This window comes from Diplotaxodon limnothrissa, linkage group LG14 (genome assembly GCF_057381915.1).
Source record: "Diplotaxodon limnothrissa isolate DT_005_m linkage group LG14, D_limnothrissa_male_GT1.1, whole genome shotgun sequence".
Lineage (NCBI taxonomy): Eukaryota > Metazoa > Chordata > Actinopteri > Cichliformes > Cichlidae > Diplotaxodon > Diplotaxodon limnothrissa.
The window spans coordinates 821,212-965,390 of record NC_140609.1 but is presented as its reverse complement, the minus strand read 5'-3'; the positions used below and the strand labels follow the sequence as shown (position 1 = coordinate 965,390).

General features: G+C 43.1%; 3 protein-coding genes across 3 annotated transcripts; 1 reads left to right on the top strand and 2 right to left on the bottom strand.

The window, feature by feature from the left end:
- Positions 1–13,474: 13,474 nt before the first annotated feature.
- Positions 13,475–28,549, bottom strand: pou2af1 (POU class 2 homeobox associating factor 1). The gene is made up of 5 exons (XM_085371536.1): positions 28,517–28,549; positions 19,797–19,924; positions 15,630–15,669; positions 15,278–15,546; positions 13,475–13,897 (listed from the first exon to the last, which is right to left on the bottom strand). The coding sequence occupies exons 1-5, from the start codon at positions 28,530–28,532 to the stop codon at positions 13,475–13,477; spliced, it is 876 nt and encodes a 291-aa protein (XP_085227662.1). The 5' UTR covers positions 28,533–28,549.
- A 54,970-nt stretch (positions 28,550–83,519) lies between these two features.
- Positions 83,520–98,460, top strand: LOC146618178 (uncharacterized). The gene is made up of 11 exons (XM_085371565.1): positions 83,520–83,655; positions 85,709–85,827; positions 86,437–86,461; positions 86,748–86,794; positions 86,924–87,071; positions 87,165–87,468; positions 89,414–89,519; positions 94,461–94,607; positions 95,040–95,100; positions 95,669–95,832; positions 98,437–98,460. The coding sequence occupies exons 1-11, from the start codon at positions 83,520–83,522 to the stop codon at positions 98,458–98,460; spliced, it is 1,281 nt and encodes a 426-aa protein (XP_085227691.1).
- A 32,637-nt stretch (positions 98,461–131,097) lies between these two features.
- atf5b (activating transcription factor 5b) lies at positions 131,098–135,346 on the bottom strand. The gene is made up of 4 exons (XM_085370715.1): positions 135,152–135,346; positions 134,351–134,572; positions 132,814–134,005; positions 131,098–132,329 (listed from the first exon to the last, which is right to left on the bottom strand). The coding sequence occupies exons 2-4, from the start codon at positions 134,487–134,489 to the stop codon at positions 132,143–132,145; spliced, it is 1,518 nt and encodes a 505-aa protein (XP_085226841.1). The 5' UTR covers positions 134,490–134,572; positions 135,152–135,346; the 3' UTR covers positions 131,098–132,142.
- Between the last annotated feature and the right edge of the window lie 8,833 nt (positions 135,347–144,179).

The following is a 144,179-nucleotide window of genomic DNA, read 5'->3' as shown; positions in this document are numbered from 1 at the left end:
TCCACTGTGGACTAAACAGACAATTGTAGGCACCTGTGAGGTGGGGGCGTTCCCCAAGGTGGCCTATCAGCCGCCAGGTTGACCTGTTAAAGGGGATAGTGAGCGCAGAGACAAGAGAGCGACGCACGAAAGGTGAGCAGGAGAAAAAGGAACGCGTGTGAGCACGTGTGTTGAAGGAACTGCTGCCTGACTGTGGGGCGCCGCGAGTCGTTCGACTGTGCGGCGACGCGCTGTCAGGAGGAGACAGGTCTGCGACAGGAGCCCCCTCCTTGTTCCTCTGGTCGCCGTGGTTTCCATCCCGGAAGAGGAATTCCTGTTTCAGATAAGGACCATTCGCCCATGTGTGGCTGGACTGTGGGATTATGGGACTGTGGGGGGGTAATTTTAGCATAATGGGAAACATGTTTTTAGCTTTGTTTTAATAGTGTATGGTTATTTCTGCCGGCAGGGTTTTTTAGAGCGTTGAGAACACTCTTTTTATTGTTTACGGGGGATTTTAACTTGTATTTGTGATTCTGACTGTGTTTTTTATGGAAATAAATGGTTTGTGTTCAAAGTTTAGTTTCTGTGCCCTGAGCGCCGACCCGCTCGCTCCCTTTCCTCTTGTATGTGAACGGACTTGGAGGTGAAGATTTAGGTCCACCAGACTTAGCGGCTACATGTGGTAGTATACTCTGTGCAAAGAGTATAAAAGCACTCTTGTGCTTACTATGTAACATTCAAACTGAATGTGGAGGAACGTACCCGAGGGATAAATGAAGTTCTGTCTATCATATATACTCTCATGGATGCAACTCAGGGTTGGTATCTTGCCCAAAGATATGATGAGTGCTGGATGATCTGCTCTACCTCCTGCACCTTTTTGGGCCTCAGATTTGTTGGCAATCGTTTACGCAAAGCACTCTTGAGGTCCTGCCACAGTGCTTCAGTCTGGTTGAGTTCTGGATTTTGACGGGGCCATTGCAACACCCTGATTCTTTTGTGTTTTTCAGCCCTTCTGTTGTAGATTTGCTAGTGTGCTCGGGATCATTGTTCATTGACTCTAAGGTAATTTGGTATACAGAGAAGTTCATGGTTGACCTACCTGTTGCTGCAAAACAAGCTCAAGTAATCACCGTAATCATCCGGTTATTGTGCTCGATGTTGGCATCAGCTGCTGTGTGTGGGCCAAGATGTTGTGCTTGGCATTCGCCTAACTTGTGGTTTGTTCAGATGCAATTTTGCAAAACTATGCTTGTTGTGTTCTTTTTAGGAGAAGAGGCTTTCTCTCGCCAGCCCTTCCAAAACGAGCCAGATGACATCAGTCGTTTGTGCTGTCATGAATTTTAGCATTTAGCATGCTGACTGAGGCCTGTGGATTCTGAGACATCGGGTTTGCTGCTGGTTCATTGCCTTGGATGGATTTGCTGACAAGTGTGTGGAGTGTTTGCCCCCTGTGAATAATCGTTCCTACTGTACGATGATGCCTTGTTTCTTGGCACAGCGTGAACACACTCCTGAAACTACCAAAGCTTCTGATTTTATAGAGGTGTTCTCACTAATGAGTAATTTATCAAGCACACTTGATCAGCAGAGGCTGGCTCCCATTTACCCTCTTAATTCCCAGTAAGGATGTACTTAGTTTTTCAAATGCAGCTGAAATGAGTCAGTAGCAGTTTTAGATAAGGGCGACACGGGCGGTTGCCTGGGGCGGCTGCCCGGGGCGGCATCGGCAAAAAAAAAATGCTCGTACTCATGCTTCCCCGACGTCAACCAGCGCATACTGGGAATAGCACAGGCACCGATCGTTTTCCTATCGCCCATTTGCTGGGAGTAAGGGCGCCCTCCGTTTGCGAGGTGCGCCTGCTGCTTGCGGCTCAGAGAGGAGAGGGCGGGGCTGCGGGGGATTCTCTGACTGGCTGGAGCAGCATCTAATAACCAACTCGCAAAATAAAACAAAATAAAAACAAACCAACAAACATGAAAACACCAGACATTGTCCCCAGACGCCTTAACGCCCACTCACATCCTGAGTCATCTGATCTCAGGAATTCGCATGATAAGGTGGGGCCAGGTTTCACAATGAGCTCACCCGAAACTCTGGCTGATTGGGACCCACACCCAGTTTCACACCTTTCACATCAGGGGGTCCTTTTGTCCCTCTGTGGGGGGAAACTCCCACTAGGTTTAAATCTGGGACTCTCCACCATTTGACCTTAGAATTGAAGAAGCTTCTCGGATGAGAGGTGAAACGTCTTCAAGCAACTTAAAGAAGTCCAGACGCTTTTCTTTGCAAGCTCTTTTGACCAGACATCATGATACAGACTTATAATTTGCACCGATGTTTTTTCGAAATTCTACACGAAAAGTGACCGAGAGCCCTCGGTGCGCCTGCGCGCTGCTGAGGTCAAAGTAAACTTTATTGTCATCTCCGCTACAGACAGTCCAGCATATAGAGAGACGAGACGACGAGGCTGCAGTTGCAGCTGTGCAAGTAAACAAACAACAAATATAAGAAGAGTAAGAAAATAAATATACACTTTAGGACCAGGAGTAAAGGATCAATAACAATTTAAAATTTACAGTTTGATGATTTAAAGTCTCACACACAACCCGTCGAAAGGGGAGGGGCCAGCTGCTTCCAGATAGAGCACATTTCATTCATAATGATGTAAATCCAAGCCCACTATGTGTTCATGATTTGAACCCTGGGTTGTGTGAAATCCCAGAAATCAACCTTAGACAAAGTGAATCTGTGAACTAAGGTGTAGGTCTGTTAGGTTATGTTGTGGTGATCCTCGAGTCCTCGAGGAGTTGTGTTCATACTGGAGTGCAAAATTAAAACCAATGTAAGATGGACAAGAAAAGTTCAAAGCCATCAGGTGCTCAGTTTAGAAAAAAGAGAAAAGAAGAGGAGGAGAAATGAGCAACAGATGCAGGTAAGCAGATGTGTGATTGGATAATGGCAGCTCATCCTGAACCAATCAGAATCAGAATACTTTATTAATCCCTAAGGAAATTATGTGGGTTACAGTTGCTCCAAGAAGAAATGGTAAAAATAGCAACAGTAACAGACTAAACTGCAAACAATACATCATGTTACAGATTTTAATATTAATTAGTCATTGTCAGTTGTTGATTTGTCCTGTTCTCATTGTGTGATGAATTATGATGGCTGTTTGGTAGCTGTTTGCATACAATGCATACTGTCTCTCTCTCTTCATGTGTGTGTGTGTGTGTGTGTGTGTGTGTGTGTGTGTGTGTGTGTGTACAACAGTTTTATGTTAATGTGCAATCCTTAATATGTTTTGTGTGTGTGTGTGTGTGTGTACAACAGTTTTATGTTAATGTGCAATCCTTAATATGTTTTGTGTGTGTGTGTGTGTGGGGGGGGGTGCCAGAGGGAGTGTTTGCCCAGGGCACCAAACAGGCTAGGACCGCCACTGGACACAGTGTAACATGTCATGTTGTGTGGTGCCTCCTAATTTTAAGACCTGCTGAAGGACACGTTTTTTATATATAAAAGGTCTCTAAATAGGAAAAGATGTGTAATGAGTGCACTCGGCCTCCATGGGGTGCCATATCTGTAGAAGCTTAGACTGCAGGTTTTCTGTGGCAGGCCCAAGCAGGAGTCGGGGTGCCGGCTTTGCGTGCTGTCAAAGGCGCGCTCCAGCATGTTCTTCTAGCTCAGAGTATGGAGCAATTTTAAAGGGACTCTCTGGGCTGTTTGATACATGCTCTCTTCTGCCTGAGTCCTCCCCTGAGATAAAGCAAACTGGTACGCTCACACACTGGGAAGAAGAGGAGAGAGAATATACTGGAAGTGTCTCACATTAAAGCAGTTTTACAACACTGGTGTTGAAAGAAATCGATGTTTCCTAAACTGGCTGAAGGTCTGTGAAGACACGTTGAGGTTGTATCAGCAAGACAACAGAGGAGCAACCGCCCTTCTTTGATCCTCGGTCAGTTGTTTTGCACTGAACTGCTATTAACACTCCAGTACATGCTAGCAGGATGAGTCACCAGATAAATCATTTGCCTAAAATCAAAGGCTAAACGGCAATGGCGTGAGAAGCTCTTAAACAGTTTTCGCAAGAACACGGAGTGGAGTGAAAGTCTGCAAAAATCACACTGAGTTGTTTTACTTTCAGCAGCTAGACTCACTGATCCAAAGTAAACTGATCGAGGATCTTTATCAGTGAGCAGTGTTTCCACATGGAGTATATTTTTTAAAAGGATGCAGTTTAAACTCCTTCATATGCAAATCATTTCAAACTAGTGTGCCAACAAATGTTTCCAGCTCCCCGTCATTTCTTTATATTTCAGTAAGAAACTGGGAAACAGCGATTTATCCAGATATACTCCATGAGTAATGTTCGCTTGTGATTTTGTGTCCAGGTAGTTTTTACAGCATTTGCAGGCTGAGTGAAGCAGCTGCCAATCAGAAGCTGGTTCAGTTCTGTGTTCCCAACACGACTGACTGAATATATCTGAGCCAAGCCTCGGCAACAAAGGGAAGAAGCCAAAATACAAACAAGAATAAAAATCGTTTTTTCTTTAAACGTATTCGCTGTACCTTCTCCTCAGGTAAGGGCAGCATGTATTTGTGGATACACAAAACTAAACGAGTGCTTTCCTTACATTTCAAAGTGATAATGGGATCTCAGCTCGACTTTTAGCATTTCTGTTTTTCCCAATTTCCAAGTCAGCGTGAAAAAACTGAGGCAAAAACCAGCGTCTCTTCAGCAGAAAAAGGAAGCAAGTTTTCTCCCTGTGATACGATCTCAGACTAAATACAGGTGTTGGATTTGACAGATAAGTTGCTGCCCCTCATGTCAGTTTCCCTCGTGGGGAAACCCCCGACACACAAACGTGTTCAGTGCCAAGAGTGAGCGAGACGGCTTTATCTGTTTATATTCTCATGCAGTGTTAATTTTAAATATGTTGTTCATCAGGCGTAGGGACAGACTTCCAAGGAACCGCTACATATGAAGATCTTACCTCATTCAGTTTATGGTCCTTTGTAATTTACCGTTGGGCTTAGCTGATACATTTTCCCATTGGTATGATAAGTAGTAAATCCACAGTATGTTTTTAACATTTTTCACTAGTCAGTCTGTCAGTTGCTCTCCCTTCCATGTAAGAATAACTCACTGATGCAATCAGCTGTGGCATTTATTTAGTGGGGCTACATTTTCATAAAAGTCCAGCTTCTCATCTGGTTTGAATTGTCAGCTTCCAAGGTAAATTAAAAAAAGAAAAAGCTGGCGTGCAGGATGCATAGTATTCATCCAGCCTCTTGTGCAATTCTCTTAATGATAATGGGTGACAAGAAATTTATCACAGTTTTACCAGCCAGTCTCTCAACTGTTCCTTCTTCCATGTAAAAACACAGTTTGCTATATTGGCCGATATCATACGGGATAGTTTTTGTTTCTGGGTCGTCATATTTCCACAAGCATGAGTTCAGTTTCTTCTCTGGTTTGAATCCAATTAGCATCCTCCGAGGAAGGAGAAACGCTGGCGTGCAGGATGCGTGGTAATCTTGTTGTGCAATGACTCATTTAATGAGAGGTGTCTCACAACAATCACTAGAGCCTAAGACCAGAAACATGCTGGAATTGTTCGAGCTTTATTCAAAATGACCTTTAAAAACAACAATGTTACAGTGGAAACTCTGATCGAATAGCGGAGGGTGTGTGCCGAGGATGACTGGGTGTGGTGGCGGCTGTTTTCAGGAAAAAGCTCACCTGCAAAAAACTGTCAACTGAGGTTTGAACTTCTCATGTTTGAATTGAGGCACTCGTTGCTGCTATATGCAGACCTCTAAAATATCACAAAGATTTTAATCAGGACTTCTCAAACCTTTTAGCAGATACTGTGCCAAGCTACAATCAAATATTAATTGTTGGAGATTTTAATATTCATGTGTGTTGGCCCTCCGATCCACTAACCAGAGACTTCTTAAGTTTGATAGACTCCTTCAGTCTTGCTCGCTTTGTGTCGGGGCCAACCCCCGAAACAGGATCGCACGTTGGATCGCGTGTTGCTGTTTTCTCTGATCGCTGTCCTGGTGTGTTTGGTATTGTTTCATCTTACCACATCGTTGTCCTGTGTTTAAACCCTCTGCACCTGAACCATTTTCTTTTTTAAAAAAAGCTCCTAAGCTCTCCCCTCAGCCTTGGTACCGAGGAGATGACGTCTCGTTTTTATCACAAATACAAAACTGTCCGTGATGACATTCCTACTTTTAAAACTACGAGCTTGAAACCACAATCTGACCCATGGATAAATGATGCCCCTCCCTCAGCCAGATGAGTGCAGGAAGGCTAAACGTAAGTGGAAAGAAGACGTCTTTTCTCATCCTGAGAGACAGTCTGAGCAGGTATCAGGACAAGTAAAAGCAGAAAAAGTTGATATCTTGCTCCAATGCTTGATTTTTAAAGTTCCAACATCTTAAGGATTAGGGATGGGTACCGGTGTCGGTAGTAACCAGACCGAAAAGCAGCGCACATTTCGGTGCTTTATTTCGGTGCTTTTTTTTCCTGAGCTGTGACACACTTCTAGCCAATCATTTTACGTTTCCGAGGATAGTAGGCGGGCCCAAGTACGTACGTTCTGTTAGAGCAGAGCTACAGATTAAAAATGTCCAAGGCGAAGCGGTCAAAAGTCTGGCTGTACTTCACAGCAAAAGATGCAAACTCAGCAGCAACAAGTGCTTTAAGCTGATACTGTGATACTGTCAAAGGAGGTAACAGCTGGCGACGCATAGCGTTTTTTTTAAAAGCCCAGAAATGCGCCGTATTTGATAGCTTGCTGCGAGACCTCACACCGAGCACATCTACTGCGGGTGGGTTGCCAGTTATGCAACATCCCCCAAAAACACGAAGAGGAGAGTCCTGGCCCCTAGCCCTGCCAGTGTAGCAGAAATGATGAGGATGATGATGCAGCAGCAGCCGTTCTTCTCTGCGTGAGTAGCTTCATGTTGTTCGTGTGTAATTTACATTGAGTAGGCTAACCACGTTATTACATTAATGCATGTAAGGTGAACTAGCAAACACCATCATAGCTACATGCGGCTGTCTTCTTGTTTGATGGCAGATACTCCCTTCACCCTGGCCAAAAAGGCTAAAATGACCAAAGAAAAAGAGGGAAACAGTTAAACATGAGAGGTTTTGGACAAAGTTTGTGTTTTTCCCATTGTTTAAGCACTGCGTTACGATCCAAGATGGCGCCGTGTATGGATGCCCCGGTGCTTCAGTGCGTTACTTCTGTCTTGTTTTTGTGCATAACTTCTGTGTCTGGGCACTCCTCTGGATATTCTTACACCAGAGAAGAGCTTCTTAACCACAGGACTACAACACCTGTGGATTTACTTCCAATATTTGTCGCATCTGCGGCAGATTTACTGCAGACTCTGATCAGGAAAGTGAGACGCCGAAAGAGAGGTAAGCGAGCCGGCGCACTCGTGCGTCTGAGGAGACGTGGACTGCGAACTGCTCTTCCTGGGATCTTCCTTTCCAATGTACGATCACTCAGGAATAAGACAGACGAACTGGCCCTGATGAGAAGCATGAACAGAGACTTTGCCTCATCCTGTGTGTTATGTTTTACGGAGACGTGGCTCTGTGAGGACATCCCGGACAGCGCGCTCAAGCTGGAGGGCTTTCATCTGCTGCGCGCGGACCGGCAGGCCTCTCTCTCTGGTAAGACCAAAGGTGGAGGTGTCTGCTTCTACATCAATAGTGGCTGGTGCACAGATGTAACAGTGATTGCTCAGCACTGCTCTTCCTCTCTGGAATACCTTTTCATTCACTGCAAACCGTTTTATTCTCCGCGGGAGTTTGCTTCATTCATCCTGGCCGCTGTTTACATCCCGCCAGACGCGGATGCGCAAGCAGCTCAGTGCGCACTCGCAGAGCAGATACTGCACACGGAGCGGACATACCCGGACTCTCTCATCATTGCTCTTGGGGACTTTAACAAAGCCAATCTGAGCCATGAGCTTCCCAAATACAAGCAGTATATTAAATGCCCGACCAGAGAGGAGAGGACATTAGACCACTGTTACAGCACGATCAGCGGGGCCTATCGTGCGGTGCCCCGCGCTTCACTCGGACTTTCTGACCACGTCATGATCCACCTAATCCCCACGTACAGACAGAGGCTGAAGCTCTCCAAACCTGTCGTGAGGACCAAAAAACTGTGGAGCAACGAGGCTGTGGAGGAGCTTCGCACGTGTTTGGAGACCACAGACTGGGACACATTGAAGGCTGCTTCTAACAGCTTGGACGAGTTTACGGACACTGTCACCTCCTATATCCACTTCTGTGAGGACAGCATTGTGCCATCACGCACCAGGGTGAGTTATAACAATGACAAACCCTGGTTTACCCCTAAACTCAAAAAGCTGTGGCTGGAAAAGAGAAAGGCGTTCAGAAGCGGAGACAGGGACTGCTACAGAGAGGCCAAGTACAGGTTCACTAAGGAAGTGGACATTGCTAAACATCAGCACTCTGAGAAGATGCAGCAGCAGATCTCAGAGAATGACTCGGCCTCTGTGTGGAAAGGTTTTAGGAATATCACCAACTACAAGCCTAAAACCCCCCACTCCACTAATGACTTGCTCTTGGCCAACACCCTCAACGACTTCTACTGCCGTTTTGACGAGCCATCAGGCAGCCTTCACACCTCCAACGACCCCAACAATAGAGACACTTTGGACACCCATTCCCCCACCTCTCCCCCCTCCATAGAGCCATCACCACCTTCAAACTGTTCACCTACAACACCCCCCTCCTCACCCCACACAAAAGAGGATTTCACACCACCTCCTCCGACCACAACTCTTCATATTCATGAAGCAGATGTGAGGAAGCAGTTTAAGAATCTGAATGCTCGGAAAGCTCCCGGCCCAGACGGTGTGTCTCCTGCCACCCTCAGACACTGTGCAAACGAGCTGGCCCCAGTGTTTTCTGGCATTTTCAACTCCTCACTGCAGGCATGTCATGTGCCCGCCTGCTTCAAGTCCTCCACCATAATCCCTGTCCCCAAGAAACCTAGGATCACTGGACTAAATGACTACAGACCCGTGGCTCTGACATCTGTGGTCATGAAGTCATTTGAGCGCCTAGTTCTCTCCCATCTCAAGACCCTCACGGCCCCCCTCCTGGACCCCCTGCAGTTTGCATATAGAGCCAACAGGTCTGTAGACGACGCCATCAACATGGCCCTACACTTCATCCTGCAGCATCTGGACTCCCCAGGAACCTACGCCAGGATCCTGTTTGTGGACTTCAGCTCTGCCTTCAACACCATCCTTCCAGACCATCTCCGAGGCAAGCTTTCCCAGATGAATGTGCCTGATCCCATCTGCCGGTGGATCACTGACTTCCTGACGGACAGGAAGCAGCACGTGAGGCTGGGAAAGAATGTCTCGGACTCCCGGACCATCAGCACCGGCTCCCCTCAGGGCTGTGTTCTTTCTCCTCTGCTCTTCTCCCTGTACACCAACTGCTGCACCTCCACCCACCAGTCTGTCAAGCTAATCAAGTTTGCAGATGACACCACCGTTATTGGACTCATCTCGGACGGGGACGAGTCTGCCTACAGGAGGGAGGTTGAACGTCTGGTGTCCTGGTGCAGCCACAACAACCTGGTGCTGAATGCCCAGAAGACAGTGGAGATTATTGTGGACTTCAGGAAGCACACAGCTCCACTCCCCCCCCATCATCCTGACTGACACCCCCATCACCTCTGTGGACTCGTTCCGCTTCCTGGGTACCACCATCACCCAGGACCTGAAGTGGGAGCCCACCATCACCTCCGTCATCAAGAAAGCCCAGCAGAGGATGTACTTCCTGAGGCAGCTGAAGAAATTCAACCTGCCAACACGGACGATGATGCAATTCTACACTGCAATCATCGAGTCCATCCTCACCTCCTCCATCACCGTGTGGTACGCTGGAGCCACTATCAGGGACAAACAGAGACTGCAGCGTGTTGTGCGCTCTGCTGAGAAGGTGATTGGCTGCAGACTCCCATCTCTGCAGGACCTGTACACCTCCAGGACACTGCGGCGTGCAGCCCGGATCTCAGCTGACCCTTCTCACCCTGGACACAGTCTGTTTGACCTGCTCCCCTCAGGCAGGAGGCTCCGGTCCATTCGCACCAGAACCTCTCGCCATAAGAACAGTTTCTTCCCCTCTGCTGTTGGACACATGAACAATAACCATATGACTGTTCCCACCACTAACACATGACCCTACGCTGTGTTCACTGCATCATTCCATGTTTGGCACTGATCACCACCTGCACTCATGTATATATCATGTATATATCTATCTACTTAGTACTTTTAATTCTTATTCTTATTTTTATATTTTTATGACAGTATGTTTGCACTGAAGCACCGCAGCAATTTCCTAATGTTGTAAACCTGCTCAACATTTGGCAATAAAACCCTTTCTGATTCTGATTCTGATTCTGACTGCTTCCAGCCAAGAGTGATACCATATATGCCCCATAGCTGCAGAAAAGGCTAACATTGTTATCTTTTTACAAAAAACCAGCTGAACATGAGAGGTTTTTGGACCAATTTTGTGTTCTCCATTCTTTAAGCACCGGTTTGAGCACCGTTTGAGCACCGGCACCGTTTCAAAAGTACCGATTTGGCACCGGTATCGGATAAAACCTAAACGATACCCATCCCTATTAAGGATCTTTAACAGCAGCCTTAGTTCAGCTGTTGTACAGCCTGTTTTAAACATGCTGTTGTACAGCCTGTACTTAAAAAACCTCGTCTCAATTCCTCTGTCCTCTCAAATTTCAGGCCTATTTCAAAGCTTCCCTTCCAATCGAAAATTTTGGAAAAGATTGTATTTGTTCAGCTGCAATCTTTTGTAAATGGGCTGGATGTTCTTCAGGTTTCAGTCTGGTTTTAAAGCTCTTCACAGCACCAAAACTGCACTTTTAAAAGTTGAGCCACTGACTCACTGACCACAGCATCTGGATCTCATGACTGGAGCATTACGGGATCAAGGGTTTATCATTCGAGTGGTTAATAGTTAATTAATCACTAATTTAATATCAACACAGGTTAATAGCTGTCTGACAGGACCTTTTCCGTGAGCTTTGGAGATCCGCTTCCTCAGCTCCCCTTACTTGTGGCGTTCCTCAGGGATCTTTACTGGGGCCAATTTTATTCTCTGTGTCTGCTGCCTCTAGGTCTAATTTTCAGTAAATATAACACTTGTTTCCATTCATATGTCAATGACACTCAGATCTACCTAATCTAATTAAATGTGCTATACAAATAAAAACTATAACGCTGTTGTTAATAATACTACTGGTCATGAGTTCAAACTATCATTTGTCAAGGTGCACGTGGCTTAATCCTGCATGTTGGCCAACAGGGGAAGAAATCTGATTGTTTCGATTAATAAAATGTAACTTTGTAATTTACAGTCTAGTTTGGAGTAACTCTAGGAGAGACTAGCAAAGTCAAAGACTATTACACTATTGCAATTTCTACTGGACATCAAATAGTGTTTGCATTAAAATGCTGAGGTACTGAACAACATCAAAGTATTTGTACTTTGACTTTTTGATTGTTTTTAAGCTTTTTTTACTAATAAAAATTCAAAGTCACATGGAAATAAAACAGAATTGAGTACTGGAAGGTGTGTACCCCACAGCAAGACATATTGTTTGTCTGGAGCACAGACACAGTCCAGTTCACCTGTAACTCAAAGCAGCAGCAGCAGTAACTTTAAGACTTAACAGAGTCCAGACAAGTAGGTTTATTGTGAAGTTGATATGATGTGAAAAATCAGAGAGGGGTGATCATTCATCTTGTTTAGGTGGACACTGTAACACCGGGACCAGTCGATACACACTGACTGCTGCAGCCAGCTTCAGGAGGCTGAACTGCAGCTTTTGACACTTCAATGGTTTCATTTTCCAGAGAGAAATGTTTTCTATTGCATTCCATTTATTTGAAACCTTTGCTCATTGTTTACCTACAAGCAGAAGCATTTACACAGGTTAAGACAAAAGCACACCAAAACCTCGATCAGTGGTTCCAGATGTTTCTGCCTTGAACTTCTGTGCTGTCACATTTCAGACATGTGTCCAAAAATCCAAAATTGTTCATGCAAAGCAAATCTAGCAAAGTCCACAAATCGGAAATGAGCTGGATTTGAGAACAACAGGGTCCCTTTATATAAAACAAGAAGGTTGTTTAGCTGTGACATAATGCTGAACTGCATTCTGCAAACACAACACTAGATGGCATCTGTTTAAGACTGACTTTTATACATATGAAATTGAATCACAGTGTGCTTTGGCTGTTTCTCAAACACAGACAAACATGGATTTTATAGCATTTCTGTGCAAACGTCTTGAGCTACTCCTTCGTTATTTAGATTTTGCATCTAAGGAGACAGAATTGTAACTTTTTAAAGTTCATCTTGAACAATGTTGCAATGGTTTTCACTACAAGCTGCAAAACACTGCGTCCAACATCCAAAGAAAAACTTGAAGGAGGCTTTTAAAAGTCACATGAAACTTGCCTGTGATTTCAGGTAAGGCTCTGTGGTCATACCAAATATGGACTTCTAAGCTCATTGTACAAATATACTGTGTTTACATGTATGTAATGCGCCGTGCCCATTTCCCATTGACGATATAAAGATATGAAGCCTTTGCTTAAGACCTTTGCACTGTAGGTAACAGACTACTAGAATTACGCTAGTCTCTATGCAAGAAATGATTTGTCTTTCGGTTCTGTTTATTGCTGCACACTAAACTAATTTCTAATAAATCAAATGAACATAATGAAAATGTAATAACAGGAAGTCAGGAGCAGTTACAAAAATAAAACTCAGGTCATAATAATCCAGAAGAGTCTTTACCTTGCTCAGTTTTTATATCTATTTATTTATTTTATATCTATCTAAATTTGATTTTGCCATGTTTAATATATGCTGCTATTGCTCACGTGTTTTTGTAAGGTGACCTTGAGGGTCTGAAAGGCGCCTATAAATAAAATGTATTATTATTATTATTGTTGTTATTATTATTAAGTATGAGCCAGCATGGATAATTATAGACGTGTGATTCCCAATTATCCAAGAAATTAATAGTTCTGTGAAGTCTGGGTCATAATGTGTGGTAACACGTACCTGAACCCTGACTCTACTGTATACTTTCAGAATAATCGCTTTCTGGATTTTCATTGTTTTTCTTACAAGTCTTTGCAACAGGGACACCAAAAAAAACACGATAACTAAGAGAAACTATTTCAAGTTTTGCTTACAAATCACAGAAAACACTTGGTTTGGGTAAGTTAGATAGGTTAGACCTCAAAGGCTTAATAATAGACAGAATCTGTGGTAATCAAGTTACACAAAAAGGCCAATAGGCACTTGCCCCAGAGGGAAAAAAATGAAATGTAAAGGTAAAAATACTGATTTCATATTTTAAAAAATGTTCTTCAGACATTGGGTATGAAGAGGGAGCTTCTGTACGAGTCTTTGTCCTCCTCCTCACCATGTTCTTTGTGATCCTCGAGAAGTTTGTCCAGTAGGTTTGGTGATTCCGCCTCAACCTCCGGGTCTTCGTTCAGAGACTGACCTTGAGCTTGCTGCTCTGAATGCTCGGGGATCTCCAGGATCTCGGGCTGAGGGTCCATACCCTGGGGCTCCAGCTGTGGGATCATGGCGGTCAACGACATGGACAGCGGCATGTGTACCAGAGGCGACCCAGGCAGCGCTCCAGAACCCGGGGCAAACTGCACCCCGTGATTAGGCATGGTCGATATAGTGGTGAGTGGCTGGGCCCAAGGAAGATAGGTCAACCCTGAGTCTTGGAGCTCCACTTGAGGCAGGGAGGCTGGGGCTGGTGCCACTGGTATGGTCTGAAACAACAGCAATCATTAAATATTTATGATGATGGCAAAGACATTTAACCTTGCAAAAAGTCAAACGCATGCATAAAACGGACGTCTGCTGATGCCACGAGCCTCACTTTAGGCGCTCAATCATTGATTTTTTTATGTTTTAATCAAGATTTTGTGGAGGGTTTGGAAGGTAGATGCAGTGTCACTGCAGTCAGCATTTATTGTTCAGCTCACAGGAATATTGTAATCAGATATAATTAGGTACACAAGAAAAGAGGGCCCTAGTGAACCCGGTGGACACAGACCGGGTACAGCTTGTGCTGATTTAGACTGCTGCGGTGAATCTTTCTACGGTGAACCTACATGTTTGGTGTTAATTAGCCTCGTGGTCATGTCCCAGTGTTTTAATGTGGAGACAGCCACCATGTTCTTCCTTCCTGGATTCTCTTTGTTGTGATGTGTTTCCATTTATTTATTTTTTCAGAGACAAACATATTTTTCCACTTTGCACATCAACTCATCGTCATGATGAGTGACGTGTATGTAAATCCCTAAACTGAGTCAGTGACAGTTATTCTCTGGATAAATTCAAAAACTGCAGTGAAAAAAGAGCTGCAAATATAAAGGAGAAATCGTTCATGCTGAACAGGCAGAAATCTAAATCCCATGTTAATCCCACGGTGTACAAAGGTCCTCGGCGGGTTTAAAGAGTTCCAGTTAATCCTCTACCCCAGTCTTATCTCTGTATTTATTACCCACTTGCAGCAGGTTTGAAATGTAAGAATTTAAAGACAAGCACAGCAGCTGTTGGCAGTTAACACAGAGAGCATGCATGCAGTGATAACAGGCTTTTATGGTGGGAAGCATCACACTGCATCACAAACACTTGTCTGCACCTGTAGAGAAAGACGAGCCCTGTACGAGCTACCTTTGATTACAGACGCTGAGACTACCAGCACAATAAGATGACTTAGTTCACTAAAGACAGAACATACGATAACAGGATCCTGTGGCGCTGTTAAACATGTTGCATTATTTTGACATAAATGAGTTTTAAAGAAAACTTTAGATCGTTCCCGTCCCAGCCGTGACTCTGTGGGATACAGTACCATCGGGTCTCAAAGGTGAAGCAGCCCCTTAATGCCTAGAGTTTCAGATTTGGTACATGTACTTTTACATATACATATTTATACTTGCACATACTTATACACAACCTTACTTTAAAGTGAAATAATAGCCTGAATCCATGCTTGTACTGTTGCAATGGCTCTATCTGTTAAATCACATTTGACTGATAGAGCGAGAACTGATTGTTTTTATCCTTTTGTGCCGATTTGTGATCATTTTATTCCCCCGTGCAGTCTGTAGAACATATTTGCATAGTCCTTTTTCACTCACCCCAAAGTTTGTCAGCAGTGGTGTGTGTGTGTAGGTCAGCATGGTGTAGCTGGGACACAGAGTTTGCATAGTAAGTGTCGGAGTGGCTGGGTAGGTCAGAGTCTGAGCTGAGGGGTCCTGCTGGTTGTAGTCAGGCGTCGACCAGGACATGGCGGCGGCCTGCAGCCCAGGACTGGTCGCTTTCCACCCCGCACACTGCAGCCCTCCATCAGCAGCTGTGGTCGGCGCTTCGGCTGGGGATCCGCTGGCAACATCACAGCCAAAGATACCTGGAGAACAAGAAGCAGATTCGGCATTAGACACGCGGAAACAGCTTTACGTGGAACACGTAGTTCACAGGTGAGGCTTCTACCTTGTGTAAATGACAGCTGGTTGTTGTGTGAGACCATGTCCTGAAAAACACAGATATCATCAATGAGCTTAACAGATCAATAACTGCAGCAGAACCTTAATCACAGCAACGCGGCGATGTTGATATGTAAACATGCAGCAGCCACACCTGGACCTGTGACACTCAGGTGTGAGCAGCTATCTGAGAATTCACTCTTGAAAAGTGTTTTTTGAACTTGTTTTTCTGGATCCGTTCATTAAAGCGAAAGCTGTGAATTTGATACTACTGGGCATGGAAGTACATCGGTCCAGTTCAGCTTTATTTATATAGTGCCACATGCCTCGACCTACAGTAATACAGAGAATATCCCGATGATCAGACGACCCCCTGTGAGCCTCCATGATAGTATTAAAACAGACCGTTCATCTAAACCTCAAAGGCCAGGCTCTATAAATGCTGTTGGTGGGTCGGTGAAAACACAGAGCACTGGTACTGTTGTGCAGCACCCAGCGTTTGTTATTGTGCAGTGACACATCTTGACTGGTCTGACTGGGAAATGTTCTTTCATTCATGGTACAGTTGCTTTTAACATTTCCTTGGAAGGTAAGACAAAGCTGAGGTGGGACAGTCATCAGGGTCTCTATTTACCAATGCTGGCATACTGGATATATCATACTGGATTTTTCTCCCCAATAAATAACTTATGAGGGGTTTTTCCAGTCTTGTATAATCTGGGGGATAAATGTGAGTTCATGATTAACCTTATTTATTAAAGTGGCAAAAAAATAAAACCATTACTGGACGATCACAAAGCCTACATGTATGACAAATGTTTTTCATGCTAACTGAGCAAATTCCAGCTTGTTCTGCCAACAGCTGCTTCTGCTGTAAATGACATATCTCAGGCACGTGTGGGAGCAGATCTAGGATCTATGTTCTTCTGAGGCCAGAGCAGGCAGGTCCTCTCCTGAGAAGAAGTGAGCTGTAAAGATAGCAAATAAAAGAAAGAGACAATGATACAGAGGATCGCTGAAGAACCACTGAACCCATTCTGAACCTGTGCTATTCATTGCTTTGTCATTGTATTTCTCCACACACACACACTCATTGGAGGGTTTCCATTGTGTGTGCGCTTTAACGCACTGACATCATGTCTTTAGGATCATAGCTATGCTGATAAATGAAGCTGTGGCCAATCAGACTCCTTTCTGTTTCGTGGTGGATCAAAATCTCACGGTACTTTTATCAGTTTTGAAAGGTCACCAGCAGCGCGGCCCCAAACCACGACAGAGCCTCCACCGTGCTTCACAGAGAGCTGCAGACCCTTAGTCGGGCTCTTTCCTGGCCTCCTCCGTACATACTGAAAATAACTCAAACCAAAACATTACGTTTGGATTTATCACTGTGACTGACTGACACCATTTCTGTCCAGGCTTCAGGAGCTAGATCAGCTGAAGGGCCAGTTACACTCCTCAGGTCCAGGGTCAGGTCATTGTTGGATGTGTTCCTGTTTCTTGTACTGATCATTTGCTGTTTTCTTTGTTTTTAGGGGTGCCACTCCTCGTCTTCCCCAGATTTCACAGTTTTTTGAGGATACAGTATTTCACAGTCTGGCTCTTTTGGAGTCACTTTTGTTTTATTTTACCTCTGTCAGAGTGTGTTATCGTTGGTACTTTTGACCAAGAAACGATAACAAAGGGTGTGTTTTTGCATCCCTTCAGTTAGCCTCCTTTTTAATGCTCGAATGATTCACAGCCGGACTGACAGCGAATGAAAAAGAAACCAATGTCCAAATGAGCAGAAACTCTGGAAGCAAAATGTAAAGGGTGGCTCGGGATTTCTGCACAGTATAAACTGCATGAGTCATTTAAAAAATCATCAAGTTGATTTTAATGGATCTGTGACCGACCGACTGAATCCAGTTTCACCCTTTGGAAAGTTCCTGCAGCTAATGTGAAATACATTCAGACACTGAAAGATTGAACTAAATGAAGTTGGAGGTAGAGGATGGTGCCGCCACACTTTGTGTAAGAGGTTCAGATTATCGTTCAAGCAGAACGTTATGGCTGCTTCTTAAAGCGCATTCATGGTGAAGTGGAACACACCCAGTCGGCATGTCCAGGTGTAACTTTTATGGATGCTGTTAAAGCCGACTCATTCCTCAGCCTCAGTCAAACCCAGTGCAGGTGATCAGGTCCTTTACTTTGTGAACACAAAGCGTCCTCAGAAAGTGACCACAGTGGGGTTTAACTGTGCGATTGTTGTAGCTCCTCCTGTCAGAGCTGTCGAACCATCAGCTCCTCTCCTGCAGCCCGTCAGCCACCTGGCAGCACCTCCCTGCTGCCTTGAACACGCCCTGCCCGCTGACTGCAGGCAGCAGGATGCAGTACAAACACTGACACACGCTGTCAGTGCTGCCGCTGTTGCCTCCCATTCGGTCTTTTGTGTTTGCGTATCGCAGTGTCTCTTCTTGCTACAGGCACATGTACAGCCCGACCGGTCGATACCAAACAGACGGGTTTTAGACTCAATCTGTGAGACGGACATTTGGGTTTGCACAAACACAGAGACGAGGCAGAGAGTGGACAGTGTGGCAAAATCCACTTTTTGTGAAGTCTGTAATCTTTCCTCAAAGAAAAACGGACAAAATATCCACAAAAAGAGGAAAGACCAATGTGCATGTGTCGTATAGTTAACTTCTGGAATTCAAAATGAATTATTCAGGTATTGGCTTTTATGTATTTCCTCATCGTTGGTGCTCAGGTTTCTGTTCGCAGCGTAGCTGTGATTTATCAGGTTGATTGAACAAACTGGGAATTCAGTCCAGAGATGATGACAGCGTGCTTTCACAACACGCTTCTTAGCTCCAAAGGCAACACGTTCGGAGGATTTTTACTGTGGAAAGCTGCAGTGACAACATCTGAAAGCAGACTCAGTGAGTGTGGAATAACTGCCACCTCATAGTAATGTGGTTTGGTTTGAGATTTGCACAAACACAACTGTCGTCCCTTTGAACCAGAATCCTGGAAATACCCACGTAGTCCTGCCAGGCAGGCAAATAGTGGAAGAAGTGGACAGAATTTTATCTTTGCTGCTAGCAGCACTAACTCATTGCATTTAAAATAATCAACTGTAGTGCCGTGCCAATAAAAGATGTTGGAATATCACATGCTAGTCACGGGGAGTGTCCGTACATGTGTATGTTTGTGCACACCGCTGCTTCTGGCCTCTTCTCTTCTTGTAGGGATAATAAATAGAAAGTGGGAGGTCTCTTTGGCAAGGCTGCACGTTACTTTGCATAGGGCTGTGTGCCCAGCCCTGCAGCTCTGCTGTAACCGCCATGGAAAAACACCTGGATTATATAAGGATAAAATCCCCCGCTGCTTTCTGAGCCTGTATCCCGACCGAACACATCCTCACACGACATTTTGCTTTCGATTCCTGCAGATCTCATGTGCAGTCTCCTGAGGTGCAGAACAGTCACTCCCAATCAAACAGTCTCTGCATGTTGCTGTTCTGTGAGGTTGTGATCCCTGCAGAGAGATCAGTGATTCACGAGAAAAGAATACTGGCCTAAAGACTGAAAGTGATAAATCATCAGGAGGCTATCAGGTCATGTGATTAGAGGGTAGCTCTACGTCAAAGAGGGGTGGGGGGATTTTTGGGGGGGGTTCATGGAAACTGTTGTTGAAACCTTGCAAAATGTTCTTCAACATGAAACCAAAGCAGAGCACCGCTCTATTTTACTTTTATTTATTTTCTTACACATTTTTAACTGAGTCTCTCCCAAACGTCTCACAAAGCGCCGGTTTCAAAGTGTCAGCACATAATGCAGAGCAGTCGCTGCTCCCCACTGTGGGAGTCTCCTGTGTATTTGTTTAGTGACTAACGATGCCGTGAGGGCTTCTTTGGAAACACTGTTTAGCAAAGTAAACCTACCCTGAAAACACACAGTCCAAGTACAGCTTTAAGGAACAATCTGCAGGGTTTTGTTGGTTTTGCTTTTTTTAAACCACACATTGATTTACAGGAAATGACTTACCTTGCAGGTAAATGCACACAGACATTTTCATTCGTTTCAGATTTTACTTGAAGACTGCTTTTTTGAACCCTGCTCGTTATAAATGTGGCAGCTTGTGCTTCAAACATCAACAAGTGTTCTTTGCTTATCTGTCATGGCGTCCTCACCCCAGTAGGAGGCAGTGTCTTGGTGCTGTGAAGTTCCAGGCTCCTCTTCCTCCTCAGCAGCTCTTTGACAGGATCCCTGACTCGCACACCTTGGTATGGCCTGGACCTGCCCACGGCTGATGGCTGTGCTAAGGAGGTCAGACACACAGCAATGAACAGATACACACAACCTCATTTCCTTTTCAAGTTGCTTTAAATCAGCCACATGATGCACACGATGGGTTCACACAGTTCATGAACGGAGGAAGCAGACGCGCTCAGGTGCCATGACTGTAAGCCGACACTGAGACACTAAAGACACACGGAAAGTGAACCTCTCAGACGTATTCTCTTTAAGCCTTTTGAGTGTCAGCATCAGCTGATATAAGCCTTTACAACCAATATTCTCAGTGAATGTCCACGAGTGTCTAAGGTCACGGGCTGCATGCACTTCAATTTGACCTGATGTTGAACTGTCCAGTAAAATAATAGCTCAAAATGTTTGCTGCTAAGGTTGTTAAACTGGTGCTTTTGGTTTGGAAGAAATCAACAGGTCTGTTATGACGTGATCTGTTTGGGCTGCAGTGCAGGGCTTCCTCGTGTCAAACACAGACAAATGCAATGATGGTGTCCCCCTTGGGTCGGTCGGCTGAAAGTGTGCTGCTGGAAAGCAGGCTGAGCATCCGTGAATGACACTTTGTGAAGAAGAACTTTTGTGACCACACGTCCCCTCTCACCTGTTCCTCTCCTGCTCTCTCCCTCTCTGTCCACCTCTCTCAGCCTTTACGAACTGATCCATGTCATATTTAAACTGAGTACAGACTGCTGCTGACGCACACAGGTAGCATCACGTTGGCTCGCTGTCACCTGGATCGAGCCCAGTTTAACAAACTAAAATAATAACGCACATGTCAGCTCCTTGGATGGAAACTGGCGATATCCCAGCAGACCAGTGGATCAAGGTTACGCTGGGTTTGTTCCTGATATGAATCACATTGTTGCATCAAGAAGTAAAATAAAACCAAATAAACATGTGGTGCTACCAGCTATGCTGAGCCCCTGTCTGTAAGGGAGCAGTCAAAGCTTTATTACATGGTTATATGCTATGATAACCATCAATGTGCAGCTTACAGTAACTGTGTAACAATACAATAAAACCTGTGTGAAAAACACAAACAAAAATGGGCATTTCATCATAAAACATGTGCATCACCTTATAATTCTTATAATTAATTTGACAAAACAAAAAGAACTCTAACGGGTCTTAAATCATTACTCTGTGTTTCACATGCAGCTCAAATTATTTCATTAACATTTTTTGGCTGAGTGCCGTACTTTACTGATAAGCCTGAAGGCTCCATCCTCAACAGAGACACACTGACAGAGTAAATGCTTTCTGGGAACATTCAATGTCTGGAACTGGCAGATTCTTGCAAGTATAAGCATGAGAAAAAATCCAGCCTAACAGCAAAGTCGCATTCGTATAAACTCTAATCAGCACAAGTGCAGACAATGGCATCAGTCATTGCCGCCCCGAGCTACAAAATCACCGGTATTGCAGAAATGTGCTCCAAAGGTAAGCGTGACCATAAAACAATGACACCACGGTCATTTGTGCATCGTAACACACTGTACAGCAGCTACACTGATCATGATGCTAGGTTAACAGGTTAAAAGGAGGACATGTACAAATTTAAAACCAGAATAAAGAGCAGGCGGCCTCCATACAAACTAACAGTGCTGAGCACACTCCATTCATTTGTTACTGTGTGGCTGCAGATTTAAAACCCCTCATTCCAAATATAAAGGCTGCTAGCATGCACTGCATAGAGCACTTATTAAGATCTTTACTGTGAACGTTAGCCTCTTTAGATGCCACAGGTAAGCACAACATGTGATTGCAACTATGAGAAAAATTATAACCACCTGATGTAGAGCGCCCTGGTCCTGTGGTCATGTCTGATGACTCGCAGAGTTAAAGGCACGTTTTTTATTATTTTAATAGAACTTCCTCATAAATACAGAAATAATAAATAAATTGACTGAACATGATCTATAAAAACAGTTGTGACATTCACACGTGGTTTTAACAAACGCACGTCTGAGTTAGTTAACATATCGATTGAATGCCTCCATGTTTGGTTTTGTATATGAGCCACTGTTGTTGGAATTGCACAGATGTGTCAGCAGCTGCCAGAAAATGTCTTTGACACTGCTGACCTGCACATTTACAGTCGCTCTTAGATTCTACACGCTTGAAATATTTTTCATAAAAGAAATACGAAGTTTAATTAAAATGTGCTGATATGATCGCTGGGGTTACAAACACACACTAAAAACAGGAAATCTCCTGGGGAGAGTCCATCAATTATTTCCTAATGAAACAGTCTGAGACTCACGCTGGAGACAGTGGCTCAGATGGACTGGTGCACAGCTAAGTCACAGCTAAGACAGTTCAAATGAAAAGGCTCATTCCCACAGACTGTGATGTTGATGCTGCGCCAAGACATTGTGCCATACTGAGCTTCAAGTTCTCATGTGTGCAGGTTTCTCGTTATAACATGTTGAGTCTTATCATCCCCTTCCCCACCCTAATACTGTGGCAGAAGATGAACCGGACCCAGCTGGATGTTTCTGTTATGCCTGCATATCCTCTGTTGCACTGCAAACATGGTGAGTCCGTTTACTTAGCTGGGCTTCACAACTAAGTAACTAAAAGTTCGCTTCAACAAGCAGCTCGTAGCTCAGCTGAACATAAACTGCCTCCCTGTCTTCAGACGTCAGCACGCTGAGCCCGTTGTGGTGCATGGACATCATTCAAAAATGGATTTAGTTGGAATTACTTGGTTTCAGTTATGAAATTCTGCAGATTAGCAGAAATCCCCCAAATTAGTAAGGCTGTATCAAGCCTCATTTGTGATTATCCAGTTAAGAAAGCAAATAGAGGTCAACAGATTGTGCTATGTGGAATTTGTCTCCACGCCAAGAACAGGGCATAAGGGGGGGGGGGGTACAAGCACTTCCTCCTTTACCAAAATTTCACAATGAGAAATTTCTGTGACCATTCAAAGTCTGCCATGGCAAAAGGACACTTTCATGTTTGTCCCTGTTTCTTTTTCTTTTCCTCCACACTGATCACTGAGGACCCTGATAAAGGGAAGTCTTTCTCTCTTCTCAGAATTTCCCTCCAGTTACCGGCACATTTTTTTAACCTTGAGCCCAGAGTTTTGGTTCCTATCACTCACATCGACAGAGGATGGAGACCTTGGGTCCAGACATGTCGGTCCTCTGCTTAACCCCTGTCACGAGGCTGAAGGTATCCTGACAGTATGCTGCACAGCTTCCTCTCTGAAGCTGATAGATTTACCTCTATAGGTCAGACAGGCCACACTTTCTTCTCAGAACAAACAGAACACTGTGACAGTCTGCCATGTACAGACACGTCTGTGGTGCTTAACAATAAAAGGCGCACAAATGGCCACTGCACCGAGCCCAGCCCCTCTTCATTGCGTGTGTGCGTGTTTGTGTGTGTGCATGTGTGTCCATGTGCATTTTACAGTAACGGTGGCAGATTTATTTAACAGTCTGTGCACTTGGGTCTAAATACAGGCTCGTCGACTCCACACAAACTCAGCCACATAACAGCACAAGACTTTATATAAACCATTTACAACATGGGAAAAAATAAGTCATGTTATTTAAGTGTGAAGAAGTTGTTTAATTAAAGTAACTGTGATGTACCGTCCCATTTGTGCATTACTGGATTACTGCTGTTGATGCACTGGGTGTTTCTTCTTCACTCACTGTGTGTTTATACACCCGCATTGAATCATTGTCTCTGTCTCTCTTCCACAGCATGTCTTTATCCTGTCTTCCTTCTCTCTCCCCAACCAATCACAGTAGATGGCCCCGCCCCTCCCTGAACCGGAGGTTTCTTCTGTTAAAAGGGAGTTTTTCCTCCCCACTGTCGCCAAAGTGCTGCTCATAGGGGGTCATATGATTGTTGGGTTCTTCTCTGCATGTATTATTGTAGGGTCGACCTTACAATGTAAAGCACCTTGTGTTCTAATTAAATCAGTGATCAAAAGGTGCTCCGTCCCCAAGCAGCAAAGCAGCCCTACACCAGCACATTTCCACCATCATACTTCATACTTGTTTGTCTTCTTCTGTTTACACCAGTTTCCTTTAAGGGGGCATCACAGTGGATCATCAGCTCCATCTCCTGCTGTCCCTAGCTTCCTCTTCTGTCACACCAACCCACAACGTGTCCTCCTTCACTACATCCATGAACCTCCTCTGACCTCTTTTCCTCCTGCCTGGCAGCTCCATCTTTAGTATCTTTTATCCACTATCCCCTCTCTCCACATGTCCACACCGCCTCCGTCTTGCCTGTTTGACTGTGTTTCCAAAGTGTTAAACCTGAGCCGCCCCTCTGACATTCTGAACTGTCTTGTCCATCCTGCTCACTCCCAGTGACACTCTTACAAAATCTTCAGCTCTCCTGTCTTTCTGTCCGTGCCACGGTCTCCAAACCATCACAGCAAAACATCACAGCAGGTCCATGTCGTAAACCTTCCCTTTCATTCTGCTATTCCACAGTCACAAATCCGCCCTGACACTCATCTCCACGCACTCCATCCTCCCCGCTCCCTCTTCTTCACCTCTCTTGTGCGCTCTCCATTACTTTGGATGGTTGACCCAAGGTATTTAGACTCATCCATCTTCACTATCTACTCCTTCCCTCCCATTCACACACATGTATTCTGTCTCACATGTGCTGGCTGTCATTCCTCTTCTTTCCCGAGCATATCTCCACCTCTCCAGGTCCCTTTCCACCTGCTTCCCATCCTCGCATCTCATGTCATCAACACTCTCAAAGGTTGGACCTGAAATAAAGGTCCAACCTTTGTCTGGAACAACTGCCTTTCCACTTTTCATCCTCCTCACAGCTGTGCTCACTTCCTCCTCACCGATTCTTTGAATTTGATAATTACCTAATTGTCCTGTGTTTGCCTCTCTCTCGTTGTCTTTATTCATCACTCTCTTAGTACATTTCCATATCTATGCTGACTCGAAGCTGCTGCACATGCTTTCCAGCTTCATTTCTTAGCCATTCTTCATACTTGGTGCTATCCGGTTGTTTAGTGATGACGCGACGAATCCTACTTCCGGGCCTAAAGTAGTCTGAGTTTAATATGGCTTTTGTGTTATTAACATGTTTAATGTTTTGTATTTTCTTCTATTTGATCTCAAAAAGCTCCTAAAACAGTCAGTGATCCCTGTTGACCTCCCTCGGCTTTTATTACCACTAATCATTTATTTAAGCTCAGTTTTTAAAACCTTAGGATGTAACTACAGCCCAGGGTTAGGGGTTAGGGTACATTTGTTCCTGACCACCGAGAACACTCACGTTAACTTTTATCGAGTGGAAAAAAAGTTAGCTTGTTTATATTATGCTAACATAGCTGTGTCGCTAGCGGTCACGTAGCACATCATTATATACCAGCTAGCCCAACTTCAGTAACCCTACAAGCGTCACTGCTGTTTAGTTTTCTGTCTTCATTTATGCTGGAAGTGATAGCAGAGCTGTACGTTTGAATTTGTTTCCAAAACCCCGCAGTCAGGACATGCTATATTGTATTTAGATAGAAGCTAGCGAGCTAACTCCCTGCTAACTTCTAACTCTGTTAAATGTCATAAATTCCGTTTTCATGGATGCCTGGATGTTAAACTCAATTGTTACACCTGGTAGAGCAGAACTGATCATTTTATTAAAGATGAAAGACTTTAGACAGTTTTTAACTCTCAGTAATGCCATAGTGATCGTTTGATATATGGACCTGCAGCGGAGTTTAGGCCCAGACACGGCTAGTGACGTCAGACTGAACAACCGGATAGAGATTCGCAGACCACGTGACTTTCACGCATTGCATGCCGGGAACTCGTGGCAAAACAATCCAAGTACCTGCATCAAATGCAAGCATTTGCAGCACCGCAAAACGTTCATTCTTCGGTTCCAATAAATTCTTGCTTTTTCTTTGCCCCCCAAAAAGGTTCTGTACAAAACGAAGGAGAACAATGCCGGTCCGTACAAAGACAGACTTGATGAAAAGTCAAAGAAAAGATACGAGGAAAAAATCAAAGGAGTGAAAGGGTCAGACCCTCACGAGCACACAGAGGGACAAAAGACGTTAGCGTGCTGCCCAACTTCACCACGCTCATATTTATAATCATACGGTTCTTGGAGTGAGTGCACACACTCATGAAGTTTAGTAACTTCAGGTCACTGCAACAAGCCCAGGTACAGTTTACCGACGGATGGGTGCAGGACCTTGAAATGCACCGTGTAGAACGAAAAACCATCGTACGTATCATAAGTTTACCAGTCTCACAAATCGTCGTCATAAATACACATTCGTTAACCGTTTATTAATATAACCTTTGAGCTCAACGGTAATTAATTAGTAGTGGAAATAATTTCTGGTTCATTACAGAAATGTAGCAGTGACAATAATATTGTATGCTGTAATCGTACTGGACAATTAGTGATACAAAAAACTGTTTTATCCTGTGAATAAAAGTATATGTTTTTGTCAATGTACCATAATAACAGAAGCGAAACGCAATATTGTGTCAGGACAATTTACTATTTATGCACAATAAACAAAGGAGCATAGCGCGACAATTTCTGTTCAGCGCCAGACTTGCTTGTAACCTATATCACCAATTATGTTAAGAAAAATGACGCATTAACTACAACAGCAGACTGACCTTCGTGTAAATGCTTGGAGCAGACTAACCTGTGAGCTGGAGGGTTCTGGGACGTTATAATTGGTCTTTGAATGGCTGCAATCCAGTCGCCTCTTTGTTACTTCGGAAACACGGCTCGAACAATTTCTCTTCAATGACGTAATCCGATAACAACCGATCTCTTTACCCGTCGGCTTCCCGTGGCTGTCATGCGACCGGCTATTGCAGTTAATAATACAACAGCTTCTTGCCATTTTTTGTGTTTCTTTTTATCGCTGTGTGACTGATTTCAATTGAAAGCCTGCGTGCGCTAGTACCTCTTGCCACGAGTTCCCAGAATCCTTTGCGGTTTTACCCCTGAGTGACGTCACATTTTCAATCTCTATTTAAAAAAAAAGCTGTACCAGACACATGTACCTGTGATTCACCTGCACAGAGCATTAAAACATCCCCCTCTTCATGTGACAGTTTTTCTTGACCTGCTTAAAGAAATCACTCAGTTTTCATCACGACTATCAGCAGAGCAGAGGACACCTCCTGGAAATGTGTTAACCTTTCCTTATTGGAGCGACAAATTCTGCACAGCCTTTTGCAAAACAGTTTACACAGATGTGATTGAAGCAGGATGTGTCAGTCTGACCACGAGTGCCTCTGTTCAGGCCGACGGTCAACTCGATCAAGAAAAACTGTAAATCTGTTCCTTATGTCAACAAGATTAAAATGTATGTTTTTCACACCATTTTGTGACATGAATTGTCTAATAGTTGGATAAACACTGCATGACATTTTTGGGGCTGAACAAGGGTTAATGGCCTGTTCTCAGTTCTTGGCCTGATCTGCAGATCATGGATTGAGTAACTGCAGAATGCTGTACCAAAGCGAGGGAAGAAATGAGAAACAGATCTGTTGTTGCGGGAGGTTGGTGAGTGATGTTGTAACACAGCCAAGAGAAACAGAGGAGCTGTATGAACAAGAGTGAAGTGTGGTCATGGAGTTCTTTTCTACCTCATCATTCAAATGGAAGAGTTTTCTACAAAGATTAACTGGTAACACAGAAAATTCAATTATGGAACATATGTATCTAAATGTGAGAAAATGTGAAGCCAACACACAAAATGCTCAGTGCCAACAGAAGGAAATGAGTGTAACAAGTTCAAATTAATTGCTGTATCTATCAACTGAAGCACGGTTGAGTGGATGATGTTGTCTTTTACTACTATCTGTTTTAGACAATCACACATGAGTGCACACGGACAAACAATCACCATGGCACAGGCACACAGACTCAATCAACACAAAAGAGGAAGCTGCACAGCTGTGCGGTGTTTTACTGTGCTGGCTGCCTGCTGCCATTTTGCATATCAAGATTACACCCCAATGGCAACACTCAGCCAGCATTCAAAAGGCAATCTTCCGCTTTCCGAAAGAGCTGCTTCTGACAAAGTTCACAACAGGAAAAGATCTTTCCTTCTGTTTGCACTATTCAACATAAAAAACAATCCTGAACAGAAAAGGAAGACTTTACTTCAACTAGACAATAACAAATTAGCAGCGAATGGTCGTCGCTGAGTTGACGGGCTTTAATCATTTGTAAGCTAAAAAGGAATTTTATTAAAGATTAACTACAAATGTGACAGAAATGAAAAACATTTAGTAACACTATACTTGATAATTTACAAAAATGACAAAGGAAGTAGCTTTAAAAAAAATGTCTAAAATTAAATTAAAACTATTCAAAAAGACACGTTGTATTTTCAGGGTAAGGAAAAACACATCATTCGGAGCTGCTGGGATTATATCCACCTGTCATTAGTAAAAATAACTGTAATGTACACTTCACAGAGTGCTTTTTAAAACTTTCCTCATCCATAAGTTTGATGAAGCACATTTCATTCTGCAAACCTCTCCAGTTATTACACTTTAACATAATTATTCATTCATATATAAAGTCAGTATATACTGAGGAAACAGCAACAATATAGTGTACTTACATTTCTCCCAGTGCATGCTGCCTATCTGGTTAATATCAGATAGATAAACTGAAGAAAATCAAAGTGGCGCGTCAACTGACGTGCTTTATAACAGCTAGAAGCAAGCTAGCAATCCCCTGGGATGTCATAGCTTCTCTAACCACAACTGCATCTGTTTCACAGTTGGCAATGTCTTAGTTGAATCATACCCGTGACAGCTATTACATCTGAACAGAAACACACAGGCCCGGGTCAAAAAAGAGCTGACGATGAGAGAGCAAGCGCATAAAAAACATTTAAATAACCCATAACTAATTAAAATACTCTAATTGAAAGTAGTGCAACAGACTTCTTTCCCTGTTAGTCTTCTCTCAACAAGCAGACCTAAATTTAGTTAAACCGAAGATGTTATTCTGGCTGTCACTCACAGAAGCTGTCATTACACATTCAAAAGACTTTAATTAGAAAACCGAGCAATGTATGACTTAATTAGTTTGTTTTTCAGAGTACAATGGGAGGTCTGAGTTCAACTCATGGATGGATGGATTACTGTAGGGTCTACCTTACAATATAAAGTGCCTTGAAGTGACTGTTGTTGTGATTTGGCGCTGTATAAATAAAATTGAATTGAATTGAATAAAATTGAATTGACGGACGGACGGATGGATGGATGGATGGATGGATGGATGGATGGATGGATGGATGCATGCATGGATGGATGGATGGATGGATGGATGGATGGATGCATGCATGGATGGATGGATGGATGGATGGACGATAGCTGGATGGATGGATGGATGGATGGATGGATGGATGGATGGATGGATGGATGGCTGGATGGCTGGATGGATGGATGCATGCATGGATGGATGGATGGATGGATGGATGGTCGGATGGATGGATGAATGGTTGGACGATGGATGGATGGATGGATGGATGGATGGATGGATGGATGGATGGATGGATTACTGTAGGGTCTACCTTACAATATAAAGTGCCTTGAAGTGACTGTTGTTGTGATTTGGCGCTGTATAAATAAAATTGAATTGACGGATGGATGGATGGATGGATGGATGGATGGATGGATGGATGGATGGATGAATGGATGGATGGATGGATGGATGGATGGATGGATGGATGGATGGATTGATAGTTGGATGGATGGATGGATGGATGGATGCATGCATGGATGAATGGATGGACGATGGATGGATGGATGGATGGATGGATGGATGGATGGATGGATGGCTGGCTGGCTGGATGGCTGGATGAATGGATGAATGGATGAATGGATGGCTGGCTGGCTGGCTGGCTGGCTGGCTGGATGGATGGATGGATGGATGGATGGATGGCTGGCTGGCTGGCTGGCTGGCTGGCTGGCTGGATGGATGGATGGATGGATGGATGGATGGATGGCTGGCTGGCTGGCTGGCTGGCTGGCTGGATGGATGGATGGATGGATGGATGGCTGGCTGGCTGGCTGGCTGGCTGGCTGGATGGATGGATGGATGGATGGATGGATGGATGGATGGATGGATGAATGGATGGCTGGCTGGCTGGCTGGCTGGCTGGCTGGATGGATGGCTGGCTGGCTGGCTGGATGGATGGATGGATGGATGGCTGGCTGGCTGGCTGGCTGGATGGATGGATGGATGAATGGATGGCTGGATGGCTGGTTTGTATCATTCCCAAAACTGTCCTTTTTTCCCAGGCAGTGCAGTTGGGTTAGTCCTCAACGATGACACAAAGAGTGAAGTCTAACCTTCTTTGCTTGCTAATGAAAGTTGTTCCAAATGTAAACATATGAAGCACAGTGCTACATTCATATGGTTGAGGCGGTTATATGATTGCACATAGAGGCACAGTGAATGCACCAACATGACTGTGTAGAAGAATGTATGAATCTGAACACATAATGTCACTTCTACTTTCAGGTACTATTTATGTGACAGTCTCTACATGTACCACATGAAGGAGTTGCTCTATAATTTGTATTGCGTAATAGAATACTGTATGTCATAGAGAATGGCATCCTATTCTAGTCTGTCTTTCTTCAGCATTTCTAGCAGTGTGAGAAAATCACATTTCCCTTTTCTCACAACTTGGATACAACTTGTGAAACTTTTGACAAACTTTTTGCAGTTATTTCCCATATTCCCAGTTTTTAGCCCGCACTGACATTATCTCACCCCCTGGAGCATGTGAGGTTAAATTAACCACAAGATAGTATTAGAATAACTCCTGACTCCAAAATAAACACAGTCAAACTGATTTACATCCCAAGTAATTGTTTTTCAAAGCTGTCCTTTTTTCCCCCCCAAAACATACTAAGATTAAGGTCAAAGGGATAGAATTTCTTGAAACATGTGAAGATTTGATCAGGAATTGTTCACATGACTGTCATCATGGTGAAAGTAAATCCCGTATTTCTGGGTTCACTGGTGCAGCGGAGCCAATGTAGCCAGATCTGTCTGGCTGCCATGAAACATCAAGTAAATAGATATGCCAGTGCTGACCTGTTTGGGCATGAGGGCATGAGTTAGTCCAGCCTCCAGTGTAACCAGAAGACTTGGAGAAGAGACAACCTGTTTTAAAAACCGAGGCTAGAACAAATGAGGCAAGCAGACATTAACGAGCTGGTTAGGAATCACATCAAGGTGTCTGCAGTGAACAGGAGGACTTGCCTGCTTGAAGGGGCAGAGACGACCTTTTTTCCTCTGTTTCTTCATCATTCTACACTAGCAGCGTACTCTTATCTGTTCGTGTCACATTATATACGATTCAAAAGACGTCCACTCTAAATGGATCCTGGCTGCATACTTTGGGGGTATTATTTTTGTTTCTCAATATGCCTCAGTGTGTTCGACAGGAAGATAAGGAGTAAAAGTGTCCTGCAGCCACATTTAAGGTGGAACACCTTCAGTTAGTCAGACACAGCACAAGTGGATTTGGGTTGCAAAGTAGCTTGCAGATGTGTGGCAGCTGTGGGCAGTCTAAAGCAGATTTAATAAGATGCCCTACAAGGAATTTTGCATGTGGTGGGAAAGAGTATGACTGGCACTGAGATCAGCTGACCTGCTGGGATTACAGCAAAGTTTGATTGATAATGATAATGCTTAATTTATTTACTATGAGTAGAAAGTAATGTTTAATGTCCTGAGCAACATATGCTGGAATCAACTGCAATGTATTTTCCCCTTGACTACACAGTGTAAACCACGTGCACGTGCTGCTCATCGTGTATGCGATCACGTTCTTCTTCTCTTATAACAATTTTACAGTTACAGTAATCAGAGTTAGCCCACGCTGCCTTTTTTTATATGGCAGCCTACAGTAGAGGTTTTAGATATGGGCGACACGGGCGGTTGCCCGGGGCGGCATCCTGGTGGGGGGCGGCATCACGGGCATCGGCAAAAAAATAATAATTGCTCGTACTCATGCTGCCCCGACGTCAGCCAGCGCATACTGGGAATGGTACAGGCACCGATCGGTTTCCTATCGCCCATTTGCTGGGAGTAAGGGCGCCCTCCGTTTGCGAGGTGCGCCTGCTGCTTGCGGCGCAGAGAGGAGAGGGCGGGGCGGCGGGGGATTCACTGGCTGGCTGGAGCAGCATCTAATAACCAACTCGCAAAATAAAACAAAATAAAAACAAAACAACAAACAGGAAAACACCAGACATCATGATACAGACTTATAATTTGCACCGATGTTTTTTCGAAATTCTATACGCAAAAAAAAGCGAGAGCCCTCGGTGCGCCTGCTCGCTGCTGAAGTCAAAGTAAACTTTATTGTCATCTCCGCTACAGACAGTCCAGCATATAGAGAGACGCGACGACGAGGCTCCAGCTACAGCAGTGCAAGTAAACAAACAATAAATATAAGAAGAGTAAGAAAATAAATATACACTTTAGGACTCGGGGTAAAGGATCAATAACAATTTAAAATGTATAATTTAGAGTTTGATGATTTAACGTCACACACAACCCGTGGAAAGAGCTTCATAATGATGTAAATCCACGCCCATTATGTATTCACGGTCTCAATCCTGGGTTGTGTGAAATCCCAGAAGTAAACCTTAGACAAAGTGAATCTGTTGTTACGCCCCAGTCTAGGGGTACAGGAACGCAACATAAGTTTGAAAAGACTGCCCCGCCCTGGTCCCCAAAACCATACACAGAGGGAAACCAATTTCTTAGTGAATTGTGATTTATTCTCTACACTGCAAAAATGAAGTCAGGAGGAGGTGCTATCTAGAACCCTATGTGAAATCAAACATCAAACAAAAGACAAGCGCTACACCTAACTCCCTAACTGAAATAAACAGGAGAAAACAGTGCAAGGAAAAACAATCCGGCAGCTCACCCCTTCTGTTGCAGTGCTATTTACAATGAAAACTAATGTACACACTATATACAAAACTCAGAAAAGCCGCAAAAATCACAGGCACAAAAGTCTCAGGTTTTGGAGGCCAGGGTCAGGTCTGCTGCTGCTGTCAGTGGCTGCCCCGGGACAACTGCTGGTGAGGGATTTGAAGAAGATCACATGGCCAGGGGACCAATCAGCAGCCGTCAGCTCATCCACTCCGGGACCTGCAAAGACTTAAAGGCACAGACAACAACAGCCACCAAAACAGATTATGGACAGGGCCATAACACCCCCCTTCCCAAAACCAAACATCTCCCCTAAAGATGTTTGGCGCTTAGGGGTTCCGAAAACCACGTGACAGCGCATCTGCCAGTACATTCTCTGTCCCTTTTTTGTGATGGATCTCCAGATTGAAATCCTGTACTAAGAGGGACCATCTCATCAGCCTTTGGTTACCCTGGAGCTTCATTTTTGCAGTGTAGAGAATAAATCACAATTCACTAAGAAATTGGTCTTCCCTCTGTGTATGGTTTTGGGGACCAGGGCGGGGGCAGTCTTTTCAAACTTATGTTGCGTTCCTGTACCCCTAGACTGGGGCGTAACATAAAGTGGGGGCTCGTCCTCTTTTTTCTTTTGCCATTCTTTTTGCTCATTGTGTTTTGTGGATTGTCTGCAGTTTTTGGTTGGCAGTTTTCTTGTAGTGTTGGGGGTGGTCTAGTCACAATGACTTTTGACGTGGATGATTTTGCACTACAACCCACCATGGATAAGTTGGATCGATGCACAAAGGCGGATTTGTTGTTGGTGGCAGATTTGTTTAATGTTAGTGTGCCTTTACATGCTAAAAAGGCGGGGGGCGTGGTTATGGCGCTGAACTAGGCACACGTATTTTTGTGAGCTCCTGGCGATATTTTAGTAAGTTCCTGAAAACTGTCCTTTAACTGCGTGAACAGTGAGAACTATTGCTTGTAACGAGTTATTATCGTTATCCGCGACATTATGCCGGCTAAGAAAGCACAAAATAAATCTAAGGCACACTTTTCTCTGAGTGAGGAAGACGTCGTCTCTGATGCTAGCAGTCAAGCTAACTCTGCAGGTGATGCTAGCCCTGGGAGTCTCCTGGACGTGAGTACTGGAATGGCCCATAACATGGATGTTATTCAAATACTCGACGGAATCAGAAATGACTTTTCCACAAAACTTGATGTGGTCCTGTCAGCGATCCAAGATGTTAAAAGAGACGTGCAGGACTTTTCGGTGCGCATGGATGGGGCAGAGATGCGCATTAGCAGCGTGGAGGACGCCATTAACTCAGAGAAAGGCAAGATAGATGCGCTAGTTAAACAAGTGGCTCTCCTCACGAACAAACTCGAGGACCTCGAAAATCGCTCTCGTCGTTCCAACCTACGACTAGTTAATGTGCCGGAGAAAATAGAAGGACATGACGCGGTGGCTTTCCTAGAGAAGTGGCTCCCCGAAGCGCTGGGACCAGCAACATTCCCGAGACAACCTCTCATCGAAAGAGCTCACCGGTTGCCCGGCCGGACGCAACCCAACCGACCACCCTCACCGAGAGTCCTCATCGTGAAGTTTTTAAACTTCCAAGACAAAGTTCGGGTGATGCGGGCAGCTATGGCCAAAGGGAAAGTTATCTGCGGGGGTCAAGAGGTCATGTTCTTCCCGGATCTTTCTACAGATCTCCACCGACGGAGGAGGGGCTTCGACCGGGTGAAACAGCAGCTCAGGGCGATGAACGTACGTTACGGATTAATTTACCCGGCGAAGCTACGAGTGTCATCTGGTGGACATACGCATGTCTTTGAGACCCCAGCAGATGCGGAAAAGTTCATCCGAGGTTTGCAGAATACAGAGGACTAGCAGAATATCTGATGGGGACTGCCGAATCCTTCACTATCTGCCCATAACAACTGTAGTTTGAAATTGTTGGATTTAATGGTCAATATCGCTCAGCCTTACTGTTGAATTTTTTTGGGGAGAGTATTTTTCTTTTCTTTTTTGTATTTACTTTGGTTTACCGTTCCTTCGTTCTCCTCAGTTGTATTGGGCATTTTATTTATCCCTTATAGATAACTAGCCACGCCCACTTGTTGATTGGGCTTTCATTTGTGTCTTGGAGTACTGGTTGTTCGACATACAGTCGGCTCTCCGGGATGAGAGTTATGCTACAAGAAAGTTTGTAATGATCATTGTATACATACTTGTTCATGTAGGATATACATTTTCGTCAGGAGACGCAATTGTCCAGGTGGTTTGGTTTTGTTTGACCATGTCAGCTCGGTTTGGTCTAGCTGCTCCCTTGTTTACATTGGATCAGCGTGTGCACTTAACTGCACCCCAAGGTCAGGGGGAGGGCGGGGTAGGGCGAGGGGCTGTCCGGTTCAGGTTGACAGCTAAGGGGGTTCATTTATGGCAGATTTTGTGTTATTTCTTTGTGTTTTTGTATCTTTCACAACGTGTTGCTTTTTACTGGTTTACTCCCACCACAACAGTTAGAGATACTGAAAGGTTTACCAACAACCAAATGAAGATACTATGTTGCACAATCTGTTGTATTAATAAGAATAGATGACTTCATATAAGACTTTTAAATTTACTTCTTGGAATGTGAGAGGAATGGTAAAAGTGGTTAAACTAAAACAGGTTATTACCAGGCTTAAACAACTTGAGTCATCAATAGCGTTTATCCAAGAGACCCATTTACTCAGAGAGGATCTGGTGAAAGTACGTAGGAGATGGCCAGGCAAAGTGCTAGCATCCTGTTGCCCTTCGCACGCGAGGGGGGTTATGGTGTTAATTCATAATTCAGTGCCTTTCCAAGTAAATAACACTGTTTATGATAAAGCTGGCAGATTTTTGGTGGTTCAAGGAACTCTCTTGAAAGAGAATTTCAATTTAGTTAATGTTTATGGCCCTAATGATGATAACCCTTCATTTTTTGAGAATTTATTTCTATTGATAGCTACCCTTCCTGGTAGGATAATATTGGCAGGTGACTTAAATTGTACTCTGGACCCGAAGCTTGACCGCTCATCAGGGATAGACACTTCACACTCTCAAACAAGAAAAAAAATACAACAATATTTGAAAGATCTGAACCTCTGTGATCCATGGAGAATTCAAAACCCCAATAAAAGGGAATTCTCATGCTATTCAGCAGTATTTAAATCCCACTCCCGAATAGATTATTTTTTAATTTCCTCATCTTTGCTACCCAATATAACTAAGTGTATATATGACAGCATTGTGTTGTCAGATCATGCCCCAACCTCACTATTTTATGAGGTAGAACAAGTGAATAGCCGCTCAAACAAGTGGCGCTTGCACCCTAAATGGATACATGATTCTGACTTTATGAAATTTGTAGGAGAACACATTGATCTCTACTTCTCAATTAATACAATTCAAACAACTGCAGCCGTTAGGTGGGAAGCTTTTAAGGCATATATTAGAGGACAAATGATAAGTTTCACCAGTTCTAAATTTAACAAATTCAAACAGACAATGAACGAATTAGACAATAAAATTAGAGAATTAGAGAGAGAAGTTAACATAGATGATTCAACACAGAAAAAACAGAAGTTATTGACTCTTAAAGCTAAATACGAGGAGCTGTCTATGCTTAAAGCTGAAGATGGTTTAATAAGATTGAAACAGACGTTTTATGATCAGGGTGAAAAGCCGGGTAGACTACTAGCTTGGCAGATAAAGAAACTTGAATCTGACAGAGCCATTAATATAATTAGGAACGATCAAGGGGAATTATCTACAGATCCCACAGAAATTAATAACACCTTTGTCTCGTATTATAAAACCCTATATAAATCTGACAGCCCACTGGACCTGGTAAGCCAAAATGCTTTCTTGGATAGATTGATCTTTCCCTGTATTTCTGAGGATGTGAAAAATGAATTGGAGAGAGAAATAAATTTCAATGACGTTTCTGATGCAATTACGAACATGAGAGGTGGTAAGGCTTCGGGTCCTGATGGGCTTCCGATAGATATTTACAAGCTATTTAAAGCAAAATTAATTCCCCCATTATTAGATGTTTATTTGGAATCCTATGAAACAGGTCGCCTCCCTGCTACATTTCGTAGTGCCCTGATCACTCTCATTCTAAAACCGAGCAAAGCGCCAGCCGAAAGGGGTTCTTACAGACCCATATCGCTGTTAAATTCTGACTCCAAAATCATAGCTAAGGCTTTGGCTATGAGGCTGGAGAGGGCTCTTCCAGCCATTATACACGGAGATCAAAATGGTTTCGTTCAAAATCGCCAGGGGTTCCACAATGTGAGGAGAGTTCTCAATATAATCCACGAATGTGAAGAGTTACCTGATACTGCAATACTATCACTCGACGCGGAGAAGGCGTTCGATCGAGTTGAATGGCCCTATCTAATTGAGGTGCTTAAGCGTTTTGGATTTGGTGATCACTTCCGCCGATGGATTGAAATTTTACTTGCTGATTCGGTTGCAATGGTATCTACCAATAATCTCATCTCTAGTCCTTTTGAGCTATCTCGAGGCACCAGGCAAGGGTCTCCGATTTCACCTCTGCTTTTTGTACTAGCCATGGAACCTTTAGCGATAGCAATTAGATCACATCCCTCGATCCATGGTATTAAAATCGGGGAGATGCTACACAAAATTGCAATGTACGCTGACGATACTGTTGTGTTTCTGTCACAACTTGCAGAATCAATACCATCTCTCCTGAAGCTATTCGATCAATTTAGCAGTTTCTCTGGGTTCAAAGTGAACGAAGAAAAATCATCCATTATGTTTTTAAATATGAACGAGAGGTTGAAACCAGTTGTATCCCACCCATTTGTGAATGCCGCAGAGGGATTTAAATATTTAGGCATCAGAGTAACCCCAACGATAAGCAATCTTAGTTCAGCCAATTATGAGCCCCTGGTGGTAGGGTTGTCGGATGAGATCACTAGATTAATATCGTTGCCTCTTTCTTTACTGGGAAGAATAAACATAGTAAAGATGACTATATTACCTAAATTCCTATATATCTTTCAGTCAATTCCGCTGGCCCCTCCTCCTTCTTTTTTTTCCAAGACCAGAAAGCTTCTTTCTAATTTCATCTGGAACAATAGGAAGCCAAGACTCAGACTCTCCCTCTTGTATTTACCATATGATAGGGGAGGACTACAGTTTCCAAATTTAAAATGGTACTATTGGGCTGCTCAGCTGAGGACCACTATGTTTTGGTTTTCAAACGATATTTCCCTTCCCTGGTTAGCAACTGAAAGAATGTCCTCAAAGGGTCTGTCGTTAAATAGCTATTTATACTCAGCACCCTTTAAAACTTTAAAGAAAATTACTACTAATCCCTTTGTAAAAAACACTGTTGTTGTTTGGCATGAAGTACAAAAAATGTTGAATGACTCTTCTGGGTTGTCCTGTTTCTCCCCAATTTGGGGTAATGAACTCTTTGCCCCGGCTAAGAATGACATGGGCTTTAAAGCTTGGCTGAACAAGGGCATTGCGAAACTACAGGACGTATATGAGGAATATTCTCTAATGTCATTCAGTGAATTAAGGGCAAAGTTTGATTTACCGCAGAAACACTTTTTTAAGTATCTGCAACTTAGAAGTTTTATTCTGGCACACTTAAACAATTCAGTGCACCAACCCCCACTCTCCATCCTAGAAACTCATGTTACAAAAAACTGTTTTGGTAAAAGACTGGTGTCCCAGTTTTATAGCCTGTTAGTTGAACACCATAAGGATAACTCTGATAGTAAAAGACGGGAGTGGATTAGTGACTTACAAGAAGATATTTCATATACTGAATGGGGTAAAATATGTTCAAAAACACACACTCAGACCATTAACACTCGTTTGAGAATGATACAATTTAATTGGATAATGCGAACATACATATCCCCTGTACAATTAAATAAATTTGATCCTAATATAATTGATCTATGCTATAAGTGTAATAGGCATCAGGGTACACTATATCACTGCCTATGGAAATGTGAAGAGATCCAAAAATTTTGGAGCTCTGTGTTAAAATATATCTCTCAGATCACAACTTCTCCTGTACCGCTTTGCCCTAAGTTATGCATTTTAGGCTTGTATCCAGATGACTGTACTCTGTCTTGTGAGGAAAGAATAATGGTCGATCTTTGTTTGCTACAGGCCAAACGCTGTATCGCCTTATGCTGGAAGAATGTTGGTTGCCCCTCTTTTAACCACTGGTTAAATAACTTAACATCGAGTTTAGCTCTTGAGAAACTGACCTATATTGTTAGAAAGAAGGCTTCTGAATTTTACAACATCTGGAAGATATTTTTGGATCTACTGAGGAGTGGGGATGTGGGGGGGGGGCGGTGAGTGAATAAGACAACTAGATAATGAATAATGTCTGACTTGCTGTTGGGAATATACTATGTAACCTATATTATGATTTATTTTTTTATTTTTATTTTTATTTATTTATTTTTTTTAATTGTATTTATTTGTATGGTTTAATTTAATTTTTTTAACTATGCATTTATTTGGAACCCTTTAGGATTAACACTTCAATTATCGTTATTACTATTATTATTATTATTATTATTATTATTATTATTAGTGTTGTTATTATTATTATTATTATTTTAATGACTGCCATACGTTCATTTTATGTTGGTGTTGATACTGTTGAAAAAACAAATAAACATACGTTTAAAAAAAAAAAAAAAAAAAAAAAAAAAGGCAGAAATTAAGCAGTGCCTGACAGCTCAGCTGGTGGATAAGGGGGTATTTGCGAAGTCGAAACCTCGGCCGGGTGAGGCGACTGGAGGTTTGGTGGTGGATGCGGGAGCAGAAGCTGCTGCAACCATCCCACAAGCTGCCAGTGGACGGGTGTCGCCAGGGGCGGAGGCTCCTGCTGCCATTCAGGTCCCAAACGTTAGCCCAGCCGGACAATCAACAGGATTGGTTACGGAGGATCTTAGGCTCTCCCTTCGCCTGAAAGAGGTGGAGCTTGAGGCTAAAGCCAAAGAAGTTGAGCTTATGCATCTCCGCATAAGGGATATGGAGCTGGATCCTTCCCGACAACGCAATGTTACCTCTACCCCAGTGAGTAAAATTGTTCATTCTCCTCTGACCAATTTGATGCAAGCAAGAAAATTGCTTTAGTGCCACCTTTCAGAGAAAGTGAGGTTGACTCTTACTTTAATGCCTTTGAACGCATCGCAACCACTTTGAAATGGCCCAAGGATGTGTGGAGTTTGTTGCTGCAGTGTAAATTGGTGGGGAAAGCACAGGAAGTGTGTGCGAGCTTATCTATTGATGACAGCCTGGATTATGAAATTGTGAAATCCACTATTTTAAGGGCTTATGAGCTAGTTCCAGAGGCATATCGCCAGAGGTTTCGGTCATGTGAAAAATCTGCCAACCAAACACATGTAGAGTTTGCCAGGGAGAAGACTGTCTTGTTTGATAAGTGGTTAGCTGCAAGTAAAGTGAAGGACTTTCCTCAGCTAAGAGAATTGGTCCTGCTGGAAGAATTCAAAACGTGTCTTCCAGAGAATGTTGTTGTATATCTCAATGAGCAAAAGGTGGATTCGTTGTCTAAAGCTGCTGTTCTCGCAGACGAGTTTGTGTTGACCCATCGCGTTACATTTTCAGCTGTGCGCCATGAATGTGCCCCGTTGTCTAAACCTGCGAGGAGTTTGAGGGTTTCTCCTAAGCGTCAAACGCGCCCTGATCAGGTCCCCATGACTGTCCGAGAATGCTTTTATTGCCATGGTACTGGCCATCTCATTGCCAATTGTCCATCGCTCCGTCGCAAAGAGCAAACTCACACATTGAAAAAGCCAAAAAGTGTTGGTTTTGTTCAGTCGGTTTCTCCTCCTTATCCCGTCAGTGATGAACCAGGAAATGACAGTCTTGACAGCAGTTACCGACCTTTCATTTCACAAGGGTTCGTCTCACTGACTGGAATAGAGGAGGATCGCGTGCCGATTGTAATTTTGCGCGACACTGGGGCTGCCCAGTCTCTCATTTTAAAAAGACTGTCCCGCCCTGGTCCCCAAAACCATACACAGAGGGAAACCAATTTCTTAGTGAATTGTGATTTATTCTCTACACTGCAAAAATGAAGCTCCGGGGTGAACAAAGGCCAAAATAACAAACAAAACAAGCTAAGTCAGGAGGAGGTGCTATCTAGAACCTCAGTCAAACAAAAGACAAGCGCTACACCTAACTCCCTAACTGAAATAAACAGGAGAAAACAGTGCAAGGAAAAACAGAGGGCAGACTGTCAGCAGCAGGCTCGGAAACAAAAACAAAATCATCGACGGGGTTTTCAATTACTTCAGGGATCGGGAAAACTTTTCCATTGGCTAGATCATTCCCCAGAATCATAGTAACCCCCTGCACGGGCAAGCGAGCGCGCACCCCAACTGTTACCGGGCCCGAAACGAGAGGCGACTGTAGGAAGACTCTGTGCAGCGGAGCTCGTAACACACTCATTTTCACTCCCCACACGAGAGCATCAGCACCACAAAACGAGTTACTTGAAAAAGGCAACGCGCTTTCCAAAATGAGAGACTGGGCAGCCCCAGTGTCGCGCAAAATTACAATCCGGCAGCTCACCCCTTCTGTTGCAGTGCTATTTACAATGAAAACTAATGTACACACTATATACAAAACTCAGAAAAGCCGCAAAAATCACAGGCACAAAAGTCTCAGGTTTTGGAGGCCAGGGTCAGGTCTGCTGCTGCTGTCAGTGGCTGCCCCGGGACAACTGCTGGTGAGGGATTTGAAGAAGATCACATGGCCAGGGGACCAATCAGCAGCCGTCAGCTCATCCACTCCGGGACCTGCAAAGACTTAAAGGCACAGACAACAACAGCCACCAAAACAGATTATGGACAGGGCCATAACACTGTGAACTAAGGTGTAGGTCTGTTACACAGCAAAATCTCCAGTGTTAAATTAACACTTTTGACAGTGTTATATGTGTAAAAGTAACCTAGTCAGTTTTGAAGATTAACAAAGACTAACACTGAGCAGTGCTGATTTTCTAACACTGGAAAATAACTCAAAATGTTAGAAATATTCCAGTGTTAGAAAATCAGCACTGCTCAGTGTTAGTCTTTGTTAATCTTCAAAACTGACTAGGTTACTTTTACACATATAACACTGTCAAAAGTGTTAATTTAACACTCAACAGTGTTGTATTTAACACTCAGAGGTGTGGACCCATATAGACACTCTCTAGTGTTAATTTAACAGTGGAGATTTTGCTGTGTAGGTTATGTTGTGGTGATCCTCGGGTTGGGGGATTTGTGTTCATACTGGAGTGCAAAATTAAAACCAGTGGAAGATGGACAAGAAAAGACAAAAGTCAATCAAGCCATCAGGTGCTCCGTTTAGAAAAAAGAGAAAAAAGAGGAGGAGAAATGAGCAAAAGATGCAGGTAAGCAGATGTGTGATTGGATAATGGCAGGTCATCCTGAACCAATCAGAATCAGAATACTTTATTAATCCCTAAGGAAATGATGTGCGTTACAGTTGAAATGAAGAAGAAATGGTAAATTGCTGATTTGTCCTGTTCTCATTGTGTGATGAATTATGATGGCTGTTTGGTAGCTGTTTGCATACAATGCATACTCTCTCTCTCTTCATGTGTGTGTGTGTGTTTCTCTGGTGAATTTCGTCCACAATCCTTAATATGTTTTATGTGTGTGTATGTGTGTTGGGAGGGGGGGGGGGGCAGAGGGAGTGTTCGCCCAGGGCGCCAAACAGGCTAGGACGGCCACTGGCAGCCTATTTGATCAGAGAACGTTCAGCCAATGAGATGGCTGCAGAGAAGCTTGCAGAGGTGGGGTTAGGGGCAAGCAAAAAAAAAATACGATTATCATCAGGTTATTGATATCGTGAAGAGTTTTGGTATTGGAAATGCCTCATAAAGTATCAAAAGTTCAGTTCTCTAAAACTGAGGATGTCCCCACAGATTAATAGAAAAGGTCATGACTCTAAAGTCAGTTCTAACCCTAGAGTGAGGTCACAGAAGTTTAAAAAACCCTCATACATTTAAAGGCACACTACACCACTTAACAAGCAAGGTTTGATGAGTAAAGTTCTGGTATCCTATGAGACAAAGCACCACTTATTTGTGCCTGCACCCATGCAGTTCTGAATGTAGCTGCTAACAAACCCTGCTTGCATTACCTGATACCGAAGCTTCTAAATGAGGGAACCAACGGCTGTATTCATGGTGGCCATCTTTTATATCTAGTTTACAGTCTTGACTCAGGCACTTCGAACACTGCTTTAGGTTTAGGCCTGGCTTGACCCTTAGTTTTAGCCCATAAATTACCCACGGTCCCTGAATTTCACTTCAGCAAAATACAAAACACAATCACTTTTAATGGCAGCAATGGTTAGTCTGGACTTCCAGATGCTTTTCTTTCCAAGCTCCTTAGGCTGGGATGACCTGGATGACTGAGAACCCTCACAGACATTACACTGAGAATATTAAAAATTAGCGGAGTCATATTTTGTTAACAACAAGATAATGAGACAAAGACTGAAAGGAAATGACACAAAATTACATTATCACTGTATTACTCCCATTTATGTATTTGATACAGTCATGGTGAAACAGGAAGTAAAATTAGACAAATACAATAAAACAGTTTGAAATGTTAACTTTTTATGCCAGAACTGATTGTGCCACAATATGAGTCTTTACAGTCAAATGACCCGATGCTAAATGCAAAGCTAACACAGTACCTCCTGCTGCCATACCTGCCCCTCCCAGCCAGTCGATATTTGCTTTCCCTGGAAAACAGCATCACTGCTGAAAACAAACACCTTCAGGCTCTCGCTTCCCTGTAAACTGCAGCATTTTGCCAAGATTGTCATTTGGCTGTCTCAAAGTGACCTTGAAATCATACACACAAACAAACATGACAGCGGGAATTTGATTTCTTTATTTATTTAGCGAGATGAAATCGCTCAGCTTCCCGTCTCGTCTGCTCCTGCTGCTCTGTGAACAGCTACAAGTGGCTGAATCAAAAGCATCACTGCTGCTGAGCAGAGTGACAGTGAAGTGTATTTGTTTGACATGAACTGTGCTTGTTAAAGTAAATGGATTGTTTACTTCATTTCCATACATAGTGCATGGACAGCTGTTCCAGGCAGGTGTGAGGTAAATGTTTAAAACAGACCAGAAAACCTCTGCGACCTCAGACTGTGTTCAGAGTTGTGATGCAGCAGGCAGTTATGGTGTTCACAGTCAGTTCATTGTGGTTAACTTCCTCTTTTGGAGTTTAGTCACTGGTTATACTGCAAGCACTCAAAACTGAATCAGAGTACAAACTCAGAACCACATTTATTTGTATTACATTTATATTCTGTTGTAAATATTACATATATTTTGTCAGCTTCAAAGGTCACAGATATTATATAAATTATATGCTTTTCTTTTTAAAGCACCAAAATCTCTGACTGGCTTCATGTTTTTCAGAACGCAGACAGAACAGGAAGTAAATTGCATTATTTACTCGTTCTGTGGTTATTTTCATACTTTTGCCCAACAAAAAGCTTTGAGCCTGACACAAGGGACTTTTCTTTTTAAAAAGCTCTTCATCAGAAATCATTTTAATTGTAAGACATGCTTTTGTCTATTAAATGGCCTAAAATAGCAGAAAAATTTTTTTTTCTTGTTTACATGGATATATCACACTCAAATGCTCATTCCACACCAGGAAACATGTTTGAATATTTTATTTTAAAGTTTACTGAACAATGGTCAAAATATGTCATGAGAAAAAAACACACGCTTGTATGCATACATAACAAAGAACTATTTACTCAGCCATAATTTATTAATTCACCATCTAATGCAACTAAAGGCTAAAAACGATAGTAGAATACAAAGAAAAAGTGCAAAAAGAAAGTATTGCATTACACTACACTATTGTGTTGCTGCATGAAGGTGTGCAGTCAGCTGCAAAAATCTGGAGGCTAAATACAGTGCTATGCATGACCCTGAAACCGGTCTGACTTAGTCTATCTAGCAGCACAAATGGGAAACACCTGCATGTACTTCACAGTTCACTGAATAGCAACACGCTGCAAAAAAAACTATTTTTATTTTAGTAGCAGTCAGTGCCATCTGCTTCGTCCGTAATAGTTCAAACTAAGAAGTTCAGTTCTATCTAATCCTGTCTTACTTTTCTGTTTCTACTCAATAAGAAAGAAAACTGGAAGTCGTGCATTTCAGCACCACGATGCTGTTTCCACAGACGTAAACATTTACATCCTACTTACTGTTTTTTCCTGGAAATGAAAACGTGTAGAATTTTACAATGTAAACTAAACACCAAGCTCCAACTAAAATCCATACAAATCATATTAATAACAATACAAAGACAGAAAAGACAGAGAAAATGTTCAAACTCACACTCTGAAACTACACGTGTGTCATGGCAGGTCCAACAAGTCCATTGTTGTCATTATTGTGTGTTGTTGGATCCTGTATGTGTGCAGTGAATGATGCAAAGTGTAGTTTAATGAGAACAGCTGATGCAAAGAGGTTTGAGGATGACAGAGGGGATAGTGTGGCTTTGTGACTGTTTATAAAGAGTTATTGGCTGTGGACAGCGGTGTGGACTCAGACAGCACAGGCCTCAAAGACTGAGTGAAACCAAAGGGGTGGGGGGGGGGGGGGGGGGTGTGACTGAAACATGAAAGATGAAAAGAGTGAGCAGTGAGCAAAACAGAGAAAGTCAGCCACCTGTTCATGAACAGTTATTTGTCTTTGTCTCAGTTGTCAGTTCAGCCCATGGGCTGTTTCTCATCACTGATGCTATCTCTGCTCTTTAAAGACTTTGTTAATAAGCCTGTCCCCACGAATGTTGTGTAATATGAATGCAAAAACATACTGCAAAATGATATCTGCAAATTATTATTGATTATTGGCAATCACAACATTTCAGAGTGAAAATAAATCAATGTGATACAACAAGGAGCTGGGATCTAAAATGGGCGCAGCGTCCTTATTGTAACAGACAGATTTTCACCATCTTAGATTTTAAGAATATCACATTAGGCTCGTTTCTAAATGAGGAAATAAGTAGAACAAGGCATTGATGAAGAGCCTTTTATAAGAATAAAGGAAATTATGTTACTTAAGCAACTATGACTGCTCTGCTCTGTATTCCAACATTGTCTTTGTGCATGCACCTAAAACGGCTTTTTTCAAACTGAAGCCTGCACCAAGGCCTGGTATAAATTGAAATAAGGATTATTCTTACTAGTATTATCATTTTGAACTCTCGTAGTGTTCAGTAATTCTAACCAAGAAGACAAATATTGAGCCCACAGCATACAGTCTGGTGAAATAAATCAGTGGTTTTACAGGACTCTGTGTGCCTGTGAAACAGTAAGTGCACCCCTACTTCTTAGTAGGGAAAGTAGCCAGAAGCTGAGCACAGTGGCAGTTTGAACATGATGGCACAATCTTACATCTTAACACCCCATGTTAAATGTTAGCGTTTATGGTGGTGCCGGTTTTTATGAGACTGATATCCATATTTCAAGATTTCAAAATCCTACATTTTAGCCAATATTTCTTTTCTTTCAGGCATGTGGAATAAAGAGACATTTCCCCTGTTGTGTCTGGTTACTGATATGACAGTACATGTTAAAAATGAATTTGTTTTAGAGTCACATAAGGACGACTCACTGATGACTTGTTCATTGTTGTGTGTGTGAGTTGCCACAGGGAGGTTGCACAGTGTCGTGTGCTGGAAAACTACAGAACACATCATCAACACAACACGGAAAATGAGCTCTGTGGGGAATTAGTGTTTACATACAGGTTTAAAAGGCTACTACAGCAAGATGCCACCACAATAGCTAACACTGCATGTTTGAGTTGACAGGCTTTTTCAGCAACACAGGCCCAGCGGGTTCTTAGTTAGGAGATGGCAATGGAGAAGCTCGGGCGGCATGGCTGGAGGCCCAGGTCAGCCGAGGGTTGTCAGATGGCCAGCAGCGGTGGCTGGGACTCCTGGAATCAGGCTAAAGACCCACTGGCTCTGGATTAAACAGCCAGCTCATGGCTCACAGGATCAGGTGTCCTCAGGACTCTGACACAAACTGGAGATTCTTGCTCAAAGAAGTCTGTGTTGCTGTTGTCATGATGTGTGGAGAGTAGAGCAAACAGAAATTATTCTCACATATAGTGACAAAGGACACGTGTAATACACAGGAGGCGAATCAGCTGGGGGAAAACAGGTGAACAGAATCAAGCCAACAAGACAGAGAAGAAGCTAAACACGCACACAAGACGAGAACTAAAGAACACCTGAGGATATAACCGCTAAACACAAACAGAAAACCAAACGAGGACTAAACATCGACGCATTTGGACCTAAACGAGAAATCAGACTAATGAAAACCACCAAACGTAAACAATGATCAAAAAATAATAACTCCAAAGTATTAGATGAGTTCAAAAGTTCAAAACACTGTGTCAAAAACCGCGGATCATGACATGCTTGATTGTTTACTATTGCAGTTAATAGCATTTATGAGTTGAAGGAACTTGGACTCATGATCTCATGCTCCTCTAAAAGCCTGTCTACCCCCTCTGTGATCTCAGAGCTGCCAAATCCTTTAAACTGCCGTGACCTGTTTCTCTGACCTCTCACGGCCCCAGCGGGTCTCCCTGAGTGCTCGGTTTTTTCCTGTGTGTGTTTATTAAAATTGCTATAAGCCTGCAGTAAAGTCATAGTATGGTAGATAGTACTGTGGTATTAGTATTAGCAATATAAACAGATTCCAGATAAGGTTAAAAAAAAGGGCTGTGGGTGTTTGGAATGATTTTGTGTGCATGTGTTGCGTTCCTGCTCTTCTTAACCTGTGTGTACATGCCAAGCCTTAAAGGGTCTGAAACATGCCTCCACCTGCAGAGCAAACATCTTTCACTGGGGTCTGTGGCTTCACTTTCACCTTTCATTCACTACCTCACTCTGTCACGGACACATAGCATGTACACATGCATGCGTGTGTGCAGAACAGGACAGTGTCACCTGTGCAGGGGATTTGAAATCCTGCAACAAACATGCTGCTTCAGGGAAAAGCCGCAGTGCTCCCGTCTCATTAATGCTTAAGCAGCTCGAGAAGGTGAAAGAATATCCACCAGCACATCAAAAGTTCATAAGGTCACAGCTGCATGAGAGGAGGGAACAGTGAATGTTGTCACTCGATGCCCCCCAAAGGCTGCTGAAGAAAAACATGAAGCACAAGTGGAAAGTCCCATGCTAGGTTAATATTTGCCTACTGAGTAATGACAGGCCTTACTTCCACTGAAACAATAAAAATGATTTCAGTAACTTTTGATAGTTGAGCCTTTGAATTATTCATGAATAGTTTTCCTCATCGTGAGCTGATATGCATTAGCAGCACGAACCAGCTCTGATAGGGGAGTTCCCACACGCGCAATTAAACAAAGAGCTTATTTACATGAACAAAGCTGCTTTGCCACTACAGCCAAACACCAGTGTTGGGACTAACGCGTTATTAAGTAACGCGTTACAGTAACTACGTTATTATTGTGGTAACGAGCACGGTAACTAGTTATTATGCCAAAATCAGGAACGCGTTACTCGTTACTGGGATTTAGATAGGCTCGTTACTCGTTACTTCGTGTGGTGGCTATCGCGGAGCTTCCACCGATTCAGTAACATTAGCAAGTGGTGGAGGCCAGCAGGTGGATGAAGGAAAAGGGACGCAGAAGGAAAAGAGACCCGAGGCGGCCGCCGGTCCAAGTGTGAACTGAACTTCAGGTAAGAAGTTATGACCTGCAGTCTCTCTGGGTCAGATATGAACCAAGTTTAGGTGGAGTTTATTTTCGTTATTCTGACTTTTTCCGTACTGCGTGCTAGCTAGCATGACGGAGTTTCTATACAGCTGGGTGGTGCTATGATGTTAATGATGTTTAACTTTATTTTGTTCATAAGTTATTAGAGTTGCCAACCGTCCCGTCTGGTATTCAGAGAAAATATTACGCGTTTCTTATTGAGGTGAAAAGGAACAGTTTGTCCCGTAATTCAGCTACAATGAAAAAGGCACAAAGCTGGAGTTATTCTGTCTTTGCTGCACAGCTGCCTCTCCTCTCATTCTCTCCCCCTCCCTCTCCCGTTTCTACTTCAATCATGAAACTGATCAATGATCAGCTGATCGTCTCTCTTGTTTGTTTATCGCTCACTTTGCACCGAAAGAGGAAACCAGCGGATGTCGCGCTAAACAACAGCAGCACGTTTAAGCTTGATCAGCTGTTGTTAGAATTTATTTAATATTAATTTCTAGTATCAGCTGATGTTTGCTGGAGCCACAGCTGTAAACCTGCTGGTCATGATGTCGGTTTGGATATCTGGTGAGAGGGAAACATGAAGATGAAACCAGGAGATGTCCTTACTGGATCATCAGAGCTGAACAGGTGATGGAGAAACAGGTTTACCTTTTAGGTGACATGAATGAGTTGAAGGGAAGTTATGAACTGTTTCTGAGAGACAAATAACACCAGGATCCTTTTCTAAGTAGCTGACAGCTGGTAACTGTGCAGGGGCGGGTCTAGCAAAGTGTTGCCAGGGGGGCAGGTAGGGCATTAACAGGGAGAGGGGGGCACAAAGAAATACTTTTCTTTCTTATTCTCATTTAAAATGTCTAGCTTTTAAAAAATAATTATCTGAGTCTTACAACAAACGATTGATAGATTGATGCATATATACCATCAGACAGTGTACATCACTGTCACAACAGTGTTTATTTTCATTCAAAGGCTTTATGATTTTTCCTATATTGGTGGGCCGCTCTCTAGTCAAAATGCCCGGGACGATTTTCTGTCCCAGTCCAGCCCTGTATGCAGCTCATCTGCAGTCTGGTGTTACCTACATCTTCCTATTCAGAAGGCAGAATTTCCGAGTTCTGAGTACAATCGAAAGCACCACGACTGCAGTTTTTGTGTTGGATGTAAAAGGCGCAGATGACACTGTGACGTAGGCTAGAATCATGGCAGCAGTCAATGACGGTCCAGGCGTGGGATTTCTCTCGTGGAAATATGCACATTATCTTTTTCTTTCTATTGGTAGGTGGCACAGTGCACTGTGGCAAGTAAGCAAGCTAGAAGACTGGCAAAGTTATGGAAGAAACACATTAACAAGAGAATTCTGAGTAAAACCAAAGTTACTTTCCCTAGTAACTAGTTACTTTGAAAGTAACGAGTAACTTGAAGTAACTGAGTTACTTTTGAGAGAAGTAACTAGTAATGTAACTAAGTTACTATTTTAAAGTAACTTACCCAACACTGCCAAACACTGATTATTACCTGAGCAGGTGTGTACAGGTCTGCTTAATACATATATACATTAGTGCTGTCAATAGATTTTTAAAAAATTAACTAATTAATCTCACAATTTTCTGTAATTAATTGCTATTAATCCCAATTACTTGATCAATAGCCTGGCTGTAATTACACTTTATATTTAAGCTTGTAACAGACATTAATGCAATATAATGAAATAAATGGAGAATAAAGAAAGAATCTATGCTTAATAGTTTTCTTTTAGCACAGGCTCTCCTGTGAAATACAACGTTTTTAAAAACCTCCATACTAATAGCTAAGTATGCACTAATATATAATATATATTTGTTCTCAAATTACAATTTTTAATAGGATTCATCACAGGGTTACTGGGGATTAATTTGGATTTTAATCACAATTAAATATAATTAATTTTTATTCTATATTAACCTCTTAAGCCCCAAGCCTAACTGATCTCCTGCCTTTTGCCCCCGTAGGAGATCAGTTAGGCTTGGAGCTTAAGAGGTTAATCGCATTTCATTTTGCATGAGCAAACAGACTCGAGAAAAAAGGGAAAATATACAAACTAAACATGTTTATTGAACATCTTGAACATTCATGTACAAACTCTGTAAGCATTTATCCACTCTCTCTCTGTCACTCTTGGGGAGGCTTCGAGTCCTTGAAACGAGGAACCAAAGCTTGTAAAGCGCCTGTTCTCAACGATATTAACACGTCTGCAGTTTGTTGCAATCCACTTGGCGTCAGTCAATATGTCCGAGGTCGACTTGGACATATTGCTCTGTGTGACGCGTTAGCCAAAGTGCTAGCAGCATCCCCGACTAACGTATGCTTCAAGTCCATGTGATATTTTAAGCTGGGAGTGCTTCCACAATGTGCATGAGACTTTATGTTGGTCGACTTGTTATTTTTTTAATACCCAAATTTCCCATCAAGAGGGCCAATGTGCGTTTAGCATCTTCCATATTGAGTTGACTGGTTCAGCTGCCCGTCACTACCAGATAGTGATGTGTGGGTCGCGAACGAAACGGCTCTTAGAGCCGGGTCTTTGAAGTGAACGACACGAGCCGCTCCTTATCGCGAGCCGTGGGTTGTTTTCTTTCTCTCTCTCTTTTTTCCCGCTTCACTCCACAGCGAGCCTTGTGCTTTACGCTGAGCAGAGGGGGGAGGGGCGGTAGTTACACTCAGTAGCACAGGAACAGAGCAGGAGGGAGAGAGAGAGCCAGAGCAGGGACAACAACGTCACATTAGAAAGGTATAGTAATCATCCACAACTATTTTCAGTTGCAGATGATAAAGGATTCAGAAAGTTTATTCATGCAGGTCCATATGACAGAGAATATGCATGTTCTTTTTGTTTTCATATTATAATTTATATTTAATTGTGTTGTGGTTTGTAGTGTTTTGTGTTGTTTCACTTTAAATTTGTTTAAAAGGAAAAAGCTGAAAATTTAATTAGTTAAAAGTTGAAATGTGAATAGTTGGTTTTTGTATTATATGATTTATTTATTACATTTTATGTGGAGTAAATAAATAAAAGTATATTTACGGTGGCCCCCAGAGACAAAGCACGTAAAAACTCCAAAACACGTACAAAAGAACAACAGAAGTGCTCCAGGATGCTAGGGGGCAGTGTTGAGCTTTTGTTACCTCGTGGCTACACAAGCCAGCAAGTACCAACAACCGGATTTGGTGTGTGGTAGTAACAGGTAAATGAACATATTTTTAAATTATTTGAATATATATGAGTGCTTGTGTATAAATACACAAACAATACACACATGCTTTCATGCTTTCAATTGTGTAATTTAAGTGATCTAGTAGCTCTGTTATGGAAGTTCAGTTCATGCTAGAAATGTGTTTTGGAGTTTGTACGTGTTTTGTCTCTAGGGGCCACCTCATATATTTATATATAAACATATATAAATAAAACCACTTTTTTTTTACGTTAGTAATTCCTTTTGTGCATAGTTTTATATTATTGTTAATAATAAATTAATTTTAGCAACAAAACAACCTGAAGAGCCGGTTCGGAGCCGAAAGAGTCGGTTCTCTAAAAAGAGCTGGAATCCCATCACTACTACCAGATCGACTACATTGATTTGCGCATGTGTGAAGGTAACTCTACTTGGACAAACTGCCCGAAATGCGTTGACAGAAACATTTCATGGATTTTGAGTCATTCTGCACTCCAGATGCGTTAATAGCGTTAAATGTTTTGTATCGCGTTACTTGTGATGACAGCTTAATCTCAAGTGTTTTGACAGCACTACATAGTTGATTCAATATCTGTAGTTATGTCCTTAACCAGCTGACTGAAGCCCAACCTGTCCTGTCCCTCCACAGCTCAGTCAACCAGAGGGGTTCCATCTCCTCCACCAATCCCAACCTCCACCCAAGCCTCCTGAGAACATCATCATCATTGTCTACTCCACTGTCAGCGAGCCAAATTCCAATTCGGTTCAGATTTAGTTTTTTAGCGCCAATTCACAACAGCAGTCGCCTCAATAAGTTTTATACTGTAAGGTAAAGAACCCACAGTGATGGAGCAAAACCCCAACAATCAAGTGACCCCCATGAGCAAGCACATGACACTGGGAAGGAATAACTAATAATAACAGGAAGACACCTCGAGTAGAACCAGGTTCAGGGTGAGGCGGCCCTTGGCTGAGGGTGAGGGGACAAGAAGGAAGACAAGAAAAAGAGAGCGCAGACTAACAGAGAGAGACGACGAAAAATGTAATGACATTATAAAGATGTGGGGAGTAAAAAGAGGTGAGGGGGAAGTGCTCAGTGTATCACTCAAAGTCCTGGAGCTGTCTGATCCTATATCAAACTCACCTGATTTAGGGGAAGAACATTTGGGGACATCCAAACCTTGTGTCTTTAAGGCGTTTCTGAAGTTTAATGGATTTGTCTCTGGCCTTATAGATAAATAAAGCTGGGTTTTGTCTGCATAGCAATGATGATGTTGCCTCAGGCAAACATTTCAATGATAATGTATCGTTCCCATCACAGAACAAAGTGGAACTCCATGACATGATGTGAAGTAATGTGACAGAAACCCTGAATGAGGCCCATGAGCTATAACTGTGTCCAGGTCTTTAAGAGAGTGGCTGCACCTCCTCTATAGTCCACGCTTTCTGACAGTTGCTGCAGCCAGGTTCCAGACAGGAAAGCTAAATCAATATTTTGATCAATTATTAAATCATTTATCACCCAGGACTTAAAGGACAGAGATCCGGTGTTTAGTAGCCCAGATTTACAACATTTGTTTTATTCACTTGTGTTTTCTTTCTTTGTAATTTTTCATCTTTAAACAGATTTTTTGCTCACATGAACCAGAATGATCCGCCCATGTTTTGCACTATCTTCCTTTGTGAGGAGTTCCACATTGTCCGCCAACCGAACCACTTTTCCAGCAAAATATTTGTATTTGATATGTGGGACATCTTAGAAGACATCAAGAACCCTCTTCTACTTTCTTCTGCCTCTGGTCTGGATATGTGAAAACAAAAGCACCTGTATGGGGTCTTGCCTAACACCTCAGCCTGTCACTTCAGTGTACCGTCAGTGCAAATATTGGCCTTAAGCTTCATAGATAATTATAAGATCCATAGAATTAACAGGACCAAAGAGAAAACATAAAGCGTTTCTTGCAATATCATATCTCAAAGTCATCAAGACGTCTCTTAATATGGCATCCATATTCAGGAAGTTATGGAACTTCCCTTTTCAGTTTCTGACCAGGAACATGTGCAGTTGTACCAGGTGTTTTTACAGTTTATCTTAGTTAAACATCAGCTTCCCTGAGAACTGCCTCGTCCTCTTACTCGCTGGCATGGATGGGGCAGACAAACAGGTTGTCATCACACTGCATGAACTTGTCCCACTATGTTATTATTAAAGAGGAAAATGGAGGGATGGGGGTGTGCAGTAGCTTGCATGATGCTGTGGGGTACTTAGCTTCAATATAAAAAGTGCATGACTTGCAGGTGAGGTCAGGTCATCTGAGGAAGAAGCACAACTTTAAGTTGAAAAAGAAGTTCAAAAACAGTTATTAAGAAATGTGTCAGGTTGTAACAAGCTCTGTGCTTTTTGTTAGAAAGACTGATTGTTGACTCATAATTACTCAGTGTTTGTGCTATATCCGCTCATTTTGAGTGAGAAGTTAAATTGTTCCAAAATGCTGTGTTGACCCAAAATATGACCTCTTCTCACTTCTTTTAATAACTAAACATAAAAGGGAAAAGTCATGTAGCAAGACTCTATGAACTCTCGTTTGCACTGTGTCACATTTAGATCAGTTGCTCATCTCATACATTCATATTTTCTCTTCAATCTAAAGAGATTATTCAACGTACCTCCTTACTGAGGCTTTCTGTGACTGATGTCAAATGAATAATCCCAAAAGACAATGTTGCGGTCACAATAGGCTGACTACACTAAAGCCTGAACCTCTTGGACATTTTCATTTAATTAGTGAAAGCAGGGGAAGCAGACAGTTAAAGGCTGCTGCAGCATCTTTTGGGATGCCTGTCAATCAAACTTGGAGCCTTCATAAAATCTGAATGTTTTTTGTTTTTTTTTTAATTTAAGTAATGTCCCCTCACCTTTCCAACTGCTGGTTATGAAGGAGTGAAACAGCAACGCCTTTCTTCTATTATTAACACGGTGTCGGTGTTTTCCCCCGCAGGTTTTTCCCTGTTTCCTTGAACTTTGAACGTGACTTTTGCCTTGGGTGGTGTTATTTGTAAAAGAGCAGTTCCACGTTCGATGTTTAGAACTTGCATAACATCTTGGGAAACTACAATCTCGGAAGTGAATAATGAGAAAATCATTTTCCTTTTAATTTATGCTTTAAGCGCAAAAGAGCAGCGATCTACAAGTCTGTTCAGTCTCACCAAAGAAAGGTGTCGCAAACTGAACGAGAGGTGAAAGCAATACTTTAAGCTGCAAGCAAAGTGCTCTCAGGCTGCACTGAAACTCATTTAATGAACACTACCTGCACCTTCACACAAGTGGCAACTTGCACAGTTTCTACAGTAGGAACCAAAGAAAAACGTGACTTAATGCTCTGCACACACAGACACACACAGACTGTCCTGCAGGTCATATTATACAAGGGTACACACAATAGTTCTTTTATTACTCAAGCATGTTACCACATTTGTTTGACTGATATCAGTTGAAACTTGTTGTTCTTTGTGTGGCTCTTTGAAGGCAAAGACACCATTTAACAATGAAGCCTTTTATCAGGTTCACATGTAGCAAGTAAACCATACGTTTATCAATGCAGAGACATCATCAGCAGTTAGGAGAGAAAACTCAAAGGTGATATAGAACAGAGAGAAGGATATCAGCATAGCATACAAAGCTTGACAAGAAAATATGCAGACAGGCAAAGGTTAGCAGCTCCCAAAGGCTCTTTATTCTAATCCACTGCTGCCACCTGTTGGTAAATCCTCGCACATACACGTTCTCTGAACAGGGACCATGCAGTGAGTAATAGGAACACTAGATGGCTGCAGACGACTAGGTTTTCAAAACACTATATACTATCGTTTTAAGGTTAGGCTTCATGAGAAGATGATGCAAGAGAGGCTGAAGGTTCAATGGAAGCAGGCAGTAAAGACATCATTTCATGGCGGCAGTCCACATGCTGCTGCAGTCAAGCAATCCTCAGATAGGGCGCGGGGGGGTGCTCAAAATTAACCGGGCTGAGTCACAACAACCCACATTCATCAAGAATCTAATATGGAACCACATCTATCTGTCAGCAGGTGGAGACAATGCAAAGCGCGCATGTTTTGATTGACAATGTTGCTGCTGAGGGGTTACTGCTGCTGCTGCTGATAGTGCTGGAGGGCGGGGCTGTGCTGGGCTGAAAAAGTCCATAGGAGAGATGGTAGCTGATTACAGTTTTTTGCAGTCGCTAACAAGCGTTTGTCCAAACAGTTGTCACATTTGCAAAACTCTAAACACAATTAGCACAGCATCGGTCTGTTGTGGCCATACCATTCACACATTTCATGTCGTGTTCACCCAATATGCAGTCAGTGAACACATTTCCACGATGCTTACATTTTCTTAACAGTCAAGCTATACCTCCCAACAAAATTATGGACTGTTTTTGTAGTATCTACGAATGTTAACACACAACATCCCACAATAGCAAAAACAATATTCCAAACCTTAGATACAGTATAAAAACCTCTGCCTCTGCAATGATATCAGTACAAAAACAATATCAATATCAAAAATATATCTCAGCTGATAATAAACAAACAATTAAATAATTGACACACAGCTGATTTATGTTGGGTAAATTGGACCAACCACAGCTTCTTCCATTCTGGCTTAGACTCAGTGGGGTTTATAAGGCAAGACCTTGAGGAGTGATGTTTTTGGAAACAAAAAAAAGACAAACACTGTAATTTCTGGTCGAGGAAGAGTAAGAGCAAGGGGCCCAGGGAGAAGAGCAGGCCCAAGGAGAGGGCAAGGTAGAGGTGTAAGAATGCGTGGTGGTGGCATTCCAAGGGCTGCAAGAACAGTAGTCAGTGATGAAATTCGTGCCACTATCATTGACCATGTAATCAACCATGGTCTTTCACTAAGAGAGGCTGGTGAAAGAGTGCAGCCCAATTTGAGGCGGTCAACGGTTGCCTCCATTATACGCATCTTTCAACAAACCAACAGGTAAGTATTGCATTTTACATGGATTGTTTCTATTCTCACTTGACATGTCAATATGGTCATACAGTAATGCATATGTTGAATTTTTTGTCTTTCTAAAGAATGCAACGTCTTCCACCCTCTGGGGGAAGAGGAAACCTCCTCAGTAATGATCAGGAGCTTGCCATTGTAGAAATGGTTACTGCAAATAATGCAATAAAACTGCGTGAAATTCAAACTAGAATTGTGGCGGACCATGAGATATTTGACAATACCGATAGAATCAGCCTCACAACCATTACGCGGACATTGTCCAAACACAGAGTGCGGATGAAGCAGCTCTACACTGTTCCCTTTGAGAGGAACAGTGAGAGGGTCAAGGAGCTACGACGACAATATGTCCAGGTATAGTGTATATTCAATCCAATGTCCAGTTCTATAAGCTTTGCACTTTGCAAGTAGGTAACCTACACAATACTAGGTTACAGTACAGTATGGTATACAGTAATAACATGACTTACATAAACTTTGTTTCAGAGAGTTATGGAATTGGAGGCCAACCAGGCCCCTCATGAATTCATATACATCGATGAGGCAGGATTCAATCTGGCCAAAAGGCGTCGACGTGGACGAAATGTAATTGGAAAAAGGGCCACAGTTGATGTGCCAGGACAGAGAGGGGCAAACATTACCATGTGTGCAGCAATTGCAAATGCAGGATTACTCCTTCACAGATGTCAGGTTGGACCCTATAATACAGAGCGCTTGCTTGCCTTTCTCAATGATCTCCACCAGCGCCTGGTTCCAGAGCAGGGTCAGGAGGGTGAAAACATGAGGACCTTTGTAATTACCTGGGACAATGTGGCTTTCCATCACTCGCAAGCAATAACAACATGGTTTGAAGTCCACCCAAGACTGGTAAGTCTCTTCCTTCCACCCTATTCACCTTTCCTCAACCCCATAGAGGAGTTCTTTTCTGCATGGAGGTGGAAGGTTTATGACCATCAGCCACATGACCAGATGTCCCTCCTTGAAGCCATGGATGCTGGCTCCAGGGACATCACAGTTGACGATTGCCAAGGGTGGATCCGACATACCAGGCAGTTTTATCCCAGGTGCATCGACTTGGATAACATCAGATGTGATGTTGATGAAAACATGTGGCCTAACCCTGAAGATCGCAGAGATTAGATGCAAATTTTTTGCCTTTTTTTAGCCCCCCTCCCCCTCCCCCCTTTTTATCTTGGCTTTTTGCTGTTGTTTTTTTGTTCAGAATGCTCTTGTGTGTTTCATGGATATTTTGTTCACTGTAAGCAATACTGTAAAACTTTCTCTGTCCTATCATACCGTGTTTCTACTGTACCTCCTGTAGTAAACAGTAGAGAAACAAAAACTTGTTTGCTTTTTACTGGAATGCTTTTGAATGTGAACATTACTGTACATGTGGACATACAGTTACCAACCAAGACATTTCTGGTGTCAAAATGGTGGATTGCATGTTTCGCATGCAAATACCTGTAAAACTGAAACATAAAAGTCTATGCAGTTTTTGTAATGTCAATACAGTTTTTTTCAATCGCTAACAAGCGCCTACCCATACTTCAGATACTTTTTCTAAACTCTTAACACAGACTCACACCTAGAAAACACAATTGGCCAAATGGATAATTTTCTTCTCAAAAATACATTTTGTTAAATATATACTAACTCTTCATTTCAAAATAGAACACATCTTTCTCTGCACACACTAACTGTACAAAAACACTATAAACCTGACTCAAAATGAAATTAGTCTGTCAAAGAATAACACTTGTTTTCACTTCACAAGGTACATGCAGTCAATCAAAGTACACCTTGTTTCAAAATACTGGCTATTACAGTTTTTTACAGTCGCTAACAAGCGTTTGTCCAAACAGTTGTCACATTTGCAAAACTCTAAACACAATTAGCACAGCATCGGTCTGTTGTGGCCATACCATTCACACATTTCATGTCGTGTTCACCCAATATGCAGTCAGTGAACACATTTCCACAATGCTTACATTTTCTTAACAGACAAGCTATACCTCCCAACAAAATTATGGACTGTTTTTGTAGTATCTACGAATGTTAACACACAACATCCCACAATAGCAAAAACAATATTCCAAACCTTAGATACAGTATAAAAACCTCTGCTTCTGCAATGATATCAGTACAAAAACAATATCAATATCAAAAATATATCTCAGCTGATAATAAACAAACAACTGAATAATTGACACACAGCTGATTTATGTTGGGTAAATTGGACCAACCACAGCTTCTTCCATTCTGGCTTAGACTCAGTGGGGTTTATAAGGCAAGACCTTGAGGAGTGATGTTTTTGGAAACAAAAAAAAGACAAACACTGTAATGTCTGGTCGAGGAAGAGTAAGAGCAAGGGGCCCAGGGAGAAGAAAGCTGTTATTTCCAAATATCAGAGTAAACCGAGACAGTTGTAACATTTCTCCCAAGTAGTTATGTGTTTCTAACCAGATCATTATAGTGTTTTTTAAAAAGGGGTTCTTAGTTTGCATATTTAGTGTCTTCCTGTCGGCTGAGTAAAGATATAAGTTAGGGTTCTGTGAAGGTTCTCAGTCATCCAGGTCATCGTAGTCAAAGGAGCTTGCAAAGAAAAGCATCTGGACTTCTTTAAGTTGCTTGAAGACGTTTCACCTCTCATCCGAGAAGCTTCTTCAGTTCTAAGGTCAAATGGTGGAGAGTCCCAGATATAAACCTAGTGGGAGTTTCCCCCCACAGAGGGACAAAAGGACCCCCTGATCGCCTGAGACAAGGTGTGAAACTGGGTGTGGGTCCCAATCAGCCAGAGTTTCGGGTGAGCTCATTGTGAAACCTGGCCCCACCTTATCATGCGAATTCCTGAGGTCTGATGGCCCAGGATGTGAGTGGGCGTTAAGGCGTCTGGGAAGGATCTCAAAACTGGATTATAGATGGCAGAGAGTTGGTGTCGTAAACCCCGCCTCTGTTCAAAGATGGTCGCTCACAGTGCACATAGATGCTTCTTTCACTCCTCTTTCAAACCATCTGTCCTCTCTGTCCAAAATGTGAACATTGGCATCCTCGAAAGAGTGACCTTTGACCTTAAGATGCAGATGGACTGCTGAGTCTTGTCCTGTGGAGGTGGCTCTTCTGTGTTGTGCCATGCGCTTGTGAAGTGGCTGTTTGGTCTCTCCAATGTAGAGGTCTGGGCATTCCTCGCTGCACTGTACAGCATACACCACATTGTTAAGTCTTTGTTTTGGCGTTTTGTCTTTCGGGTGAACCAGTTTCTGTCTGAACGTGTTGCTGGGTCTGAAATACACCGGGATGTCGTGCTTGGAGAAAACTCTCCTGAGTTTCTCTGATACACCGGCTACATAGGGGATGACAATGTTGTTGCGTCTGTCCTTCTTATCCTCCCTCGCTGGTGTCTGGTCTTCTTTTCTGTGCCTCTTTGCTGACTGTACGAACGCCCATTTAGGATAGCCGCAGGTTTTGAGTGCTTCCTTTACATGTGTGTGTTCCTTCTTTTTCCTTCAGGCTTAGAGGGAACATGTTCTGCCCGGTGGTGTAGGGTCCTGATTACTCCAAGTTTGTGTTCCAGAGGGTGATGGGAGTCAAAGAGGAGGTACTGGTCCGTGTGTGTGGGCTTCCGGTAAACTTCGATGTTGAGTTTGCCGTTCTCTTCAATGTGCACAGCGCAGTCCAGGAAAGGCAAACAGTCGTCCTTTGTGTCTTCCCTCGTGAACTTGATGTTTTTATCCACAGCGTTAATGTGCGCAGTGAAGGATTCCACTTCTTGTGTCTTGATTTTGACCCAGGTGTCGTCCACATATCTGTACCAGTGGCTGGGTACTCTTCCTTTGAAAGAGCCAAGAGCCTTCCTTTCCACTTCCTCCATGTAAAGGTTGCTACAATAGGTGACACAGGGGAGCCCATGGCACAGCCATGTTTTTGTCTGTAAAAGCCTTCGTTGTACTTGAAATATGTAGTGGTGAGGCAGAGGTCTAACAGTGTGCAGATCTGATCGGGTGTGAAGTTGGTCCTGTCCTCCAAGGAGCTGTCTTCTTGTAGTCATTTTCTGACAGTCTCCACGGCCTCCGTGGTGGGTATGCAAGTGAAGAGAGAGACTACATCAAAGGACACCATGGTTTCATCTGGATCCAGGGTAAGTTTCTGGACCTTGTCGGTGAAGTTCTTGATGTGGTGTGGGGTGTTCCCCACGAGAGGAGCAAGGATGGTAGCAAGGTGTTTAGCAATGTTATAAGTGGCTGAGTTTATGCTACTGACTATGGGTCTGAGTGGGACAGCTTCCTTGTGGATTTTAGGAAGTCCGTAAATGCAGGGTATGGCATCCCCTGGGTAAAGGCGGTGATATGTAAGGCGGTCAATGATTTTGTCCTTTTCAAGGTCTTGAAGGCTTTGGCTACACCTTAGTTCACAGATTCACTTTGTCTAAGGTTTATTTCTGGGATTTCACACAACCCAGGATTCAAATCATGAATACATAATGGGCTTGGATTTACATCATTATGAATGAAATGTGCTCTATTTGGAAGCAGCCGCCCCCCTATCGACGGGTTGTGTGTGAGACTTTAAATCATCAAACAAAATATAAAATAAATATAAATATAATAAACGTGCACTGAAGCCACAAAATTTAGAAATACACAGTTGCAAAAACTTCAGTGACCAATTACCTTTCCTGAATGACATATGCAATGCAAAAAATAAGAGTATTGTCAATAGGGACCAATTCCCACATTTTACATGATCAAAATTATTCACAAAAGGCTTCAATAAACAGAAAATGTGTGCCGACAAGAGAGCAGTGCACAAACATGAAAAGATATTTGAGCTCGACGCTTTAATGGGTTTAACATGACTTAGTCAGCACTCCGCACCGTACAGGTAGTACAAGCACACCTGAAAACACTGACCAGCTAACAGCTTTAAGCATTTGGGCGCAACCTCGGTAGTTCACCGATTCACCTGTTGCAAACGTCCAAGTTTCTATCAAGTCTCATAAATCCATCGGCAAATTACCTAACTAGTCTTTTGAGTCTCCACATTCAGAGATATTGACATTTTGTCTTTAAATGAAAATATCCTGGTAGCTTAAAAGTCAAAACAAACAGTACTAAGAACGCATTTCGGACTTCTCTCGAATAAGTGAAAAAAACACTTACCTTCAGACTGATTAGCAGGTTCCGATCCAACTTTAATGTGTCCCATGTCAGTCCGTTTTAGGGAAAAAGTGTTAAGTGGTTTCATTTAATTTTGAGATACTCCCGCATGGACGAGCAGCAATTTGGAGTCTAGCAGAGTTACCACGAATAGCATACGATCTTCAGATATAATCCAATCAACCTTGCATTTAACCCGATTGAACATCCAGTTACCTCTGACTACTTCTAAGTTGCACATGTTAACGGTCTCATCATCACTCTGTGCTGCAGCGAACTGTATCTGTGGCACAGAATAGTTGATGGCCATGTTGTTCTCCTGCTTTGCAGCTTTTTTTGAGTCTGAATTGCGGCTTAAACGTGCAAAACTAAGAGAAGCAGATCAATATTTTCTTCTTCTTGTTATTTAATGGTGGTTGGCAACCAGCGAAAGGAGCATTAACCACCTCGAGCAATATTTTCTATCCCCATTGTTGTTTTGAAAGTGAATACCCGACGTGTGCGTCATACGTCACGTTGTACGTCAGGTGAAGGTGTGGCGTCGGCTATCGCACCTGTCACATTACAAAGCTTTAAAAACGTAACCCGACACGCTAAACATGAACAAACATGAACAAACATATGACGACCAGAGGTCGTCATATATTAGGTCAGTTCACTGTAGTTAGGCAGAGGTGTCTTAAAAAGTACCACCTTATACAAAACAAATGAAGGTCTAGTATAAGAAAGAATAAGAAGAGAAAAAAGCAACATCCTGCTAAATGAAGTCATTTTTAAACATTACTCTAACTGTAGCCATTAGTTTTTGTTGCTGGCCATACAAAAATAAGCATACTTCAATTATATTTCCCAAGTATACCTTTTCTAGTACGTATACTAATAATGCTTCTTGGGACTATATTGGCCCCCGTTTTAGTACATAACAGTATTCTTGAAATTAACTTTTAGATGTACTTTTTGTTCACCATAATTGTACTAGCATAATGTCATAATGTCTACAAGAGTATAATTAAAATATACTCGACTATATCACAATACTAACCTTACAAGTATACTATTAATTAATAGTATTACTAATGTTTCACATTGTTTGAATAAACAAATACATTTATTAATATATGAGGTTCCACTCAGTTCAAGGAATTAAATTTTAGTGTGGCTGCAACTTACTCCTTAAGTTAAAAATTATGCTGTATATTGTAGTTTATATGTTATACTGCTTTCACAGTGAATCACATTTTATAGTAATACACTCTGAATGAGGATTTAAGTAATTACTCTTAAATCTACAGTAGAAAACAACAGAAATCCGGATGGTGTAATAGTATAATCTCAGTAACATCACCAATTGTTACATTTGCTGTATTTTACAGCTGTTTCCATGAGTACGGTGAGTTACCGTAAAAATAATGTAATCTCATGGAATTTTCATGCAAATTACAGTACCAAACTGCTAACATCCTTTAGAGTTTTTTACTGTTGATTTTGCAGTACTAAGCTATGGAAATTACTGCAAAGGCTAACAGTGTGGGCAGCTCTCTGGGTGCTCAGCACCCCCAAAGCTCTGATCCTAGAAACGCCCCTGGGTATGAGGACCACTGTGGGTTAATCTTTGTAGTGATACTCACTCCTTTTTTTGTATTTAGACCTGGTTTAATTCTGGTATAGTTGAATATTTGTATATAATCCTCGCAGCTGTCAGACTCTATAACAGGGGTCACCAGCCTTTCTTAAAACTGAGAGGTAGATAAAACTGTGAACAGTTTGGTTCATCTTTAGTTACATGGTTCTAGCATGTTCTATCTTGATAAGCTGTCTTATCACAGGTTAATCTTTCAAAACTATTAACAATGATTTAAGCAAGAAAAGGGCTACATGTCAACATACAACTCTTTATTTCTATAAATGTCTTACTTCATTCCCACCTGATTGACATGTGTAGGAATTATGAGTGATTGGCTCACTCTGTCACGGTCTGGCTGGCAGACTGTGGGGAGATGGGGAAATAGGACCCAAACGCCGGACTCTTCAGTGCAACAGTGTTTATTTACAAGGTGGTGAAGTAAACAACAATAAATCCCCAGTTTCCCAGACTCCCGTGTAGTGTCTTCTTCCATAAGTCCCCGTGTAGTGCTCTCTGCTCCAGTGTCCCTGCACTCCTCCTGAGGGGGAAACAATAGAGGCAGCCGTTACACACTTGTCCCAGCAGGCATACACTCACACTTGACTGTGCTTGAAGACTGACGTGTAGTCAAACGCAATAATCCAGCGTCGGTGGAAGCTCCATCGCTCATCTAAATAGCTCCCCCGACAAGCCCAGATGAGGAGCAGGCGTGCGGCAAGGACTTTGGGCGTGGCCAGCCCTCAAGTCAGGCCACGCCCCCAGGGCTGAAGGTGCCTGTAACTTGGCCACAGAAGAAAGGCGACACACACACACACACACCTGCCTACATACAGATGTGCACAGGGGCAGTGCAGACAACACACCAAATAATAATAATAATAATAATAATAACAACAACAACAACAACAGTCGTAGTCCCCACTGCCCACGGACCACGAGTCCCCAGAGTCGGGTCCGTGACACACCGTAGGGGTAAAAGTTGTTACCAATCAAATTATGATATGTTAAAGTTAAAACAAAACAACTGTTTTAGATATGATCTAATATACATTTTGTAGTTATCCTTATAATTACAAAATGTTTCATGTAAGATTTAAGTTTTGTGATTTAAATCTGACATCACCAAAGTATTTTGGAATTTGAATAATGTATTTTGTAACTGCAGTACACATAATACTGATTTTGAACAATTTTGTCCAGGTTCCTTGTCACCGCGGACTCCTTCAGGACCATCGCGTTCAGTTTCAGAGTCGGTGTGTCCACGGTGAGCCAGATCACCCCCCAGGCAGCGACGTCCATCTGGGACTGTCTAGTGGACGACTTCATGGCTGTGCCTTCACCTGGAGACTGGCGCTCCATCACAGAGGGACTCCAGGAGCGCTGGAACTTCCCTCTGTGCTGTGCAGCTCTGGATGGGAAGCACGTCCAGACAAAGGCACCCCATATATCATATAGGAGACACACACATTGATATACACTAAATATTCATTTCATTTCTTTTTTGTGGTGCCCAAATTGATGCACCTGCTTGATTTTGTTTAAACAATTATTGCACACTTTCTGTAAATCCAGTAAACTTCTTTTCACTTCTCAAATATCACTGTGTGTGTCTCCTGTATGATATTTAACTGACATTTTTTATTGTAACAACGATTTATACAGGAAAATAATGTCTATTAACAAGGTTGCCCAAACTTTTGCATCCCACTGTATCAGTATATTTTGTCATTAGTATAATATGAAATAAATTCTACATGTGTCAAGTCGTGTGCCAACATTTGCTGTGTAGTAGAACTGAGACATTAGTCATTATAAACATTTATTTGAAATAATATTAAAATTCTCACACAGAAATACATTAAACATAAATATATAAAATATAAGAATTTACAGAGAGACAGGAATAAAAAGGACCAGCTGCTCTCCAGAGCAGGAACAAGGCTGAGGAGGAAATGCTCCATTGGAGACTGGTGTGGCCTCTTCAGGGACTCCAGGATGGCCAGCTCCACCGCCGATGGACCGTCCTGGGACCCGTCCCTCATCTGCCTCGGAGCCGTCCTCCCCTGTGGGCCTGTAAAACAGCACAAAACACAAAGACATGAGAAGGCTGCTACTAGATTTTAATTTCAACATTGAAAAAAACAAAAACAGGATATAATCAGATTGGTTGTAGATCTTTAGTAAAGGTGATCACAGGGAATCCCACCGACTAAAAAGGTATCAGTGCTTGCTGTACATATCTGTGGGTGCAGCAGCAGGAGCTCAGGGACTGGGGATGCTCTGCTGCAGAATCAGTTGGTTCTATCAATACAGTATTAAATGTTAACAGGTTGAATATAATAATCATAGAGTAGACAGTGGTCCCTCATTTATTGCAGCAGGGGTTCTCAGAATAACTAGCCCCTGGTCACAGTTCTCACAATTGATTCTCAAAGTGCAAACCTTTGTAGATTGCAAAACGTAAAAGTATTAATATGCCGCGGTTTGTCTTCATCTGCCCGCCACTTTCATGCGCCTTTTTCCCTCACGGTGCAGGTGTCTATTTCCGAATGAGGCTCATAGTTATGGGTGTTTTTGTGCTGTTTTTTCTATTGGACGTGATGGTTATCAAAACCAAACGTGATAAATTTGGCAAGCGCAGGAGATTTGTCAATCAGGCTGCAGAATGCAATGCTGTACTGTGCAATAAAAAATCAGCGAAAAAGCGAAGCAGTGACGGATGAACAGCGGGACCACTGTGTGCTGTTTATTAATAAACAATAAAATATATTCCTAAATGATAACATGCATAAAAGCAGAACGGTATTTGTACCTCAGTGGGAAAATAGCGGTGGCTTGCTAGCTTTTGTGCGGCTTCCCCGGGTCAGTGAAAACTTTCAAAAGAGAAATGAATGAACTTACCAGGTTGCCCGATCTCTTCACATATCTTCCTCCAAGCTCGGTCCTTTTTATTCCTGTCTCGGTACAGAAAGCAGCTGGTGTCGTACAGCTCCGAGTTGTTTGCTACGCGTTGATGAGCCTTCCCTCCATTGAAGTATGAAAGGCTTTGGCTGGATCTGCCCCTTTGACCTAGGTCAGAGCCACGTCACCAGGCTCCTGATTGGTTGTCGCGGCGCGATTTGACGCTGGAGTTCAGATTTTTCCAACTCGAGCCGTAGACGCGAAACGCGCGTATGCACAAAATGCAACACAAAAACTGAGGAGCGTGGTTTTCACGCGTTTTTGCGACGCAAATCTGCTTCTGAATTTTTGCAGGACCCGCGCTTCTACATTAACTTTACATGTAAATCTGATGCTCTGATCGCGTCTATCGCGTTCGATTTGAGCAGACCGTAATTCTGTCGCACGGAGACCTACCTTAGCACTTGCGCAGGTGAAGCCAAAGGGAAGATGTGCTTCACCATATTTTCTAGTCTTTGGCTTGGAAGGAAATTGGTTTGGAAACATATTCAGCGATGCTTCATCTCCTGCTTTGCGTTTGTGTAGGAGCCCCATCATAAACCTGTCCATTATGCTAGCAGTGTCCAAGAGTTCTTTTTTTTTTCATACCGCGACCCCCCATAGGGGGTGGGCCCCACACTTTGGGAACCTCTGTTCTATGAGCAAGCACTTTGGTGACAGTGGGAAGGAAAAACTCCCTTTAAACTCGCCTGTCAGTGCGCCCCAGGGCAGCTGTGGCTACAATGTAGCTGCCATCACCTGTGTGTGAATGTAGTGTAAAGTGCTTTGGGGTCCTTAGGGACTAAGTAAAGCGCTATATAAATACAGGCCATTTACCATTTAACAGGAAGAAACCTCCAGCAGAACCAGGCTCAGGGAGGGGCGGGGCCATCTGCTGCGACTGGTTGGGGTGAGAGAAGCAAGGATTTAATTAAAAACTCAATTTACATGCATCCTATATGTGATCAGTATTAAAATAACATCTAATTTAGTAGAAATGTTCTCAGCCAGGAATAAAAGTAAGTCATGCAGGATGATGACATGGAAAAAAATCTGCTTTGTTCAACATCACTACTTTTTCTTGCCATTTGAAATAAGCCTGATAATAACTACAAGAAGTGCAAAAAATACGCTTTGCATGTCCTGGAACAGGGGTCGCCAACCTTTCTGATGGCGAGTGCCATTTAAAATTTCCTCAGAAGTCAGTGTGTCATATGATTGCATTAGCAATAAATTTAATAATGCTCTATATTAACAGTTACACACTATGTATCAGAATCAGAATACTTTATTAATCCCGAAGGAAATTATAGGTTACAGCAGGCAGCACGCTAATGGCGCATGCACACTTACAAAGGAACCTTCTGACCAAACTAAACACAAACAACACATTGGGAAGACATGTCAGAAGGTCGGCTGATAGGAAAAAACAACGACAATACATAACATGAGGTGAGAGGAGGAGAAAAAACTCCACTCAGACTGAGCTCCTAGTGGGAGAACAGTTTGATAACAGAAAAAAAACACCTCAGCACAAAAAGCACATGACTATCAATACACCATGAAACACAAGATAAGCAACAGGGTGGGTAAAGGGTAAGAGAGCCGGTGTAGACAGCGCATCCGGTCCTGCAGCATGTCTGCGCTGGTCCAGTCGACCGCCATCTTCCCCGGGAGGGGACAAGCATCGAAGCCGTTTGGAAAGGGAGGGGGGATGAGTGTGTATCAGTGTATGTGTGTGTGTGTGTCCAGAGTTCAGCTGAGACAGTGTCCTTCGCCCTGCCAGGCTAAGTAAACAGTCTTCCAGCCAACCCAGGTGGCCTTGCATAGGAACAGACTCAACACAGTCGTCATCAGGGTGTTGTTGTTCGGCTCCAGCCTTGAGCCCACAGCTGGCGCCGAAGTGGTAGCCGGAATAAATGGTGATTTTTGTTTTATGCGAGCAACTCATGAGAATTTCAGAGCTGTTCTTTAACACTCCGACACTGGTCTCTCAATCTCCCGTTGGAGAGCTGCGAGCTTTTCCCTGATGTTATCAAACTTGTGCTCTGTGATGTTGCCATTCTTTTGCTCAAAGAGCAGATTTAGAGACCTCACGACCGCAGTGAGCTGTTCCACGATGTGATCCAACTTTCGCTCAGAGGTGTTATTCTGAGTATTCACGGCAGCCGTTAGCTTCTCTCAAGGTGTTAACCATGCTGCTCTCAGTGAGCCCGTTCGGAGAAGTCGCGCCTCGTCCCATCGTTTCAATCCCAGCGGGCAGCCTTGGGGTGTTTGAACAGCCGGTTCCGCTTCCTTAATTCTCCGATAAGCCAGGGCCAAGCCAGCTCCGATCAGCAAGAACCCTGTTATCATGGTTCCGAATAGGGAGATATCTTCAGCGTCCTTGATCGACAGTCCCGCCAGGCACATGATCCTCCATTTCTGCCACCCGTCCATCGTTTATCCGGCAGGGAAAGTCCCTCCAGGGCACTCAGGCTCACCGAGCCCAGACTTCTCGTTGAGAAAAGGGTGTCAATAGCATTCAGAGACCAGTTGATCAAATCCATAATTCCTCTTTTAGGTTTTAGAAACAGACTGTGAGAGAGTGTCCAGGGAAAGTAAAAACACAAGACAAGACAAGGACACAAGAGGCTAAGCAGGGAAGATAAGGGAGAGGAGGAGAGGAGAAAGGTGCGACCGCCTTCGCCGAGAGCTAAAGAAAGCTATATAGAACCACTTTATAGGATTATATTTGTTCGCAGATGTTGGCAGCTGTCAGCGAATAGTTTTCAGCTATTTTGAAACAAAAAAAAGACTTTTTATCCATAACAGCAAATGAACTGAACAACAGAAAATACAAATGCTATTTATGGTCTCCTCACAACAATGATAAGAAAAATAAACTGGGCCAATATGGCATGTTTGTTAATACAGAGACACACATGTTAATGTGATCTCTGGTGCCCCACTCAGAGACACAGGTCTCCAAGTGTCCAGCATTCAGAGGCTACCTGAGGACTCATGTGAGAGAAAACCTGCTCACACAGACATTCAGAGCCAAATACTGTCAATAAGGCCTCTGCAATCCATCACCAGTTCAGCTCTGATGATTCAGTAAGGACATCTCCTGGTCTCATCTTCATGTTTCCCTCTCACCACATATCCAAACCGACATCATGACCAGCAGCTTTACAGCTGTGGCTCCAGCAAACATCAGCTGATACTAGAAAGTGATATTAAATAAATTCTAACAACAGCTGATCAAACGTGCTGCTGTTGTTTAGCGCGACATCCGCTGGTTTCCTCTTTCTGTTGTGTTAACCAAGATGGCGCCAGTGTTCACGGCAAGCCGTCTCCTCCGCTTTTGTTTGTTGTTTATTGTCCTTCTCTCTATGTGCTGCCCTGATGTCTCCACGTTACTTGTCTATGATCGCCAAACTCTTTTGAATCTCCGGCCTTTGGACTACCAGACACAAGATTTTAAATGGAGATCTGACGATCCTCCTCCGCTTTCGAAGGACTTTCCTGATTACCTCTGCCACTTACCATCTGCCTTCTCTCAAAGGAAACGTTCACGGAGACGGGGTAAACGTGGCGGCATCCGTGTTCGTATCAAGGCCCTTTTAAAGTCCTATGTTGCAACAAATGATCGCTATTCTACAAACATTCTGTCATGTATTTCTGCCCTCCGAGACCATGCTAACTTCAGACTGTTCTGTCATCGCTGGATTCGCCCTGTTGGACCTTATGGTTACCTGAACCTCCCAGCTGATCTTCCACCCGGTCGGTGCTGGGTGCGGTCCTCCAGAGGAGGCGCGAATCTCGGCAACCTTCGCCTGCTGCGGCGTTCTCCTACCAGTAACAGTGTGACCACTCTCCGTATGGCCTTATTAAATACAAGGTCACTGACGAATAAGACTTTTATTTTAAATGACCTTATCCTATCGTCGGGACTGGATTTCTTATTCCTGACGGAAGCTTGGCTTCGCCCCGGCGAACTTTTTCCCTTCTCGGAGCTGCTCCCACCTGACCACGCTTTTATTAGCTCACCCCGGACCACTGGAAGAGGTGGAGGGCTAGCTTCAGTTTTTAAAAACAAACTTCGATGTCGGCAGCTGCCACCTGTTCTGTACCGCAGTTTCGAGGTGCAGTTATTGGAAGTGAACTGCGTCCCCTCCATCCTCTGCGCTGTGGTGTATCGTCCCCCGAAACTTATTAAGGATTTTCTTCCAGAATTTGCTGATCTACTGGGGAGCCTAGTGCCACGTTATGACCGTATATTAATTGTTGGTGACTTCAACATTCATGTTTGCTGTGAGGACAGTTCGCTAGCTAAGGATTTCCTCGCTCTTATTAGCACCCTCAATCTCACCCAGTGGGTAAGTGAACCAACTCACACTAAAGGTCATATACTTGATTTGGTCTTATGGTCTGGATATTTGCATCACGGACATAGAGGACTTTGGGATTTCAGATCACTTTCCGGTTTTGTTTGATACTGTAGCGAGCGCTGTGGATTTGAACAGTGATGGCCCTGTGCGGCAATCGCGCACGATTAACTCCCAGTCAATCGCCCACTTCATTGATGCTTTCCTTGACTCTCCCCTCTCTGATGCTAACTGTAATGGGGTTTTATCAGCGGATGAGCTTGCTAACCTCTTTTATACTACATGCGCTGACATCCTTAATTCTGTGGCACCTCTGAGGATTAAACAACCCTGGCTAAATGATACTACTCGCGCCCTTAGGCGTGAATGTCGTCGTGCTGAAATAAAATGGAGGAAAGACAAACTCCACGTCTCTCTGGACATCCTCCATAATTGTCTAAGTATCAAAAGTCTGTTAAAGCTGCCAAATCTGCCTTTTTGTCTAGCATTATTATGACTAATAGGCACAACCCCCGAGCTCTTTTTAATACTTTTAATTCTGTGATAAACCCTCGCACTACCACTTATAGGGATGCCTCCCCTGCTCTTTGTGATAAATTCTTAAAGTATTTCTCTGAACAAATCTCAGCTCTAAGGGCTTCTCATCCATCTCATCCATCATCAATTTTAGACCCAGTTCCAGCTTCTGAATGCTTGACTGTCTTTCAACAGTTTGAGCCAGTGTCTTATTCTGCTTTAAAAGATATAATTGATCATCTCAAAATCTCTGGTTCCCCGCATGATATTCTTCCTTCTCGTTTCTTTAAGGAAGCTTTACATGTTATTGGTCCTTGTAGCTTATCTCTGCTGAATGCATCATTGTCATCAGGTTGTGTACCGTCTGTCTTTAAGCATGCTGTTGTGCAACCTATTATGAAAAAGAAAAATCTTGACCTAATTGGTCTCACTAACTACAGGCCGATCTCCAAACTCCCTTTTATTTCCAAAATATTGGAAAAGGTAGTTCTAAAACAACTTCAGGCCTTTTTAGATGCAAATGGTATTAATGAAAAGTTTCAGTCTGGTTTGAAACCTCGCCACAGCACAGAGACAGCCTTACTTAGAGTTTTTAATGATCTTCTTTTAACTGTAGATTCTGGATATTCTGTGGTCTTAGTTTTACTTGACCTGTCTGCTGCTTTTGACACGGTTAACCACAACATTCTTCTATCAAGATTGGAACATGTTGTTGGTCTCAAAGGTACGGTTTTATCTTGGTTTAAATCCTACCTCTCAGAGAGGTCGTTCTCTGTTGCTATGGGGCAACACTCCTCGGCTTCTGCCCCTATTTATTGTGGTGTGCCTCAAGGGTCCGTGCTCGGTCCTGCTCTTTTCTCTTTGTACATGTTGCCGTTGGGATTAATTTTTAGAAAATACAACATCTCCTTTCACTGTTATGCCGATGATATCCAGATTTATTTACCTTTGAAATCCGATGTGTCTGCTTCTTTGCAACCTCTGTTCAACTGTTTGCATGAAGTTAAAATTTGGTTATCACATAATTTTCTTACATTGAACGAGAATAAGACCGAAATCATAGTCTTTGGTAGTCACACTCCGCTAGACCAGTTAGCTGATGCCCTAGGCCCTCTCGCTAGCTATCTTTCGTCCACTGTAAGAAACCTCGGAGTGTTCCTGGATGGCTCTTTTAAACTCGAGAAACAGGTGTCCACTGTGGTAAAAAACAGCTTTTACCAGTTGCGTCAGATTTCCAAAGCAAAGCCGTTCCTTCCTTTAAAGGACCTTGAAAAGCTTATCCACGCATTTATTACATCCAGATTGGACGACTGTAACTCCCTCTACTCGGGCCTCCAACACTCCTCTCTTTGCCGGCTCCAGTTAATTCAAAATGCAGCTGCGCGTCTTTTAACAGGTACGAGAATTCATGAACACATAACTCCAATCTTAGCCAAATTACATTGGCTCCCTGTTAAATATTGTATAGATTAAAATTAAAATTCTTTTGTTCACTTTTAATATTTTGAATAATTTAGCGCCCAGTTATCTTTCTGATTTACTCCATTCATACAATCCCAACAGAGCACTTAGATCGTCCAACCACAGGCTCCTAGCACAACCTAGGACTCGAATGAAGTCGAGAGGCGACCGGGCCTTTGCATCCGTGGCACCCAGACTCTGGAATAACCTCCCCGTTCATATTCGCACTGCCGAGTCTATCCAGTCTTTTTAATCACGTCTTAAAAGTTATTTTTTTACTTTGGCTTTTGATTCTGTCTAGTTGGCTGTTTTAGCTTGTTGCGTTGTTACCTATTGTTTGTTGTCCTCTTCTATTGTTTGTTTTAACTGTCTCATGTTTTTATTGACTGTGAAGCACTATGGTCAACACTGTTGTTTTACTATGTGCTATATAAATAAATTTTGATTTGATTTGATTTCTGGCGCAAAGTGGGCTGTTACACCCCAGCCTAGGCAACCGGCGTGCAACGTATGAAAATAAAAATAAGAAAAACACGAGAAAAAAAAAAAACTACAGCTCTCCACCAAAATCCCAAAACGAAGGTGTCACAAACGAACATATTAACAAACCCATTCACAGCTATTTACAACAGACTATTTATTTACAACAAAACACCAAACTACTTACAACACGGGGGAGATCGCAACCATGACCAACTGACACACAGGGCTTAAATACATAGAAGGAGCAATCAGGGAATGGACCACAGGAGGGAAACACAGCTGGGGCAAATTAGACCTGACGAGACAAGGAAACGTAAACTGAACACACTAAGATAACAACAGACCTTCAAAGTAAAACAGGAAACACATGACAGTCACGCAAAAACAAAACACTGACAACACCGAAACGTAACATTTCCCCCCACCCAAAAATCAAACATGTAACCCCAAGTGAAATGTTTGATCAAAAGCGGATGAAGGCTGGTGGAGGCTGGAGCGGTCCCACGGACCCTCCAGCAGACGACGAAGGCTGGAGCGGTCCCCCGGACCCTCCAGCGAAGACGGATGAAGTCTGGAGCGGTCCCACGGACCCTCCAGCGAAGGCAGACGAAGGCTGGAGCGGTGCCTCGGACCCTCCAGCGAAGACAAACGAAGACTGAAGCGGTGCCTCGGACCCTCCAGCGAAGGCAGACGAAGGCTGGAGCGGTGCCTCGGACCCTCCAGCGAAGGCGGACGAAGGCTGAAGCGGTCCCTCCAACGGACCCTCCAGCGAAGGCGGACGAAGGCTGAAGCGGTCCCTCCAACGGACCCTCCAGCGAAGACGGACGAAGGCTGATGAAGGCTGGAGCGGTCCCACTGACCCTCCAGCAGACGACGAAGGCTGGAGCGGTCCCTCGGACCCTCCAGCGAAGACAAACGAAGGCTGACGAAGGCTGGAGCGGTCCCACTGACCCTCCAGCAGACGAAGGCCGGAGCGGTCCCTCGGACTCTCCAGCGAAGGCAGATGAAGGCTGGAGCGGTCCCACGGACCCTCCAGCGAAGGCAATCCCGGACGAGTCCCCATATGTTACACCCCAGCCTAGGCAACCGGCGTGCAACGTATGAAAATAAAAATAAGGAAAAAAAAACACACGAGAAAAAAACTACAGCTCTCCACCAAAATCCCAAAACTAAAGTATCGACAAATCTATTTACAACACGGGGGAGATCGCAACCATGACCAACTGACACACAGGGCTTAAATACATAGAAGGAGCAATCAGGGAATGGACCACAGGAGGGAAACACAGCTGGGGCAAATTAGACCTGACGAGACAAGGAAACGTAAACTGAACACACTAAGATAACAACAGACCTTCAAAGTAAAACAGGAAACACATGACAGTCACGCAAAAACAAAACACTGACAACACCGAAACGTAACAGGGCGATAAATAAACAAGAGAGAAAAGCCGATCAGCTGATCATTGATCAGTTTCATGATTGAAGTAGCAACAGGAGTGGGAGGGGGAGAGGATGAGAGAAGAGGCAGCTGCAGCGTAACGACAGAATAACTCCAGCTTTGTGTCTTTTTCCATCCTAGACAAACTGCGTCCCTTCTCAGCTCAACATGAAACGCGTAATATTTTCTCTGAATGCGGGACGATTGTTTTTTAAGGAGCAGTTGGCAACTCTACTAACTAACCTTATGTTAGGTTTTGTATTGTTGATTGTCATTTATGCTTAGAAATATTTACTCATATATGCTTAGAAGTGTATAATCATTTGTAGATTGAAAGAATGTCTCATCCTAGGAGGTCTGTAACAACTCTGTGTAGCATGAAGAGGGGAGTGCGTTCACTCTTCTACAGAGTGCTCTGGCATAGATCACACACCTCCTAGGAGAGATCGTATCTTCTCTTGCTGATATATGGCATAGCAAACACACGCATATATATCTTTAAGTATAAGAGCCTTTTGTTCAGATGGACCCGCTGGACTCCTGGCACCAGCTTTGGGGAGTCTTCACAGGGTCACATCTTGACCTCACACACACACACACACACACACACACACACACACACACACACACAAAGGCAAGGTACTCTTTGTGTGTATGTAGACGTCATATGTTAATGAACCTATGCATATTCATGTAACCTCAATAAAAGAGCAGTGTTACAGGAGAACGGACGAGAGCAACTGGGGTCAAGCGAAGGAACGGCGTTTGTCTGGTTCTCTCCCGTGCACGAGAAACATGAAGAACTTTGCCTACTTCGTGTCTTGCTTGCTGTGTAATTTTATTGCCTTCAACATTCCAGCGAATAGGTTCAAGCTACAAACCTATCATTAATTGGTCCTTCGAGAGCCGGAGCCCTGGAATCGGCATTCACCGAGGGGAGAAGAGACACACTGAAAGACTGACGTCAGCCAGGAAGTTCCTGTGGATTAACTGTCTGTCTTTTCTCCTCGATGAATGACGATCGGCGGGATCCGAGGCTCATATTACACGCTAAGCAACACCGAGTAAGTTTAAAGAGCCCGACTCTATAACCGTGTGGTTGTGCAGTCTCCGCCACTTTGTGAGGCGTTGAGAAGTTCGCTACTTTGTGGAGCAATAAGTGAGTTTTTCGCTGCTTTGTGGAGCGATAACTGAGTTCCTCGCTGCTTTGTGGAGCGAGAGGTGAGTTCTCCGCCGCTTTGTGGGGCGTTGAGAAGTTCCGCGGGGTCCAGAATGTGCTGGACAAAAGGCCTATTTTGTGTTGTTGTTGTTGTCGTTGTTGTCGTCGTTGTTGTTGTTGTTGTGTGACTGTGTGCGGAGCAGAACACGTGGTCTGTGACACCGACTGTTGTTGTTATCATGGGTTCCTAGGCAACCAAGAGTGAGTCAGAGGGTGACAGACGTTTATGCTGGACTTTGCTCCTGGCAGCGCAAAGTATTTAAAAAAAAAAAAAAAAAGGAGAGCGACGGCTCCTTAGCTGCGCGGGTTCACGCGAGCACGGTCGCGCGGGTTTCACGCGGACCTGAGCCGTGCGGTTAATGGCAGGCTTATAAATGGAAGAGATTCAAATGTTAGAAGTTTTCAGAAAACATACCAGCCTTGAAGAGCGTGTGGAGAAGGCCAGCCCACATCAGCAGCTATGCTCTGGTGGGTGGCTTTCCCTCCACCCCTTGCTGACACAAAATGTTTATTCTTTAACTTGCCCTGATCGACAACAGCCTGTGTGCCAGACCATAGATTTAATTGAGGTGGATAATTGTTAAAAGCAATCTGCATTAAGCTTAGGGTTGCTCAGATTTAGTACAATGACATATGAGGTGAAGTGATATAGATAAATATTTAAACTAATGAAGTGCATAGAGGCACTTGATCTGTGTGAAAGACTGTCGTCTTATTATGAGCTATTGTTGAGATATACAGCACACCTGTGAAAACAACTAATATGCTGAACCCTGTATGAAACATCTAAAAGTACATGATGGAGAAGCTGAATTGAATATGAAAGTGTAAGACTTTGCCACTGTGGGCAAAGCATGCGACCACTTTTCTGAGCTGATGAGCAAGCTACACATTATCAGATCGAGAGCTGTCTGAGAACTCCTCAAAGAGAGGGAAACAGTACTATGATAACTATGATAACTGGAGTGTGCAGAGTTTCCGTGAGCAGTTTTCCTGCATCTTGACTCATGTGTGTGGAGTGTTCATAGCATCAGCATCATGTTTCTGTTTATTTGTTTTGTTGGGTTAAAAATAATTAAATAAACTTGTGATCATACATATGGATCACCATGGCACATATCATCAGCCATATGATTTATTTATGCAGATGAAAAAGTGAGTGTGAATGTGTTTGACGTCACAGTGTCTTTGTGCGCTGTGTAAAAGTAATTGCCTCCAATTGTGAGAGCGGTGATTCAGAATCAGAATACTTTATTGATCCCTGGGGGAAATTATTTTTTGTTACAGTGCTCCATTTTAAACCAACATTAAGACAAGACAGACAATACACTAACTAAGAATAGTACAATATATACATATATATACATACATACATACATAAGTCACTCATAAATAAATATTTGGAAAAGAAACATGTGTAGTTGTAGCAGCAAACAGTGTGTTAAGTGGATGCGTTGTACAGGGAGATGGCCACAGGCAGGAATGATTTCCTGTGTCGTTCAGTGGTGCTTTTCGGTAATCTCAGTCTCTCACTGAACGAGCTCCTGTGACTGACCAACATGTCATGGAGTGGATTCTGCAGGTCACCGGCTATTTGAAAGAGAAAAAAGAGTGAAAAAGAGAGAGAATTTATATTGTAGATAAAAAATAATAATAGGAAAAAGGTTTTGTGTTGATCAGCCAAGAACAACTACAATCTCATTTTCTGCTTTTAAGAAAGGACTGTTCACAAAAACAGAGAGAGAGAGAGAGATGAAGCAGTGATAATAATAATGAAAATGTCTTAGTTTGTCACTTTCAGGTGAAAAGCAGACCTAAATCAATTTTCCACATGCAGCGGTCGGAAGAAAGTTATAGTTTAACATCATTGGAAACATTCAGGCCAAGTTTCTGGCTGACTTATTTACAGCGCCATGTGTCTCTCAAACTCACAAGCAAGCGCTCACTCCTCCCTGAAGACAAGGAATGCAGCTCCAAAGCAATAACATGATAAAGAGACAGCAGCAAGTCCTGAGCAAAGAGTCCCAGCAAGCAGCAGCAGTGTGGACAAACAGCATCAGAGAAGAAGAGCAAACCCATCATCCTGACTGATCGGATGGATGGCACTGTGTTTACAACAAGCTACAACTTCACTGTGCATGTGAAGAAAACTTTTGAGGAGAACTGAGGGGACTGTTGGAGTTTGACATTTGCCACCTTTGGAGTAAAATGGCAAGAAGAGACAGTGGAACACAGGACAAAGCTGAAGTGAGGTGATGGGGGTTGATAGAGGCCATAAAACTTGAGTGCTGAAGAGGTCTGCAGCTTTGGAGATAGCTGAGACCCATGTTGACAAACAACAAAACCAACTGGTATGTTTGAATGTCTATTCTACATACATTTGGACTCTGGTCCTATGGACAATGATGGAAACAACTGGAAGAGACATTTATGACGCCCTGCAGAACTCAAACCACTCTGCAGAGAGACATGTGATTTGCACACCCGGAGGAAACACCACCAAGCTGAGATGTTTTTGGAAATGTTACTTTCTTATTTCAACTATTAAATTAACAATTTATTTGTTTGCTCGTAGGATGCAGGTTGCCATTGGATGAGATCAATGAGGAATGGGTTAACTGCTAATACATTTGTCAAACTGTGTATTTATACAGTAATTTAGGGTGATTTGACATATGCTGTGTATAACAATGTTTGCATTGAAACTGTCAGACATGAGGTATTCATAACTGGGAGCTTTTCTAGCATAAAGGTCAAAAAGGGGGGGATGTTAGGTTTTGTATTGTTGATTGTCATTTATGCTTAGAAATATTTACTCATATATGCTTAGAAGTGTATAATCATTTGTAGATTGAAAGAATGTCTCACCCTAGGAGGTCTGTAACAACTCTGTGTAGCATGAAGAGGGGAGTGCGTTCACTCTTCTACAGAGTGCTCTGGCATAGATCACACACCTCCTAGGAGAGGTCGTATCTTCTCTTGCTGATATATGGCATAGCAAACACACGTATATATCTCTTTAAGTATAAGAGCCTTTTGTTCAGATGGACCCGCTGGACTCCTGGCACCAGCTTTGGGGAGTCTTCACAGGGTCACATCTTGACCTCACACACACACACACAGACACACACACACACACACACACACACACACACACACACACACACACACACAAAGGCAAGGTACTCTTTGTGTGTATGTAGACGTCATATGTTAATGAACCGATGCATATTCATGTAACCTCAATAAAAGAGCAGTGTTACGGGAGAACGGACGAGAGCAACTGGGGTCAAGCGAAGGAACGGCGTTTGTCTGGTTCTCTCCCGTGCACGAGAAACATGAAGAACTTTGCCTACTTCGTGTCTTGCTTGCTGTGTAATTATATTGCCTTCAACGTTCCAGCGAATAGGTTCAAGCTACAAACCTATCACCTTATGAATAAAATAAAGTTCACTGTCAGTAACATCATAGCACCCGCCCAGCTGTATAGAAACTCCGTCATGCTAGCTAGCATGCAGTACGAGTTATTGTAACTGACTGTAAAAAGTCAACACAACAAAAATAATCTCCATCTAAACTTGGTTTATATCTGACCCAGATGGACTGCAGGTCATAACTTCTTACCTCAAGTTCACCTGACACTCAGACTGGCGGCCTCCTCCTGCCTCCCCTCTCCCTCATCCACCTGCTGGCCTCCACCACTTGTTAATGTTACTGAATCTGTGGAAGCTCTGCGATGCCACCACCAAACAACTGAGTTATTTTTACACACCGGCCATCATCTGGCCAATCCACCACCTCTCATTGTTTATACCTGTCCTGGAATGTGACACGTGTCACCAGTTTCTCCATTCAGATGGGATTGGTGTGAGAGTTTAGGTAACAAGATTTCAATGAGAGGTCTAAATAATAAACCTGAATACAGATCACATGGAAATTCCAGGCATAAATTTAATATAAAAATCTGAGCTGATCTTTCAGAAAATACTGATGATTCATACCAGAGGTGTGGACTCGAGTCACATGACTTGGACTCGAGTCAGACTCGAGTCATTAATTTTATGACTTTAGACTTGACTTGAAAAAATGTTCTAAGACTTGTGACTTGACTTGGACTTTTACACCAATGACCTGGGACTTGAATTGGACTTGAACCAGTTTACTTGAAAAGACTTGATATTTTACCCCAAATATAAAATTTAACATGCATATTATATAGAGATTGAAAATGTGACGTCATTCACGGGTAGAACCGCAAAGGATTCTGGGAACTCGTGGCAAGAGGTACTAGCGCACGCAGGCTTTCAATTAAAATCAGTTATACAGCGATAAAAAGAAACACAAAAATGTCAAGAAGCTGTTGTATTATTAACTGCAATAGCCGGTCGCATGACAGCCACGGGAAGCCGACGAGTAAAGAGATCGGTTGTTATCAGATTACGTCGTTGAAGAGAAATTGTTTGAGCCATGTTTCCGAAGTAACAAAGACGCGACGGATGGCCTGGATTGCAGCCATTCAAAGATCAAATATAACGTCCCAGAACACTCCAGCTCACAGGTTAGTCTGCTCCAAGCATTCCCACAAAGGTCAGTCTGCTGTTGTAGTTAATGCATCATTTTCATAACATAATTAGTGATATAGGTTACAAGCAAGTCTGGCGCTGAACAGAAATTGTGGCGCTATGCTCCTTTGTTTATTGTGCATAAATAGTGAATTGTCCTGACACAATATTGCGTTTCGCTTCTGTTATTATGGTACATTGACAAAAACATATACTTTTATTCACAGGATAAAACAGTTGTTTTGTATCACTAATTGCCCAGTACGATTACAGCATACAGTATTATTGTCACTGCTACATTTCTGTGATGCTACCAGAAATTATTTCCACTACTAATTAATTACCGTTGAGCTCAAAGGTCCTATTAATAAACGGTTAACGAATGTGTATTTATGAAGACGATTTGTGAGACTGGTAAACTTATGATACGTACGATGGTTTTTCGTTCTACACGGTGCATTTCAAGGTCCTGCACCCATCCGTCGGTAAACTGTACCTGGGCTTGTTGCAGTGACCTGAAGTTACTAAACTTCATGAGTGTATGCACTCACTCCAAGAACCGTATGATTATAAATATGCATATAAATATGCTACGATGAGATAGCTGACTTCATCTAACTAGCAAATGTTGTCCAGGCTACGTTGGTGATACAGTTTTTTTAATGTGTATGATATTTTTGTCATGCGATTTTAAAGCCGGTCCTACAACCGCATCCAAGAATAACATGCAGCTTATCTCAGAACCGTCGGTGAAAATTATTCTTGGAGCTAGGTTTAATTGAGCTGCATTTTAAAGAGGTGCAATTTCACAATTTGTGTATATTTTCTAAGTTCACTATTTTGTCATGTGTTGAGAAAAACACAGATTTAAAAATTACATGGTCTAATATTTACATTTAGCATAACTGCAACATGCTTTTTTCGTTTGGACTTGAAATTCAAAATTTCAGACTTGTGACTTGACTCGGACTTTTACACCAGTGACTTGAGACTCGACTCTGACTTGCCTGACATTACTTGAGACTTGACTTGAGACTTGAGGATAAAGACTTGAGACTTACTTGAGACTTGCAAAACAATGACTTGGTCCCACCTCTGATTCATACACATAACATGCTGGTTATTTGTTTTCTGACAGTTGGTTAAAATTTGCCCTACAGAATAAACAAAAGCTAATTATACAGATAGGGCTTGGCTCTAATATTCCTGATATATTTTATGTACATTAAAGTTAAAGGCACTTAAATTTCTTTAATTATGCTGCCTGCTAGCCTTTAGTGCCACAACAGATAGTGCCCTATCCACATGTGACACAAGTATTACAAGTATTTCACACAGCAACACATACATGTTTTCAACTTATTTTAACTTTTACTTATTTGTCTCCATGCTGGGGGAGCTGCTTCTGCTTAGCTCTGCTGGGAATCCTTAAAGCTGTTTGGGACTTCCAGTCAGCAAAATAATCAACCATAAGGCCACCCCTATAAAAGACATTCTGGAGGCGCCAGATGGTTTCCTGTGTCAGCTGAAACACACATTATACAACTTATGAATCGTGTCTTTGTTGCTGTTTTGGTTTGGGGGGGTCAGTAGCCTCACCTGTCCCTGTACTGTGTCTGCTTTATTCTATTTTGCTTTTCAAATCTGCTTTCAGCATAGACACCAGACATTCCCATTGAAAAGATCTTTTTCAATGGGAATGTCTGCCTCGGGCAGAGTCTTCATCAGCAGTCATGTTCAAGCAGGTCTTACTGGATGCTTTGCATTTGGTTTGTTAACTTCAGCCCTGAACTAACATAGTCAGTCTCTGTGTATAACTGAAGCTTCTGATCACTTACGAGCTGAAATGGCAAATCACCATATCATTTATTTCAAAGTCAAAGTCAAAGTCAAAGTCAACTTTATTTGTTGATTCTTCCACATGTACAGGACATACGGAGAATAGAAATTGCGTTACTCTTCAATCCCTAGATAAATAGCAAATGAACATTTAAATATATTTAAATATAAAAGTGATTTAAAAAAATGCAAGTAAAATAATTAAAAAGTAAAAATTTAAATAAATACAATTTTACATATAACAAGGAAGCTATACAATATACAATATAATGGGTAAGTGACATTGAGTGTAAACCAGGCAGAGTAGTGCAAATAGGCAAATAGTGCAAATGGAGATTTAGTAGTGTACGGTAAGAGAAAGTGTAACAACAAAGTCTTATGAGGTAATGGCAGTCCAATGCTCCACAAAGTGACTGGTAACTGGTGCAGGCCTTCAGTGCTTCACTGTGAGAATCTCCCCATCACTTAATACACATTTCTATAAGTACATTGCAATAATATGATAATTATGTAAAAGCATAGTTTTCTAGTCTTCTTTTCTCATATTCAAGTATTGCAAGTTATTTAACCGGTGAGAGTAAACGCTGTACTTGAGGGTGAGTTCATATTCTTTCTATGCGAAATCAGAGCAAGAGATTTACAGTTACATTAACATCGTGGGTGCTGTAGCCATTTCTCTCAGGGCGCAGTGTCGGTATAGAGGCCTGCTCTAAAACTGTAATGCAAACACTGCGTGACATTCACACTGCTGGGCGTGGGCATCGAGCAGCAGGCGGGATCGTCTTTGGTGCAGTTCCCGTCGAGCTGCCAGTGGGCAAACAAACAGGTGAGTCCTCAGCCGTGCAGCCGGTCGAGGCTCAGGTTCCGCCCAGCTACAGCAGCTGTCAGGTGTCAGTGCTTCAGTGGTGGGAGCCGTGTGTCGCTAACTCAGCTTTGTCTGTTTACGATATGAGAGGACGGTACAAAATAAATGAGCGCAGGGGCAGACGGGGAGAAGCCGACTCCTCTGCTCTGCTGGGGGACACCGCGGCGGGCTCACCTGTCCCAGGTGCAGCAGTGCGTGATGTGGGAGGCACTAAGAAAGGTAGGCGAGAAGATGTTTTATCTCTGAGGAAAATCTCTGAGGCAGAACATTTATTATTAAAGGACTTTATCGCAGCTCTTGTACTTTTACAGGAACGATGCTCGGCTTTTCTCTTTGTTGTTTGTGTGTTTTATCTAAGGAACTCCTAACAGCTTGTAGTAACTTTACAAACTCACCGGACACGTTTTTGGGTACACCTGTTCGACTACTAGTTACCACAGATATCCAACCAGCCAATGGTACACTGAGCTAAAGAAACACGACTTTAAACGTAGCATGGTCGTCAGATCGACTGTTTGCTGATCTACTGTCAGCGCCTGGGCGTGTGTTGTTTAGAGAGAGCGCTCCAGACAAGAGAAACTATGATGCGATAACAGACATCAGACTTCGAGCTTGGTCCTGCACCATGAAGCCAGGACTTCTTTACGTTTTTGGATTGACCCTAAAATCAGCCTAAACAGTCACATGAAGCTGGTTATCAAACGAGCTGTGGGCCACTTTAGTGTTCAAGTGGCACAAAAACAACCAAACAAACAAGAAAACAGCCACAAATATTTCAGAAAATGTTTTGTTTGTTTGTTTTTATTTCAAATATTGTATAAATAGACTCTTAACTAACTGAAGTCTTTCATTGAACAAACAAACAAACACACTGGTCCCTGTCATTGTGTTCATATTTAACAAAATCAAACTGCACACATGAGTTTGTGACTCTCTCACTGAGCGAACACAGCCTCAGCATGTTTGTGCTCTCTGCTCATATTGGTTTCAAAAAAGTCCCTTCAAGGGCCAAACTGCCTTACATTTATTCACATCGGTATACGGGCCACAAGTAGGGCCGACATGGGCTGCATGTGGCCCCCGGGCTGCGAGTTTAAGACCGCTGTACTAAATTCAGATTTCTGCAGCGCATCCATGTGAAGAGGGTGACGTTGGCAGCATGTGGCCAATCTTAAAGGGTCGTTTAATGGATCATACAACCTTTTTTTGCACAGATAGTGATCGCCTACTCCAGAGAGGTTAGCAAATGGTGATTGGAAATCTATAAAGAATCTAAATATATAATAGTCAGATATAACACTGTGGTTAATTATTAATCTGGGGGCACAGAGTGGTAAAATAAACATTTTATTTCCAGTGAATTATTTTAATACTGAGCTCTCAGTCCTGCCGTAGACGTCTATGGTGACAGGTCAGAGCTCTGAAACTTTAGCCTGCATCCATTTAAACGTTGAAGCTTACTGTTCCACAGCCCGATAAAGGAGGCATGGAAACTGGAACAAAGTTTGGAATTCTAGAGTCCTGACAACCCTGCTAAAAACAGGAATGTGAGGATTCACTTCACTCATCTAAAGGTGTTGTTTAAATGGGACCTGCTTCGTTCTGTGTGCATGTTTGAGGAAAAGACAAAAGCAAAGTGCAGGGAGCTGAGCTTGTACAGGTTACACTGTGAGCCACTTTACTCTTATCAGTCTGTGTTATGCTGTTTATTTATTTTGTTTGCTTCAATGCATTTTATTGAGCTTTTTTTCTCTTTTATTGCAACTATATTTAGCCTTTAAAAACATATTTCATTTGATTGTATTTACTTGAGCTGCGTTTATTCTTTCTCTTTGACTGAGCTCTTTTCATTTCGGTCTTATTTTGAAAAGTTCTTCGACTCTATGCAGGCGTATATGTTGTAGGTTCTGTTGACTTTTTTGGCATCTGTAATGCAGAAGTTACCCGTCATTTAAACCTGACGCTATACTGTGTTGATGATACACTGACATTCAGATAGGTGTCATACAGTAGGTGAAGCACGGCCACATCTTACAGCTACAAGTCATTATATGTTAAATATGACACTGTTGAGTGTTAAATGATCACTTTTGACAGTGTTATATTTTTAAAAGTAACCTAGTCAGAAGATTAACAATGGCTAACACTGAGCAGTGCTGGTTTTCTAACATTTTGAGTTACTTTCCGGTGTTAGAAAATCAGCACTGCTCTGTAGAGAGCTGGTTCTGTGTCATGGCGCCACAGCAGTCTGATCCTTCATGTTTTCCTGCAGGTGCCAAACGTTCCATTTATGGTAACGACAAGGTCTACCTCGGAGTCCGTGTCAGAATGCCAGTAAAGGATCTGCTGAGAAACATCCGCCTCACTCAAGGCTGTGGCCAAGATTTGAAGGTAGGCTTGAGGTTCAAAACACACGCGTACAATAAAAGTGTGACAAAGATACAGCCGCACAGAAACACATTTCACTGCTTGGAAAAGGAAATCTTGTGTTTTCTGAAATCATAGTGAGGTTTACAAGTTCCCCCAAACGCTGCACCAACTGAAGCCAAGGCAAAATAAGAAAGTGCGTGTAACATGTGACATGCTGTAGTCATCAAATGTGAGATTATCACAACAGCGTCTTAATAACTGATAACTGCAGGCAGCAGCACACAACCGGCTGCCGATCACACCCGTTTTATCCTCAGGTAGAGAACTGACCGTGTTCATAATGTGCAGCCGAAAACTGATCTAATGTATCGTCTGCAGCGTGAGCTCACTTCTCAGACGGCACGATGGTGGTGCTGGCTGTTTATGAGCTGAAAGTAAAGGTTCTGTTAATCATGCTTAAAGAGTGAAAGTGGCTTTGCATTAGGTTCACTGTAGGGTCAAAAAAATACTGCATGAATAGGTAAAAATTGGACTTCTGTATAAGTTCTGTATAGTATTATATTTAGATTTATATTCACACTGACGCACTCTTTGTTTTTATCCCTTCATCATCCAACTGTGTGAATGCAGGACAGATGCAGCAAAACAGCCAAAGGTCAGTGCAATCTTTATTTAACGCGGCAGTGTGCACCACGGAGGAGGTCGTGTGTTGGGTTGGTTGGCTTCTTTGCATGAAAATGTTGGCAGTGGTGGGGTTAGCCTATGTTGGATGGATGTGCGTCATCTCATGCGTGATGTTAAGAGAATTTTCCGTCGTGGCAGATTTATAGTGTTGTTTGGGGGTGTTATGGTGTCACGCAGGCTTTTGGGCCTGGCTTAAGAAGAAGCCAAACATCCTGCGTAGAGGTGTGCTGACTTATACTTGACTCTTTGTTCCTCAGGAGACTTAAAACGAGCTAAAACGAGCTCCAGGCGCCGAACTGTCAAGGTCAGTGTTATAAAAGACAGAACTCTGCTCCACCCAGAAGGTTTCAAAGTGCAACGCTTTGGTATGCTGTAAGCTACATGTCATTTTGAAGAGCAGCTCAAATACTCTGCAGTACTCTTTGGCTTTCAGACACAACAGCCGTCACAAAGCCTGGAGGAGCTGTCAATCATCGTCGAAGTACTGGAAGAAGATCTCAGGACTGGCAGCAGAAACCCATTGTCTCCCCCACCCCTGTCCCCCACTGATCCACCAGTTTCTCCTCAGCTGTCTCCAACTGGTAATATGTTTTTTAAAGCTACTCCTTAAAGTGAGACTGTGACTGGCAATTACTTCCACCCTTGATGTACCACGCTGTCTCCGCTCGGTGCAGGACTTAACGGTGACGAGTACGATGAAATCATTCCCAGCCCCCCGTCCTACATGACCTACTCCCCAGGCACAGCAGAGTACCACCAGACCCCTCCTGGCTTCATGTTTCCCAGCTGCCCGCCCTCGATCTTTGGAATTGTGAGCAAAAATGGTGAACAAAGGCAGGAGTGGTTTGGTCCCAGGAATTACAGTGAATATAACGTGAACGGCGGCGCTTTCTTCTGGACACAGCTGCAGAAAGAGGAGGGCCAGCTGAGGGATGTCTGCGATGCAGAACTGCTGTCCGCTGATGAACATGGCAGGACGTAAGTTTGATAGAAGACTGTCTCTGTATGTATGTTAAAGGTAATGGCCACCAAAGACGAGGCGCTTTTACTGTTCACCTTGATTGGACGCCCACGAGCAAAAAAACTAGCTGAAATTTTCAGGAGACACAGAGGTGAAATGAAACTGCAGTAATGTACAGTATGAAATATAAATGTTGTTGTTGAACATTAAGTCTCATACATCTATCCTAGCAGAGCATCTACTGACCAGAACTATTTCAAAAAAGAGCCCTGAGGGTAAATTATTCGTGTGGACCAGATCGGGGTTAGTCAGCCGTCGTTATTGCACGGCTGCAGATTACTTTTTAACTTTTTAACAAACTAGAGCATTTAAGCTAGCCAACACATGTCATTAGCCTAATGCTACAGTTATTTTACAAATATAAAAACAGCGCTTTACACACCCAGTCATCCACACATTCACACACTGGTGATGAAGCTACATTGTAGCCACAGCCACCCAGAGGCTTTAAGTATATATTGCTGCATTCATTGACTTTGTTTATAGGTAATTTCATTGTTTAATCACATTAAATTGTTCCTAATTTAATGTTTAAAAGCACGTGAAAAGGCAAAATCCCATGTAAAATTAGGGCAACAAACTGTATTGTCATTACTGAAAATAACCGTATTTTCATGGGAAAGTTATTTTCTGGTATTATTTTGGCGCCCCAGCTGCTGGGATATTACTGTTTTTTAGGAATTTTTTTTACGGTGCAGGGAACCTTATGCTGGAGCTGACAGTCGAAACTGTGCATGTACAGCTGTGGTCAAAAGTTTGCATCCAGTGATCATGGGCAGGAATGTCATGGACGTTCTGGGCTTTTAATGATTTCTTTTGAACTATTGATTTTTAAATTAATAGTTAAATTTAAACAAGAGCTGGGCGCACTCGTTTGAATTTATTTGGGATTTTCTCTAATCCACACAGGATCAAAATATGCATATACCCCCATTAATACTTGTCCCTTAGCATGTTCACCCTCAGTGACATCCGTTTGGCAGACATTAATAAGCTTCTGGATGAATACTTGCTCACTCTGCTTGGCAGATAACTATAAATCTCTTGTCTTAGCAGCAAAAAGATAGATGCACTGGAAAATCAACAAATGTGTCATTTAGAAAAAATCTGTATGCGTTTGTATTGAGGTAATGGGCCCTTTTCAAAATAAAAGTTTGAGCTTGTTGGCTACACTAACATAATGTACTGTTTTTTTATCATTGTGTTGACATAAAGGTAGACAGAGCCACTGTCTAACTTCAGCTTGTGATCTCACCTTTAAAAAATCCAGATGGTGCTTTCTAAACTGCAAATTTCGTGTCTTCTGCAAAGTCAACAAGCTGCCAGCAAATTTCTGTTTGGCAAAGATTCATGAGATCTTCTTTCATCGCTCTCTCATTTTTTCAACCATGTACTTACGGGATCCTGTAACTGATGTCTCAGAGCTGTGCTGAAGGATTGACTTCAACAGCCTTCAACTAGTTTGGTCACGTTTGTTGTCGTTCAACATTTAAGTTCCTTTTTTTCAAAGGGCGTTTTGACATGCTGGAAACTCACGCTCGGTTTTTGTCTTCTGCTGTTACTTACGTTCACCAGGGCACTGCTCTAATTAGTCTGCTGCAAGGAGGACACAAAGAAGCTCACTCAAATGTGCAGAAGTCCTTGGACACAAGACAAACTTTCAGTTTACACAGACACAGCTCCAGTTACATTTGCATTTATTGTATTTCATGTATTCGATGTTCGTGTATGAAAACGTTTTTTGTTAAAGAATTTGTCAGACCACAGGAAGAGTAGCTGCCGCAGAAGCTGATGGAGATCTTAATACACAAACAAATAAAGTGTCCATAACCCACCTTTACCCATTTCTGTAGCCCTGTGTCAGTAAAAACTTGAATCGCTTATTTGTGTTTCTCCTTCCAGAATTCTTCACAGAGTAGCATGTGTTGGAAAGAGGGCTCTGGGCTTTGCCATTGCTAAAAGGATGGCCACATTCAACAGCCTGGACCTAAAAGACTCAGATGGCATGGTAAACAGATTTCTATTTTTATGAATATTACAACTATCTGTTGCTTTATACAACATTTCCCTCCAGTGTTTTACAAGCCTGGCAACATGTCAGGCATCATTTTTCTTTGCTTTTAAGCCTGTAACCAGTAAGTTAGCTAACACCACAACGTGACCAGTTTATCAGCAGTACTGGGATTAATAACAGCCAATAAATGAAAATGACAATTGAGTGTTGACATTGCACAGTTTGTCTAACGGGGGAAATCTGCAGTTTACCTCTTGACAACCTGTCGTTTAGAACACTTACAAAAAACAAGTAGTAGCTAATCCAAGCTAATCCGAGCTGATGTAAAACACATGGTAGGTGATGATAATGGTTCATCTGTTTCAAAGAAAAAATACCAGCCAGTATATCAAAATATCAGATTTTTAATCCACCAAATATTGCTATTGGCCTTTGAAATCCTGCATTAGCTAATGTGTCCTCGTGGTTTTCCCTGTTAGCCATGTGCAGATAACAAGCACGGGGGATAAAGACGTTTAAAATATGAACTTAATACTGTGTCACCTGTTCAACTAAGATTCTTCCAGCCCGTTCTGTCATGATCCTGGGTCCTTTTGACCCAGCGTTTTGTGTTTTCTCTTCGCGATTTTGGTTCTGTTCTTCCTCTGGTTAGTGTTTACTCTGTTCTGCCCGTGTGTTCCTGTATCTAGTCCGCGTTTCTTAGTTTGTGTCCTTTCATGTGTAAGTTCCTGTTTTATTGTGAAGGTCTGTGTCTTATGTGAGTGTTTTCAGTTTGCCTCCCTAGTCTCGTCATGTTAATTACTCCCAGCTGTGTCCCCACCTGTATGTAATCCCCCTGTGTTCTCTGAGTGTATTTAAGTTGTGTCTTCTGTCATAGTTGTTGCTGGTTCGTCTGTGTTGTTTCCCCTCGGTCTCCCTGTATGTATTTCCCCGGACCTCCCTGCACCGTCATTCTTGGTTTGTGTTGTTAGTTTACCCAGTTTAGGTTTCAGTTTCATGTTCCTAGCGCCTTTGTTGTTTGCATTTTTGTTGTTAATAAACACTCACCTGCACCAGAGCTGCCGCCTTTTGGTCCTATATATATTCCACACGGCTTGCCCCCGCAAACCGTGACACGTTCTCCCTCCTGAGGCGTAATATGATGACGATTTGTCACGTCCCACGGCATTCCTGAGGAGCGCGACAGGTGACCGCCCATGTTTTTGTTTTTTTTTGTTTGTTTGTTTTTTGGGGTTTTTTTGGCCTGTCCCGTTTGGCTCTTTTGCATCAGAATTGTTGTCTAAAGGCAAAGAAAGATGCCCAACGGATTTACTTTACCAAATTGACCATCCCAGCCTTGCCGTAATGGTCCATTTGATTCACCTTTTATTGTTTATTTTATTTTCACTTACTGAATACGGGACAGACTTGACTGGGGGAAAGAAGGGGAGAAAGAAAGAGGGAAAGAGAAACAGCTGAGAAGAGGGACGGGGGAGAAGGGCAAAAGACAAAAACCAACAGAACGGGCAGAGAAAAAAAATGCATATATCGATCACCTGGATCACCTGCTGAGAAAGAAAAAAGAAAACAAGCAGAAGAGAACAAGAGTAATAGAATAAACAGCATCACAATGATATATGGGAACATGACAGTAAATACTAAATGTTAAACATTATTGTGCAGCACATAAGATCAACAGAACACAGTGTGCTTTGAGGTAGGAGCCAAAAAGGGTGTAGTTTGTGGGTGTGATCACCCGTGTGTACACCTGTGAGCATGGACGCGCTTGTCTTTTTTTAAAAGGTTCCTTCATGTAATGATCTGCTAGAGGGTGTGGGGGGGCCACAGCCCCGTCCTCCAGGGCATGAAGCAGGTATGGAGGAGATCAAAACTCCAGACATCCAGAGGCCCCCAGAACACAAGAGACCAAGGAAGACCAACAGAGGGGCAGCCGCACCACTGTCCCAGAAAGAGCTGAGGAGAGTCCCAGATGAGGGCTCACTCAGCAGCCGCGGAGCAGAAGCCAGGGGGAGTTGCAGTGACGCGCCCGTGAGCTCCGCCGGCAGCCAGCCGTGCCTGAATGACCGAGCCCCAGGCCGAGAGGCCGGGGGCACCCCACCTCCGAAGTGGCCCGAGCGAGCCCCAGGCTCCAGGCCCCGATAAGCGGCCGCCAAGGAGTGAGCCGGTGTGTACCTCTACGCCCATCCCCGGACACAAAGAACCACCAACGCACCGATGTCTGAGGGAGGGGGTAGGGGGTAGGGGGAGATAGGCCTCCAAACCTTGGAGGGCCTGAGATGTCCCCAGAGAGGTGGCACCTGACACCCAACCTGACATATAGACACAGACATACAGGCACACACAGACACAAACATCCATTCCCCCCCTCATGCTCTCATATGCACTTACTCCACACTCAACCAACGTGGAGACAGACATAAAGAGACGCTGTACACACGATCACACTCCCCAAGCATACTCTACAAACCGGGTATAGGTACCTTTGCCCCTGGAGGGGGAACTGCACCCAGACCCAGGTGGTGTTACCCTTTTCCCTGCGGTGGGGGGAGGCAGACTGCCCCGACTCCGCAGCAGCAGGGAGGCCCCACACTCCAGACCGCAGTCGGACGGCCAACTCCTCCTCCTAGCCCCCCCGCTCCAGCAGGTCGCAGAGAATGGGGGCTAGGAGGAGACTCCAAACCTCCCTCCACCTGCTCATTGTAGTGTTGATGCATGTGTGTTCTAAGGTGCATTTAAAACCCAGGAGGGCATGGAGCTACCTGCCAGAGAGCAGCAGGTAAGCGCATGGTCCCTCCTGCTAGCCCTCAATGTCTAAGTGTATTTAACATTGAGAGGTGGGCAACGATGCCAGGGGTGGGGTGTACACCCTGATGGTAATTTGGAGTCCGTGTATCGTGCCCACCCCCAAGATCCTATATGTATGTGTAATGAGAGTGTGAGTAATGTGAATGTCTAAGTTGTGGGATAAAATTGAGGCAGAGGCAGCCAGAAGGGGACAGAGGGGGGGTAGCCTCCTCTGCACCCTGGTGACACACCCCTACTCCAAGGCCCTGCATGTGTGGGTGGTTGTGGTGGAGCGGGAAGGGGGAGGCAGCTGGAGATGGGGAGGGAAGGAAGGGAGGGGCAGGTAACCCCTCCCTGGGGCCAGCTCCCCCGCTGACCCCAGTAGGCACCCCCATACTCCGCGACCCGCCAGGGAAAGGGGGCCCAGGCCCATCCAGACCGGGGCCCAGTGCAGCAGCGCCTCCCGGCCCCACAGAGCCCGGGACAGTCCACCCAACCCCACCACAGAGAAAACTGCACCCACCCCACCATCCACTCATCTTCCAGACTACATAAGACAATAAACACCCAGGCTGAGATCTTCCTCCACCTCTCCTGTATCTCCCCCTCCTGCAGAGAGTTCCTGAGGAGAGGAAAGCTCCTGCAAGGTGTGACAATCTCCCCCACCAGTTGAAGAGCCCCCCAGGTGGCTCGACGCACCGGCGGCACCCTGCTCCAGGGCTGGGCCCCCATGCACCCACCCGCCCACAACCCCGGCAACACACCAACCAGGACCCAAGCCCCCGAGGCCCGGTCCGGGTCCCAGCCCAGAGACGGAGCGCCCCCAGAACCTCACGCCCATCCCGGACCCACCCAGGGGCAGACAGGCTACCAGGTCAGTAACCCACGTCCGTCAGCACAGACCCTCCCCTAGCCCCGCTACACGCAGCCGCGAGGAAACAGTCACCTGAGAGCCAACAGAGCCCCTAACCGGACATGACCGCTACCCCGGGTTGAGCCCCCCAAGGAAGATGCCTCCGGGGAACCCCCCGACGCCCTAAGCCTGTCCCTACCCCCACACCAATCACAACAGTGAAGGCGGGACCAAACTATGACCCCCCACCCCCACTAGGTGATGGAGCTGATCAAAGGAGCCCAGAGCAATTGATCTGATGTGGTGGCAGAGGCTGTATCAAGACTAATGTAATCTAATAGATAATTTCTATATTGGTTAGAATTAAGATTATTTTTATTTTTCCAGTTCATGAGGACTGTTTTCTTGGCTATGCATAGGGCAGTGAAAACCATATGGGCTATATTCTTTTCTGAAGTGACATTATCTAAGCTGCCCAACAAACACACTAAGGGGGAAGTTGGAATGTTACATTTCAGACACTTTGATAAGTCTTCACATATCTCGCGCCAAAACTTCTGAACTGGTGGACAGAACCAAAGAGCGTGGATGTAATTGTCCGGTGAATTGGTTTGGCAGTGTGAGCAGTTGTTGGTAGACGTAAAGCCCATCTTGAACATCCGATGACCTGTATAGTGCACTCTGACCGCCCATGTTCTTATGCTACGCGCCGGGTGAAATCCAGGAGAATGACGCTCCCGCAGTAACGCACGCTCCAGCCACGTCTTCCAGCACTAACCATAACCTTATCCCTAAACATAACCAGCACTTTCACGTTACATACTGTTTTCCCAAACGATTGAACTAAAACGAACGTACATGTGTAGATTCATTCCAAATGGTTCTCATGTTTCCTCATTTTTCCGATCTGGTAATCTAGGGAAGTGTTGGGTGCGCAGAAGCGTAACATATCGGCGATACCTAGCGTAAAATGTTACACTCTGGAAGTGAGAACGTGTGGATTCTTCAGGCACATATGTGACTCATCGCTGTATTTCAAAAAGCTTTCGTATACTTTTTATTTTTGCCGTTGGTTTAAGTGGAGAATGATTGACACCAACCCCCCCCCCCCCCCCCCCCCCCCCCCCATCAGTATGTAATTAACAGGTAACCACTAAGTCTTCCATCAGTTTGCACAACGTCTTGTTCCTAGATATTGTTTTGCAGCCACATTCATGGTAACTATTCAAAGACTTGAGTGCGTTCTGCACCAACATGTTCAGTTCATAGCTTCATGCTTTCCTTTGCTCTCTGTTCAGACTCCTCTTCTCTATGCATCAAAACACAACCACCACCTGATGGTGGCCGATCTGATCTATCTGGGAGCCAACGTCAATGAGACGAACAACGCAGGAAAATCATGCCTCCACCTCAGCGCTGAGAGCGGCTACATCAGAGTCCTGGAGGTCAGAGCCGTTATCATTTCTGCTTGTATAGAGAAAGAACCTGACTGTGTGACAGTACGTCTGCTGTTGGGCTTTTGCTTTTGTGTCCCATCTTTCTGCACAGTTTACAAGCAAGTCAAGAAGCATTACAAGTTACTGTCAGAGACGAGGCTTAGAAAACAGCTGTGATGAAAAATTAAGGTTGTGTAGTTCACTGTGCAAATTGTTAAAGATATTTAAAAAGTTGCCGTATTTTTATTTTTCTAAAGTCTGTCCTCACAGTACAAACATGTATGACAGAGGGCTCAGGCTAAAGGGCTCACTGAATTCCAGAGTGGTGCTGTAATGTAAGCTCTGGCTGTACTTTGATGCATGGCGTCAAGTTTGGGCTGATCAACCTTTGCTTCTTATCTACTGTATTCAATCCAGATGTATTCAAATGTTTTCTAACAGGTTCTAATGCGTGCAATGATGGATGGCATATATGTGGACGTCGAAGCTACTGATAACTCTGGTAAGTCCTCAAATCTTTAAAGCTTTCAGATCATTTTATTCGTGCATCACTGTTTCAAAAACATAATGAGACGATAAATGCAGAACATGGTTATATAAGAAGACAACACAGAACTAAGAGAGAGAAAAGTAAGAGCTTTGATGCCAAAGACGCCTTTGTCATTGCACGATCTTCTATGTTAGTGTGCCAGCAACATGTCCGTCTTTAAACAGCAGCACTTTCTTTGTGGCTTCCTCTCATGTGCTGTAGAACAAAGCCAAAGAAAGACATCTGGCAGTGCTTAAAATCCACAAACAGTGACCTCTTGTTTATTTAATGGCTTTAGTCATTACAGCATGGTTAGCCATGACTGACTAGCCAACTGTCATCAACTAGAATAGAACAAGGTTTCCTTTTTTCATCTTTAACACAAATGAGTGTAAAGAGCAAAGCACGCGAGAACAGAAGACAACAAAACTTCAGTCACAGTGACTAAAAACCTGAAAGCTGCACTTCCTGTTTTTGTCTGCAACTGATTGCAGTTATGCTTAGAAGCACCATTATCCTGCAGCCCTCTGTGTTTCTGCAGGGATGAGTGTGGTACAGTGTGCTTCCATTGCTCTGAAGGCCACCATCTGTGAGGTGGAAAGCAACGAATCCCTCGGTCACAGCAAGCTCCGCACACTCCGCCGAGAGCAAATGATGGAGACTCTGGAGTGTGTGCTGCAGATGTGCAGCTACCTTCATGTCATGGTGAGTCTCGCAGTAACCATGAAACACACATTGCTGCAGCACTATTCATACATTGTTTCTTCTGACCTCTCGAGCCAGGTGACATTTACACACTTAAATAGTCCTCACGTATTTCAAGACAAGCTGTTTTGTAAGGCAGCACTAAATTGTAAGAGTATAAAGAAATAACGACCCAGGATGAATCTGAGCTTCTGCGTGGACTTCACACCGAATCATTGGCCCCACTGATGCTAATCAGTTCGTAAGTCTCACACTTGACAGGAGAGACTAATGATTTTATCATCAACTGTAAATAGGCAATTATCCACTCATGCTTCCAAGTTTGGCAGAATGAAAACAAGCAGACTCAACAGCTGACTGAAGGAGTGTAAGAAACATCAGTATTTATGTTCCTGCAACAACAATGTTAGACTTCAGTCCATCCTTCACGGCAGTGTGGGACTGCTGACCAGCCACCATGTGGAGCAAAACATAATGAGAGACATGAAAAGTGCCAACATGAAACTGATGTTAGTGATTTTATTGGTGCATTTGCAGCAGTGTAAAAGAGACTTGGCAACAGGTTAGAATCAAGTAGCAGAGCGTTCGTGTGTTTGCCACGTCACCAAAAGAATTCATGCACATTCGGCGCTTCGTTCAGCGGTGTTAGTAGGACATGTTTTAACAAATACAGGGAGTGCAGAATTATTAGGCAAGTTGTATTTTTGAGGAATAATTTTATTATTGAACAACAACCATGTTCTCAATGAACCCAAAAAACTCATTAATATCAAAGCTGAATGTTTTTGGAAGTAGTTTTTAGTTTGTTTTTAGTTTGAGCTATTTTAGGGGGATATCTGTGTGTGCAGGTGACTATTACTGTGCATAATTATTAGGCAACTTAACAAAAAACAAATATATACCCATTTCAATTATTTATTTTTACCAGTGACACCAATATAACATCTCCACATTCACAAATATACATTTCTGACATTCAAAAACAAAACAAAAACAAATCAGCGACCAATATAGCCACCTTTCTTTGCAAGGACACTCAAAAGCCTGCCATCCATGGATTCTGTCAGTGTTTTGATCTGTTCACCATCAACATTGCGTGCAGCAGCAACCACAGCCTCCCAGACACTGTTCAGAGAGGTGTACTGTTTTCCCTCCTTGTAAATCTCACATTTGATGATGGACCACAGGTTCTCAATGGGGTTCAGATCAGGTGAACAAGGAGGCCATGTCATTAGTTTTTCTTCTTTTATACCCTTTCTTGCAGCCACGCTGTGGAGTACTTGGACGCGTGTGATGGAGCATTGTCCTGCATGAAAATCATGTTTTTCTTGAAGGATGCAGACTTCTTCCTGTACCACTGCTTGAAGAAGGTGTCTTCCAGAAACTGGCAGTAGGACTGGGAGTTGAGCTTGACTCCATCCTCAACCCGAAAAGGCCCCACAAGCTCATCTTTGATGATACCAGCCCAAACCAGTACTCCACCTCCACCTTGCTGGCGTCTGAGTGGGACTGGAGCTCTCTGCCCTTTACCAATCCAGCCACGGGCCCATCCATCTGGCCCATCAAGACTCACTCTCATTTCATCAGTCCATAAAACCTTAGAAAAACCAGTCTTGAGATATTTCTTGGCCCAGTCTTGACGTTTCAGCTTGTGTGTCTTGTTCAGTGGTGGTCGTCTTTCAGCCTTTCTTACCTTGGCCATGTCTCTGAGTATTGCACACCTTGTGCTTTTGGGCACTCCAGTGATGTTGCAGCTCTGAAATATGGCCAAACTGGTGGCAAGTGGCATCTTGGCAGCTGCACGCTTGACTTTTCTCAGTTCATGGGCAGTTATTTTGCGCCTTGGTTTTTCCACACGCTTCTTGCGACCCTGTTGACTATTTTGAATGAAACGCTTGATTGTTCGATGATCACGCTTCAGAAGCTTTGCAATTTTGAGACTGCTGCATCCCTCTGCAAGATATCTCACTATTTTTGACTTTTCTGAGCCTGTCAAGTCCTTCTTTTGACCCATTTTGCCAAAGGAAAGGACGTTGCCTAATAATTATGCACACCTGATATAGGGTGTTGATGTCATTAGACCACACCCCTTCTCATTACAGAGATGCACATCACCTAATATGCTTAATTGGTAGTAGGCTTTCGAGCCTATACAGCTTGGAGTAAGACAACATGCATGAAGAGGATGATGTGGACAAAATACTCATTTGCCTAATAATTCTGCACTCCCTGTATATTCCCGAGCACTGAATCGATTACACACATAAAAGCTGTAAACAAAAGAATCCATGGAAGTGTGGCACTGCTGACAAAACAAGACATTAAGCACAGATTGGAGAGGCAGCTGAAGGGAACTTCTTGACTTCAGTGCTGTCCGTGTTTCATATAGACTAAAAGTACAAAAGTGACAGGTCCAGTTAATGAGGATTCCAAGCTACAGTACACAGTTCGTCTTCAGTGCTTTAAAACTGAACAACATGGTTCAGAATGCTCTGGGTCTACATCTCCTGCTGAACTACAATTTTCTGTTCAGATTTTTTTGTTTTTACAAATTTGAATTTGAGTGAATTTGAAACGATTAACCCGACTGTCCTTCTTCCTCAGAGGGGGCAGCCCAGAACCGGCTGATCTGCCTGGCAGGGCGTTTCAGAGACCCCGACGGTAACGTTTCGAGTACATTCAGGCTTGTCTTTGTCTTAGAGAGGCTGTAATTACTGGTGTGTGTTTTTCTCTCCAAGCATGTGTTCAGGCCTGTTACAGAAACATCTGACATTCCGTGTTTGGCAAAAATGCCTGACTTGCAATCAGGCGTTTACTGTAACCTGCACAGGAATGTTAGGTTCTCATTAGCTGGTTTCTATGAAACTTCCATTGTTTGTTACATTGGAGTAACAACTTGTCCTCAGTTAGGGTGTCCAGCTGATCCAATCTCTTTAAGCTGTTAATGTCTCAGAGCTCTTTGAGGAGAGCTGTGACATTGTTACCTAGAACAAGCCATGTTGGATCTTTAACCTCTTGAATCCACCAGTCAAGCCTTAGGTTTGGGTTTGGTTAACATCCAGCCACACAAACACTGCTGTGCACGTGTGAAACACTTCATTCAAAATGTAACATCTTCTAGTTTCTGAAAATATGGCTGTTTAGCATGTGGCTAAAAACAAAACCCAGCTCTAAGTCTCGACGGGTGCCGGCGACGTGGTGGACGTTAAGAGGTTAAGAGGCTCTGATACCGGAGGACATTAAGTAGTGCCGGGGGACGAGGAGTCCCTCGATCTCTTGTGCATGTATAACTTTCTTTTCTGTCAAATATCATCTCTGTGTCTGTGAACAGTTGTCACTGATTAGTAATCTGGTTAAACACAGAAATGTACGAGTATTACTTCATTCTTGTTTCGATGTTTGAAAAATGAAACCACGGCAGTGAAAAGAAAAACAAAATGATCAAATAAAGTGTAGTCATGTTCATAAATGACATGAAAGCTCCTGTATGAGTCTTTAAATGTCTGATGTGTTTCCATATGTGCATGTGTAGTTAGCTCGGTCACTGCAGCAGATGGTACACTGGTTATAGAGGAGTAAAGACTGATGGAGGAACGTGGGCCGCTCTGCAAACCAGTGTGCCTGTGCTGGAAAATGATAAATATTGGGAATGCACCAGTATATTGGCTGATGGATATTTACCAGAAGTGTCCCATTATTTTTAAATTCCTATTGATATTCCTGCATAACTCACCACAAAGCTGAAAATAATGACTCTTAATGCCAGCACTTACTTTAAGCTGTGGTGAAAACGTTAACAAAGTCAAAGTCCATCTGCCAGCTACGTTTGGTGTTCCAGTCACTTATTGCTTTTTGTTTGATGTATTTGGAGAAGAATGTCAGCATGTATGTAAGACAGCTCGTTGTTAGCACGTTAGTTATCCTTTTAGTTTTCCAATAGTGCCGACAACATAAATGTGACATAAAATTAATATTTACTTATTTGTTTGGGGTTTTATTTTTCATGTTCCTTGTTTGTTCAGGTCTGTTTTAATACTGACTTTTTTCCCCAATTTTGTTTAATATGTTTTGACTCTTTGACTCTGTACATGTGAGTTTGAGCCATACAAAGAAACTGACCAGACCAAATATATGAACATATCTGTATATGTATATACAACACAGTCCTGAGCAGGCAGGGAGTCCACCTGCATCATGAATGAGAAACAGTGTATTTCAGGTGCTAATTTTAAACCACTCGGCTTATGTATTAAAAACAAATGACATCCTAGTTTTAAAAAACACTTTCCTTTATTGTATGGGATTTGTACTGCTGTTATTATGGGATATTATATAAGACATGGGGATTAAATGGGCTCAACTAGGGGCTCTATGTGTGTTTGTGTTATGTAAGCATTCTGTCTTTTGTTTGTGGACGTGAGCTCCAGTGTACACCTGTGGTTAACATGTGTTTGTTCGTTTGTTGTCTTATATGGAGTGGTGCCAACAATTTGACCTTTGGGTTGTTTTCACACGAGTCATAATGAGTTGGTGAATCATCAGGTAGAGCTGTTAGCCTGAGAGTCATCGTGTGTTTTACACTTGTGTGATAAAACATGCTTTTGCTTTTTAAAAAGGTCAATAAAGTTTGGGTTGAGTAAACTTCACGCTGTCAGGTTCATTCATGCATCCGGAAGGGTTTCAAACGTTTGTCGTGCTTGTTTGACGCTGCTTAGCCAGAGGCTAGAAAGCAGAAGCCGTGAGCATTCCTCAGTGTCAGGCTCTGACAATAAATCATGTTTACGAGATCACATCTGCTGAAACCGTTTACTGGAATCAAACGATCCTCAGAGGACAGGTTCACACACAAACTCTCTGTAGTCATCTCCCCTTGCCCAACTTCTGATTACGCAAACATCCAGATTCTGTTCCCACTGCTCGAGTTCTCGTATGAGTCACTGATGAAATGATTTTGAAGCAGACCGTAGATAAAAATGGATGTAGCTAGTGTGAGTAAAGTCTAGTTAGTTCAGCCTAGAGCTGATTGTTTTACCATCAGGGTCTTGATGTTAAACCTGACAACTTTGATCTAACAAGAAGCCTCCTCACACACACACCAGCAGACCCTCGTCTTATGTGTCCTCCTGTGTCTCCAGCAACAAACAAAGTTACTGACTACTCTATAATGAGAACTGTCAATTGTTCCCTTTCAGTTTAAGGCAGAGCCAGCCAACCAGGAGCAGTCTAACATTTGGCATTTTTCCACCTCGGTCACTGCTGAGGTCAAAAATGAGAAATAACCTGATAACCTTCATCTCAGTTCAAAGATGTGACGGGGAGAGGGATCTAAGCTGAGGGGAAATGCCCTTTTGCACCACTAGATGGTGCTCATGACTTTGTCTTTTGTTGCAAATGGGGTTGTGAGGTGCTGTAATACATGCGATACAGTTTATTCCAGTCACATCACCTGGATGGACCCCTGCATTAATCCCTGGTCACTCAGTACTTGCCCGTGGCTCTTCAAAGTCTCCTTTATGGTGGCACAGAATTTACAGCGACTCAGTGTTTCGACCCGAAGCTCAGATTTCCATAGAAGGCCTTATATAAAAATAGTTATGGGTTAGACAATAACAAGCAGCTGGGCAGTACAATGAGACATCACTCACATAGCAGTAAGCAAGTTGGAGGTTTCAGTGCTCCAAACACGCCAATTAAACTGCAAAGACAGTCTATCTGTGGTCTACACCACAGGTATAAAATGTAGTGAAATATACACACACTACACACACACCACAATAATTTACATCTTTGTAATGCATACATGTAGAGACTGATACGGGCTGGGAACCAGGTCCTTGCTGTTATACTTCTGCCTGAAGTCCACTTCCTGGGCACATGCATAATTGGTGCATTGAAATATAAATTCTCCATGGATCCTTGCACTCACCGTCAGATGATGTATGTTACTGGAAACCAGCCATACCTGCTGGACTTGCAGTCGTGGAAAATATATAATAAAAGTCACATCGCAGCACACGTCCAAGTTTCTTTGCATGTTTCTACATTCTTCCAGTCTGCTGGCTGCACTAATGTCAAACATCACATCAGAGAAATAATATGATGCTGATGACTGTGATGTTACAGACTGGTAATATGAAGTTATTTAGTATTAGACTTCAGTGTCTTGCTTTTTTTCTTCACCATTTTTTTGTTTTTTTCACTTCCAGAAGGATAACTGCTCTTCATTTTTATTGACTGGCATCCGTCACTGGGTTAGTTTGAACAGAATCATAAATATCAGTTGCAATATGAGTGGGGGGATTCGGGTGGAGTCGGGTGGGGCCCCATTAAAGAGGTCAGGCGTCTTTGATTGTTATGGCAAACTTTGCACAAATCATTGCTCCAGTTTAAAGCTTGCCAGCTCTCGGGGGCCTCCGTACTGGCCTGGGGCTCCGAGGAGCCGATGGTGGCAAGTAGCACCTCTGCTCCAACCTCGAGTCGTTAAACTGGACTGGACCAGTGTGTGTGTGCTGATCTGACTAATATCCAGAGTTGGTAAAAGTACAGACATTCTGTACTCAAGCAGAAGTACAAATACTACTATTAAAAAATATTACTGTAAAAGTTGAAGTACAGAATCAACTTCTTTACTCCAGTAAAAGTAAAAACGTACAGGCTCTGAAAAGCTCTTTGGAGGATGTTTCTGTTTCTGTGCAAAGCTAACTGAACCTTGTGCTATATTAGCATAATATTAAAATAATATCAGTAGATTTTAATACAAACTTTATTAAACTCTAAATATTCTCATCTTGAATCAGAAGTAAATAGAAAGCAGCTCTATTTTCTTATGCCTACATTATAGTTGGGGACTGTAAACAGGGAAATGTGCACCGTCAGAGGTTAAAGTGGGGGAAACTAAACTAAACTAAACTGGTTGTAATGGTTCAGTGTGGGGAAAAGAATCAAACTCACATTCATTTCCAGTAGATTTTCTTAGTGTACAGGCTGTGATCAGCGGAGCTGCTAACACACCTGGATTCAACCAGATGTTTCCTGCACTGACTCTACACTGTTTATGCCGCCTTTACGTTAGACTGGATGAAGTTGGTGTGAAGGTGGAATTCAGTGAATGAATCTGTGCTACACTGTGAGCTAACTGTGACCACGAAACACAGCCACTGTGCAGCAGTCACTGTTCTTTACTTTAAACCAATCACAGTGCAGCAAACTAACCTGTTTATCCTGCACTGACCTGTGAGTGACAGCAGTTAGTCTGCCCGTCGTTCTCATCTTTCTCCATCTCTGAGTGAAGCTAGCGCTCTTTCTTTTCTCTCCCTGTGAAATCCAGCAGCTGCACTTTAGCTGCAACACACTGTGAGACAAACTGCACACAGTTTGTGTGTTTGCTGATGTTTGTTGAGTTGTACTTCATTACCCACCACCTAAGGTAATATCAGAGCTGAAACTTTATCGAAAATGAAGCACAAACCTCACCATCACAGACGTTTGTGCTTCATTTTCAGTGAGTGACTGTTCAGAGTCAGTGGTGTCGTCACAGCTGCTACAGCCGTCCGTCTGCGGTAGCTCTCAGAACTTATTACCAATATATCAGGAAACATTGATTCAAACCAACAAAGTGTGGCTCAGTACTCAACAGAAACAAACTCTCACTTTGCTGATAAACTAATGACAGATACCATTTTTCAGCTTTAATATTCCATAACATAGTACTGACTCAACCAAGAGGATTTCAGTGACTTGGAACGTGGCATAGCTGTTAATGCCAAACACAGTGAGTGTTTCAGTACTGCGAACATCCTCGAGGAAATCTTACAACATGCTGGCATTTCTGTAGTAGTGTAACTAAGTGTAACTAATAAAGTGGCTGGTTAAGGCGTAATTATCAAATTAAAAAGGACATGGACTCAGATTTTTAGATGTATCATCAGTGTGCTCAGGTGGATTCAAAATGCTTTGAATGTCCTTCGTGTGAAGAACTTGGCTTACATCTTACAAGGGCAGACTTTTTTAATGGCATGGTTCTGAATGAGTGCGACTGCATTAGCAGACGTATAGCATTACACGCAGACATTCTGAGCTCTATATGCACACCTCCCGTGTTTCAACATTCTGGCAGACTTAGCCTGAGAGAATCACGCACAGCTGGTATCACTGTGGCATGAAACGATGGGTTCCAGGGGATGCCTAAGGGAGGGGGGATTTAAAATAAAACAAGACGCATAGGAGGAGCAACCAAAAAGCTACAAGACAAAGTTTACAAAGTTTGAAATGAGAGGAATGCAGCACGTTTCGGTATGCAACTTTATTCATTAATCATGACAAATGTGCTTCGTCTGATATTATGATACCTCTTGGCTCCTCATGAGATCCTGTCACACCATTGGTCCTTTTTTCCCCAGCCATGAATAATCTATTATTCTATTAATCTAGAATTAATTAATTAATTATCATCTATTACTTTAATCCCTGCTGCTGTCACTGTTGCTGCACATATTACCTTTTAAGTCTTTTCAGACATTGTTAGACAGTTTGGCTGGTTGCTGTTATAGGTCTCCTCGAGCATGAGTGTTAAACCCCAAGAACACAGACACACTCTATAGGAATAAATCTGCAATAAACTCCTGCTGATGTTTCAGCAGTCATGTGTGAAGCTCTTCTACGCTATCATTTGCTGGGGAAGCAGCACTAAGAAGATGGACCCGACGCAGCGGGTCCAAAAAGAATACAAATCTAATTAATCTGCATTGTAACACAAAACATACCAAATGTTTTAATTGAGGCATTTTACGATCATGAAAATATTTTGCAGTTGGTGGCAATTAGTGGCGCAACGGATCAAAAATCTCACGGTTCGGACCAATTTTCAGCAAAAAAAGAAAAACGAAAAAAATTGAACATTTACTTATTAAAGTATTTTTTGCCTGTTAAAAACATTCAACTCAAGACTCAATTATTAAAAAGAAAATTATGGTACAATATAGGGCAGTACAGTCTTTGTATCTACCACTCAATTCAATTCAATTTTATTTACACAGCGCCAAATCACAACAACAGTCGCCTCAAGGCGCTTTATAATGTAAGGCAGACCCTACAATAATACACACCGCTCATTATATTGCACTCCGCTACAATGAGCGGTCACGGTCACGTAGCTTTCCGTTGCCCATTTGTAGTAGTTGGGCAATAGTGATGGGTCGTTCACGAACGAAATGGCTCTTAGAGCCGGGTCTTTGACGTGTACGACACGAGCCGGCTCCTTATCGCGAGCCGTCACGTGAGTTTTTTTTTTTCTTTCTCTGACCCTTTTTCCCGCTTCAGTCCACACGAGCCTTGTGCTTTACGCTGGGCAGAGGGGGGAGGGGCGGTAGTTACACTCAGTAGCACAGGAACAGAGCGGGAGGGAGAGAGAGAGAGAGCAGGGACAACAACGTCACATTAGAAAGGTATAGTAATCATCTACAACTATTTTCAGTTGCAGATGATAAAGGATTCAGAAAGTTTATTCATGCAGGTTCATATGACAGAGAATATGCATCTTTTTTTTGTTTTATATTTTAATTTATATTTAATTGTGTTGTGATTTGCTGTGTTTTGTGTTGTTTCACGTTAAATTTGTAAAAGGAAAAAGCTAAAAATTTTAATAATTAAAAGTTGAAATGTGACTAGTTGGTTTTTGTATTATATGATTTATTTTATGTGGAGTGAATAAATAAAAGTATATTTACGGTGGCCCCTACAGACAAAGCACATACAAACTTCAAATCACATAAAAACTCAAAACGTACAAAAGACATCAGAAGTGCTCCAGGATGCTAGGGGGCAGTGTTGAGCTTTTGTTATCTTGTGGCTACACAAGCCAGCAAGTACCAACGACCGGATTTGGTGTGTGGTAGTAACAGGTAAATGAACATATTTTTTAAAATTATTTGAATATATATGAGTGCCTGTGTATAAATACACAAACAATACACACATGCTTTCAATTGTGTAATTTTGTTAGGATGCCTGGGTCGTTGACCCAGGGTTGTTGAGTTTATTATTTATTATTTCCAGTCTTTGGTTTCTTTCTTTGAGTTCTGTCTTATGGTTTATGTCTCTGTCTTCTCTAGTTGCTCTGTCTCCCCTGTCAGCTGTATCCCCTTGTCTAGTTGGCGTCTCTGTGTATCCTTAGTTGCTATATCCCCGTGTCCAGTCAGTGTCGGTGTCTGCCCTGGTCCCACGTCTCTGTTCCCTCTGTTGTAGTGCCTGCATGTGAGTCTGTGTCTTTTGTTCAGTCTGTGTTATGGGTTTCCTGTTTTACTTTGAAAGTCCATGTCTGATGTTAATGTGTCTGGTTTTGCTTCCCCTTGTCTCGTTAGGCCTGATTTGCCCCAGCTGTGTTTCCCTCCTGTTACTGTTGAGAAATCAGTTTTACCCCGGTTCTTTTATTAGTCGAAACTTCCAGAGACGGCACTGGAACTCAGTAGTCATTTCACAAAACCTTTATTCATCTTTATTCATCTTCATCTAAGCATGCACTTCTAGAAGGGAAGACGAGGCCGGTGTCCCTCTCCAAATCTTCACCCCTTTGTTAGTTACAGCCAGCTTTATAGAGGTGATCCCATCATAAAACCCCCTACGGTGTGCTGCAAACTCTGTGTCTGTGTCTATGTGAGTGCTCGTGTGTGCCTGTGTATGCATACCTGTGTGTATGTGTGAGTGCACATGAGTGAATGTGCGTGTGGATGTGTGTGCGTGACAGTTAAAACACTGTGGGTGTAGGTGACTCCCTAGAGGTCATAAAACCCCTCTCCCTTCCAGACCACAGTTATCCTGTTATAAATGTTGAGACCCCCACCCCAAACATCCTCTGGGGAATTTCCACTCAGTGGGGGAGGTCTACAATCTACTCCTACAATCAACCTTTATTATAGTGAGGGCAGTGTCAGTGTCTCTACAACAGTTCTACATTATATTTTAACACATTTCTAAACTCTAAATCAGCTAAATATTCTACATTACCCATTCCCTGATTGCTTCCTCTGTGTATTTGAGCCCTGTGTTTCTCTGTGTCTGTGTTGTGATCTACCGTTTACCTAGCTGTGTGTTCTGTCAGTCCTCCGGTTTAAGTAGTTTGATTTTTATCAGTTATGTTATATTTTGAGTTTTACATTAAAGCTGTTTTGAGTTCACGACTGTCTCCGGAGTCTGCACCTTGGGTCCTATTCCTGTCTGCACACAGCCACTCATAACAAATTTAAGTGATCTAGTAGCTCTGCTTTGGAAGTTCAGTTCCTGCTAGAAATGTGTTTTGGAGTTTGTACGTGTTTTGTCTCTAGGGGCCACCGCATATATTTATATATAAACATATATAAATAAAACCACTTTTTTTTACATTAGTAATTCCTTTTGTGCATAATTTTGTATTATTGTTAATAATAAATTAATTAAAGCAACAAAACAACCCGAAGAGCCAGGTTGGAGGCTCTTTTTAGTGAGCCGAACCGAAAGAGCCGGATCTCTAAAAAGAGCCGGAAATCCCATCACTATTGGGCAACAAAGATGCCTGGGACAGTTCAGCCACAACTTAAATCTTTTCCTGCTTGTCACTACCCGATCCGTACCGGAACCCGATCGGTACCCCGCATGCGCAAATCTTACGTCACTTCCTCTCTTTGCGACATTCAATATATTTGAATGATACGGTTAGCGCCCAGTTAGCTCCTAGCATTTCTCAACAGCTCTGCCTTCTTTTCGACTGCCCGGGACATTTAAACAATGGATAATCCGTATACAAAGAAATTCATGCTTTTCTCCTCAACAGAGAGTGTCTCCCGATTGAGCAACAGCGCCGTAAAATAAGAAGAATGGCGCCTAATTACAGAGTTAATAATGCAGACTTTGTAATATCTCACGTGTAGATTCATCAGCCAGATGAAGTGTTTACTGACAATTGACAGTGATAGCGCACATCATCATCACTATTCCAACAATCCTCTCCACACAGACAAGCATAAACACACTCGACTATCGCTAAATCAGATTTAACACACGTTTGTAATGACGCTAATTCAGTTTATAATAGGGTTTATTCGCTCGGTCAGCAGGTGGCGGTATCCTCGTACACTGGGGAGTACACTGCCATTAAACGAACAGAAGAAGAAGAAAACATCTGCACATGCGCGGTACGGATTGGGTATGTCACTACCCGATCCGTACCGGAAACCCGATCGGTACCCCGCATGCACGAAAGGTTTCTACTTCCGGTCGTAGTGTTTTACGATAGTTACAGCCCAGAGTATCTGTTAAGATGTTAAGAATAACAAGTATATCTTAAAATGTTTGCAATAATGAAGCATTTCAGTACAATGTAGACAAAAATGAAAAATAAAAAGAAAGTTACGGATCAGGACTCCCCGATCCTTACTGCGCATGTGTAAAGTCTGACCGTACAAATCGGGTCTACCCGATCCGTACTGCGCATGTGCAGATGTTTTCTTCTTCTTCTGTTCGTTTAATGGCAGTGTACTCCCCAGTGTACGAGGATACCGCCACCTGCTGACCGAGCGAATAAACCCTATTATAAACTGAATTAGCGTCATTACAAACGTGTGTTAAATCTGATTTAGTGATAGTCGAGTGTGTTTATGCTTGTCTGTGAGGAGAGGATTGTTGGAATAGTGATAATGATGTGCGCTATCACTGTCAATTGTCAGTAAACACTTCATCTGGCTGATGAATCTACACGTGAGATATTACAAAGTCTGCATTATTAACTCTGTAATTAGGCGCCATTCTTCTTATTTTACGGCGCTGTTGCTCAATCGGGGGACACTCTCTGTTGAGGAGAAAAGCATGAATTTCTTTGTATACGGATTATCCATTGTTTAAATGTCCCGGGCAGTCGAAAAGAAGGCAGAGCTGTTGAGAAATGCTAGGAGCTAACTGGGCGCTAACCGCATCATTCAAATATATTGAATGTCGCAAAGAGAGGAAGTGACGTAAGATTTGCGCATGCGGGGTACCAATCGGGTTTCCGGTACGGATCGGGTATTTTTTTTTTTTTTTTTTTTTTTTTTTTTTTTTTTTTTTTTTTTAAATACTTTAATTAAATTTATGCACATATTACAATCTCTCGTTGGGAGACAACATTTGTGCAACAACATCTTGAAAAGGTTGAATAAGAAATCAAACGAAAAAAAAACAAAAAAAACAAAAAAAACAAAACAAAACAAAACAAAAAAAAAACACATATATACATATACATAAATATATGAAGGCCATTTTTATGACATATAACAGTTTCCTTTCTGCGAACACTTTAACATACATGTGGCTTACTTAGTACACCAAAAACACAATCATTAAAAGGATAGAGATTGAGTCCCATTGTCGCATATCAAAGCAGCCTCTTTACATGAATCCCTCAGTAATTCTAAAGATGACAAAAAAGATTTTAATTCAATTTTCAATACAGTTAGGGAAGGTCTTTTACTTTGCCATTTGCATTTGTGTATGTGGTATTTGCCCATAATTATCACCACCTTGTGTAGCATGGACAGTTCCTTAGATGGATCACCATTATTATATAAAACTTGTGTTAGAGTCAGTGGGGTCATCCCATCTATTCTTATACTCAACCAGTCTACTAGATCTTGCCAAAAGTCAGTTGTTACTGAGCAGGAAAAAAACAAATGATCAATACTTTCCACATTTTGTGAACAAAATCCACATGGCTCTACCTCAAACCCAAACCTTTTTTTAAGCATTTCAGCTGCTGGGTAATATCCATTAATTATTTTAAATTGCATTTCTTTGACTTTGGGGGGGATAGGCCATTTTAAAAAGTGCGTATATTTGTTCGTTATTTTAACATTACTCCCTTTTAGTTTTGTGTTACTGTTAAAGTCGTGAAATAATTTGTTTTTAAATATCTTGTTCATGGTTTTATTATTACAGTTTTTATCCGTCAAAGGAATCTGGTTTAGATGTAAAGAAGGTAGACTAATTTGTGCCTTAGAGTAATACAAATAACCTTGAATCAAACTCAACAGAGGTGAGGGGATTGCCTTACAAACCTTGTCATATTCTCTAAGGGAACACTGAATGTTAAACTTCGCATTAAAAACACCCACTGAGAGAAACTGACCCCTTTCATCAAGTAAGTCTGTTATAAAGATTATGTTTTTTTCAAACCACTCTTTAATAAACAATGACTTCTTATTAATTGTAATTGTTCTGTTATTCCACAAGGTGGAGCAATGTGGTGAAAAGTTATGGGCAAACACCATCTTCCAATAAGACAAGACCTGCTTATGATATTCTGACAGTTTCACAGGCAACTTCAATATATCAAAATCACATTTCAGGAGAAAATCCAACCCTCCCACCTTTTTGAAAATATTTTTTGGGATATGGAACCATATGGAGTCGGGTTTCAAGAGGAAGGCTTTTATCCAGTTTATTTTAAATACTCCAACCATTGATTGAAAATCAATTGACTTTATACCACCTTTAGCGTAATCTTTGACAAGTTGTGATTTTTTAATGTAATGTGTTTTATTGCGCCAAATGAATTGATAGATTATAGAGTTAATCTTTTTAATGCTTTTCGGGGTAATGTATAGTGAGTATGCTGGATAAACCATCTTTGAGACGCCCTCTGATTTGGATAATAGATTGCGTCCAAAAATTGTAATATCTCTCGTCAACCAATGATTTAGTGTTTTGGACATGCCATCAATTTTGTCTTTTAGGTTTTTTGATTCTCTAGTGTTGATGTCTTTGTCTAAATAGATGCCTAGATACTTAACTTCATTTTTCACTGGAATCGTCCTCATGCTATTTTCCAAACAATCATAAAGTGGCAAAAGTTCACACTTCTTTAGGTTCAGACACAAGCCTGAAGCTTTAGAAAAAATTGAAATGACATTCAATGCTTTCTCGAGTATTGATTTATCCTTTAAAAATATTACTGTGTCATCTGCAAACTGACTTATTTTCAGTTCAATATCAAAAATGTTTATTCCTTCTATGTCTGAATGGTTCACAATGAGGTAAGCCATTAATTGAGTGCAAAGAATAAATAATTTTGGAGAAATTGGGCAACCCTGTCGAATTCCACAGAATATGTCTATCCTAGATGTTATGCCTGGATTGAGCGAAACATAACTATAAATTTGCTTGTAGAACAGTTTGATCACTTTGCAAAATTTGTTTCCAAATCCAAAAAGTTCTAAAGATCTAAATAAAAAATTATGGTCTATTGAATCAAATGCTTTAAAAAAGTCAATAAATAGTATTAAACTTTCTGAATTAATAAAGGATCGATAGTCAATCATATCTAATATTAATCTTATGTTATTATGAATCTGCCTTCCTTTAATAAACGCTGATTGGCACTCATCAATCAATTTGGTTAAGACGCTTTTAAGCCTATTTGCATATACTAAGGCTAATAATTTGTAGTCGTTACATAAAAGTGTTATGGGTCTCCAATTGTCTAGCATTTGTAAATCTTTGTTTGGTTTGGGTAATAAGGTTATTAATCCTGTTTTCATTGTTGGGGATAGTTCTTCATTTTTTAAACAATCCAAAAAGCCATTAAATAACAAATCTTTAATGTCTTGCCAAAAGGTTTTATAAAATTCAATCGTTAAACCATCAATTCCAGGCGATTTTCCATTTTTCATTTGTTTTAGAGCTGTATCTAATTCGGATATTTTCAAATCTTCTTCTAACCATGTTTTATCATCCTCTTCCAATTTTTTAACCTGATCTTTAATCATATCAAAAAAGATATCTGCATTTTCTTTTTCAGTTCTTGATTTATACAGATTACTATAGAACATGTTAATTTCCTCACTTATTTTGTTTGGTTCCTCAATTATAGTACCATCCTTACTCAATTTAGTTATTTTTTTCTTTGTTTGTCTACGCTTCTCTAGACTATAGAAATAAGATGAATTTTTTTCTCCATGTTCAATCCACTTGGCTCTAGACCTTACATATGCTCCTTTAGCTTTAATCAAGTACACCTCATCTAGCTTATTTTGTAAAGATTGTAAGCGTTCTGACTCTTCCGCAGTCATACAGGGTTTACCACATAATAAATGAATTTGTTCAATTAGATTTTTCTGTTCACATACGCGTAGGGCAGACACTTTCTTTCCCGTTTCTATAGCTAATTGTTTCACATTATATTTAAACCATTCCCATTTACTGACATTAGTCATGCTCATATTGTTAATTTCTGATTTAAGTTCTTTAACTTGTTTACAGAAGTCTTCGTTTTGTAATAAACTATTGTTAAATTTCCATATGTTGTCAGATCTTTGTTGTTTACGTAGAGATAATAAGAGACTTATCAGACAATGATCAGTAAGTGGGGTTGACTGGGTCTCACATTTCGTAACATATGATGATACTGTTTGGGAGACAAGCCAATAATCTAATCTTGAACATACATTTTTATTTGATGGACTAAACCAAGTATATTTCTTCGTATTTGGGTTTGTCATCCTCCAATAATCGATCATATTGGTTGTCGTACAAAAGTCACAAATAATGCTATCGTGTTCTGGTTGATTTCCTCTTTGTGGTTGTCTGTCAAGCCATGAGTTAGGAGCCAGGTTAAAATCGCCTCCAGTTATCACCTGGGTAGAACCATATGTAGTACTCCACTTTGCAATTAATTTACTTAAGTTAGACATCATATTTCTATTTAGCGACCTGTTATTGTATCCATACACGTTAATAAGAATAATTTTCTGTTCACAGACTTCTACCAACACCATGATCCAATGCCCCATTCCGTCGCTTTTATGATCAATAACTCTCCCTGCAAATTTGTTGAATAAGATCATAACTCCTGCTGAGTGAGTAGTACCATGTGAATAAAGAATACTATCTCCCCATTGATGTTTCCAAAATGTTTCCTCTTCCTTACCAGAATGTGTTTCTTGTAAAAACAAAATGTTTGCCTTAATTTCCTTGCAGAATAAGAACATGGCCTTACGTTTGACATTGTTTTTTAAGCCTCGAACATTTAAGGAACTTAATAGAACAGCCATCTATAAGATAAAGAAAAAACAAAAACAAAAAACGCAAGAACAAAATACAAAACAAGAACAGTAACGGCTTCCTTGGCACTTACTAGAAGAAAAAAAAGTGCTTGAAGCAGGAATAAGCCTAGTGTCCTACCTATGTAATCATAACAGTACTCCGACCCTATCACAGTACTACCCCTTTATATATGCGGCAATTTTAGCTCTGGATAGCCCACGTTTAACTACGGCTTTGCTTTTTGACCCTCTCCTATTTTTTATTTGTGTATTTTTAACAGATATGTATATATAAACATATATATACACACATACATACCCACATTTTATGGTTAACTTGTAGTGACTTCTTCAAGTGCATCTCACAGATCGATCCTTTTACCGTCTATTATTGCATAACCCTCCTTTAGGAATGCTCTTTTGCCGTTGTTTCGAGCTTCCTGCACCTTGGGCCACAGCTTGATCCGAGCTTCACGGTCTTCTTTGGAGAAGTCTTCTTTAAATTTTATGTTCAGTTCTTTGCAGACCCTGGCCTCTTTGGATTTCCTCCATACTTCATCCCTTGCCGTCCTCATGCTGAACTGTATGATGATTGGTCTTGGCACCTTGTTGCTCACTGCATTGTCTTTCTTCCCCAGTCGGTGTACTGTATCAACCATGAGCTGCAGTTTTTCCACTGATACAGGAACCACTCTTGTTAGAATGCCGATCACTGTTTCACGTGTATTCTCGTTGTCCTTCTCTGTCAGACCCAAAATTCTGAGGTCCCATCTTCTGCGGTAACGTGCACTCTCCCGACAGCTCTCCTTTAATTCTTTGTTTTCCTTCATCAGCGACTCCACCTTCGTCGTCAGCTTGTCAATTTCCTCTCTGTTTTTTTGGGTCGCCTGTGTATTTACTTCAATGCGTTGTTCGAAGGCTTCCAACTTCTTTTCAAGCGAATCAAACCTTTCCTCGCATCTCTTTGTGAAGCCAAGTAAAACTTCATATACATTCTCGATGCTCACCTGCTTCTCAGTTATTTTGCTTTTCATTTTTTTGGGATTGGGACTTGGTAACGGAGTGTGGTCACCTATGGGTCTTCCGATCTCTTTCTGAAGTTCCATTTCTTCTATATCTTCATCCTCACATGCTTCCCGCATAGCAGCAAGGTTGTAATCATGGTCGGAGAGGCTACCTGTTAGCTTGGGGTTAGCCATTTTTATCACTCTAAGTTTATCTTTGTGTCTGCCTGAAGGTCTGTCAAAGTAACTTCCAGGGGGTTTCGCTTGCGTTCTACTTCCTTTGGAGTAACAGTTTGTCAGTAAAGTATTTTACAGGACATCAAAATCACGTTTCTTAATCAGACCCGCAGATTGTACAACCGCTTATTCCGCCATCTTTCTCTCCCCCGGTACGGATCGGGTAGTGACAGGGTAGACCCGATTTGTACGGTCAGACTTTACACATGCGCAGTAAGGGCGCTGTTAGAGAAACGGAGCCAGGCAGACAGAGGAGAACTGAAGTTCGACCAGGTAGCAAAGCAAATCATTCGTACTGTACAAATAATGTAAATATGACGGTGTATCACGAAAGATTGATATATTACCTTACTTGCTCTTTGAGTTAATCAACAAATGGCGAAATGAAAAGCTGAACAACAACAATGCTGTTTCTTTAGAGAGTCTTAGCTTACGTGTGTTTATTTCATATTTTCAGTTGTTTCCCTCCACGACTAAATAAATCGGTTTCAGTAACGCACTGATATACAAGAATGGACATAGGGAGCTTCTTTCAAAGAAAAAACTCTGGTAGTATTTTATATATTAAGCTTTGTATGTTGTTCAGTATATTTCTATGCAAAACAAGAGGAACTTCAATACACAGCAGGATATTCACAGTTTAAACCAGATATTTACACTTTATGGAAAACACAAGAACATTTTTTTACTGTACAACATCAATTTAGAGTAAACTTGTTTTGTTTTGGATAAATAAATATTGAAATATCTTTTGAATTAGTTAAATGTCAGAATAAAGAGAGACAGAGCTTCTATTTTTATCACTTTGATCAAATTTAGGAGCACATATACACTAAGTTTATTGTTAATTAATAAGAAAACTGCAGACGATTCCATTCTGAGCTGAAGAAGCTTCTGATAGGTTAGTAGAGTCCATGTGAGTAAACTGGTGGCACAGCTGTGGATGCATATAAGGCAAAACACAGAGGCTGTTTCTGTGACATGGGAACATCAAGAGATGTCAACCAAAACACCAGGAACAGAACTGTGGAGCTCCATAAGTGTGGCTCAGTTTGAATACAATTTGGTGCCATTTACAATTAAGAGGGGGAGAGAGAGGAACAGGGAGAGAGGAAGAGAGAGAGAGAGGAAGAGAGAGGGAGGAAGAGAGAGAGAGGAACAGAGAGGGAGGAAGAGAGAGAGAGGAAGAGAGAGAGAGAGGAACAGAGAGGGAGGAAGAGAGAGAGAGGAGCAGAGAGGGAGGAAGAGAGAGAGAGGAGCAGAGAGGGAGGAAGAGAGAGAGAGGAGCAGAGAGGGAGAGAGAGAGGAACAGAGAGAGAGGAAGAGAGAGAGAGGAGCAGAGAGGGAGGAAGAGAGAGAGAGGAGCAGAGAGGGAGAGAGAGAGGAGCAGAGAGGGAGAGAGAGGAACAGAGAGGGAGAGAGAGAGGAACAGAGAGGGAGGAAGAGAGAGAGAGGAACAGAGAGAGAGAGGAACAGAGAGAGAGGAAGAGAGAGAGAGGAGCAGAGAGGGAGAGAGAGGAACAGAGAGGGAGAGAGAGAGGAACAGAGAGGGAGGAAGAGAGAGAGAGGAACAGAGAGAGAGAGGAACAGAGAGAGAGGAAGAGAGAGAGAGGAGCAGAGAGGGAGAGAGAGAGGAACAGAGAGGGAGAGAGAGAGGAGCAGAGAGGGAGAGAGGAGCAGAGAGGGAGAGAGAGGAACAGAGAGGGAGAGAGGAGCAGAGAGGGAGAGAGAGGAACAGAGAGGGAGAGAGAGAGAGAAGAGAGAGAGGAAGAGAGAGAGAGGACGAGAGAGGGAGAGAGAGGAGCAGAGAGGGAGAGAGAGGAAGAGAGAGAGAGGAACAAAGAGAGAGGAACAGAGAGGGAGAGAGAGGAGCAGAGCGGGAGAGAGAGGAAGAGAGAGAGAGAGAGGAACAGAGAGGGAGAGAGAGGAAGAGAGAGAGAGGAACAAAGAGAGAGGAACAGAGAGGGAGAGAGAGGAGCAGAGCGGGAGAGAGAGGAAGAGAGAGAGAGAGAGGAACAGAGAGGGAGAGAGGAGCAGAGAGGGAGGAACAGAGAGAGAGGGAGGAGCAGAGAGGGAGGAACAGAGAGGGAGGAAGAGAGAGAGAGGGAGGAGCAGAGAGGGAGATAGTGAATTGGGGTCTACTCCTCGTGTCTTGATGCAGCCTGACTTTGTTCTTTCTTGCTGCTTAATTAAAAAACTAGTCTAAGGTGTGCTGCACATGTGATATATATGTTTCCTTATATGAAGTCACTCTTTTTTGAACAAAACTCAAAACAGAGCCTATAAATCTTTCACTCATTTTCATTTTCATTACCCTTCATTAGAGTCATGGGAACAAATTATAACATTAAATTGATGGTACAATTTTACAGTAACGTTGTGGCATATGGTGACTTAGAGAAAGGCAAGCAGAGGCGATGCTGATGTCTTCACCTTCCTCGCTGTAGAACTGTGAACTATTATTACTTTTACGGTTATTATAAAAGGCTTTACCCTTACCTCACAATAATGAGTGATGGAGGAATTTTATTAAAAATTCCAATAAACACGCACACACACTGTGAAAACACTCACTACACGTAAAAGTGTTTAATTGGCAGATTTCATGGAAAGTGTTAAAGGTTAAAGGAATTATTATGCATAAAATATCTACAATATCACCATATGTTATAAAATGGTAAATGGCCTGTATTTATATAGCGCTTTTCTAGTCCCTCAGGACCCCAAAGCGCTTTTACACATCCAGTCATCCACCCATTCACACACTGGTGATGGCAGCTACATTGTAGCCACAGCCACCCTGGAGCGCACTGACAGAGGCGAGGCTGCCGGACACTGGCGCCACCGGGCCCTCTGACCACCACCAGTAGGCAACGGGTGAAGTGTCTTGCCCAAGGACAAAACGACCGAGTCTGTCCAAGCCGGGGCTCGAACCGGCAACCTTCCGATTATAAGGCGAACTCCCAACTCTTGAGCCACGATCGCCACGATTCGATTAATATGTTGAATAAAACATCAATGAAAAACGAAGACAGTGTATTAACAACATCTTTTGTTAAACCCATCTTACCTATAAGCAAGTAAATGAATCCTCTGCAGTTTATCATTGTTAAGCTGATAGCTGTTTCTACACAGTGTGGTAGATGATAACTGACCTCAGATCAGTGAAAGCAGTATCACCAGCAGCTTCTCCATTGTGCTCATCTCTCATCAATCAAAACACTAGAGGTTTATCCACAATACGGAGATGCAGACAACCAGAAAAAGCCTCTGGCCTCACAGCTTTGCAACATCAAGCTATTAATAGTGGAACATCGACAATCACATGAAATTAACTGGTACCAATGGCTTGTAGTCACACAGAGTTAACCCTGCTTCCAGAGACAATAGCCAACTGCAGCCACAAGATGGCAGTAATTTAAAAGACGGATGCAAACAGGTGAAACGCTTTATGACAGGAAGTTGTTTGAGATGACTGGGGAGCGAGATCACTTTGACTCTGGTATGTTTATTGATGGCTATTTTTTCATTTCAGTGGACTTCTTGCCTTGGTTGCCCTGACAGACTTCGTTATATATATATACTGCCAAACCCAAGGGCGTAGATTTGGTTTTGGCATTGGTGGGGACAGATGATTCAACCACTGAACCTGCTCTGTTTCTTTTTTCCCTTTTCGTCTTTGCTTCTTGATAAAAGGAGAAATATACTTGTCTACATATTGTTACAGGCATGGCCCTTTAAGGATGAAGCCTGATGGGAAATGTATTCGGGATGTGTGTAGCGGGACTGTCTGGTGGGTGTGCGAGAGAGAGCGGAGAAGGAAAAAAAGTAACGGTTAGCTACGGAAGAGACGAAGAGAAAATAAATAAAAGGAATATAATAACTCCCTCGACAGCCAGAGTTGTGTCGGCGATGCTCGCTGTGAGTAAACTGTTTCAGCCCACTGTACGCGGTGTTCGTGCCTTGGAGAAGAAATAAAGTTCGGTGAAGCAGTTTCCTACGCCTCCTTCGATCATTTTGCTAGCGGAGTTGACCTGTATAGTAAGCTGTTGCCGGCTACGAGTCAGTTACGGAACCTTCAAGTAACTGCCAGAGGTTTCCTTACTACGGTTCGGGGCCGCGGATCTGGCACGGTAACACTGGGGGCTCTTTTCCGGGATTAAACTCCGCAAAGTGCCGAGAGAGAGGGAGCGAACATTTTTTTTCTCTTTTCCCTCGGACGACAGAGAAAATGGCGGCTCCGGGAGATGCTGAAGGGGATGACATGGTAATGTACTTCAGTAAGAGCAGCAACCCATTTTTGTCAGAAACCCCAGAGAGTGGCACAGCTAACGTCGACCGTGCCACTTATGTAAACAATAGAATCCACAGCAGCAACCCCTTCATCACAGACATAGAGTTAAGGCCAGCGGCGAGCATAGCAGCAGTCGATACGACAGAGTTTGAGGCTGCATGGCATCTCACCCTGCCACCTTCAGCTCACACCAACCCTTTCTTAACACCAATAGCGAAGCAGAATGCAGTGTGCAGTGAGTTTAAGCAGTTTCAGTGCTCAGACTGCGAAGGCCCTGGTAACACTACATCTACACCGCTTACAGTGGGACAGCATGGCACACATGATCACCTATCTCGGATTGTTACATCTCTGCCAGGCAGCCAGCCATTCACCGCCATGAACTGTACCTGCAGTGTCCCTAGAAAAACACAGTTTACTGAGCCAGCGAAGCTACACATTATGCCGGGTACACCCCAACCTGCGCAATACAGCTATGAAATGCAAGCTCAGGGCTATTTTTCCCCAACACCTCGCATGGTAATACCAGCACCAGATGGGGGGTGTGGGCTTTGTAAGCATGGCCAGGGTCACAGTTCAAAACAAGCCACGCCAGGGCCACGCAGCTGTTTTCCTTGTGCAGTGCAAGACGGTGGTTTTGCAGATTGTAGTGCTGATGAACAGACGAGGGGCAAGGAGAAAATTCCCACATTACAACCAGACCAGTTCGATGGGTCAGGGTCATGGAAAGACTTTCTTTATCAGTTCGAGACCTGTGCAAAGGCCAACTGCTGGACGGAGAAGACCATGGCTGTCCAACTGAGATTCAGCCTGAGGGGCGCAGCTGGAGCCATAATCCACAAAAACCCCAAATCTGCTCGCTGGAGTTGCCAGAGGATTGTGGAGGAGGTGGAGGCTGCCTATGGGCCGTGTTCAGAGCATGCAGCAGCCATTGGCATTGAGCTACGGCAGAGAATCAGGAAACCAGGTGAGGCCCTGCACACCCTCAGAGATGATATATATGAGAAGGTTTCCATTGTGTATGCCAACCGCTCCGAGCTGGAGCAGGACTGTATTGCTGTAGAGATCTTCACTAATGCTTTGGCAGATGCTGAAATGGTCCAGAAATTGTTGGAAGAACAACCACGCACCCTGGCAAGAGCCTATGAAATCGCCCACATGTTCGAGACAACGAAAAGGGCCGCCAGGGCAGTCACGCAGCTTATGCAGCCAGGGCCACGAGTCTCTGCAGCACAGGGGGCCCGAACAGCTGCATTACGGGAGAATGTTCATATGCTAAGTTATGAACCACCGGAGAGAGCTCAAAGACCTATCCAGCGTGGGCGCCAAAGCTGGAGCACATTTAACAAGTCAAGCAGGAAGGAGGCTGTTTGCCATAACTGCTCCGGCATAGGACATCTACAGAGGAACTGCCCCTCTCCTCGCTCACCTGCCCAAAAGCCTGTAAAAGCTGCTAGAGGCCCAGCCCCTGACCCAGGCACAGTGTTCCACAACGGAGGCCAAGATGTGATGTGTGTCCAGATAGTAATACAGGGACGGGAAATACGGGCCTTGCTGGATTCTGGTGCACGGCGGAATGTGCTGCCCCTCCACTATTTTAACACCATCCCCGCAGAGTCAAGACCCCAGGTGCAGGCATTCATTGCTCAGACTCTACAAGGCATTGGTCCAGAGGGATTGGCCGTCCTGGGCGAGGTCATCCTGCCTGTACATGTGGGGAGTAGTGTTAAAAATGTAGACTTTCTTTTGGCCGACATGGCTGAGGGCACTGAAGTTATCCTGGGGCACCCTTTCCTGCAACAATCGTGCGCTTGCTTAGACTACGGCCGCCAAGAGATAACCCTGTTTAATGAAAAGATACCATGTTTTGGCTTGTGCCCTCAACCCCAGGTGCTTGTTGTTAGGGTGGCACGCACTACGGTTTTGGAAACAGTATGTGGTCCCCGGGTTTTCCAGCTTCCATTGTGCCGCTCATAGAGACATGATGCTAAGCCCCACAAAGGGCTTTGTGGAGAAGCACCAAGTACTGGTGGCTCACGCAGTTGTGCAACCTCGTAAACCCTCTAGCATCCCAATCAGAGTCTTTAACCCTGGGGCCGCAGCTGTCACCTTAAAGCGGGGTGCCGTGGCAGGGGTTCTTCAGCCGGTGCAGGTCCTGGAGCGGTCGGGGAGTCACCCACCAAGGGTCTTGGCAGCCCTCGAGCTTAATGGTACTCCCCCTGCTTCTGTGCCAAGCCATTTGCAGGCCCTTTACGCCGAGAGCAGCCCCGGTTTGACTCACGTTGCCCGCTGCGATCTGGCAGGCCTGCTGAGGTCCTATGGTGATGTCTTCTCCACTGGCCCAAATGACCTTGGTCGCACTGGTGTTGTCCAGCATGACATCCTGACCACGCCAGGGCCACCAGTTAAGCACCCGCCGCGCAGGATGGCAGGGGACAAACAAATAGCGGCCGACCAGCAAGTACAGCAGAGCCTGGAGGCTGGGCTAGCTCAACCTAGCAATAGCGGCTGGGCTGCTCCAATTGTGATGGTGAAGAAGAAAGACCAGAGTCCCAGACTATGTGTGGACTATAGACCATTAAATGAGCGAACCCTTAAAGACGCTTATCCCCTGCCACGCATCCAGGACACCCTTGACACGCTTTCCACTGCCAAGTACTTCAGTACACTAGACCTGACTTCAGGGTACTGGCAGGTAGAGATGACCCCCAGAGCCCGAAAAGCAGCTGCATTTTGTACCCGTAAGGGATTGTTTGAGTGGAATGTGATGCCGTTTGGACTGTGCAATGCACCGGCCACATTCCAAAGGCTTATGGACAGAGTCCTGGCTGGGCTGCAGTGGGAGACGTGCTTAGTGTACCTAGATGACATCATTGTCCTGGGTCAGGATAGCACCCAGATGCTGGAGCGGCTCGAGCAAGTGTTCATCAGATTGCGTGGAGCCAACCTAAAACTGAAGCCATCTAAATGCTGCCTGTTTCGGGAGCAGGTGGCCTATCTGGGCTGGAGGTATTTCCACAGATCCCCAGAAAGTTCAGCAGGTGACGGACTGGCCTGCACCGCGGACCGTCACAGAAGTGGAGAGGATTGCAGTCGATCTGATGGGACCGTTGAACGAAACAGAAAGGCATAACCGGTTCATATTGGTGGTACAAGACTATTTCAGCAAGTGGGTGGAGGCTTATCCAGTCCCCGATGGACAAGCACCCACGGTGGCAGAAAAGGTTGTTGCGGAGTGGGTGTGTAGATATGGAGCCCCACAGTCTCTGTATAGTGACCAGGGCACCAACTTTGAGTCAGCTGTGTTCCAGGGGATGTGTGAACTGTTCGGAATCAAAAAGACGCGCACCACGCCCTTTCATCCACAGTCCGATGGCCAGGTAGAGCGTTTTAATGCTACCCTTCAGAAGGCCTTAGCCACCACCGCGGAGCGCTGCCACTGGGACTGGGATATAATGATCCCATATGCTGTCATGGCTTATCGGGCAACTAAACACAACTCCACAGGACTGACCCCAAACATGATGCTTCTGGGGCGAGAGATAACCGAGCCTATTGACCTGGTCGCGGGTCTGCCGGCTGACGACACCCCCAACTGCACTGCACCACAGTATGTGGTGCAACTCAGGGAAAGGCTGGAGCTTTCCCACCAACTGGCACGGGAGGCTCTCGGGAAATCTGTTGAGCGTGCTAAGAAACAGTACGATAAGAATATCTGCCAAGTTCAGTATCAAGTCGGCGCTGCAGTGTGGCATCTGATCAAAGGGACCAAGAGAGTGCGGCACAAGGTTCGCAAGTTTCTGCCTTCCTATGAGGGCCTCTACTTCGTAGTGGGCCTGCTGGATGATTTGGTCTACTGCATTAAAAAGGGGCCCCGAGCAAAGGCTAAAGTGGTTCATCACGACAGACTCAAGCCTTATCACTCAAGAACGCCGTTGGACAACAGCTGGGTCTTCCAAGACTCCGACCAGGCAGCACCTATCGAGGTGCCTCCTCCAGCGCTCGATGAAAGCGATTCTGACATTGATTTCGGTCCCTTCGATTTGTGGGAGGCCCCAGCCGGGGCAGATCAACCAGATACTGGTGCTTCCCTGAGAACTGGCTCTCCGCCACCCGCTCTAGGAGACGGTAGCGGGTTGCCAGCCAGCCCTGTTCAGCCTTACGTGGATGGGGCTGAAGGACCAGGACGTCACCCTTCCTTCAGGTCCACACCCTGTTCCAGACCACAGCGTGTGCGGCGGGCGCCGGACATGTTTGGTGACTGGGTCAGTCACTAGGCTAGTATGTCCTAACTGAGTCGGGGTGTAGGCGGATCGCTGCCCTGCTCAGTCGTTCAAGCAAAAAAAAAGAAAAAAAAATTGTTCATGTTACATATATTAAGTGATATGACTGTTGTAGATTGAGTTGTTACAGGGGGCTATTCTTACATGTACTGTTGGGCTTGTTTGTCTTGCTGTTTCCTGGTAACATGGCTGTCGACGGGCTGCAAGTTATTGTTTGAACTGTTTATACTAATGAAGTAAAGCTAGATATAGGGGCAAACGTTCAGCTGTAGTGCCTTAATGTCGTGCCGCATCTTGGATAATATGGGCATCACCTCTGAACGCTCATGGATCGATGTAAATGCTGTTGTGTGTGTGTGTTTTTTGTCTTTCTTTATGAATACTGTATATGTGAAGGACGGGATATGGACATTGACTTGCACCCTCCTCAAAGTGAACCCTGTACATTCTATGTTTTTTTTTGTGCGCAAGATATGGACAGTTGTCTACTTCAAGATTGTTCCCTTCTAAGGATCGCCATTTATGGACTGGGGGCATGACTGCTGTCCCGCATAGAATGCTGTATGTTTCCTTGTTAATGGGGGGTTCATGTGCTGGAATGATGTTAAGGGTTTAATTATTTTATGTCCATAAAACTACTCATCTACTCATCAAAGTAAAAGATCTCTCAGCAACATTATGCAACATTTTAGGCACTATTGCCCCGATCAGATCAGTGAGCTGGGATGTTTTATTCTAAACATGAACTACTGTTACAGCAACAGACATGGACTACTGGTGTCCCACACAACAACTCAATGTCCACTATGTGAAGGAGCCAAACACATGTCTTCTCCTCTTGTTAGCTGAGATAAACTGAATCTATACTGTCCAGTCTCTCCTGGTGGACATGGCAACACGTTATTCATGGTTACATACAATTTTAGACTGATGTGGGCCAAAGCCTAAAACGATGTGCCGGGAGTTTGCTGTTCTCCCCGGTTCAGATATTTGAAGTTTACACAGCTACATTCTCGCCTGAAAATTTTTTAAAAGTTTATTTTGCAACCCAGAAAGAGTAACAAGAGGGGCACTGAAATTCGGGATTGTCCGAGAAAAAACGGGAGGGTTGGCATGTATTGCCTTGCATAGCCTGTAACGTTATTATGATGGACAGATTTTATGAGTGAACTTGACTTTAAGTGACTTACAGGTTTCCTTGAAAAACACTTTCTTATATCCAGGTTCTTTTTGCTGCCGTCCTCCTCGCAGCGCAGGATTGCTGCTGCTAAAACTAAACAGAGCTCCCTGAAAGGCACAGCCAATCACATTGGCCATATTTGTCACATGATATAGGACTCCAGTAGAGAACGTAATTCAACTCTTTCTGCACCGCTGGGTGAATGAGACGTTGACAGATCGCTTTTTTTATTTCTATCGGTTTTGTTTTTCTTTACTCGCAGAGATCAAATTATTGGTGGGGACGATTCAATAATCGCTGGATATTGGTGGGGACATGTCCCTTCCGTCCATGCCAAATCTACGCCCTTGGCCAAACCCTACCCATTACCTTGTGTGTGTTATGGCATGCCTTGCATTGAAAAACCATCAATAGAATCATTTCTATTGACTTGCTCTGAAAATTATGTTTGTCATTCTCATCATATGCAGATTTTTGCTGCACCCACCAACATATTAGCATGGTGCTGGTGTGCTACTGCTGGTTTTAGTGTTGTGTTCAAATAAAAATAATATTGAATGAGTACACTGACATACTGTAGACTGATCCTGTTGGCATATGTTTTTATTGTGACAGAGAGGAAGTGCTGGACTATTCCTGTTATTTGCAAGTTTAGCGGCCTCGACAGAATTTGAACAATTCCAAAACTTTTTCTTTTGCACTCATCACGTTGATGCTCTCTGAATGATAGTGCTTTCTGGATGTTTCACATATTTACTGACTGGTGATTTTTGCAAGAATCCAACAATTCTACAGTTCTAAGGTTTAAATTTAAGATTTAATCTATTTTTTTCATACCGACCAACACAGCCAACTTTACCCTCACCCCCTCCACCTACCACCCTGTACAACTGCTCATAATGAATTTACAGCTTTCTCACTGGTATACATGCAGGCATTGAACAGAGCTCCAGGCCATTCATCTCATTGCGGCCATCCCCTGTACTAAAATGCACACACACACACATTTTTCTTCTCTATTTTCCTGCTCCTCTTGCATCACCCCACCAGCCCCCTACTTCTTTCTCGCCTACTGGCTCTAATATCATTCTGTCTTCCTTTCGTTTTACTTCTTTAGCCAGCATGTCTCAATATGACCGAAGCTTTACTGAGCATGTAAATTCATGGTGGCTGTGTGTAACCACTGATGCAATATGTCATGTTTTTGATATTCATCCTCACCAGTGAAGGTCCAGAGTGGAACCGTTGATGTCACTGCTCCAGTGACTGGTGCTGCATCTTGATTTTATCGTATTTTCAGTAGCCTGGTCTAAATTCCCATTTATCCATCTTCTTAACTGCTTATCAACTCAGTGCTGAAATCTAGTCCAGCTGTCATAGGGTGGAAGGACACATCCTGGACAGGTCGCTGGACAGAGCCATTCCTGATTACATTCACAGCTAAATAAACACCTGTTGGGTTTTCTCTGCCTGTATTATTCTAGGGTCTACCTTACAATATAAAGCTCCTTGAGGCGACTGTTGTTTTGATTTGGCGCTGTGTAAATAACATTGAATTGAATGAAGGAGAATTAGTATCATGGGATATATCAAACTTGGATATTGAATATGTGCTTTTTGGCTTTACATTTGGAATGGAAATATAAGAATGTGTGTGAACATGTCCTGATTTATGAAGTTATGAAAGATTCAAGGCTGTAGACATGCAAACGTTTTCACAATGCTCTGCCAAAGCTGTTGTACAGAACAAACCCGCACACACACATAGCTACAGACACACATAGGTCAGTCGTGGGAACGTTTTCCAGATTTGGTTTCTCTTATATGGAATGACCAATTCTTGCTCCATGTCAGGAATGAGTAGTAATGCATTGGGACTAATTGTTTGTTCACTTACTGCCCCAAGCTGACAGAAAGGCAACAGAAACTAAAAAATAACACACAGTTCAACCAATGTAGGTGCCACAACTACAGGAAACAGGAACCTGGGGCTGTATCAGTGGTTCAGGCTGCTGCTGGTGTAATCGTCTTGGGGAAACAGTTTTGCCCCACTTTGGGCCCCTTGATACCAGCAGAGCATCATTTAAACACCACAGCCTACCTGGGTGTTGTTACTGACCATATTCACGCCTTTATGACTGCAGTGTATCGTCTGTTTCCAGCAGATTAATGCTCCAGAGTAAGTCTGGACAATTGTAACAAGCTTGAAAGTCGATACTTAGCATGACTAACTTTATTCTCTAACACAGCCTGAACTCTGTTGGGCAGGTAGTCAACTTTTCTCAAGTAGTCTTGAGCAATAGTTCTTCCTTGTATATCGGATGCCTTATTAAGATCCTGTGTCAGGTCCTTGTTGGCTTTTTTCTTGTTTCTTACAGTCATGACTGTTAGATGCCGTTTGTCTGCTGTAGGCTTTTCCCATATGGGAAAGAAATAGTAAAAACTTATATGTGATTACTCATGAAAGTGGCCACTTTCTCATTACTTTCATACATTGTTTTAGTAAGTATACAAAACATACAAGTTTCATTATATAACTTTTTAAGGGATCTTATATCTGTTTTCACTCTTATATGCTTTTCATACAAGTTTTTTCAAATCAAATCAAATCACTTTTTATTGTCACATCACATGTGCAGGTACATTGGTACAGCACATGTGAGTGAAATTCTTGTGTGCGAGCTTCACAAGCAACAGAGTTGTGCAAAATACAATAATGTAAACAAGCAAAATACAAGAATGGCTACATCTGAAACTAATAAATATATGTACAATATATAATAGTATATGCATTTCTGGATGTGTATACTAAATATTTTTCTACGTGTGTGTGTGTGTGTGTGTGTGTGTGTGTGTGTGTGTGTACACATACTTTACAAATTAAATAGAGTAAACAATAAATAAAATATATAAAATAAAATATACAGAGTTGAGACATGTGCAAAACAGTGGCATTACTGTACAGTATGGAGTGCATAATGTTAAGTTCCAGTAGTGAAGCTGAGGTGTCTATGAAGTGTTCAGCAGTCTGATGGCCTGATGGAAAAAGCTGTCTCTCAGTCTGCTGGTACGGGACCGGATGCTGCAGAACCTCCTTCCTGATGGAAGCAGTCTGAACAGTTTATGGCTGGGGTGACTGGAGTCCTTGATGATCCTCCCCGCTTTCCTCAGGCACCGCTTCCTGTAGATGTCTTGGAGGGAGGGAAGCTCACCTCCAATTATCCGTTCAGAGCACCGCACTACTCGCTGGAGAGCTTTGCAGTTGTAGGCGGTGCTGTTGCCATACCAGGTGGTGATGCATCCAGTGAGGATGCTCTCAATGGCACAGTGATAGAAGGTCCTGAGGATGCGGGGGCTCATGCCGAATCTTTTCAGTCTCCTGAGAAAGAAGAGGCGCTGCTGCGCCTTCTTCACTGTTTTGTTTGTGTGTACTGACCACGTAAGATCCTCAGCCAGATGTACACCAAGGAACCGGAAGCTGCTCACTCTCTCCACAGCAGCGTCGTTGATGGTGATGGGGGTGTGTACTTCTCTGCACCTCCGGAAGTCCACTATCAACTCCTTTGTCTTTGCGACGTTGAGGGTGAGATGGTTGTCTTGACACCAGTGGGTCAGGGCGCTGACCTCCTCCCTGTAAGCCGTCTCATCACCGTTGGTGATAAGACCCACCACTGTAGTGTCGTCCGCAAACTTCACAATGATGTTGGAGCTGTTAGTGGCTGTGCAGTCGTAGGTGTAGAGTGAGTACAGGAGAGGGCTCAGTACACACCCCTGTGGAGCACCAGTGTTCAGTGTGACGGGGGATGAGGTGATGCTGCCCAGTCTGACCACTTGGCGTCTGTCAGACAGGAAGCTAAGGATCCAGCTGCAGAGGGAGCTGCTCAGTCCTAGATCCTGCAGTTTCCTGTCCAGCTTCGAGGGAACGATGGTATTGAATGCTGAGCTGTAATCTACAAACAGCATTCTCACATACGTGTCTCTCTTCTCCAGGTGTGACAGGGCAGTGTGTAGTGTCAGGGCTATGGCATCATCAGTGGACCTGTTGTGGCGGTATGCGAACTGTAGAGGGTCCAGTGAGTCGGGTAGTTTCACACAAGACAGATACAAACTTTATAAGATTTATATATTTCTTTTCCATATGGATCTGTCACGAGACAAAACAAGCTCTGGGATTGGACTTTCATACCACAGTGTAATGTTGCAGAGTTTTTGATTGCAGAGCAAGTCTTTTGCTGAGCTTGGAGAGACACCTAGTGGTGAAAGGGTGTTACATATGGTAAAAATCTGAAATACTTTGAGTGCTCACAAAAATGGATTTAGAAAGAACCTAACAACAACTTTGGCATGTATACAATTATATATGAACCTTAAATATATATGTAATTAAAATAAAACAAAGAATATAATCAATGACATTTAAATATATTGGAGATGATACTATACAGAATGAAAACTAGACTGTAGAGAATTAATTATGAGAAATGTGGAATGAAAATGTGAATATACAAATCTGTACAAACCCATATTATTTCCTTAGGTGTTGCTAGGAGACTGGGAAGTTGTTACAGTGATTTATTGAAATCTCCAACATACATGCATGTACACGTCAAAAACTTTGAGCTTTAAAGTCAGTATTTATTAGGACGACTTTTACTGTTCTGCACAATCTGACATTTCTAAGGCAAACATTCTTGTCATGTGTTTAATTCGTCTCCAGGAATACTTCTCCAAGCTCAAACATTGCTTCGTTCTTCCCTGCTTTTAATACAATCCCACAACGCTTTAATAGTGTTGAAGTCTGGACTCTGATAGTGTCCCAGTGTGTGTTTCTGTCCAGATATGCTTTTATTTCATTGCCCATGTCGTTGGGATCAGGCTAAGAACAAAAGTGAAGCCACTACCAATCAGACATTACTTTCTGGGCGATCGTGGCTCAAGAGTTGGGAGTTTGCCTTGTAATCGGAAGGTTGCCGGTTCGAGCCCCGGCTTGGACAGACTTGCTCGTTGTGTCCTTGGGCGAGACACTTCACCCGTTGCCTACTGGTGGTGGTCAGAGGGCCTGGTGGCGCCAGTGTCCGGCAGCCTCGCCTCTGTCAGTGCGCCCCAGGGTGGCTGTGGCTACAATGTAGCTGCCATCACCAGTGTGTGGATGACTGGATGTGTAAAGCGCTTTGGGGTCCTTAGGGACGAGTAAAGCGCTATATAAATACAGGCCATTTACCATTCTGTTTTCATAATTCCATCAATTTTGACAAAACCGGTGTAAACGACCACGGCAGACCCAGTGGCATTTTAACCATTCTTTATTAATACTGGACGGTTGCTGTTCACAATACACGTAGAGCTGCAGCTATCCCGCTGCCCGCTCAACATCACCACAACAACAACGCCAACCACAGGACCCAGTACAATATTTAATTCGGCGGGGCGTGATTGCGGTTGCCATGCAGGTGCGTCCGCCTCTGCACGGCACCGCAGGCCACGCCCCGCCACAACCGGTAACACCACTGACTGAAATGCAGCCGAAACCATGACAGGCCCTCCACAGACGGTGGTGCACAGAAGTTTCCCTTCTTTGCAGCCAGTGAGATCGTTTCTGCTGATGTTTCAGTGAACAGTGAATGCATCACTCAGTTTCTGTGTCGGGTGTTCTTTCTCCACTTTTCAAATTTTTAATTCACTTGTTAATTAATGCAAATCTTCCACTAATAGGATTTTCCATAGATTCAACTCGAGAAATGCAAACAAATGATGTGTTTTTGCAAATCCTGCTGTAACAAAGTGTTTAAAATGCAATTTAGAATTGGATCTCTGCTAAACTGTTTACGTGTAGACGCAACACTGGTTCATCCTTTGAGTTGGATGCCTTTTCTCCTTGAATGATTCAGAGGTCAGCGTTGACTAAAATTAAGAACAATAATGATACAAGCAGCCAGCGTCTTTAAATGTCTGCCTCAAGGGAGACAAATTATAAAGGCTCAAGATTTTTGCACAGTATGAAATAAAAACTTAAATATGCAGCGTATCTACGGAAACTCTGAACACGTACAGTACAGCACCGATTGAAAATGGGGGTGAAATTTATGCGTTGGTTATATGTAAAGAAAACTACTCAATATAGCGTTAAGCTAAACAATATAAACACTTTACTCTTGTGAGTGTTTGAAGAATGAAAACATAACTCGTCTCTTAATGAGGCTAAAACCTCAAATCTGTGATATGACACAAAATTTCATGGTAAGGAGAAACACAACTTTTCTTCCATATATTAAATTTTATGACTCCATATGCATGTGATCGTTTTCCTAATAACTGTGCGTGTGTGTGTGCGTGCGCGCGCGTGTGTGTGTGCGTGCGTGTGTGCGCGTGTGCGTGCGTGCGTGTGTGTGCGCGCGCGCGTGCGCGTGTGTGTGCGTGCGTGCGCGTGTGTGTGTGCGTGCTGGGGGATCATATCTGCCAGCTCTTGCATCGATGCTGTAGAGAGACATGGATTTATTGTGACGTATTCTCCATCAGAACAGCTTCACGCTCTGTTTTTACATTGCATCAAACAACAAACAGAAGCCTGAATCAATAGATTTAATGGCGCTCTCTGTCAGCCCAGTACTTTTTTATTCTGATAGTTCACTTGCATCTCTCTCCTCCTTCTGCAACTATTGTGTGATATTGCCTCATGCACTTGAAAGGCCTACGACTGCTAGGAGAGATACCAAGAGATTTCACACACACGCCTTCATACACGCACGCCCTCTACGAGCTGGGACACGAGATAGGCAACTTGTGTTTTCTGTTGACTGCCGGAGCTCGATACGACTCCACTCAGCCCCGGGGATCAATCAAAACACAGGAAACGGCACTAAAATATTAGGGGGGGCCGTACTTGTGAATTCTCTAAACGCACTCTCCGATTGTGCGGTTGTTTGGACTCGGTGCGAGCTCCTCAGGCTCCAGGGAATAAGGTTGTTTTCTCACAAAATGGTCAGGTGTCAGTCAGAGCCTGCCATCCAGCGATGAATCCTGGGACTAAGACTGACTGCACTGCAGCCAAAATCAGAGGGCTGAGACCTGCAGTTTGGGGGCAGGGTGGAAACATAAAGGGAGGGGCACGGGGGCTTTCATCTCCATCTCTTAATCCCAGCCCGCTCTTATTCGCTGTGTGCGCACTGGGCCGAACGGGGCTCAGGGTGTCGTGAGCAGAAAAACAGTCAAAGGCAGAGGTGGATGATACTACATAACTGGTTTATTTGGCTGTCATTGACCTGATGTTTCATTTCCTGACATTGACATCGACTATTAAAAGGACCTGAATTTCAGATACATCAAATTGATCAATTGAAAACAAAATTCCCACAAAGTCGTACCCAACAACCGTTTATTGTTGCGTCAACAGGTGATTGTTCATTCGCAAAATACAGCCGGAAGAGAGGGAGAAGGACAAAAGAAAGCCAGCGAACGCTCGTGTCTCGGAGCAGAAAGCAAAACCTGAGCATGAATCACACTGACGGAGGGAGAAAAGTCGCCAGCTGATGAGAGGGAGGAAGTCAACTCAGTGAAACTGACGCAGTGGAGATCTTGAAGCCATGCAGTTAACAGAATATTGCCTTCAAATAACACTCGCACATGCTTTTCCAAAATCAAACATGCATTGGGTAAAGAGGTGTAAATACTCAACAGTTTAGCAATACAAATTCTCTAAATGTTGCTGATAATGAATATTTGTAGAGCATGTTACAAGTTTTCCAGCAATCCCTTTATTCGGTTGATTGTTGTAAGCAAATGATAAATGAACATCATTAAGTAAAAATAAAATAGAAAATAAAATCTAGATTTCGCATGGTTCTGCCTCGATGCTGCTGCTGCTGACGCATGTCACAAAAAACCACAAGTAAATTCAGTCACTACTACTAATTCAAAGAGCGTTTTGTAAACGATCCTTCGTCGTGAGCGCAAACTCAGTCGTCACAAGGCTGCGAGTGCAGTTCGGATCACAGTGGTCACGGACAAGTTCAGCATCTCCTCTGGAAGCCGCCTGGCTAAGGCTGGTTATAGTTAGGTCACCCATTTGGAAACGTCTGGTCTGTACGATCAGTCATCCTCTCAGAACAATTACATCATTTTATTTGTTTTTAAGAAAAGAACTACCAAAATCATGCAAACTACCATTTGTGAGACAAAAACCAGTTGGTGCTCTTGACTTGATTTTTCTCTTGGTGCTGGCTGGGCAGGTTTGGAGGTGAGGTCGGCGTGGGCGTCGGGCTCCTTTCTTTCTTTTAGGCACTGCCGTCCTGTTTGAGCCGCTGGCTGCGAGCCTTGTAGACCTCGATGAGTAAATCTTTGACGTACTGTATTTCTCGCTCCACCGATTCCGCCTTGTCACGAAGCTCCCGGTTCTGCCCCTCGAGACCGTGCAGCTCCTCCTCCAGAGAGTCCAGCTCCGCCCTCTTACGCAGCCTGTACCTGCAATTAGGAACAACGTGTGTGGTTGGTTTCACAGATTTTGCTGCCTTGCAACTTTAATGTGGAGTTGAGCGTGCGTGGCCTCTGAAGCTAAATGACGCAGAGGCAAACAGCTCCCTCCCTTGAGACAATTCAACTTTATTCACACAGTCCCGAATCACAACAACAGTCGCCTCAAGGCGCTTTACATTTACATAAGGTGGACCCTGCAACAACCAACTGTAGTTATTGTACAACTGAAAAACCCACTGTAGACTACAACTGTGCTTGCTATTTTAAGTGAAACATGCCGAGCTGCCAGACTTGTAGGACTGCTGAGGTGGGGCTGCATTTGGCAGACAGCGAGGGACTTTCCACGTCCCTCCTACATTTTTCAGGACATTTAAAGCAATGCGGTGGCTGCTTTATGCAACACCATGCTGTACATTTAAACTACTATTTCCATCACATCCTGCACATTTGAACAAAGTCAAAGCGTGTTTACCTGTGAGCAGCAGTTTTGTTCTGGTCTCTCTTCTTCTGCTTCCTCTCGCCACTGCTGCCATCCAGAGACACTGCACTCATCACCAGAGCTGGTTTCACAGAGCAGGGCTCATCCTTTAGCCTCTGGGTGGGGCGATGGATGGGGCCACCCAGCAGCGGCCCCTCGCCCTCCCCTCTGGACAGACATTCGTAGCTTTGGTCTGCAAGGCATTCCGGGTAGAGGTAGTGGCCGTGTTGGGGATCGACAGCCTGTGCTTGTGACGGCTGATCTAGGTCACCTATAAAGCTATGGTAAGGTTCTGTGCTGGCCATGGACTGGTGGAAGTATCCGTCACCGGCCACCATTGTCTCTTGGGGGATACTCCCGGAAAGTCCTCCGTCTTTGCTGCAGTGCAAGACCTCAAGCCCCGTGCTGTCGTAACTTACATTGACCTTCACATTGTGCATCAACTGTCCCTCTCGCTTGTGGTGGCCGTCGTACGAGCCACCCAGACAAAAACCTCGAGCAATCTCTTCGCTGCAAAACATTCCTTCTGAAAAACAATAACTCTCCTCTTCCTTCAAAGATAAAGCACATTCTCTCACCTTCTTGATGCTGCCCAGGCTGTTCTTGCTCACCGTCTTCAGCGTCGAGTAGTGGTTCACAGACAGCTCTGTACTTCCTGAGTAACATCCCCTGGAGCCCCACGTATCAAGTCCAACTTCATCGGCGACTTTCACGGTCTCGCCGAGGATTCTTCGCCCGTTGTTGTGGTGGTGGTAGCGGTGGTGGTAGTTGTATGGAGCGGGTCTTGCGATTTTGCTTCTGCTGATGGGTCCGCCGCAGAAGCTGGCCAGGTCCAGCTCCCCTGTTGCCAAGGTAACAACCACAGGGCTGGCTTCTGATTGGCCGGTCCCATACGAGCCATAGGGTAACTGGTAGTAAGACTGGGAGCCCATGGCTTGGGCGCCCTTATCACATTTTGAAGATTTCTCCAACTTGTTTGCGGTGGATGTGGACTCGGAGCGGAAGTAGTCCTCGAGCTGAGCCAGCTCCTCCTGCAGCAGAGAGGTCATGACCTCCAGATCCGAGGGCACCTTGACATCTTGTTCTAACGGCGAGGGCGGAAGAGATGAGCTTGGAGAAGACTCGGTCGTAGAAACAAATGAAGACAAATCAACTTTTTCCGTCATCCAATCAGAGTGACCATCACCTAGAAAAATTCAAAACCAGAGGAAAGCGTAACGTAACGAGCAAAGCAATCCATTCTATTTTCAAGTGTTTGCAAAAAACGACTGAAATTAAATCTTGAAATTTAGAAAAAAAAAGGAAAAAAATGTGAAATAAGCAAAGGCTGAGAGAGTAAACGGAAAAATAAAATAGTTTAAATTAAGCAATACATCCAACTAACCGATCATCTGAAAATGATTGAACAGCATCGTCTGCATTCGATAAATATCCACTTAGCTGTACTCACTGTACGACATTAGCCCCGTGCTGCACTGCGGCTCCGACCTCGGGATGTGGAAAAATAAAAAATCGTCTTGGCCAAACTCACCAATTAAGTGCTGCCTCTCCACTGGCTCCGCCCCCGTCCGTGGCCGTGATTGGCTGGGGCTAGCCTGTCGGAGAAGGGGAGCGCTGAGCTCGCCTGTGGAAACGGGGGGAATTTTCCTGCGAAGGATCGATGCCGCCATTGTGTCTTCTGCTTCGATCGAATTGTTCAAAAGCACGAACCGTGCGCTGGCTGGATGAAAGAGTTCTGGAAACACCTGAAGACCTGCGGGAGGGAAAAATTAGAACGTTGCATTTTTTATTAGCCTCCAATGGCCCATTTCAAACTTTAAGTAATTCAAAAAAAATTAATTTATTATTTTAAAAAGGTAATTACAAAATAAATGCACATTAATTTTTCATCATTTTCAGTTTAATGAATCACCCAGGTTTTCACCTCCAACTTAAAACAGACTTTATTTGAAGCCATTCCTGACTGATGTCACAATTTCAATTTAAAACTCTCAGTTTAAAAAAAAACATTTCAAAATATTAAAATGATTACAAATCTTATTTTTTAACTTTTTCTATAAATAACATAATTTTACAGAATGTAGGCAGAAACATCTGTTGCGCACTTTCAAATCGAATCCATTCAGCGTGTTTACACTGTAACAAGCCAAGTTTGACCAGGTCACTTTACACAGCAACGAAAACGCCCGCAAACAGCGGGAAACAACCACCGGACTCACCGCGCGGCGTAACGCTGGCTGCAAAGTGTCTAAACGTGTTTGTTAAGTAAGAAAAGACGCGTTTCTCCCAACTTTCTTTTACTCCTACGAGGCTAAAAGGCACTTGTACTCACCCCATAGTTTCTGAATGAGTGGTAAAAAGCAAAGCACACGAAGCTTTAGGCTGACGAGGACGACAGGCACCGTTTAAAAAGCCATCATTTCCCTTTAGGAAATCAGGGAGTCTTCATGAAGCGCTATTTCAACGGACAACACTTGCAGACAGAAAGTTTTTAAATCCGCTACTTCTCCAACTCCTAATGCCCGGACCGCATCACAGCAGATGGGATTAATCCGCACTTCACCGAGTTCACCGGGCCGTTACGTCATGAAGCTGGGGGACTTTCCCGTTATCCAGAGACCGCAGCCCGTTTGTGCGCGAGCTTCACTTTATTTCACTAGCTCGTTTCACTTTTATTCACTTTAATTCATTCGTTTGTTGTTTCACATTAAATCATTTATAAATTAAAACAAAGTAAATTTTCTTACCATCTCTTGTTAGAAAACATCACGTGTCTGTTGGAGCACTAAACATTCACACCAGCACTTAAATACGTCATCAGATTCTTTCCAACACAAACCGTGCACATGTGAGGCGTTCGTGAGACGGTACAGTAGGCACTAGTTTTCAGCGCGCCGCAGCGGAAGGACACCGTGTTGCAGTTCGAAGGTGTAACTTTAGTTGCAGCCCTGTTGCATCAGATCCGCAGGGGATTCGCTGAGCGCGTTAACAATGTGGCCGCACCATTGGTTTATGAAGGGGAACTTTTCTGCTTCCATTGGCCTGCTATCACTCTTACACTGATTGCTAATCATTGCGCATTAACGGCGACGCGTCACGGCCGTAACTGGAAAGGAAGTGGCCAAGGTGTGGTGAGGAGACGAAGTCTGACCTCCAGCAAAAACTCCCACAAACATTTTTACTCTTTTTTTACGCTGCGGGCTATTCATGTCTGTTAGTTTAGTTAGTTTAAGATACTTTATCGAACTTCTGTTAAAACATAACTACATGGTGAGCAGAAGTGTTAAAGTTCGATACATAATTTGTAGTTTAAAGTAAGAAATATGAAAGATCTGTGTGAGCACTTGTGTTTTGTTTGTTACAGTTTCCACAGAGTTTATCTGCTAAATATTCCAAAGAAAAATAATAATAACTAAATAATAAACATGTAAATTGTGAATTCTGTCAGCTGCTTGAGGTTGAGTGGAACCGCCAACAGTGGAAGGACCTCACAGACAGATTTACAAACTGCACAGAGGTTTGGTGTACTCTTTAACACTAAAGAAAACATTGTGTGAGTAACCTGTTTGCTTACTCATTCCTCACATAACAACAACACCAAATAAGGTTACAAACTAATAGGATCACATTTTGTTTATTATGTTTTCTCTTTCTTGGCAAATGAATGAAACGGACAGTATGTGTTGCACAGAGGTGATGAGTGCGCTCATGGCCATAAGCACACACACAAGAACAATAATAATTATGTGGATTTCATTCCACGAGGTAAACACATCACAGCCGGTTTGAAGAGTTCACGTGTGGGTGAAACCTGAATGGTGCCTAATTAAAGAATAATACAAACTGTCTGCACTGTTTTTTTAAATGAAACTTTTCAGCATGTTAACGCACCGTTCTCACACAGATCTGTAAAGTCAGCAAGATGCAGAAGTGAAAAGTACTCCTCTGATTTTTTATTCTGCTTAGAGTTGCCTTTGGGCTGGAGCCTCTCCCAAATGACACAGGGCGAAAGGCACAAGACATCCTGGACAGGCTGCCAGTCCATCACAGAGCTAACAACACACACACACACATTCAGTCCTAGGGCCAACTGAGAATCACCAGTTAACCTAACAAGCATGTCTTTGGACTGAGCGCAGGGAGAGCGGATGCAGGGAGAACATGTAAACTCCACACAGGAAGGTCGCAGACAGCTGGCAAACATTATTATTAAGTCGTATTCATTAGAATTTGTTTTTAGTGAAAAAAGAAATGATTTTGGAGTCTTTGTAAATTAGAGAGAGTACGTTATAATGATAATATGTGTTTGGCTTCCTGCACATCGTTACCGAGCATCAGTTGTTGCTGCTGTTTTGCAGTAAAGCTTTCAGGGAGCTTGTTTAAAGACTCAAATATCTGGAAGTAATTCATTCAGTGTAATTAAGTAGTGTTGGCTCTGTTCTACTTACTTCAATGTTTTGGGTTTAAAAGACATTTTCTTCCTTTTTGAGTTCATTAAACTTACTATTATTGACCGACTTAACTAAGACTAACTTGTTTAACAAACACAAAGGTTGACGTTCACTTCGTTCTGTGGTTTGTCTCACGTCATGTCAGCGAGTGTGACGCCGGTTGGCTGAGAAGCATTAGTGAAAGTCCTTCATAGCAAAGCAAGACAGTAACCATTGTGTTTTTCATGTTGTGCTATAGTAACACATTATATTCACTGTGAAGTTACTGAGGTTGTGTTTCTTTTACCATCATGTAGCAAATATGGGACGCAGTGAGGTGAGCCTGCAGCTCAAACAAGAATCATGCAAGTCCCGCAAATGTTTCCAAAACACACAAGCAAATTAAAAAGAACGAATCTGAGTACAAATACAATAAAACGTCAGGAATTTCAGCTCATTATTTGTAAGTTTTACTAACTTAATCTCACTGAGAGGCGTAAGGACTTACTTGTACAGCTGCTGTTATTGTGTATATATATTTATATTTCTCATACATTCTTATATAGTTCTATATTGTGTATTTTGTTGTACAGTTGTTTTATTTTCAACTTTAATTTATATATTTTATCTTATGCTTTCCCAGTTAAATTTACCCTTCATTCTAATTTGTGTTGTACAGTTATTTCATTTTTAACTTTAATTTTTATATTTTATTTTATTCCTTCCTAGTTAAATTTACCCTTTTTAATTTTCATATTTATTTCCTATCTTATTCATAGCCTTTTCCCTTTGTTTTCTTTAGGTCACGAGCAGTTGTCTAAGCATTTCCCTGCACATCGTACTGTGTATGACTGTGTACGTGACAAATAGAATTTGAATTTGAAAGGAAAAATCAGTGCTGGAACTTTATCAAATATTTATGCCATGAAAATGCTTCACTTTTAGCTTCATCGGTTCACAAAAACTAAGACGGGTCATCAACATGCTGATTACCTGTTTATCTCCACACCTGTTCAAAATCTGATGGAAGAACATTTCGGTTTTTATGTGACCGTGTAAAAGAGACCTGAGGTACACACAGGTGTGGGACAGGAAGCTCGCACAGACACAGAGTGAGAGTAAACGTAGGGGGAGGCCTAGCAGAGGCCAGCGTGTGTGTGTGTGCGTGTGTGTGTGCGTGTGTGTGTGTGTGTGTGTGCGTGTGTGTGTGTGTGCGCGTGTGTGTGCGTGTGTGTGTGTGTGTGTGTGCGCGTGTGTGTGTGTGTGCGTGTGTGTGTGTGTGTGTGTGTGTGTGTGCGTGTGTGTGTGTGTGTGTGCGCGCGTGTGTGTGTGTTCAGCTGAACACCTTTATTTTGTTGCCTGTGTGCACTGATTGTGACTGTAGTGTTTCTCACTGGTTTTACATTGCAGAGATGACATCACTGAGCTTTGCTGCACGCTTCGTGATGCTGGCGACATGCAGGACTCTGAACAGCATTTAGAGACAAAACTTGCACCAACATGACAAAATACTTGCACACACTTGAATATGTAACAAGGTCTCCTGAAGCCAAAACATACGTGAACATTTTTGAAGGTAATGTTTTGAAATTGTCACATCAGCGTGTATTTGGCACGTGTAACAGTAACTGTGTGTAACTGTAAGAAGTGTGTGTACATTTGAACAAAGTCATTAACTGTTGTCACTTGGAGTTTGGAGTGATTGTGTTTCTCTAGCGCACATGAAGAAAACCTACGAGGTCCTTACAGTCACACTGAACCATATCATTATTTGTCTTTAGTGCCTTTTACACATGCATGCGTGTGCGTGCACACAGACACACACACATTTCTCTCACAGCACAATCTGATTCCTGCTCGACTGGCATCACTGTCAAAGCGACGTCCCTCACAATAGCCTCTTTATTAAATCATGAACTTTAATCAAGTGTAAAACAAAGAAATCTTACAACTGCAGTGGAAATGCGAAACACATACTTCTTTAATGTAGCTGACTGTCACCGTTTGACTGATTAAAACTTATTGATGAAATGAAATATCCTCTGAAATGTGCATGTGGAAAAGCCTTCTGTGCTGCGAGGACGAACAGCTTCTCTGTAACATAAATTTTCTGCATTTTTTAAACTGATAACACACAAAATGTCCAGGAGCAGTGTCTGCAGTCAGTTCATCACAGCCAGTAACAATAATAAAGGTTCAGCCGAATGCAACGCTTAACCGCGACTGTACTGCAGGTTCAACGCTCCTGCTTTCCTCCGTCCTGACCAATGTTTCATATGTGAAATATGGTTCACGCCTATGTTTATACTAGAGATGTAGATACTGTGATTTTTCACATAAAAATAAATATGTGTTAATTAAGCCAGTAAACACACAGCAGGTTGTATTATACAACACATTTGCAGTATGAAACGTTGCAGCATGTTTGAAACACACACACTGAAAAAGTGCCAACTCTTAAACTTTGTTTTTTTGTTTGGTTGTAATCTCATAAGGACGCATTTGTTCTGAAATCATTCAACCACCTTCTGTCGAGGTGGCTTTGGCTCCAGGGGCGGGGCAGGTCATTTAGTAATCAGGAGGTCGGTGGTTTGATCCCCGGCTGCTTCAGACTGTTACCGAAGTTCCCTTGAGCACTTTGCTGAACCTGGAGTTGCTCCTGATGCAGTCAGTGGATCATGAATGTTAGACAGAAAACACTCGTGAGATCGTAACCCACGGTGCAGACAGACCCTCTCTGATATTTGCATTACTCACGTAATGAAACAAAGACTTTATCCTAGATACATTTGAACAATAACGTAATATAAGACTCTCTCATCTGGAGCATGGATTTTTATTATTATTTTATTTTTCTTCTTCTTTTTATATCAGAACATTTTGTTTTCCAGCTTTTTTATAACAAATGCTCAGTGGTGCTGTTATTGTCCTGGCCGTGCGTGTGAGCAGATGAAGATGTGTAGATGTGATTGTTACATTTTTCAGAAGGGTCGGAGGTTTTTTGAACATTGCGTTTAAAGAAAAACGCCGACGATTTCAAAGAATTTGTCTCAGCAATTCAGATTTTTTTCTGCAGTTAATTTTACAGATTTGTGAACCAACAATTTTTAGCTTTGTTTCATGCAACATGCTGTAATGCTGCATGAACGTAATGCTGTGTAATTGCAGATGACAGAAGTACAACATACAAAGCCGACATTTATCGTGGGTTTTGGGTGTTTTTACTTGGGCCTGAGGGAGGAGCAGTTTAGAATAATGATACTGTTGTGTGAGCTGGAAACAGTGTGTAGCTTTGAGATAAAACTGTTCGGTGATTATTGTTGGGTTCTGCCAGAGGAGCCGGACATTTGTGGAATACAGTTTGACAGCTGGGTTACATTTTTGACAAAAGGCTGACAGGTTTCAAAAAACGTGTCCTGGCAAACGGAGAAAACCTGTAACAGCCTCTGTCTTGGCTGTCACTCTGCTTGACCTCTGTGCTGCTTGTGTACATCACAGCCGCAGTGACAGGTAGGATGAGGCGGGGGGGTCGGACAGGCTGGGTTACACCACCCGCGGGTCCCGCTGCCCTCATTAGTAAAACCAGAATGTCTCTCAGCGTGGCTCCCCGGCTGCAGCTCCTCTGCCTATCCTCTGCCTCCCCGACAAACCAAAAGCTGATTGAAGCAGCCAGGTCTTCCTGTTGCTATAGTAATAGGCAACACTGGTTCACCCCCACTTGAAAACATGTTTTTTTTTGGCATCCCCGGAGCCGTGGGTTTTTCACGGACTCCCCCTCAGAGCCCTCGCACCCGTATTGTTTACACTCTTGCTTTTTTTTGCAGACGGTGCAGATTTTTATTATGCATGATACGCTTCTTTAGTCACACATGAATCTGTAATCATAGCAGGTCGCGGAGATGAAGGAAGTTACAAGGACGTCATAATGAATCTGCTGCCAATGACCTTAAAGAAAATGACACACTGATAGCAGACAGGAAAAAGGTCGACATGTTAATAAATACGATAATAAATAATGCATTTTATTATTAAATGAATTTGAAGACGTGAATATTCCTGAGGAGACGTTTGCCGTCAGCCTCTTTACTGCGTACTGTACACAGCCTATATGTTTGGTCCACGCTATTTCAGCTTGGAGTGCAATCCACAATGAATTCAGGCTTTTTGTGTGTTGCGGTAAAACGATTGCCTGCTCTCTGTGCAGTATTGCCCTCCATCTGTCCGTTTGTACTGTAGAACCATACAGGAGCCTTCTCCAGCAGTGCATCGTGGGATGGGAAGAGCCTTCTTCAAAGACACAGGCGGCCATGCACTCCTCTTACTATGGCACATTGGTATCAGTTACACCATAATTTCATCACCGGCAGCTCCCTGTGAATCCTGCTTACATTAACTTTTTACAGGGATTGGCAACACGGAGGCAGAGATGCATGGCAGCGCCAGCGCTCGAACCCATTTAGACTTCCCATTCAGCAGTTGGTCTGAGCGTATTGTTATTTGTTGATGAAGTGTCGTGTTTGTACGAGCAAATGGATGTGAATTGTGCAAAATCCCCATCGTTACAGTGGGATTAGAGAGTGGGACTGAGAGAAAAGGCAAGGGGGAGATTAAAAAAACAAGAGGACGGGGAGACTTCAAAGTGGCAAAGTGTGCAGGGCTGTGTTTGAATGATGGCTGGCGTATTGTTTTGATAAGTGTTCCCCGAGGAGAACATGCAAGGCAGCGTGTCACTCTCCCCTCACATCTCCTGCGATAGGAGCCAGGCGCCGGGGAACGTCAGAAATCCTGCTGTAATTACGGCGCCGGTGCGAGCCGCGCTGCAGAGCGGCTGCAGAGCGGCTGCTTCGCGCTCACACAGCAGCTCAAACAGCAGCTCAAACACGCAAGAGCCCAGATGAATTAATAACGTGAAGCTAAATTAACATGTTAGACCTGAGATGACGATGATGAGTGTAGCACGCTGGGAAAGGGGAAGAATATCAAATTTAGACAATTTCATCCAGTTCCCACGATATCATCTGCGTTTTTGAGACAAGACAATGTCGCAAATCTCCATTTTGGTTTGTTACCAGTTTGAAACTGTAATTAATTTTACACCACGTGTGCTTAGAAATGCAGATGACTGGAGCAGCATGAACACACACGAGTGAATGAACCGTTGGCCACAAACACATTTTACATGATGAAATGAGGATTAATGTGCGTCTCACTGTGAAACTGGTTTGTAATATTATACATTCGTTCACACACTGGTTGTAAAATCTTAATGGAAATAAAGAGAACGCACAAAGCATCACACATCAAGGCCTCTGGAATTTATTATTCTTTTATATCATTGAAAAAACTAACCTGTTATAAGATAGTTATGCTGACATTTAGAGCAAAAACAACTTCATCTAATATTATCTTTTATGAAAACATTACTTAAGAAACAGAAAAATGATTCAGTCATGTGCTGTGTGTTTACTCTGTGAAGTATGTGATGCTTTAATGAGGGGGGGGGGGGGTGGGGGGGGTTCTTTTCTGTAAACCTCCAGTTTACTCGACTTATAGTGAGTATGCGTGAACACTTGTTCTTTCTCCTCTGCTTTCCTGTCTTTGTCTGTTTTGTCCCTTTCAAAATAAATAAAATAACAGCCTGACATCAGACCTGGACTCGTGACACAAACGCACTGCATCATAGTCTAAATCACGGGGACGAGCAGGGTTTGGTTCACCTCAGTTGTACGGAAGGCCCAACAGCGCCTCTACTACCTGAGGAGACTGCGGAGCGCACACATTCCCAGATCTCTGATGTTGAACTTCTACAACTGTGCCATCAGCAGCGTTCTGACGTATGGATTTCTAGTGTGGTTCCCCAGCTGCACCAAGGCCGATCAGCAAGCACTCCAGCGGGTGGTGAAAGAAGCTGGCAGAATTATTGGAACAAGTCTGCCAGAGATCAGTAATATCTTCCCCACTCGCTGTCTGAGGAGGGTGCACAGTATCCTGCGGGACCAACATCACCCTGCGCGCCACCTTTTCCATCTGCTGCCCTCAGGGAGAAGGTACAGGTCTATACAGGCCAGAACATCCAGACTGGCCAACAGCCTGTATCCACAGGCTGTGAGGCTCCTGAACTCTCTGCCCCCCTCTCACGGACAATAACCATATCCAACTTCTTAATAGCAATGAACTGGTCTGCATTGGTGCATCATATCTTTATTCTCTTCCCCCTCCTGCCCCCCCCCCCTCTTTCTTAAATAGATAACTATCATATCTGATATCATATCTCACAGTACAATAATATTGAATGGGTTGCATTGTTGTATTTTGTCATGTTTCTCAGGTCTTTGTCTGAATTTCTACGAACATTATTGCTAAGGATTGTCTCATTGCATTGGAGTCACACTGGGTTAAATATGTACACTTGGGTTTTAAGGGGTATTTATTATTTTCTTCTTTTTTTGGGTTGTATGGAAGCCCCAAACGCAATTTCATTGTTCTTGACAATGACAATAAATAAAAATAGGTCATCTCTGGTTGACCTGCACTGACCACACACCAGAAAGCCGACTTGTGTCACCAGCTCGGGCTCTGTGGCGGTATCGCACACGGTGCAGCGAGCAGACGAGGACAAGTTTACATGCAGAGAAACCCACATTACTAGATTACTGTTGTCTTTCTCAGGGTGTTCCACCGCAGTCTTTGTAACAGTGCTGTGGTTGGGGGAGAGTGTACCAAGCAGTCCCAGTAATTTCAAGTCATCGTGGTCTCATTACAGCAGGCTGTTGGTAATCCTCTGCCTTTGATCTGGGAGCTGAAGGGAGCTGTGCTTTACTGTAGTTCAAACAATGTTCTCGCTGCTCCCTCAGCACCTCCACCAGGAGCCCTGTGGTAGCTGAGGAGCTGGAGGTTAGTTTTTGGGTTTGTTTTTATTGGGGGGGGGGG

Excerpts from the sequence above, each read along its gene's own strand:
- pou2af1 (XM_085371536.1), bottom strand. Across the intron at positions 15,670-19,796 it reads AGACACTGCCTCCTACTGGG|GACATGGTCTCACACAACAA; the intron begins GTGAGGACGCCA and ends TGTGTTTTTCAG. Across the intron at positions 15,547-15,629 it reads CCAGCTGTCATTTACACAAG|GTATCTTTGGCTGTGATGTT; the intron begins GTAGAAGCCTCA and ends CTTGTTCTCCAG.
- LOC146618178 (XM_085371565.1), top strand. The coding sequence starts at position 83,520 with ATGAGAGGACGGTACAAAATAAATGAGCGCAGGGGCAGACGGGGAGAA. Across the intron at positions 83,656-85,708 it reads TGTGGGAGGCACTAAGAAAG|GTGCCAAACGTTCCATTTAT; the intron begins GTAGGCGAGAAG and ends GTTTTCCTGCAG. Across the intron at positions 94,608-95,039 it reads GCTACATCAGAGTCCTGGAG|GTTCTAATGCGTGCAATGAT; the intron begins GTCAGAGCCGTT and ends GTTTTCTAACAG.
- atf5b (XM_085370715.1), bottom strand. The coding sequence starts at position 134,489 with ATGGCGGCATCGATCCTTCGCAGGAAAATTCCCCCCGTTTCCACAGGC. Across the intron at positions 134,006-134,350 it reads GGAGAGGCAGCACTTAATTG|GTGATGGTCACTCTGATTGG; the intron begins GTGAGTTTGGCC and ends GAATTTTTCTAG. Across the intron at positions 132,330-132,813 it reads AACAAAACTGCTGCTCACAG|GTACAGGCTGCGTAAGAGGG; the intron begins GTAAACACGCTT and ends TCCTAATTGCAG.